The sequence below is a fragment of the Micromys minutus genome (genome assembly GCF_963924665.1).
Source record: "Micromys minutus genome assembly, chromosome: X".
Taxonomy (NCBI): domain Eukaryota; kingdom Metazoa; phylum Chordata; class Mammalia; order Rodentia; family Muridae; genus Micromys; species Micromys minutus.
In genome coordinates this window covers 72,832,734-72,976,912 of record NC_137970.1, presented here as the reverse complement: position 1 = coordinate 72,976,912, position 144,179 = coordinate 72,832,734, and the positions used below count along the sequence as shown (strand labels likewise).

At 38.3% G+C, this 144,179-nt stretch overlaps 1 protein-coding gene across 3 annotated transcripts; it reads left to right on the top strand.

The window, feature by feature from the left end:
* Positions 1 to 27,219: 27,219 nt before the first annotated feature.
* PCDH19 (protocadherin 19) lies at positions 27,220 to 121,523 on the top strand (the record flags this gene model as incomplete). 3 transcript variants are annotated; one of them, XM_080910935.1, is made up of 6 exons in its annotated part: positions 27,220 to 29,369; positions 32,138 to 32,278; positions 32,958 to 33,285; positions 79,328 to 79,386; positions 86,352 to 86,524; positions 120,934 to 121,523. In XM_080910935.1, exons 1-6 carry the CDS (start codon positions 27,223 to 27,225, stop codon positions 121,521 to 121,523), a joined length of 3,438 nt encoding a protein of 1,145 aa, XP_080767061.1. In that variant the 5' UTR covers positions 27,220 to 27,222. The 3 variants fall into 3 exon arrangements, with proteins under 3 accessions (XP_080767061.1, XP_080767063.1, XP_080767062.1); XM_080910937.1 differs by lacking the exon at positions 32,138 to 32,278 and having other exon boundaries at positions 86,355 to 86,524; XM_080910936.1 differs by lacking the exon at positions 32,138 to 32,278.
* Positions 121,524 to 144,179: the final 22,656 nt, after the last annotated feature.

The window sequence follows — 144,179 nt, the reverse complement described above, 5'->3', positions numbered from 1 at the left end:
ACACCTCCATCTCTGGAGATAGTAGTCTCTGAGGATAAACTGGGACTGAAACTGAGAACTTTCTTGTACTACCGGGGGATGGGCTTAACAGAGTTAGGTATGCAGTTTGGGAACTATAAGCAGAATTTTGGTCTCTTTATGTTAAAATATAATCAGGGTTACAAACAAACAGACAAACAAACAAACAAACAAAAGAAAACCCATCTGTTTTCAGGATAATTGTGTTTTGGTGGCCCGGATAAAGAGGAGGCAATTCTGTTTTAAGGATGTTAGGCACGATTTAAAGGATTTTCTATTGTTTATAATAGGTTTTCATTTGTGCTGATTAAATTTATTTGCTTTTGTAGCTAGTGTGCAATTTCCTGCTTGGGAGTGGTATGTGTGTGTGTGCATATTTGTGTGTGTGTATGTGTGTGTGTGTGTGTGTGTGTGTGTGTGACCTTTTTAACTTTGTAGCACTTTAATGCAAACGAAATTTAAAGGGGGGAATACAGCTAGGAAAACTAACCTAACGACAATGAAATCATTTTCTAAATATGTTTACAATCAAATATCTCCCTCGATAATTTGATTTGTAGGAAATGGCAGAGTGCAGCATTTTATACAGAAGCTTTTCAATAATTCATCCTCATCTCATTGATGTGCAGGCCTTTGGCTAGGTTGGTGAGTGCAATAGGTGCTCTGGCACAGGGGAGAAATTCATTTGAGCCTTGAAATCAAAGAATCCCATGTCTGAGCCACCCATCTAATGCTGCTCTGGCCTGTGACTTGATGGTTTTGAACTTTATTAAACTCTTGGGCACCCTTTTCCAGGTTACTTGGGGGTATTTGGAAATTGTGCTTTCTCTTTATTCAGCTTTCTTGATATGTTACTTTTGTTTAGTCCTCATGAAGTCCAAAAACTTAAATTCTGTAGTAGAAATGTCTAAAAGTGGCACATGAATGGATGAACCTCGGGGCTCATGAGGGAGTGGGGAGAAACCCTGGTTGCTTCAGTAACGCCCTCTGTCAGTTAAAAAAGATAAGCCTATTGGTTAGTCACAGGGTTAAGCAAACTTGAAACTGTGACTATTTGTGGGACTGAGAAACACTTGGGTATCCCAAAACTGGAACCAGTGTTACATATCTCTGGCAGTTAGAGGCAGCACGGTTTCCATAAGGAATTCCAAATGAGCCAAGGCTAGAGAGAGAGAGAGAGAGAGCAACCATGTCTCAAAAATGAAAGACCAAATGGTGTTTTTTCTGGGATCTTGCACTCTAGGCATGGTTCCTCGAAAAGCTTCTGTAAGATGGGTTATCCCTGACTCTTATAGAGGAATGGGTGAAATGTTTTGCAACATTAGTGCCTCAAGGAGGAGGAGACAGGACAGAAAGAAGAGGTGGGGAGAATATGACCTAGCATATGTCGTGATTCCCAGAGTCTTCAGGCAGATGCATGCTAAGGCTTCGGCACAGTAAAGATGCTAGACAGTGATTGCATCCTTTGTAATAATAGACGGGAGACCTGAAGTTTGCCATTGTGCTGCGGCTGCTGCTCTGAAACTTCATGAAGTCATTGATCCAACCTCAATGAACCATAATACTATTGATTTGGTGTCAGATTGCTGGTAGATATTTGAGTGACAGCCTGAGTAGATGTGATGTCACATTTAAATTGTCCTTTTGTTTGCTTTCTAACTGTCAAAACCCCTAGATAGAATGTGTGCTGCCAAGTGCCTGTACAGTTCTTATTAGAGTTCAAGTGCCAAGAGCACGTCATGCATCATTAAACAAAATGGTGCCTCATGGCCAAATTCTATTGGTTAAAATGTATAATATTGGGAGAGACTTGTTTTCTCTGAGTAGCTTGGGAAGGTATAGTGTTGTTCTTTCTTACATTGGTTAAGTTTGAAGTTAGTCCTTCAGTCCTTCATTTTAGTGGTAACTGGGACACAAGTCGTCTCAGTTGCATTCTTGGTTATCCTGGAACTCAGTTAAACTTTTACTAGGTAAGAAAATCCATCAGCTTGAAAATAATCTTGGACTATTGCAAGAGAGACAGAAAAAGAATCAGTAAGACAAGTCTGATGCTTTTATCCCAGGTCATAGTGACAAAATACAACTCATGCTGCCCAAGTAAGAACAGGAAGTAAGAAAGACAGAGATATGTGAACTCCTGGAGAATATACTTTGATGAATTTAAGTCAGTCAACATTTTCATTGAATGCTTGTGCATTGATCCAAAAGACAACAGGTCCTATGTTTAGTTCTGGAGATGCAGGAGCGAACAGCAGCATTTATGTTGCCTGTGTTCAAAACAGTGCTGAGCTGGATGTGAGGGCTACTCCTGAAGACTAGCACCAGGAGACAGGGGCAGGCAGACCTCTGTGAGTTCAAGACCAGTCTATTGGATACATCAAATTCTATGCTAGCCAGAGATACGTGTGACACCCTGTCTCAAAACCCCCGAACCAAAACAAAGGCAAAAACCCAAAAATAATGAATTTAAAGATGTAGTTTAGAGAGAATAGAAAGACAAAATTATTTCAGTGAAGAATCTTAGAGGTGCTGATAGATTAACAAAATAAGCAGTATAATGCAGTGAGAAGGATATAGCCTATGGAGTTGGTAGACTTGCAATTAGTTGAAATTAGCTGCTAAATGTATTTCCTTCATCTGTAAATAGTGATATTAATAGCATGTAACTCAATGGGTTATTGTTTGGGTGAAATAAGATTGAGATCTTAGCTCAGTGCCTGGCACTTGGTACTTAGTTATAGTAATAAAGGCTGGCATAGTGCTGGTACAGGAAAGCCCACTGACAAGTGTACAAAGGGTGATTAACAACACTGAAGATTTATTAGCCATTAAGAGACTGCGGTAGTAATAGAAATGAAAAATGATGGCCTTCAAGAACAAAGTAGGGATGGAGAGGAAGGGACAGGGGCTTACGTTATAGCAGTAAACTAGATAGAGATGGGAATAAGGAAAATCTGAAGCTCCATGTTTCTTACTATGATAATTCAACAGCTAATGATACGTCTCACAGATCAAGGAGCAAGAGAAGGTGATTTAGGATAAATTACATGTGAAATATCTGTGGAATATTTAAGTGTGCATGAGATACACAAGAAACATGCACTCAGATATAGAGAACAGAGCTTAGTAGAGAATCAGACCTAGAGATATATTCTTTAAAGGCACCAGTAAAACGATTGGGATTCAGGTGATTAGAGATCTTACTCTATTTCTCATGTTTCTGAGGGTGCTAGCACATTTAATGTCTGCTGAGAGCCTATTTCTCATCAGTGTGTCCTAAAAGGGTGGGATGTACAAACGGGTTTCCTTGGATCCCCTTTATAGCAACATTAATCCTATCTATGAAGGCTCTACCTCTGCTTCCTCATCACCTCCTAAAGTCCTTGCTAGTTAACATCACACATGGGGGTGATGTCCTAATATACTAACTTTGGGGGAAGAACAAATATCCAGAATATAGTACTTGTGGAGAGAGAATGGAGTGAGAAGACAGCCAACCTCGAATCATGGAAGCACAGTTTGTCAGTCTTCCTCTGTGACCAAGACTTTTCCTGCTTTTCCAAGGAGATTTACAGGGCTGATTATACTTTTGGTAGAACTTTTCTGTTGGCTAAACTGATCTTTAAGTGTCCTGTGAAATGAGTAGGTAGCTGGCATTTTGATATGTCTGTATTTTTTTTTTTAAACAGACGGGAACACAGACGTATAGGGAACTATCATGGAATTGTCAAAATCACACAGCTGGTTACCAAACTCACAACTCCTTGCACACCTGCCTATGTCAATTCCTTCTGCAGGATCCCTTTTGAAATGGAGCTGGTTACTTCTTTCGCTCTGCTTATGGCATTATGAAACACACATGCCTTGATCTTCATGCCTATAATGGAATGAATTGTTATTTGGGGCTACTCCTGTTGGGAGGGAAGAGCAAAAGGTAGGGGGATGGAAGAGCTCTATTTTTTTTTCCTAGCACGGATTGTAACTGTAGATAGAGCACACAAAAAGAAATCTGTGGGAGATGATGACATTGTGCTGCTGGAAGGCAAAGGAAAAGGAGTCAAAGAGAGTAGAGCTGAAAAGAAGTGGACATGTTGTTAGTATAAAAGGGCACCGAGGAAAATGCTGTGCAAAGCCCCCAGTGTGAGCTGAAAATCCCAGTAGGCATGAGAAACAGAGGAGGAGGAGTTTTGTGATCACACGTGTGCTCAGCTCGTGACTTGTTTATTTCCTTTCAATCTTTATTTCCCCTTCTGAGATTTGTTAATAAAGGTCCAGCAGCAGGAGGTGTGCAGTCCATTTAGGAATGACAAGGACCACTAATCCAGGATTTACCTGTGCTGGCTGGAGGTGAAAGCCCCCGCTACTAAGTTATTATTATTATTATTTCATGTGAATGCCTTGATTCGAGTATGGATGAGTTGTCTGGCTGGGCCAAGTCTGGAGTCAATACTTCAGTCCATGGCAGTGGAGGTGGAATCCTCCTCTGGATTTTCATATTTGTCTAACATGGAGACAGGCAAGAACCTGGAATGAAAATCGAAGCTCTGTTTGTTTAAGGGGGCATGCAGAATTTCAATGAACTTCATTGTCATGATTGAGTGGTTGAAATGTGACCCCCTAATCACATCGTGAGGTTGAATACAATTTGCACTGGCAGTTCTCAGGGAATGAACTTTAACCTATTTGGCATTAGCCTACATAGAACTCATGCCCTACTGAATTTGTACTTTTCCCATCATCCCCCGTGAATCAAGAAAGCTCAACTCTGAGCAACAGGAGGTTAAATACTGGTTGATGGGAATGTTTGTTTGCTTGGTTTCTCTTCTAATCTGAATGCTGGGAGCAGGTGCCTGTCTGGCAGTTCTGAAGCCTTGGACCATCTCATAACAGCTAAGTCACGAGCCTGCAGCCCACAGCCTCTCCACAGGATCTTTCTGCTTGGCAGACCTGCCATGGCCTGATAAACAGGGTTCACCAGCTAGCATCTGCTCTCTGGAAACTAGTCTGAGAGTCTTATGTCAGTCCCCCAACTAACCTGCTGCAAATAGACACTCAGCTTCTGAGAGGGTCAGTGAGAATGGGAATGGGATTCATAGAGATAATTATTCAACTCTAAAACTCCAAATTTTATATTCCCTCCCTTCAATATCTTTTAACAGTGGGCCCAGTAGTATCTGCACCATGGTCAGGTTGGCCTTTAAAAGTGCTAAGCACTAAATCTAATTCCAAAATAGAAGGCATACTAAACTATAAAACAAGAGTTGAAAGCTCAAACATCTGAGTTTGCTTTTAAAATAGCAAATATGAAACTAACATTTTGGCATATTCAGACAGTTCATACATGCTTCCAGATTGGCCCTAACTATAGCAGGATAGGGGAGGGGAGATACTACTTTTGTACAGAAGCTACCTAAATTACCTGTGTAAAGATTCTGTATTCTAGAGCTCATAACTACCTTCTCCAGCATATTTTAGAGACCTGGTCAAACAAGGAGCCCCTATCTGAATACTCCAGTTTAACCCAAGTCAACTGAATAAAGGAGTCTGAGTACTTTATCCAAGGTAGCTGTATAATTTTTGGAAGGAACTAACAAAATCCCAACTGCAAAGACTTATCCAAATCCGCTGAGTTACTTGGTTCCCTTTCAATACTTAAGTAGTGAAATAAGTCTGATTAAATAAAGGAATTGACTATACTGATAGACACCCCCCAAATGATCATATTTACATATTTTCTTTAAAGTGTGGCTTGACCAGCCAGAGTCCTGACGGAGAAGAAATAGATCACCCGTCCCATCTTAAGGAGATATTGGCAGTGGATACTTGCTGGAGGAGGTAAAATAGTTCTTTACTAAGGGTATGGACACAGATGGAGCAAAGAAACTATTTAAGGATTTGGCCAAAGGGAAATTTCTTGATTTGAATTTTGTTTGTTTTTCTGCTTCATGTCTTTTAATTTTAGTGTAGGAAAAAGTAATGTTGATGGGATGTTCACTTCTATCCTCACGAGCACTCGGAACACCAACAAGTTTCACTGAACCAAGTAGAAATAATGTCTCCAGCAGAAGGAAATTATAACCAAGCACATTCTATTTATTCAACTTAACCTTAAAGCTCATTGTTGATTAGGTCTTAATAATGATTAACTTATTGGTAAACTTTCCCGTATATATGATTCAGGAACATTGAATAGTACACTGTTCAGTTTTTTAATGAGTCTGGAATGTACAAGCCACCACTTGAAATTTCCAGAGACTGATCTTATAGTTGCCTTGGGTTTATTTATCTCTGTTCTATAGTAGCTTTAAATGGGGAGGGTGCTTTGATGATTTGTGGTATGGAAAATGCCTCAAACTCTATGCTTCATTATTGTAGCTTGGCAAGGTTATTTCTAGGATAGCATATTTTACTTTTCACAAGTGATTTTTTTCAAAACATGGTTACATTAAATTAAGTAGAATATACGTTATTGTTTTATGGAAACTTACCTGTAATTTTTGTAGCATGAAATGTTTTTGCTTCTTTTTAACTGCCCTTCATATGGCAAGCAACTAACCATAAATCAAGAATTGGACTTGCATTTTAAAAAATATTTATTGTTATTTGTATTTCATACATATGAATGTTTGCTTGCATATATACATGTTTATCATGCATTCATGCATGTGTGTGCACCTGCTGCTTGTGGAGAACAGAAGAGGTCATTATATTCCCCTAAAACTGGAGTTACAGACAGTTGTGAGCAGAAATGGATACTAAGAACCTAAACGGGGTCCCCTGCAAGAGCAGTAAGAACACTTAAACACCGAGCCATTTTCTTAGCCCCATTGGCTTGTATTTTAGAGGGAGAAAATAAAATGTTTCTCTACTTTTCAAACAGCTTCTAGGATTCTAAATGTGGGTGCACAATTTCAAAGGTAAATTTCATTGTTTTTCCCCATGGATACAGACATGGCCATACATATGGCTGTCAATTTATTGATAAGAAAGTTGAATCATATCTTCTGCTATAAAAAGCCATACCTACTCAGAACCAGTGAAATAAGAATTACCCAGAAATTACAACTTTGCATATTCAATTAAGTTGATTAAAGTCAAATATTAGATTAGGATAGACTCTAAAAGCAACTGGTGTTATTAGAAAGAAAAGGAGTTTTGAATACACAAAGAAAACCTATGATGGAAAGAAGTTCATGCATTGGCTGAAGAAAGACTGGAGTGATTCAGCTACAAGAATGCAATTAAGGACCAACAGGGAGTAGCAGAGGTTAAGATAGAAGTCTCTCTTCTTTAGAACCTTCAGAGGGAGCATGGCTTTTACAATAATTTGATTTTAGATTCTTAGTTTACAAAATTACAAGATAATTTTGCTGTTTTAAATTACCAAGTTTGTAATAATCGGTATGCTCTGTAAAGCTAGTTCATCAGGACTGCATGCATAATATTCCCGTGAATTATGCTTGTCATTGTCTGAACACTTTGTGCAGTCTTTGTCCTCCAAGATACTCTGATGCCATATCATGAATGCTTTTCTTCATATCTGTTTATTCTCATAAGTGAAAAAAATAGTCATTATTCTTGATATTTATAGTATTTTATGTTTCAGGTTATGATAATGGTGTAGTAGCAGGTGACAGGTTAGAATGTTAAGAGGTAAGCAGTGTAAAACTCCCACAGATGTTCTACAGAAGCAAAATTTGCTGTATCAAGCATTCTATGGCAAGAGCAATCTATGGCAAATGGAGAACATTCTTCTTCTTTGACTTCCCCCACTGAGACTGCCTCTAACAGAGCAGTAATGCACAGTAGCTATCTCTGCTGGCAACCTACAATACAATTATGATAATGATGATGACAAACATTTATTAAGCGCCCACAGTGCAAGGTATTACTTATTCAAAACACATGGAAGTCTCAATCCCCACTGTCATAGTATATATACTAGTACTGGTACAGAAAAGGAGTTGGCAGTGTATGACCTGTTAATGTTTTAAACTGATCTGCTTAAACAACAAACCTAGATACGCCTAACTCTATTCTGTGAACTATTATGTATCAGTATATCATGATTATACTTTGCTTAGAAAGTGAAAAAATTATGGATTGAAATATTTGGATATACCATATTTTGAGCTTACAATTTATTTACAGTAATGAAACTGAAGCAGAGAAATTATAGACATTCTCAGTGTGGTGGGTTGAACAGTGACCCTTTTGTGGTTATGCCCACTCAAAACCTTCAAATTTGATCTTAACTGGAAATAGGAACTTTGTAAATATATATCATCCCAGATTTGCTGTTCTGAATTATTACAGTTGTAAAATTTTCTGTAATTATTCCTTGAAGCTAGTAGTAGTTTTGATGTTTAAAAATGCTACTGATCATCTTGGAACCATTAGCACATGTCTGTAATCACAGCTCCTTGGTAAGTTGAAAGAGGAGAATCATGCATTTGAGGCTACTTTGCCTCTAGGCTACATGAACAGACATTGTCTCAAAACAACATGAGTAACTTCTGATCCAGAACACTCAGGAAATAGAGACAGAAAGATCAGGAATTCAAAATTACCCTCTACTACATAGTGAATTCTATGTCAGTCTCGCTGTCTCATAAAGCTGAAAGTAAACAAAAACGATCTCTGAAGTGCAATCAATATATTTGGTTATGTTGTGGTTTGAATGAAAATGGCTCCCATAAATTCATATATATGGATGCTTGATCACCAGTTGGGGGAACTGTTTGTGAAGGATTAGGAGTTGTGGCCTTGCATGAGGACAACAATGGGGATAAGCACGATAGAAGCTCAGTTACAGCTTCAAGTATATTTGAAATAGACACATGATGTGACTTCACACTGCTCCAGTGATCCCAGGCATTTGTAAAAGCTGAGCTGCTCTAAGGCTCAGCATTTAGTCTCTAAAGCTAGGGCTGAGGGTATGGCAATAGGGACGGTCCTCAATTTCCTCCCTAGAGCCAGTCACCCACAGACTGAATGTTGGGTTTATTCTCTCATTTGAGCAAAAAAATCTTTTTATTTAAAAGCTTGATGATTTGTGGGAGAGATACTTTATGGAATGTGGCTTGGTTTCTCAGATACTGAATACACTGTACATAGTTGACAATAATGAATTCTTAAGCAAGTTTTTGTGTTCTTTTCCAGGTATAAAGCTCCATTTATTTGATTAATAAAGCAGTGCATTAGTAACCTAGGTTTGACCAATGCTAGAGAATGTATAATCTAGTGCCATTGGGCAGTTCATCTCTTATTGTTAACCTCTTGTCTGAAAACATGTAGAAATCAAAGGAGACTGAGAATCTGTGTGATAATTATTACCCGAATCCGTAGTCAGTGAACTTTGTAAGACCTGGGTTGTATGGAGGAAGGTGGTTGGCTTTCAGCTTCCTGTCATTTTCCTGTGCTGATGGCCTTGCTACACAGTTTTTTGTGTTCTGTCTACTATCCTAGCAAATGGTTTGGGGCAACTATAGTCTTTCTTCATAGCAGAATTTAGTATGAATCATGGCACAACATAAAACATATATTTTGTTATTTAGTCTGTTACATTCTTTATGATCAGGAAAACCATAATGACTCCCTTTTATAGATAACTGATTCCTAGTGCAAGATGGGAAGGTAATTAATTTTTAAGCTGTTGAAGGTTACTCTTTGCTTCACAGATAATACTATGTTGTTTTCCTTCAGTGGAGACAAAGGTTGTCAAATCATATAGCTGAAAAGATGGGTAGGCAAATTTAATTTTTAAAAAACCCGGTTTTTTATAAATTTACTGATCGCATTTGTAATATTTTTGCTCTTGTCAATCAAATCACTTCCAAAAGACCAAGCTAGTTTTTTTGACCTGTGAGTTTTGAGGAATATATATATATATGAACACATATATTCAAACAATGACAGAATTATAGAGAGAAGTGATCTTTTGAATTTTGGAGTTGGCCCACCTGTCAACAGTAAAACAAGTGTGTGTGTAGCACCGAGATGTTATCATTTTCTATATCCATTATTCAATCAAGCATTGGTTTAATTCACATAGAAGATTAGTTGTCAGTGTTGGTCATTTGGTTGCTCTTAGACATATATTTAATTTTCATTATGCTAAGGCAAGGCCTAAAATGGTATAAGGCAGGTTTGAAACAAAACATGTATCTGATGGAGTCATAACATTGTGGAGGTCCACATAATTCTATTCAAGACAGGACCCTCAGTTCCCAATACTATGTAAATCCTTGTGACACATGGTTTAAGATATACTTTTGTAGTCTTCAGAGCTAATGATTTTTCTTTGTTACCACTAGGCCTTATACTAATCTATGTCTCATGATTTTTTCCTTATTTTGTATAATCCCCTGAGTGTTCTTATTTTTTTCTCTAAAACCTTCCTAGTCTAATCTCCAGCAAACATTCTGAAGAAAATAAAGTTTGTTTGCTGGGTCATCTCTTGGCATTTATGAATCCTTATCAATGTAGCCAGCTTAGATGGTCTGTAGCTCCAGTATTAAATGTTACTTCCTCAGAGATGCCTTTTCTGATCATGTGCCCTATAATTTATTTTTATAGCTTCATTTTTGGTGTAACAGATAAGAAAGCATGCTCTAGAACAACACATCAGTTTTTTTTTTTTTTTTTTTTTTTTGGCTTTGACTAGCATTAAGCTATGCTACTGAAAACAAGTTGGATCTCCTACATCTCAATTTCTTTCTTTTTTTTAATGTTATGAGTACACTGTTGCTGTCTTCAGACACACCCAAAGAAGGCATTATATCCCATTACAGATGGTTGTGAGCCACAACGTAGTTGCTGGGAATTGAACTCAGGACCTTTGGAAGAACAATCAGTGTTTTTAACCCGCTGAGCCATCGCTCCAGCCCACAACTCAATTTCTTTACCTGTCTAATATACATATCAATATGCTTTTCAGAGTATGATCCTGAGGAATGAAGTATAAAATTCACTCAGGACAATAGGTGACTGGCATCTTTCCACTCTTCCTTCTTCCCCTCCCCATCATCCTCATCACCACCACCACCATTATCACCACCATCACCACCATCATCATCACCATTTGTGTCTTTTATTTCACTTATTAGACCTTAAAATTTCTGCAGGTTTGTCTGTTGTTTCAGTCTTTACTGTTCTGAATGTAGCATTAGAATAGAAATCATACTTGCTTTGGTCATTCTTTCCACAGTGGTTAGCACATAGTAAGAACTCAATAAATGTTCACTGAGAAATAAACGAATGATTACTTAAGAAAATTTTACTAAACGTTTTACATATTATAAAATCTTGGTTCTCCAGATCCTAGTACCATAAAATCTCCTTCATTCAAAATGACTCCCAGATATCAGCAAAATGACCATTTTACTTCAAAATTTGCTATAAACAAAATGCCAGGGCAATACTCTCTAGTCTTCTGTGTCAGCACTTCCTTTTTCACTCCCACATTTGCCTGTCCCAGCTTTTTCAGCTAAGTCTACTAATGTGACTCACCTCCAGGCCCAGGATGAGATTAGCAGTCAATCATCTAAGTAATATCTATGGCAGGATGATTGAAGACTTAGTGCAGCATACAAAATTATAAACTTCCAGATAGATTAACTCCTTTAAATGTGATGTATAAACCGCCAAGGCTCTCATCTTCGTGTGAATTGTATGGTAGATGATAGTACAATCTCCAATTTCCACCTCTTGTACTCTTGTCACAGGGGGCCAAATCGCTATGATTCATTCTTCTGCTGATTTACCCTGCCTGCTGCTTTCATAAAACATTCTGAGACTTAATTTCTTGGAAACAACGCCTTCGACTTCCAGCTACCATGGGTGATATTTGTTCCTTGCACCTTCTATCTAGGATTCTTAAATTTTCTTCAGCTCGTGATCTCTTTTTATCCAAGAAGTTTCCACATGACATTGGGTATATAGGTTTCATATAGGCATGCTGATAAGTTACATAACAATCAACTTCAAAACTTTTAAAAACAATTGAAACATAATTTTACCATTTCTTAAAGATGAAAGCAAGTTTGTGGGTGAGCTTCTTTATTTGACCATAAAGAATTAAATCTTGGTAAGAGCATGGTCAATTCAAATCCATCCTTGCTTAAAGATCAAGCTGTACTTCATGAGTTCCTGTCTCAAAACCAAAACAAAGAACAAACAAGTAAGCAAAAAAGAATTAAAACTCAACTACATATTTTATACTGAAGGCTGTATATATATGTATTTATAATGTTTTCATTTATGCGTCTTTAACATTTTTTTAGAATTCACTGATATTTTTATTTTATAATCATCTATTCTGAGAATGCTATTATACATAAACACACAGTAAGGAATAGCAGAAATATATTTAGGGAAAGTTCAAAAACCATTGAAAATTCAGTTCTGATCACAAACCAAAATTAGTTGAATAATTTTATGGCATTTAAGTCAGGACTCAACAATCCTTAAAATTAAACTTCCTAGCCAAACAAAATAGCACATGTCTGTAATCCCATCACTTGGGAAGCTGAGGCAGGATGATTATTACAGTTTGGGGTCAACTCAGATTATGTAGTTAGTTGAAGGCTAGATGAGGATTATACTGTGAGGCCTTATCTCAAAAATGATTATGTTATCATAATAATACCATCCAATTCAAAGATACTACTTTTATAAATGATAAGGAATTATGGTAGGAAAATATTTAAAGCTTTTTTTTCTATAAATAAATCATAATGTTTCTAAAATACAGAAAATGTTGTGTGTATAGTAAACGCAAAAACAGTTCATAAACTAAGTGGTCTTAAATGTGAAATTTTGAGTTTTTAGGAAGCACTATTTGCTGTTCCATTGTATTGGTACCACATATATAAAGTGTACTTGATGTGTATTAGATGCCAAATATATAGTAAAATCATACAATACAGCTTGAGGCATATGCTGCCTGAAACACCTCAAATTTACTTCACATTTTATTTTCAATTAATTTTAGGTTGTTATGAGTTCAAAAATCTTGTACTATTGCTAAATACTTTATGCTGCTGACATTAAATCACAGAACTACATTTAGGGTCAGAAAGCTCAGGAAAGGCAAAAAACAAGAATTGCTAAAACAATTCTTAACAAATAAAAGAATGACTGTGGGAATCACCATCCTTAACCTCAAACTACACTACAGAGCAATAGTGATAAAAACCACATGGTACTGATACAGAGACAGACAGGTTGATCAGTTGAATATAATGGAAGGCCCAGAAATAAACCCACACACCTATGGACACTTGATCTTTGACAAAGGAGCTGAAAGCATCCAGTGGAAAAAAGACAGGATTTTCCATAAATGGTGCTCGTCCAACTTCAGGTCAGCATGTAGAAGAATGCAAATAAGTTCATTCTTATTGCCCTGTACAAAGCTCAAGTCCAAGTGGATTAATGACCTCCACTTAAAACCAAATACAATCAAGCTAATAGAAGAGCAAGTGGAGATGAGCTTTGAACACATGGGCACTAGGAAAAATTTCCTGAACAGAACACCAATGGCTTATGCTCTAAGATCAAGAATCGACAAATGGGACCTCATAATGTTGCAAATCTTCTGTAAGGCAAAGGACACTGGCAATAGGACAAAATGGCAACCAACAGATTGGAAAAAGATCTTTACCATTCCTACATCCAACAGAGGGCTAATATCCAGGATATACAAAGGACTCAAAAAGTTAGACTCCAGAAAATCCAACAATCATATTAAAAATGAGGTATAGAGCTAAATGGGACCTCATAAAACTGGAAAGCTTCTGTAAGGCAAAGGACATAGTCAATAAGACAAATCAGCAACCTACAAACTGGGAACAAAATCTTTACTAACCCTACTTTCAATACAGGGTTAATATCCAAAATATATAAAGAACTCAAGAAGCTAACCACCAAGAAACCAAACAACCCAATCAAATAAATGGGGTATAGAACTAAACCAAGAATTCACAACAGAGGAATCTCCAATGGCTGAGAAGCACCTAAAGAAATGTTCAAAGTCATTAGTGATCAAAGAAATGCAAATCAAAATGACCCTGGAATTCTACCTTACACCAATCAGAATGGCTAAGATCAAAACTCCCAGTGACAGCAGATGCTGGTGTAGAGAAAGAGAAATATTTGTCCTTTGCTGATAGGATTGCAAACTGGTACCACCACTCTGGAAATCAATTTGGAGGTTCCTCAGAAAACTGGAAATAGATCTACATGAAGACCTGGCAATATAACTCTTGGGAATATACCCAAAAAATGCCACTCCATGCCACAGGGTCAGATGTTCCCTTCTGTTCATAGCAGCCTTGTTTGTGATAGCCAGAAGCTGGAAACATCTCAGATGTCCCAGGACAGAAGAATGGATACAGAAAATGTGGATCATTTACACAATGAAATAATACTCAGTCATTAAGAACCAGGACAACTTGAGTTTTGTAGGCAAATGGATGGAACTAGAAAATAACCTCCTGAGTGAGGTAACTCAGACCCAAAAGAATATGCATGGTATGTACTCACTAATATATGAATAGCCAAAAAAAAAGTACAGAAAACCCAAGATACAGTCTAGAGAACTCAAAAAATTCAAGAAGCTGAAGGGCCCAAGGGAGGATGAGTCAATCCCACTTGGGAGGCAAAGAAAGCAATCACAAGGGACGACAGAGGGAGACACTTGGGAGGGACAGGGGACAGGATGGGGGAAAAGGACTGAAGCCCTGAGGGCCAGCAGAAAGAATGGAAACAGGCAACCTCAGGAGGCAGGAGGTTACTGAGGCTATGGAGAGCTCACAAAAAGAGACCTATCATGACTGCCCTTTGAAAGACCCAACAAGCAGCTGAAAGAGTCAGATGAAGATATTTGCATCCAACCAATGGACAGAATCTGCTGACCCCTGTGGTTGAATTAGAGAAAATCTGAAGAAGCTAAGGAAGAGGGTGACCCTGTTGGAGGACCAGCAGTCTCAATTAATCTGGACTCCTGAGATCTCTCAGACACTGGATCACCAACCAGGCAGCACACACCAGCTGATATGGTGCCTCCAACACATATACAGCAGAGGACTCTTGGGTTTGGGTTCAGTCAGGGAAGATGCACCTAACCCTTAAGAGACTGGAGGCCCCAGGGAGTTTAGAGGTCTGGTGGAATGGGGTAGCTGGGGTGGGGACATCATGGTAGAGACAGGGGAGGGTGTGGGGCAGATGTATGGGTTGGTGAACAGTCATAGGGTGGACTAGGAGGGGAATAAAATCTGGAGTGTAAAAAATGAGTAAGTAAGATTTAAAAAAAAAAAAGCTGAGCCTTAAAATATCTGGATGTCAGTGTTGCTACTGATTCTCAGCAGCCCATACTTAAGTTATGCTGAACTGGTGCACTGTAGTTAGTGTGCTAGAATTTGACTTGTAATAGAATTGGTGGGCTGACCTAATTTGTAAGCAAAGCAGGCAGAAGTTAAAGAAGCCAACCTTAATACTTTGACACTAACCACAAATCACAGAAATGATAACTTAATTATGCTATAGCACAAAAGTTTTTCATGACACAACTGGTTTCCAGAATATGTTTCTCATTCTTCTTTATAACAATGGAGTCTGTATAATAGCCTCACCTGCTCTTATACCCTCAACTTTTATTATCTGTTGTATAAACCTTCCAAGATCTCCTTGAAGGCAGGGGCTTCTCCTTCTTTACTAGTAACCCGATGTGTTGAAATTTGTATCTGTTATCTTGCATAATCATGTTGTATGAATAAAACAGGTAAAATATAATAACTTTATGTTTTATGCTAAGCATGCAAAATATGTAGTACTTTATAAGAATCATTTTATGACCATCATCTCATATAATTCCCAAAATTTTATGAAATATGTGCTGTATTAATTTTCTAATGCCACTCTGTCATACCAACAGTAGAAAATGACACATGAATCTTGATATTTGTAGGTACAGAGCTTGTATCCTTAATAACTGTACTGTAGCACTTCAATAATGTTAGTAGAATGAATGCCTGAGACAAATTATATTCTTCATTGTTTCCTCAACACATGACTTATTGTAGCTTACATGCCTCTATAAGCACCCTTTAACTCATTGGAAAGTCATTCCCACAGCTTCTCTGTTACTAACTGCCCCTGTGCATCAATGATGAACATTGCTGCTAGGGTAAATATATCACTGTGGATGTAGTTCTTGTTTTTTAATGTTGGAGGCAGACATGAAGCATGTGGAAAGCAGGACACAGGTCTCCAACTAATATACCTTGTCAGTTCATAGTATTCAGTGTAGGCAGATCAATTAATACTTTTGGATGGAACTTGCTTAAAATGAAGATAACACAATTTAAATTTATAAATAATTGCAATTGATCAGGACTCTACACCACCGACACAAATATCAAAACGTGAAAACCCTTTAATATATCAATATTGGAGTGAACATTTGAAGGAACAGGAAAGAAATGGGTAGTCACCATCATAACCATCGTCTTAACAAAGAAATATTTTTCAGAGACTGAATTCTCACTCTATGTCTACTGTCTATCTTATACCACTCCGTGGGAACTTGCAGAAATCAAGAATTACTTGCCCAGGCTGAACAAAATTATTTCGAATTTATAGAGTAATTATTTAAAAAATAAAAAGTGCTTTTACAATAATCTCATGTCCATCAAAGATCAAACAACACCTAACAGGAAACCTGCAAGGGTCTTCAAAGGCTTCCCGACAATGAGGGATTGCCTCTGTAGGAAATCTTTGGTTAAACTTTAAGAGGAGTACTATGTCTCATGAGAGGATCAGATTTCATTGATCTCCAAGTTCCAAAGCTGTTCATGAACCCTGATGTCCTAGATGCTGATAGGTATTTATTTATTTGGGAAAAGGAAACTAAATTAAGTGTCTTCATTTTACTCGCCCTAGCTAGGAAAATCTAACTCCATATAAAAACAGGTTAATGGTCCACTAAGTAATATTTAGAGTCTTGAGTTGTAAAGTTGTATGTGTGTTGCCTGAAATGAACAAAAAATAAAAGATTCGAAAGTCAGGCATAGTGACATATGTGACCCCAGTGCTTGAGAACTTGAGGCAGGAAAATGGCACTTTTAAGAACAGCCTGGACTATAAATGGAGCTCCTGTAGATTAATAAATAAATGAATAAATACATTAATAAAGATGTTAAATTTGGCATTATGAATTCTCTTGAGTCTTAAGGCCCCAGGGTTGGAGTCTTACTCTGGTGGGTTCAAATCATCAGAGTAAGTATGCCTTTTCATTTAAACAGACAACTTCTCAGATATATCTAAGTCATAGTGTTTATATAATGGTTAATAAAAAAAGTTCTATCTTTTGTATATTAGGAAGAAAAGTCTAGAGAAGATGTCTTATTCATACATACTGCCCTGAAGAAAAACTGTTTTTTTTTTTCCTCTGAAGATTGCCCTGATCTCTACTATGGAGCATACAATTTGATTACCTTGCTAGTGTTTGCTTTTATTGCATAACTAACAAAATTATTAATAGCTATGAAATTATACAGGTCCTTAAAGACACACTCTCTATCTTTTTATCTATGGTCCTGCACAGTAGTGGATTCTAGGCTGATTAGAAGTTGCACACCAGTTTTCAGTTTTAAGTGCATTTCCCATTAATTTAATTAAGCCCACTCTTATCATCGCCCTGGCAGAACAAGGGCTTTCCTGTCTCTTCCACCACATCCTTCATGAGTGGAACAAATTGGATCCGGGCTGTTCTCCTCAACTTCGGGCTGAGTCCGGCTTTTCCATTTTACTGTTTCTTCACGAGTGACCCAGCTCTTGACCCTGTGTTTGCAATCTGAGAGCTAGTTGGGGGTGGAGAGAGAAGAGGATGTTCTGGAGCTCAGCAGATGGATCCCTAGAGCACAATGGCTTACCAGCCCTCCTGTGATTGTTGCCAAAACGCCTTCCTGTTTTCAAAAACGTCTTGCCCCATGCTCCTTTGCTTTGTTCTGTTAAGAGACTGCTGTTCTGATTTTGCTAGGAACCAAATCTGCTGTTTCAAGAAAAGACCTTGGTGTGTAGTTTGAAAAAAAAAGTGTTTCTGCTTTCCCTCTCAATTCTCCTTTCCATCCCACCTCACATGAACTCCACTGGTTGGCTCATCATCTCACGAAACATTGATTTTAGACGCTGACTAGTTGCTTTAGATTGTTTGGCTAAGGCTGCAACGAAGTCATTGATGGATCTCATTTTGAGCTATCATTCTGTCCACTCTATTCGGCCAGCCTTCCAGAGCTGATTGCCTGTTCCCTAAATGAAAGTGCACAGTCCAGACAGCAAGGATTTCTGACTTTCCATTCCAGTTTCCCAGGGCAGAGAACACGGAGAGCTCCACTGGCCTCAAGCTGGGCCCCAACCCCTCTAAGATCATTAGCTCTCTTACCAACCCATCATTAGGCACAAGACTTGCTATGCTCACTGCTGCCTAGGCTGCCATCTGAGTAGATACTGTCTGGTATTCAAGTGGCTACATTTTTTCTGGTCTTTGCTGAAAGGGACCAGCGAAACTTAGAGCAGCTGCTGTCTTCTGTGTTATAAGACAGTCTGACTTCTCCTCCTAACTCCCAGCTTTTAGGAGAAAGGTCTTTGACCCTCTATGCTTGTTTCTGGAACCAGCTGCAGGAAACAGATACAAATTAATATGCCTTTCCCCCAAGCCCACCACTGTACAAGGGCTTGGACCTAAAGTGGAATACTTTCCCAGCTGGCAACGTTTTGTTTTCTCAAGAACTCAACAACAACAACAACAACAGGGCACATAACTTCCCTATCGCCGCAATGATTTTTCTGTCACTTCTGCTCTGTTTATCCCCTTTATGGTGCTCCCTCTACCTCCTTCTGGGATCTCCCTCTTTCAGTTTACTTACCACTGACTGCCCCAGGGCTTGTCAACCTGAACAGATACTGTGCATGGTTCTGTTAGTGGCATACATGACATGCCTTTGGTACTTACGTTGCTGGCCTGGGTAATGTAACTGCAGCTGTCAAACTGACGGTTCTTCATGTTTATTAGATTTTCCCTTCCTTTCCTTCTCACGTTGACATTAGTCAACTACTAAGTTTCCTAATTTAGTGGAAAAAAATAAGTTAATGGAGCATCTGGAACTCATGGAGAGCTACATAAAGCCACCTGTGAGGTCTAGGAGAAACTTTGGAATAGTCCTGAGAAACTCCAGCAGTGTCCTGAGAAACTCTAGCAGCAACCTGGCTATCTAGAATCAAAAAGTATACAGTAACTTTAGTGCCTCACTGAAATCTTTTCCCCAAGATATGTAAAGAAGCTCAGAGAGTTAGCTCATCAGTTATACCTTCTTATTTTTCTTCTAAATTGATTTTTCTATCCCCACTCATTTGAATTTAATGTTGCTAAGTGCTATTGTATATGATCCACACACTCTTTCAGCTCTTGCACCATATCTAAAGTTTTTTAAAGACTTGTTTTCTCCAGTTAGGTTAACAGTTCTGAAAACAGATCATAAGAATGGACATATATGTATATATAGATTTCCAACTATACACACACACACACACACATTTGGAAAGCTGACCTTCAGGCTACATTTTGGAGACCTGATGTTTTGACCAGGCCTCTTTCAGCACCCGAAACCATTCCTTTGTGTAGAATTTCTGTTTCAGTCCCTGCTTTACTTGAACCACCCTAGAAAAAGCAGAACTGGCTGAAAATTAGAGAAGCCTAGGTTGAGAATCAAAAGCTCTGTTTCCATAAGAAGCTCTAATCTAAGAGAGTTACATAAGTACTGAGTCCCTGGGATTTTTCTAACTAGGTTGTGGCATTATGGTTTGGCAGCAGTGATGAAAAATGATAAATAAAAATGAAAATGTGTTTACCTTAAAAAAAATCACCCTACTTTTAATCCCCCCTTGTAAACATGGTTGTTCCCTTTTCAATTGTTTCTTTAACATCTGTAATTTGGGGACTCCCCATTTTCAAGGTGCCAAAAGCCTTTCCCTGGGAAAGCTGTGGGATGCCATTCTTATCCTTCCTCTTAGGAATGAGAGAGGCAACAGTGAGAAATTCAGGCAGGATTTGATCATTGTGCCTTTGAAGAGAAAGCTGTTTATTTTCAAATGTGGTGGTGGGAATAACATTTGGCAGGGGCTTGCACCTAGGAAACTGGCATTTGGAATCCACTTGGAGAGAATTCACATGAAAAGACAGAGGCTGTAATGCTGAGAGCCCAAATGGTGCTGTCAAAACTTCACAGGTGATCACTGCAGGGCAGTACAGAAGGTGTTAGAGAACAGTGTCATTTATTGAAATGTATCTGCTGATTTAGCCTTTGCTAATTAAATGGTCCTCGTGATGTGTGTTTATTCAAGAACAGTTATGAGTCTGGCAGCAGCAGGGGTTTGGCCCTGTGGGAAACAGAATTCCTAAAGAGAGAGGGCATAAGGGCTTTGGTCAGGGTTGGATTGAACTTCTTCAGGGATGTTGGCCTTGTCAAAATTGGAAGACTTGGAGTGATTAATAGCCTTTTTCGTCTCCACTGTCCATGACCTTTTCTGTATTTCTTGGAAAAGGCAGGCATGGAGACCACAGTGAGCAATTTTAGCACTTAAGAACACTTTCTGTATTTTGTTGATGTGCTGCAATTCCTGCTGTCACTGTTTTCCTCTGTAACAGGGCAAGGGTGGGTGGGGCTTGACAGGAAGCGAAAGGAAAAAGTACAACGGACCTCAACTTCTTTTCTTGCTCCTCATTCAGTCTCTAGTTTCCTGGTGTTCCAAGAGTCAGAAACAGGCATGCATCATAGTGGAAACCACACCTCATTCCTGCTCCACAGGCCCACATCCTTGACTGTTCCTCTTGTTGCCTTTACTTTAACTGCCTGGGTCACTGAGGGTGGAGAAGGGGAAGTCACTACAAATTGGGTCATCATTTGGAGTAGAAGGGATTAGAATTTCAGGAAACTGTCAACATAATAAACCCAAGTTTAGTTCTTTCTCAAGGAATATTTATAGTGTATGGAACCTACATGCTATAATTCAATTAGTGAACTGAATTTTAATCTTCACAGGGACAAGGTCCATCTGTAGAAAAACCCCGTACTCTCTAACACAATGCTGGGCACACAGCCAGTACTTGTTGATTTCACAAGGAAAGTGGTTGAGTTTTGTGTAATGAGGTCATCTTGGCAAATCATTGAGCTACTCTGAAACTCTGCTTCCACATCTGCAAAGTATTTTTACCTCCCATGGTTACTGTAAAGCTTAAATGAGATAACAGCTTTAATAAGGACACTTTTCTGCCTCTGCCTACCCCCTTTCCTTCTTTTATTCTGTGTATTCTAAACATTGTGTCTCAAGTCTGGAGAAAAGCTACGTAGTCAAGGAAAGTGAGATTGGCCTTGGCTAGCTTTTGAATAGAGCTTTCTTTCTATTCAAAACATTTCTATTCAGAAACATTACTTTCTAAGAGAATGTTGCTAAGCCACAGGTCAAATTATTCGGGAGGAATGGGATGCTCATGAGATGCTGCAAGAACCAAGGTAGAAGAATCTAGTTTTCTGAAGCAAGATCAGAGATGAAAAGAATAAATAGGTAGGGAAGTGGAGAGCAAGGGAAACTGGAGACGTTTGAATATTATTCTTTTGGTGGGGGTTGTGAAACAAACACCTTTGTAAACATATCTCAGAAAGATCCCTTAAATTTTTGTAAGTCCCCCATATCCTGGTTTCTTAGTTCCTACCATAAATTTAAACTTTTCTTAGTCAAACCTTTCCTTCTGAGTCTTGGGGCAGCAAAGATTGCACTCGTGTATCAGCTTGATTGAAAGGTAAGGATTTCCCTCTTTTTGTTTCTTTTATTGACATTCTGGACTATTTAAGTGGTGTGTGTAAAATTCAAAGGACAAAACCACAATTCTTTTTTTTTTTTACCAATTTTGATTCTGGCCTTTGTAGCCCAAGGAACTGACTTGGCCTAGAAAGCTGCAGCAGGCTGTACAGAACCTGTTTCCTGTTCGGTGGAAAGATACTAGTGATGGTCACTAGATGGCCCTCTTGTGTCTCTAAAGTGGCTGAGGAGGAGGGGCTCCCTTCAAGATTGAAGTAAACGGAAGCTAAAACGAACAGAACTTTCTTTTTGTTTTTATTATCTACATGCAGATGCTTTTATTCAGCTAGCTAACAAATTCCTGATAATGAAGGTGGTTTGGGGGTCTCTCATTTAGTTAGTAGTATTGTTGGAATACAATAATCTCCAGTATATACTAGGGGGAAAAAGGAGTCAGAAAGCAAAGGGTGTTAGGATTATCTATAGACACAGACTGGGGGATGGAAGAGCTATTGTGTGTGCAGGGGGTTGTAACTGTCACTGTGAGCTTGGGGGTGGGGGAGGTGATGGGAAAGAATGGAAGCAGATACACACGCCCCCTGCCTCTCTCAGCATTTGGCCTTCTGTAAAAGCAGTTTGGTAACTGAAAGTACTTTGGTGCTCTGCTTGGAATAAGAGGGGTGCCTGGAATGTGAGCGGTGTGAGCAAGAAGCCAGGGAAATGGTGTCCTTTCGTTAGGGAAGAGGGTTGTCTTTGCAAAGGCAGAACATGTCTTTACAATGCGACTGCAATTACAAAGGTAATGACATTCTACATGAATTGAATTTTCCTATTTATCTTTAAAAGGACAGCAGAACATAGACATTCTATTAGCACTCCCGAAGGCACGAGCTCCGCAGTCTTCTTAGCTTGTTGTGTGCATCTTTTCAGATGCCACGGCAATGTTAATCATTTTACCTGAGTAATTCTTCCATTTCTCATTACCTGGGGGATTGTTAATGGCCGAGACGACTTCTCAGACTCTTTGCTCCCGCTCAATCAAGCCGTGGAGGCGCCAGTTTACTTTTATTGATCAGCCGGTTCCTGACAGCCTTCGCCACAAGGAAGCAGCATCATCCTTTTTTAACTTAAAGGGGAACAGATCGCCTTAAAGTTTACAGCTAAGAGCTTCTAAGCATAGCATGCAAACATTTTAGCATGCTGCTAATTGTTGTATTTAAATAGTCCCAGCCATATTTTAGAAAGCTGCCAAACTCAGAACTCACATCCCGTGATCAGATAGCAAACCCATTTCAAATGCCTTTTTAGACCTTTTTAATTAGACCAAACTGCACTCCACCCCCCTGCTCGCTGACATCAAAGGTAAATAACTTATGATAAATCAAATGGAAGCCTTCCTTCAGCAGCCCATGAGGTGCGCGCGCTGCCTGCCATGTCGTCATGTCACGCTCTCCCACTACTTGCCCATTTCTCTAACGGTGTCTGAAGAAAAAAAAAAAAAAAAAAAAAAAAAAAAAAAAAAAAAAAAAAAAAAGCTGGGCGGGCCACGGGACTGATTCCCTGAAGCCACCCTTTCAGCAGTCTACCCGCAGCTCTAAATGATGAAAATGAAATGATTCTCACTGCAGATGCCTAGGGTTTCTCCCTGATGTTCTGGGCTGAATTGCATTCTAATGTGAAACAAACCCCATAAGCCAAGTGGATCAGTCACTTTCTCCTTGGCCTTGGCTTCACTTTCAGACGGTCCAGTCTCAACCTCACTAGCAAAATATTTTATTTATTTATTTATTTATTTATTTATTTATTTATTTATTTAGCGAGAGGCGGCTGTCTTCCCACTCCCATCACCAAGGTAAAGGCTGCTAAACTAGCTCCTTTGGATGATGTATTCTTTTAGGCAGCTGGGTTTCTCTTTGCAAGAAGATGGCAGGGTTTTTTTTGGTGGGGGAGGGCAACATTATGTGTCCAAATCTATTTTTCCTTCTCTTGTTCAATTTTTTTGAAGAGCAAAAACGAGTCTCATTTTGTGACTACAGGTTCGGGCTAAAGTCGCAGAGCTAATTATGAGTTTCTTCAACCAAGACTTCCAAATAACAGAGACTAATAACTCAGAAAGGAGGTTTGCTCTATCCAAGAATTGTGAATTCAGAAGCTGTTCCCCACCCTCAATCTGTAATTTAAAAAACAAAACAGAACAAAATAAAACAAAAAAAGGACAAATGTTCATCTCATGGAGCCCGCATTTGATTCTTTCCGCTTGCGATCTTAATTAAGAACCTTAGATCTGGGCGGGGAAGAGTCCACCCCTGTCTCTAGGGTGCTTTTGGTCCAGAAGGCAGACTAAGCTTGATGTCAACCCTGGCCACGCCAGCCTCCAGCTTCGGAGCATTGGCAAAGGCCACAGCTGCCACTGCCACCCAGGGAGAAGCGGAAGCCCCCAGACAGAGCAGTCTCTGGGGAACGCTGAGCGCCCACCATACCAGAGCGGGGACCTCGACGCGCCCACCCCATAGCTTCTGTCCCTATCCAGGCTCTTTAGCAGCGAGGTGGTGTCCGCTCCGCTGGCTTTTCTCAAACATAGTTGTTTATAGGAAGCTAAATTATCCTATAAGGTTGGGTGAGGGAGGAAAAAATGTAGCCAGAACCCTAAGAGGATAAGTCCTTAAGCCACCGATCCCTTTTGATTAACTAGAGACCTGAGACCAGAGTGAGCGGACCAGCAGCCCTGCAGCAGCAGCAGTTGCTGCTCCTTTCTCTCTCTCTCTCTCTCTCTCTCTCTCTCTCTCTCTGTGTGTGTGTGTGTGTGTGTGTGTGTGTGTCTGTCTGTCTCTGTCTCTTTCTGTGTGTGTGTGTGTGTGTGTGTGTAAGTCTGTGCGCGCGCGTGCTGGGGTGTTCCCAGGATTGTCTCATCTTCTCCTTGAGGAGGGACAGGGATAATGGTTTGGGTGGGTGGTGGCCCTGCTCTTGGCAAAAGTGCAGAAGATACACTGGCCAAGAGCTTGATGAATGACCAGAGCAGGAGCGCTTGCTCCTTTCTTCCACTACCCGAGAATAAAAGAAAACAGAAACAGAAATGCTGAAGAGTGAGACAAAGGAGAGAGAGAGAGAGAGAGAGAGAGAGAGAGAGAGAGAGAGAGAGAGAGAGAAAAGAAGAAGAAGAAGAAGGAGGAGGAGGAGGAGGAGGAGGAGGAGGAGGAGGAGGAGGAGGAGGAGAAAATATTGCTTTTAAGATATGAAGATACGTGAGGGAGATAAACAGCATGAAAAGAAAAATCAAACCCTCATCTTTTTTCTGTAATCTCTGCAAACAAACAAATGCAAGAGGGGCTCAGTTCCTAGTTGGACTGAGCTTCAGTGGCAGCACAGCTCAAATCTGGCCCATTCTCCCTTCCCTACTCAGCTTGTCCCATGCCAGTCAGGTACCCCCCCCACACACACACCCTCAGGGGCTCTGCAGGCCTGGTACTCAGTTGGGCCGGTGTGTAAGTTTCCGCTTGGCTCCGCCTCCCTCCAACCCCCCCCCCCCCCCCCCGCCTCGCGCCTTGGTCCCGCCCCAAGACCGGAGCTGCTGGGCGGCGCGCTGATTGGCTAGTGGCTGGCGTAGCCGGGCTCGGCAGCTCGGGCTCTCTCCAGCTCTCTCCAGACTCCTTGGCCAGTAGTTTGCGGCATCGGGAGGAGGAGCAGCAACAGCAGCAGTAGCGGCGGCGGCTGGCTGAGAGGGGAGACGGGCGAGCGGGTGCAGACCGCACCAGCTACCGCTCACCATGCCTGGCTTGCCCGGGGGGCACTGGCATTCACTTCCCTAGCCCCTCTCAGGCGGGCGCAGTGTCCTCCCTGGATTTCCTGCTGAGCCGATTCATCTGAGACCCGAAACCTCCCACCCCAAACCCATTTCTCCCTGCTCTCTCATACTCCACACTCACACTTCCCATCCACGCACGCACTCTTCCTCCCTTTCGAACATCCACCACGAACAGACCTCCCTAGCGCGCGAGCGCCAGGGAGGAGGAAGCCCTTAGCCGGGCGGACGGCGCTTCTCCTGGAGGATGGGATCCAGACTCTCCGGCAAGTAAACTTTGGAGGCGACAAAAACCCTCGACCCTGGCAGCTGCCCACGCGGACCCCAGCGACAAGGGGCTGAACTAAGGAGGGCTTTCTTTGGCGGCGGCGGCAGCGGCGGCGGCGGCGGCGGGCAGCGGCGGCGGCGGCTGCTGCGGTCCTTGAAGCGACACCCCAGCCCAAACCTAGGAAGGCAAAGAAGCCCCGGGTACCGGCGACTGCAGCCCCGCCTCTCCTGGCCGGTACTGTAGTTGCTTCCTTTCTTCACCTTTCTATTCCCCGTGTCCCTTCCCCGTCCCCGGGGCAATTGGAAAGGACTTAGATTTTCTTGGACAAATTGCCATCTTCCCGTTTTCATAAACTTAAGGCGGAGGCCTGGGCTGCGTTGGTAACTTTGATTTCCGAGATATAGACGCCCGCAGACCCACAACTGCTCTGTGGGAGGAACCCTGCATCCACCTCGGATCCTGGGCAAACGTACTCCCCCCCCCCCCACACACACACCCTCGGACACCAACCTCAGCGCCCAAGAGAGCACTCTTGCATCTCTCCCCTCCCCCTTCCTCGGCCCGCCCCGGGACAGCCCTCAGCTCTGCCAAATCCCCGGGAGCCCACGGATCTTGCTAGCAACTCAGACTTCTGCCTGCGATCCCCCCTTTCTCTCGAGCAGGCCTGGAAGAGGCCAGAGTGGCCCCCCCGGATCCCGGAGGGTGCGTACCAGGCGGGAGCTCCCTCCGCAGTGAGCAGGGCGCGCTGGGGGGAGGTCCTTGCGCATGCCAGGTGCACAGACTGCGCTCTCGCCTGCCCCAGTGCCGGTGCGCCGCGGCGGGTCCGGCAGTGCCTGAGAGGCTGCGCCCCCACAGCCTTCCGCGTCCGTGCCCCAAGTACACTCCCGACTCTGCTGCTTGTGGCCGTCTGGGGCGTGCGAGCGCCACTCGATCCGCAGCCCTGCGCCGCTGCGGCCAGTCCCGCCTGGCTAACTTTGAAAGGGGAAAACTGAGTAGCCGGGCTGGAGGGAGGGGGCTCGGGGCTGCGCGGCGCTCCCTGGGCACCCCGGAGCCCCCGGGCCCCCAGACAGTCCCCGCTGAGACCACTGCAACCTCAGCATTGGAGCCGGCGCGGGTTCACCCCGTGCGCCGCCGGGCCGCCCTGGGCGGGACTCCTCCCGCGGCCTCCGGGGCCACCGGGCGCGCGCAACAGGCGGCCCGAGCCGGCGGGAAGCTGGAGCGCCGGCGGCGGCGGTCTAGGAGGGGTGTGGAGAGGCGAGGCCAGGCAGAGCCCCGCGCAGCCATGGAGTCTCTCCTGCTGCCGGTGCTATTGCTGCTGGCTGTACTATGGACGCAGGCGGCCGCCCTGATTAACCTTAAATACTCGGTAGAAGAGGAGCAGCGCGCCGGGACGGTGATCGCTAACGTGGCCAAGGACGCGCGAGAGGCAGGCTTCGCGATGGATCCCCGACAGGCTTCTGCTTTCCGCGTGGTGTCCAACTCGGCTCCGCACCTGGTGGACATCAACCCCAGCTCGGGCCTCTTGGTCACCAAGCAGAAGATCGACCGAGACCTGCTGTGCCGCCAGAGCCCCAAGTGTATCATCTCGCTAGAGGTCATGTCCAGCTCAATGGAGATCTGTGTGATTAAGGTGGAAATCAAGGACCTGAACGACAATGCTCCTAGTTTTCCGGCCGCACAGATTGAGCTGGAAATCTCCGAGGCAGCCAGCCCTGGCACGCGCATCCCACTGGACAGTGCATATGACCCGGACTCAGGCAGCTTTGGTGTGCAGACCTACGAGCTCACGCCCAACGAACTGTTTGGCTTAGAAATAAAGACGCGGGGTGACGGTTCGCGCTTTGCTGAACTCGTGGTGGAGAAGAGCCTGGACCGCGAGACGCAGTCACATTACAGCTTTCGCATTACGGCGCTCGACGGAGGCGACCCACCACACATGGGCACAGTTGGCCTCAGCATCAAGGTGACCGACTCGAATGACAACAACCCGGTGTTTGGTGAATCCACCTACTCAGTGAGCGTGCCTGAAAACTCACCTCCCAATACACCTGTCATCCGCCTCAATGCCAGCGATCCAGATGAGGGCACCAACGGCCAAGTGGTCTATTCGTTCTATGGTTATGTCAATGACCGCACGCGTGAACTCTTCCAAATTGACCCACATAGCGGCCTGGTCACTGTCACCGGTGCGCTAGACTATGAAGAGGGTCATGTGTACGAACTGGATGTGCAAGCCAAAGACCTGGGGCCCAACTCTATCCCCGCACACTGCAAAGTCACTGTCAGCGTGCTAGACATGAATGACAACCCGCCAATTATCAACCTTCTGTCGGTCAATAGTGAGCTTGTGGAGGTGAGCGAGAGCGCCCCCCCGGGCTACGTGATTGCCCTGGTTCGGGTGTCTGATCGCGACTCCGGTCTCAATGGACGTGTGCAGTGCCGCTTGCTGGGCAATGTCCCCTTTAGGCTGCAGGAGTATGAGAGCTTCTCCACTATTCTCGTGGATGGACGGCTGGATCGAGAGCAGCATGACCAGTACAATCTTACTATTCAGGCTCGAGACAGCGGGGTGCCTATGCTTCAAAGTGCCAAGTCTTTCACTGTGCTCATCACAGACGAGAATGACAACCACCCACACTTCTCTAAGCCTTACTATCAAGTCATTGTGCAGGAGAACAACACTCCTGGCGCCTATCTGCTCTCTGTGTCTGCCCGCGACCCTGACTTGGGTCTCAACGGCAGTGTCTCCTACCAAATTGTGCCATCACAGGTGCGAGACATGCCAGTCTTCACCTATGTCTCTATAAATCCCAACTCCGGTGACATCTATGCGCTAAGATCCTTTAACCATGAGCAGACCAAGGCATTTGAATTCAAAGTCCTGGCCAAGGATGGAGGCTTGCCCTCACTGCAAAGCAATGCCACAGTGAGGGTCATTATCCTCGACGTCAATGACAATACCCCGGTCATCACTGCCCCACCTCTGATCAATGGCACTGCTGAGGTCTACATTCCTCGAAACGCCGGCATAGGCTATTTGGTGACTGTAGTGAAGGCCGATGATTATGATGAGGGCGAAAATGGCAGAGTCACCTATGACATGACAGAAGGTGACCGAGGTTTCTTCGAAATAGACCAGGTCAATGGAGAAGTCAGAACCACTCGCACCTTTAATGAGAACTCCAAGGCTTCCTATGAGCTTATAGTGGTGGCTCATGACCATGGCAAAACATCTCTTTCTGCTTCTGCCCTCATCCTAATCTACCTGTCCCCAGCTCTTGATGCTCAAGAGTCAATGGGCTCTGTGAACTTATCCCTGATCTTCATTATTGCTCTGGGCTCCATTGCTGGCATTCTCTTTGTCACTATGATCTTCGTGGCAATCAAGTGCAAACGTGACAACAAAGAGATCCGGACCTACAATTGCAGGTAGAGCCAAGTTTTCTTTCTTGTCTGTGTTTTGAATGAGTAAGATGTGTGTATTTGTGTCTGTGTAAAACCCCAGTGCTTTTGCTTCCTATTTAAATGCATGCAGCATACCCACAATGCTTCTTTGTGGAGGGTGAGAAGTTTGTGACAATCTAAGTTGATCAATTCTTTTGATCTGACAATTTGCTGGAAGACAATCATTTACTGTTTGAATGGATTTTGTCACATAATGATGATGAGCAGAAAAGCAATTATCATTTTAAAATTTGCACAGCTGTCTCCAATGAAGTTAAGGTAGAAAAATGAGGGGGAGGGAGGGAGAACCAAGGAGTGAGAGAGGAGGGAAGGAGCGAGAGCTCAAGAGAGACAGATTTTCATATTTGTAGCAAAAGTTCTATGGGATCATGGTTGGAAGGCTTCATTTTCTGAAGCACAGTGCTATGCAGAGAGCTGAAAGGATGGGGTACTGGCAGCTGTCTTGTTCAGCAAGAGCTCAGAGTAAGAGCTTATGATGGGAAACAGAGGAGATGGAAAAGAGAAAGCAGTGTGCTGGAGAAGCAGGTCATTAGTGGTTTTGAGTGTATTCTTGGCTTTTTTTGTATCTAGTCCCCAGACATATGGCTATACAAAGTGAAATTCTGTCAGGCATCTGTATGTTTTCAAATATCTGCTTGGTTGGTGTGTGAAGACCAAACATCCCAATGAGAAACAAGACTTTACATCCAGATGTTTCACTAAAAATAGCAATCTTCTGGAGTTGGCTATGCTTTCCTCTAAAGTGGGACTGTGCTGTGGCATAGAGATCTGGTCCCTACCAGTGGATGTCACTATGGGCTATTGTGTTACAGTTTCTCTGAAGCCTGTGTAGGATGTGTGTGGGGGCGGGGAAACAAGAGGAGAAGGAAAAGAAGAGAAGTAGAAACTTGAATGGCATGTAATGTAGCAGTTTAATAGTCTTGATTAACACATTGAGGTTCTTGCTGAAGACTTCCTTGCAATTTGATAGAAAAAAAATAAGTCTAAATTTCTAGAATTCAACTTAAGATAATGCACATATTTTTTCCAGCAGTGTCTCATCGAAACAGTTGAAAAAAGTTATTTTTATTTATTTATTTTTTTACTTTGCTGAAAATGAATGATGCTATTTCCAGCCAAGGTGTGTGTGCTTGTGTGTGCTTTCAACACACCTACACATCTACTGTATCTCGGACCATCTGTGCTTGCATGTTAATCAGTCAAAATACGTTCCTGTAGGTCTGATTTGTATCTGACACCATGTGAAATACACACTTCTGTGAATCAGAGCTCCCTGAATATGGAACAGCCATGCAATTATTGTTTCCCTTTTACTATTCTCTGCATTACACAAGTTAGTAGACAAATGCTAACCACACATGAATATCAATCAGGTGCCATAAAAGAGCAGCTGCAATGCCTCATAAATGCTTTAATCCTGTTACTAGTGAAATGGCCATGACTTTTCTTTCCTTCAGTACCAAGTCACTTCAGATGGGAGACAAGGAAATTAATATTGCTCTTACCTTTGAAACCTGTGACTGCCAGTGGAGATTTTTATAGAAGAAAAATGCAGGTGCAATAAAAATGTATTTATATGGAGATAATGACAGAGGGGACTTTTTTTAAGCCATTTTCTCAGCATAAAGTAAATGCATAAGACCCTTCCCATGATGAAAAAGAAATCAGCTTGAAATAAAGATATTGAAGGCTTTGCCACTTCTTGGTGATATATGACTAGAAGTAAGAGCTCTTTCTGAGAGCTTGCCAGGGAGATCATTAAACAAGGAAGAGCATTTGAACTGAGAAAAAGAAAAGTGCAAAGCCCAGTGCTCTCCAACTTCACCCAAATGTGTATTTTGTAAAGCACTCTTCCCCATGATGGCTTGCGATTAATGAAGTACAGTTTAATTAAATAATTGGTCAATACAGAATGGGCCATGCATTGAATGCCTCTGAATAATTGGATGGGGCATTGCCAAACTTACCCACCATGGGTAAACAAAATGATTAGAACTTCCCATTGATTCAGTAAACAGATTAGAAAAGAAATGTAACCCTAGTCCTGAAGTTTGGGGGGGGGTGTTTATCTGCCCCTCGGTCTCTGTATCACCAATTTGCCATCTTTGCAAGTCAGACTGGGCAGAGAGTAAAAGGTTGAGGTGAAATAAATTGCTTATCTCTAGGTAGATTCTGGGGACAGAGCAATAATTTGCCTTGGTAGATATGGGTAGATATGCAAACTCCCCATTTGCCCAGGCCTCATAGAATCCTAAAGTTCAGGAGGGGTTTCTAGTTCTTTGCTCCTGCAGGACCTCTTCCTGAAATGCATTAATTTGTGACATGATCTGTAATTGCTGCTTGAATTGGTTTCCTTTTTTTTTTTTTTTTTGTATTCTGACAATTAGCTTTGTCAAGTGAGAGAATACAGACACACTCTTTCAATTGTAAAGTCCAACCTGTATTATTTATAACGTTATTGTTTTGGTGATTATTGCTCAGAGATTGAATTCTCAAACAATAAACTGAAATCATTATGTGCAAAGTAATACATGACATTGAAAATCTGGCTACATTTTAATGTATTTCTTTTGACAATCTCTTAATGCTCCATGTCTTTGGTGCATGTTCCTGGGCCTGTGTCAGTGTTAATTAAATTGAGCTTTTTATGTTCCAGTTGCAGCACAGCTGCTTGTAGGTACACCTGAATGGAGAAGGATGCTGAATGCACTAACCTTTAAATTCCTTTGCAGTAATTGTTTAACCATCACTTGTCTCCTGGGCTGTTTTATAAAAGGACAAAACAGCAAGTGTCTGCATTGCATCTCGGTTTCTCCCATTAGCGAGGAGCAAGACAAAAAGGCAGAGGAGAAAGTGAGCCTAAGGGGAAAGAGGTAAAAAGGCATTTTCCCCTCATTCAACTGGGTTTGGCTATCAGATTTCTCTAGGAGAGGAGGGGGAAGGGTGGAAAGTAGAAGGGAGCTGGGCTAGGGCAGGGAGGAGGGTGTGGATGAGCAGAGTTAGGTGCTTTTGGAAGACAGGGTCTGAACCTCTACTCTAGTCTAGAAGTGATTAGTTTAATCACAGAGGAAGCAATCCATGGTGTTTGCCACACTGCAAATTCCTGGAGGCACTGGCAAGGGCTTTTCTTATTTCCCTCTATCTCCCTTTCTGTTAAATTGGCACTTACTTTTTACCCAGTACTTCCTTTAGGTTCCAGGGAAGCATCAGATTTGAGCATTTTCATGCTCTCCCCCCATAGGCTCAACTTTCCCTACCCTCACCTCATGCTTACTGGCCACTCATAATGAACAATTTCAAATTGAAATATGAAATTCTCTTTGGGAAGGGTTGGTGGGAGGCAGGAGGCTAGTCTGTATAATATGAAAACTTCATGGCCCTCAGCTTGTTTTCGCATGCAAAAAGCACAGGGAGAAACTCGATGATGTAATGCGCCAGAATAAGGAGCTGGAGCAGAGATGGGGTGCAACCCTCTGGGGTGCTTAATGTTTATTCATCAGTTCATGGTCTGGGAAGGTGTTATCTATTCGTGCTGCCTTTTCTGTCACATAGAATCGCTGAGTACTCCTATGGGCATCAAAAGAAATCAAGTAAGAAGAAAAAAATTAGTAAGAATGACATCCGCCTTGTACCTCGGGACGTGGAGGAGACAGACAAGATGAATGTTGTCAGTTGCTCCTCCCTTACTTCGTCCCTCAACTATTTCGACTACCACCAGCAGACACTGCCCCTGGGCTGTCGTCGCTCTGAGAGCACTTTCCTGAATGTGGAGAACCAGAATCCCCGAAACACCACTGCCAACCACATCTACCATCACTCCTTCAACAGCCAGGGCCCACAGCAGCCAGACCTGATCATCAATGGTGTGCCCCTGCCTGAGGTGAGTGCAGCAAAGCAGTTCTGGGAGGTCTTCCCAGATCTCTTTCTAGAGCTGCTTGCTATCGCATGGGCCATTCTGGAGGCACATCCCTTGTCTAAGCCCATTTTCACACTCAGCATTTGCCAATAGTCCTTTTAGGGACAAATAGTGATTCAACATAAAGGACTTTTGTATAAGGGATGGTGTTGGGAGTCTGAACTCAAATGATCTGAACCTTGACATGCCTTCATAATGTCCCAACATAGTAAAAGATGGCTTCACCTGTTGCAGATGCTTAAGAGCCAGTGCTACTGGCTTGGAGACGGAAGCAGTTTAGGGTTGCCAAACAGTACTGAAAATGAAAATGAGAGAATCCAAAAAAAAGTGTGAATCCCTGTAATGTTTCAATTTCATTTTCCTCTTGTGGTTAAGAATCCCAAAGGCACTCCACACTGCTTTTTTTTGGTATTTTTCTTGTTTTGTTTTATACCATCTATCCTGCTGAGACTGTGGTCAAATAGGATACAAGCAATAAATTTTTAAAAGTCACAGTGCTAGTTCTTAGCAGTTCTGGTAATGTCTGACTGTTGAGGAGGTTGAAACTGTCATTAACATGAATAGTGTATGAAGTAGCCATGCATTTGAATCAACAGTTTCCCTTCAGTTTGCTTGTTTTCCTGGAGGTATTCTTTAAAAGCACAATGTGGCCAAATGTTTTTGGTTATTTAAATAATTTTGGAGAATAGGATGATATACCAGTAATGGTGATAAGGTTGGGGGAAAAGGGGGCTGCATAGAAGGCTATAAACAAGTCCCTAAGTTGCTTTAATTTTCATGAAATGCTTAAGTTCCTCTTTGGTTGGAAATTTGATATACTGGAAGACATGATCCCTTCCTAGTTGCTATAAAAGATGTTCTATAGATTTCAAGTGGAATTCAACAATTTTTCAGGGTACTTGTATAGACATCATCTCATTAGAAACTGACAATCAGATATCTTGATAGATTTCTCTTTGGTGGAAGATAAAACAAAGGTTTAGAGATGCTGAGGGACTTGCTCAGACCCAGAGAGCAGATCACACAGAAAGGGAGGAGAAGATCATCTTGCTCTCTACTTCTTAAGTGTTTGAATATTACTTACTCCCTTTAGAAATGATTCAGACTGATACAGGTAGGCAATCATGGGAACATAAAATGGACCCATATTGTTTATATCAGTTTTGTAGGGCAAAGGGTACTTAGGACCATTTATCTTGTTTCATTGTGTCTCCTAGTTCCTGGAAAATAATTCCTACTAGAATTAAAAGCATAGAAAACGAAGTATTTTTACTGAGCAATTCAGCAAAAGCACGGTATTTTGAATATATAATTCTATAAACAAAGAGTTATTGAAAGTCTAGTGTTGTGTCAGGTAAATTCAGTTCTATGTATTAACCGCTATTACTGCCAGGGTCTCATAAATTACTTGGAGAGATACCATGGACCTCTAATAGTTTAGCACTGGAGATAGAGAGGTAAGGGTTTGCAGTGGAATCATATAGATCATGATTTTGAATTTAGGAGTGACCTTTTTCTATGGAACCCCTTTGTATCCTCGGTTTTCTCAACTAAAACAATGGGTAAATCTATCATGGAAAGTTTCCAAGAAAAATAAAACATGATTGTAAAGGATGTGTCTGGCTTATAATTGTCCTTAACTTTGTTTTACGTGAAAATTGGAGAATTACCATTGGTAACAGATTATTCACTTGATTATGTCTTTCCAGTCTGTTTGACCAAAGAGGAAGTTAGGCTGGTTCTATGTAGTTAATAAGTACGCACTGGTGACTAGACTATTGATTTATAGTAATTCTTGAACAATGAAGTTGAAAAATGTGAACATTATGTATTCGGTTGCTGGTTTGTTATTGTTCAGGATGGTGGACAAAAGTATTGAATCCTAAAGATTCGATGATCATTTTACAATCAATTCAATTTCCTGAGAAAAGAGAGTCATGCTATCTATTGAATATGTGGGCGAAACAGGAGATAGTAACTGTGATTTCTTGGTTCTCTTAATATTTTGGTGTCTTTTCTGAGTTTTTTTCTAGGGCAGGAAAACAAAGAATTTCAGGAAGCTAGTCTTAATTTTGATGCTTTCCCCGACTTTTAAAGCCAGATACTCTCTTTGTCCAACAAAAGTCCACTGATCCGGTGTATAGGGTTAGGCTGAGGTTATATGTGTATTACCAGTACACGATTCTGGAAAGTTCAGAGTCAAGCATCCACCAAGATATTTAACTTGTATTGATCATGAAGTTCTGATTAAGGAAAACAGCACTTCTCCTTTTCTTTCATACTAGAAGCCCCTGAACTTTTATTCAAATGACATATATTGAGTGTGTGTTCGTTATAAGACACTTCTCTATGTTCTGTAGCTCCAAAGACAAATAGAAATAAAATAATCAAAAAATACAATGAATGCACAGTTTAAAGAGGTCAACTTCTAAACAAGTAGTTTTCATTATGGGATGCTAAGTGTTACTATTTTGTGCCATGGACTTCCTAGAATAATAATGTTCGGATGTATTTTCTACATTTATAATTTTCCCATTAATTAGCTAATTCATCCAAGAAACAATTCACTTATGAAGCAATTATGGTACAGAATGGTACATGCTATGATGTAGTAAGTAGATGATTCTATGGAAATTTCTCTTAAGTTATATAATGACATTAAATTATCCTTTATATTATTTCATGAAACCATTTCTATTTGTTATTTAACTCAAACCAATAGCAATCATTGCATGCATAGAATGTGGCAAACATTGCATCTGCTGTTTTCTAGTGATAAAACACTGGATCTTTGACGTCAGAGAGCATTTTAAAAAAAGACAATTCAATTTTAATTCTGGATGGTGTCCCCTTCCTAAGCATATAATGTGTGACATTCTTACTCTTTAGATTGGGACCATTAGATTCTTCTGCTGTGTTACCTTTTATGACACATGATCTTTATTATTTAAACAGTGAGAAAGCTTATTTGAAATATCAAGTAAGACTCAGAACCAGTGTGTTTGCCCATTGCTGCTTCCAACTCCACTTCACTTTGAGATGGATCGTCACTGTATTAAATCAAATTACTAAGTACTTTTATAATGCTCAGTGCCCTCAGCTATGTAGCAGGTAAGCTTGGAGATTCCAAATACCTGTAAGGAAAGAAACTTCGGCTTTCAGAGTATTCAGTCTAGCTGGAGAGGCAAAATCTTTTGAAGGATTCAACTACTAAATGGACAATGCAAAGATGGTGTTAACCACCTGTTCCTTTGTATTTAGTATTACACTAAGATCTACTCAGTATTTCTCCCTCCAAGGCAACCCGGATATCATTTTTATGTAAATTTGCTGCTGAGCTATCTAGGCTTGGTGCTGAATTGAATGAAGGTGGCTCAAACAAAGAGCTGTGTGCATGCTTCTCAAGTGCTCTACCATTAATTATCCTTATCCTTGAGGGTGGCTTTTTTAAAATCCATAACATAGTTACCTTTGAATGTTGTCAGGTATGAGAACTTGGGAACAAGGCTTTGAATGTGGTTAGGTAAAGGGAGTGGAGCACTGGTCTAGAAAATTGGACTTTCTTGTACTGCAGAGATAGCTTCCCATAGAACCAGAAATGAATATTTTCCTGTCCTCTGCTGTTGCTTGGGATGTTAGCCACAACAATTTTAAGCAATCTTAAGATTTTGTACACAAATATGAGAAGGTAAAGTGGAAGGTGTCTTTACTGTTTGCATAAGGCTTTTGTAGAATTAGTGATGCCTTGTGTCTTAAATATTTTAATTTCAAAGGTGTGGTTCACATTCTTTGGCATCCTAGTTTATATAGCTTATAGAGTTTATTTGTAAATGAGATTGTGTATGTGTTTGTGTTTGTGTGTGTGTGAGAGAGAGAGAGACAGAAAGACAGAGAGAACAGAAAAGAAAGGAAATTGAAAAGGAGAAGAAATACTTTAGGGATATTTAGTTTGCTAACATTTTTCTAAAATTATCTGAACTTTTTTCTGAGAATCCTTTAGTGTGCCATGTTTTTTATTCCTTTTGATGTTATGTAAATGGAAGGATGAATAGTGGGTGATTCTAGGTGCTAAAAAATGTTATTCATTTGTACATTAGTATTCTTTTTGCCCTTTTTGCTCAGTAGGGGATCTCGTCATTAGAAGGAGCAAATAGAACTCATGTTTTTCCTATGAAAAATTGAGATTTGGGTAAAGTCTGTCTCTTTTTACATTCAGGATGGGTGAATAGTTCAAATATATATTAATGTTTGATGAGATATTTTCAAATTTTAGTTTCAGATGCTGAATGATTTGAGGCTGACAGTTCTTCATGAGGGACAGTAAGCAGAAACTTTCGTGATATCTAGAGATTCGAGGGATTTGGTTTGGTTTTTCTTTTCTTTTTTTTTTTTTTTTCCACTTAAAACCATTTCCCGGCAAACTATAGAATCTTTGATGTGTAACATCGGTGTGTGTGTGTGTGTGTGTGTGTGTGTGTGTGTGTGTACATGTATGCACATGTGCATGTTCTTTCTTGGTTTACTCCAGTTGTTTGGGCATCAGATTTTTTAGTAATGTAGCAGAGAAAAAATCTGAAAAGGGATTTTTTTTTTGCAGTAAGCATAATGAATGCTTCCAGTCCTACAAAATGTTTGAATTCATGTCTATGTTATGGCAAATACAAAAACAACAACAACAACAACAACAACAACAACAACAAAACAACCCAACATTTAGGTCTTGAAGGAAAAATAAAACGAAAGAAATATCTCAGCATTCTTTGTTTCTTAAAACAAAGAAGTTAGGGATTTGCAATGACTTGAAAAAAGTTTTAGGTATGGATAACCACAAGCCAATCAGGCAGACAACAGATTCAGAAAGCGATAGAAACCTAAGAACTATGATGAAGATAGTTTGGCTAGTATGGATATCACACAGTACCATTTAGATCACTAAATTCTAAATTTACATCACTAATTCTAAAACCAACAAACATTTTCTCCAGTGAATTTAGTTAAAAAAAAACATTTCCTTGTTATTATGGGATCTTGGACTCACTGAAGTCATATCTATAAAGGTCAAAAGAAATCCTGAGGCTACAGGATGAAGCAGTAGAAAACAATTCATTCCGGTACCACCCTTGGCTTTCTTCAAAACTCAAGGACTCTACTTCTACTAGTGGATGTTCTTGGTCCACCCATTGCCTGCTGTATGTTTACAGGGCCCGTTTGTTTCACTTCTAGCTGAGGTAGTGCGTCTCCCAGCGGGCATCAACTAGCAAGATGTGTTCCAGAATAAACTATTCCTCTGTCGTCTCCATGCAACTGCTGCAGAACTGAGTTAGTTTACATTAGTATTTGCTAATTTATTATTATCATTCCTTATTGGCAATTAACTGGTTACCTGAGAGATCATCTCTCTCCCTGTACACCTTCACTAAAGTTGAGCTTAGCCAGAGTGCTTGCTAATGATCCTGAGATTTTTCTCCCCAGGGAACTGGAGGCAGGACATTTTCCAGAGAAAGCTCTGGGGCTTTGGAATGCCTCTTATCATAGGACCATTGTGGTCAAACCTGCTTTTCTTTTGTTAGTCAGACTTACCAAGTGAAAGGGCTGTCCCCATTCCTCCCTTAACTTGCCCTGCTCTATGGTTGAATCCACATACTGGGCTCAGCGTTTGAAACTTGTCTCAGATAGCTTATCAGGAGGAGTTAGAAGAATGAAAAAAAGACGGAGTTACCTCCTGGCAAAAGCTACAGTCTTTCATTTAAGGCTCTGCAGTAGACCCGAGGTACCCACTTGGACTTTCAAATGTTGACACCTTTGCTTATGAGTCTTACTTTCCATGGCTTAGGGGAAGTCAAGCCTGGTTGGATAGTGTCTCAGATGTGGATAAATAAAGGCATCTGTATAAGAGTTCTGTGTCTGGGAGGTGGGAAGCTGGTGCTGCAGCAGCCATTTCTCCCCACTGAGAGGAGGCTGGATATCTTGATGTGTGACTGGCTGGCCTTTAATGTGTGCTTCATTTACTTCAAACAATTGAGAGGTTTGAAGTGAAAGTCCCAGAGGGTCAGTTGTTTGCAGAGGGAAATGCTCTTCAAGTTTCATTTCCTGTTGAGTATGAGGAGTGATTTTTGTGTGGGCGGCTTAGTGGGGTCACCAGCTTCCAGTTTACTAATGCCTGCCTGTGTCCCCCAGAGGAATGATGAACAAGAAGCTTGTCACTGGCTTCCTATGAAGAAGTTGTTTTGGCTTTCATTTAGTGTTTTGCTTAAAACATTGGCTGTGGCCACAAAGCACCATAGAATTCTTGAAATAGTTCTTAGAAAGGACTCTATGGTCGTGAAAATGTGCTTAGAGAAAAGCAAATGTCCTAGCCTTGGTGGGCAGCTGTGACAGGCTCCAGGGGGCCTGATGAAGATGAGTCCCAAATTTAAATCCCGCCTGGCCCAGAGTGTAGATTAAAAGACCACCCTAAGCAACTTACTGAACTCTCATATTAAAATAAAAAGTAAAACAGAGGGCCTGAGTATGCAGTCCAGGGGTAAATGTGAGCTCCTCTCTTCAGTGCACAGTACCTCCTGCCCTAGAGCAAACCATCTGCCCACGTTCATACATTTGTGGCCAAAGTAGCTTGACACTAGCTCTTCAGCATCCAAGTGCATTCCCCTTGAGAATAAAAAAACATCAGTCTTCTCTAGGAGGATCTACAGATAAACCTTTGTTGGTAGGGGCATTCCCAAAGAGCTGTTAGTGAGTGTTTGTTTTGCAAATTAGACCCTTTGTTAGTTAACCACCTGTGGAGTTCTTTATTTAAAGAAACCCACGGAGTATTCTGTCTTAAGGAAAGGATCCTAACCTAAAATGAACAATCAACTCTTAAAAGATTTCCTTTGGAAGTCTGGAGTTTTACATTGTTTGTTTAAAGTGGGGCTCAGTACCCCAGTAAGATTTACAAAAGCTTGATAACTGGGGTAAATTCCTCATTCCCTTGGAAGGTAACTGGCTCTCGAATTCTCACTGGCTAATATCTGGTTGATTTTCACTTGATTAAAAATCCAAATTTGTAACAGTTCAAATATATAGAGTCCAGACCAGGCAGAGACATGTCATTTCTATGTAACAAATGTTAATACTTCTTATTTGCTACAGATATAAACACTGTAATAAAAATGGATAGCTTCCCAATTCAGTCCTGACTTTCCCCTCCCTCTACACTCTTTCTAAGCCTATGGCACAAAAACTGCCAGGAATGTGTTTTAGTTCTTTCTACTGTCCCTTCTAGAGTTCACCCCCCCACTTTGATTTAGTATGTAAAATCTCCCCAGGTCAATGGGGATTTCCTGGATTGGGTACAGCCTAAAAGTTCCTTGGGAATATAAAAGGATTCCCTCATAGGTTTTGTTTAAATGGAGTATTTGGGAAGGGAGAGAATGGATTTTCAGATATAAGGAGACTGGCAGACTGGGAAACAAGTGTCAGGAGCAGCCACCATGAGACTTGTGCATATTTGACACTTAGACAAGAAGTTTGGTGTCAGGCCTGTGTGCTTCTTGAGCCCAGTGTTAGTGGACTAGACCAGAGTTTCTTAATGGCAGATGCTTAAGCACTGTCTCCGTGTGCATAGTCTTCTGATGCTCCATTAAGCCTCTGAGTGCCAGGGTGGCCAGTTTTCAGCTTCTCCCACTGGGCCCCATCTGGCTGTTGTTCTGTGGCAAGCTGCTCTCCTTCAGCACCACCAGTAACTGGCCTTGGAGGCCTCACATTTCTAGATTGTTTGCTCTTAAATCTAATTTCCAGAGCATGAAGGGCACCTCTTCTCAGATTGTAGTTTGTTCTTCTGGACAAAATGGATTCCCTGCGTAAGCTGGCAGGAAGAAAATCTTAATAGAAATGTTAGATCCTTCTTTACTCTCTCTCTCTCTCTCTCTCTCTCTCTCTCTCTCTCTCTCTCTCTCTCTCTCTCTCTGTGTGTGTGTGTGTGTGTGTGTGTGTGTGTGTGTCTGCATGCACATGTGCTAGGCTGCTAAGAGACACATCTATGAATTTTAGATCATCAGAGCCCTCTTGGTCTTTCTCTTACCCTCTGCTAGTTGCCTTTGTGAGAAAGTCAATGCTATTGCCCTAATGTGTGGCCAAGGGTAGACCTTTCCGTGATGATTTTTAATTTGGGATTCTTAGTGAGAAGCTGGCAAGTAATCACTGTTGCATGTGAATATGAAGTTCATCTAAAGTATATCCTAGAGTAACTGTGTTTAATTCTTTGGAAATTATTTCCTGAGGACTGTTTTCCATTTTGTCTCTTTTAGTTTGTCTTTGTTTAAAGCCTTCGTCCCTCTCATTAATTCCCATGGTTTGATTTGAAGAAGTCTGTCTGGTTTAGACTGCCAACATGCATAGGTAATTTGCTATACAGCCATTTCTGATGAGGATACATGAGTATAGGGAGAGACTGCCTGTAGTCAGAGGGATTGGTTTAACCCTTGAGCAGTTTTTTTTTAATAAGTAAAAATCTCTGTGCAATAAACATTACCATTTGAAATTTGACACCTGGGAGAGTGGTGGATTCATTTGGCTACAGGAAATGCTTAATGACTTATTGGAAGACTCAACTCCTTCTTGATGTTGCCAATCACAGAGATGGTGGTGAAGGCATGGGCACGCTGTGCTCAAGACTGGCATTGACTGTAATTTTGCTGTACTGATCACGTCTGCAATCAGAGCTTTTTCATTTTCTCAAGGATAATTTTTTTTCAAGTGACAGAGTATGCTGATGGTCACATTTCTTCCTTGGGGTTTAGGAACGAGAACATGTTGACATCAGTATTAAATAATGATGTTTCCCTTTCATAATGGGATTTTACCTGATTTTTTTTAAAGTTCTGAAACAATTTCAAGTAGCTACTGTGTTTTTAGAAACAAATATCAAATTTTACAGAAGAAACACCAGTTTTCTTCATGGCCCGAGAGCTTGCTATTGGGATCTGTGTTCTTTTTTTTCCCCCATTTTTTTTATTGAATATTCTCTGTATTTACATTCTTATACCCCTAGATCACTTCTTTTTACATTTCACCTCTACTTGGAATTCTTCAGAAATGGAAAAAGGGTGTGTGCTTCATTGCAGTAACAGTGTAACATGGGAATGCTTGGTGTGGAAAGAAAATGAAATTGCTTTTTCACAAGCTATGCATCGTGTGGTGACATGCTAGAGAAAAGTTGTTAGAAGCTCTCAAGGCTGGGATGCTGGGAATTATTGCTTGGTGTCTACATCTGATCATCAGGTACCCTCAAGAAGAGATGGTGGTAAGTGGAAAAAAATCTGGAGCTGCAAAGGTGTGTGATTATACAACTCTCATCGTTGTTGGCATCTGAGAAAATGTATTGGAAACGTGCAATGCTTTCCCCTCCTAACTCTCAGAGCCTGCAAAACTCCATCAGTATAGTTCTTTTGAGAGTGTGATTGACCCTGAGTCACTGCATCCCCTAAAGATGATGATGTAGCAATCTACAGTCCTGTAATAGGGACTAGTTTCACTAGTGAAACTGGTGAAACAAAATTCGAATCCTCATAAAAAGGACTTTTGCTTTTTTGAAACATGTTATTAGTAAGGAATTAAGAATCTAAGATATGAAGAATTTTGAAGAATCCAAACAAATACCAGCTTATATCAAACCTGAAATAATATGAAAAGGGACTGGATTGGTGAATCTCCAGTCTCTCATTTGCCTCATCTCCAGGCCAATTGTATGTACTTTTGCAGCAATAGTTTGAAGAGCTTCATAATGCTGATTGCACTAAGGTCTGAGTATATAGATGTTAATGTTGATTTTGTTGGTTGTATTGAAGGCAACAGGGTTAGCTACAGCCAGTAACAGTATAGGTTAAATGAAGATAGCGTATTTTATATTGGTGAGTATATATATCATTTGAGTATGCCATACAATCCAATTCTAGTTCTTCCATTAAGGCAGCAATGAGTGTTCCCATCTTCTTTTACTTACTATGTACTTGTTCTAGGGATAAATCCTCTTGCCGACCAAATAGGACTTTACAGAGAAGATAGATCCATGTATCTATAAATTCTGTTGATGATTTTCACCCTACCTAAAAATTCATAAGCTGGAAGTCAGTGAGTTTTTTTTTAAAAGCTCGCTATTCTTGAGAAAGGTTTTTGTGCATATTGATAAAATACAAACATTTTATGCCATTAATGGAAATAAGTGGCTTTTTATTCCATTCAAAGGTCAAGCTAATCAAATTATGCAATGTCTAATACAATTGTTTGAAGCTTCCACTTTGGAAGTTTTCTCATTTTAATACCTTGCAGTTGAGATAAATATTTTAGCCATGAGGTACATTTAACAATATGTCTCACTGATTGTCATTCTTCATGGGATTCATTGGCATGGTGGGCAGTTCAGCTTGGCTTTGCTTATTTTGTTGTTTGCTATAGATTATCAGCAAAGAGCCAGAATTCAATAAAAATGTATTTTTGTGGTGTTATTTTTAATTTCAGTCCCTAGGAGGAGGCTAACTTAGCATTGCAAAATCAATACGGGGCACTTGGGGTTTTATTTGGGAGCCAAAATATGAAGTAGATGTTTGTCTGCAAACTGGATATTATTATTCCAGAATTATTAAAACCAATACATGTCAGAGGCTGGTAGATTGCATTCGGCAGGATTTGGGCATTGTTTGCAGTAAGACAATCTCTTTCTTTTAGAGAATTAGTGACTACTCCAGGGGTTGGGAAAGTCAGTGGATAACAATTTTGGAAGTGGTGTTCTACTGAAAACCTCTAAAGACTCATTTCCAGTAGTCTTTTGAGAGACAGGTCAATTGTATATCATTCCTTTTGTACAATGTCAGCTGTTTTTTGACTGTCTTTTGCTCCTGATGAGTTAGCTCTTTAGTGGTTAAAGATACATGCTTTTACAGGTTATTCACTTGTTTTAGATAAAACCTGGCCTGCTATGATGATTTGCTAGCACAGTTTGGTGAATGCAAGTACTGTTTAGTCATCAAGATTTTTTTTAAAATTGTCTTGAAATTATGTATCCATTAACTAGCCACTAAATATTTGCAAACATTTTTCTTTACCATTCTTCTACTCAACTTGGAAAAATAGAGAGAAAGGATAGTAAGTGCTCACCCTCATAGCTTAGATGATCAGAAGTTAGTAGAAGATGCTATGTGGTTGGTTGACAATTAGAAAAATATTTTTAAAAACACATATGTTGAGAAAAGATTTTATATTTATATGGCAATTAAATAAAATATATTTATTCACTTTGTTTTAGAGTTTTATTTGAAGTTATTTGGTAAATGGAAATCTTACACATGTAATGTCCAGAAGTTGGTACTTTGGTGTCTATATATACTGTGAAATAATTTCCATAATCAATCTAATTAATGTATCCAACACCTTATATACTTGCCACTTTAAAAATAGTGAGAACCATTAAGTCTTAACCTCCTGGCAAATGTTGAGTACAATACAGTGTTGTCAGCTATGGTGACTCTTCTGCATATCAGACACTTAGAGAACATTTTTATAATCAAAACTTGGTACTATTTGGTTAATTTCTCCCTACTTTTGCCAGTCTCAACCGCAAGCAACCATCATTCTATTTTGTTTCTATGAATTAAAGACTTTATATCTTATTAATTCATTAATTCTTCAGGTATCTGTAAAATACATAATACATGCTAGTCACTACTCACAGCACCGGAGCTGTAAAAGTGAGCAAAGGATGTTTCTAGTTCCCACTGAATTTGCTTTTTTATGAGTGGAAGCAAGCAAGCAAGCAAATAAATAAATAAATAATAAATAAAAATTTGAAGGTGATGTCTAAATATAAGAGAGCTTAAGTCATGTGTGTTATACAAAGAAGCAGAAATATTTTAGGAAGATCAGGGAAGATATCTTAGATAAAGGGACATTGCAAAATACCCTTATATAAAAATAACTTACAAATCAATAGAAAGGCAAACATTAAGATATAAATGTAATATGGACACAAATAGGGAATTCATAGAGAATCTATAAGATGGCAATAGATGTGAAAATATTTCAGTTTAGCAATCAGATAGTAGCCATGGCATTTAAAAATATTTCAGTTAAGTTAATCAGGTAATAGAAATGGAATAACACTATTAACTTTTAATTAAAAATGATATATCGTTATTACTTGAGATCAAACAATACAAAAGTGTATAAAATATCAGCTAAAGTCTCCATAAATGTATCATCACCAACTTATCATCTTAAACGGTCACAGACAGTAATTTGATGAGCAAGATTTCAGATTTTACTAATCACATTAACAAACTTTATAGAAAAACAGTACTCAGGGGTGCTAAGGATGTGGTAGGATAAACTGCTCCATAGAGTATAATCAATGAAATTCATGGCTTTCTTGAGGGCAACTTGGCAATACACATTAATAGATCTATAATATCTATTTCTGCTTTTGGAATATATCATAAGGAGAGGCTTTAGATTTGCATTGGAATCTGTTGTGTAACAGTGTTAATCTCAGTATAACCTATAGAACTAAGACATTGGAAATAGCCAAGGATCATCTTACATAAATGATTAAGTGTATACATGTATGTTAGAATGATGTGAGATAAAAATAATTTTCTGAAGAATAGTTAGTGATGTAGGAAAATGTTCATTGTGCACATTAACTGGAAAGAAATGGAATAAAAAGAGAACAACCCATACACATTGGTTCCATTTGTTTTAAAGCTGAGAGAGATAGAGAGATAAAACAAGGGGGTGCCACCACGCATTATAATTTATCTGAATATACAGGTGTATATTATAGGATATAAGAAATCATATATTCTTCTGATTTTTTCAAAATTTCTACATTTATTTGAATATACAATTTTTTTGGGAAAAAGCCAATTACTTTAAAAAAATAGCTGCTAGACTGTATAGTGAGTATGAAGGACCAGAGAGAGGACACAGACAGATTGGATAAGTTATTTTGAGGAGGACTAGAACAAATACATTTCTTATTTTCATTTTCAATTACATTTTGGCTGTTTTCCTCTTACATTTTTTGTCTTGGAGGTTTCTTCCAATTAATAAACAAGCATGAAGGATTACATTTAAAACTAATATGTTCTTTTAACGTTCATCTTTAAAATGTGAAAACTAGTGTTAGGAAAGATACTGTTCTCCTTCTTCATCTGTATATTCTTGTAAATGTAGATTGCTCTCATCAGCTTGAGACATCTGCTTTAAAAGCTTTAAGATCTTATTTTTAGGACGAGGAGCTTTAAAATAGTAACTGCTAACTGCAACCTGTACAAATTTTTAATACCATAGATTTTGCACTTTAGGCAGAGTTTGTCGGCAATACTTTTAATACTGAGTGGACAGTTTGCGGATTTAAAAAATAAAGTATATATATATATATATATATATATATATATATATATATATATATCTTGTATTCTGTATTGTTTGATTTCATGCCCCTGCTCCTTACTTCTGAGACATACACATTACTTTGGTATAACTAGGTAGCCCAACATTTTCATACAAACAAACAAACAAACAAACAAAAAGAGGGTGTTATTGAATCAGTGGTCATTAAAGATGGTGAAAATTAAGAATTCAACTATTTTTTAGGAAGGTAAAATGAATTCACCCCTTTTAAGAAAAGTATAATCATTTGAGTGGTTCTCTGACTAGCAGTGCAGTTTTGAACTTCAGAAATTGAAAACACGGCTTCCCTTGGAATGCTTGTTTTGTCTCCTTACATGGCCAGCACTGCATCTAAATGTAAAGTATTTGTTTCCATCGATCTTTATAGATGCACAACAACATGTAGAGATATTATGAAAAAATTCTCATGAAACAAAGAAACCACATACAGTTCCTGCACCCATTACATCATAGCTAGAAGAGACGCCTGCAAGGGATCACCCTGATTATGAATGAAGTATTTCCTTAGAAACAAACAAGCAAACAGGAAAACACCTGCAGCCTAAAGCTGCAGACTGCCCGTTACATAAGTGGGGACTAGAGTCTTCATTAGGACTGTATTTCTTTTATGTGCATCTATTTAAGTAAATGCCTTTAGATTTGAATTTCAAGTTTGCTCTTGTTATGACAAGATGAATTTTATAGAAATAGTGATCTATTATTGCATGTTCATATGTGATAGCACAGAAGGGACTATAAATTGAAGGCAAATCCTTCACTGTTTGTAAGTTTCTTAATGTAAAATTATTCTTCATTGGAAGAAATATTGAGAATATTTAAAATTGTTTCTTAAGGATTCTCTTATAGAAAAGATTAACATTCATTTCTTTGTGACGAGGTGATGAAAGATTTTGGATTAGGAGAAGAGAATTTCCAGGAAATTAAAATATTTAATTGCTTTTAAGCCTGGATTTGGAAGAATTTAATATGGCAAAGCAGCAGCTAAAACCTGTAATATTATGTAAATTAGTATCACCACTAAAGTCAATATAAAAAAAAAACCCTAGATGATGATGACAAAAATTGGGATTGTATTGATTTAGATTCTATTTACACGTTACTTACATGTTAATAACTATATAATGTTGATGAAGGCTCACTTATAAAATTGCTTTTTCCTTACACTAAATTCCATAGTAGAGAAGTTGTTTTGATCTAAAGGTTTAAAGAGTTATGGTTATTCCTCAAGAAATGTCTATGATCTGATTTTATTGTAGTCATAAAGCATTATTATTTTTCAGTGTTGGGGATCAAACCTAGAGCATAGGGCATGCTAAGCAGGCATTCTAACACACATCTACACACCCCCTAGTCACATCATTATATTTTAAGTAGTACTGCTAGGATGGGAAGCTGGGAAACAGGCAGCTTCACACATTCTTGGTGGGAGTTAAATTGGTATGAGTTCCAGTGGAAAGAAATTTGTCAATCTTACTCAAAATTGTAAACACATGTAGCTTTTAGCCTACAGATTTTCTGTTTAGGGAGTTCATTAGACAAACATGCTTGGCCATGTGCAGCATAATATGTACAAAATTTATAATATATATTGAAATGGAAAAAATAGAAACTATGTCTGGAAGTGAAGAAAAAAACCCAGCTTATGACATATTGATACACAAAACTCTCTAAATATGATGACTAAGATATTTAAGAAGTATGCAGTGTAGTATAATCTCATGTAAAAAGGAGGGGAAAGATAACATATATTTTATTTATTTACATATCTATGAAAATATATGTAATGATAAATGGACAATTAATTAGAGTAGGTACTTGTTGAAAAATAACAACAGACAGAATAAGAGTAAGAGATAGAGTCAGAGGGAGAATGATTAAATTCACAGATGAAATCTATAAATAACATCAGAGACTTCCTCCTGCAGAAAATGAGAACCGATGCAGAGACCCACAGATAGAAATTACATGCACACAGAGAGAGAGAGAGAGAGAGAGAGAGAGAGAGAGAGAGAGAGAGAGAGAGAGAGAGAGAGAGAGAGAGAGAGAGAGAAGGGGAGAGGAGAGGAAGTTCCTAAATTGGAAGTCTACACTCAATTGCTCTCTTTAGAGCCCAGGGAAACCAGGGAAGAAGAGGAGGCAGAAAGATTGTAAGAGTCAGAGGAGATGGAGGACACCATGAGAACAAAGCCCTTTGAATCAGCTGAGCAAGGCTCATATGAACTCACAGAGACTGAAACAGCAAGGACAGGACCTATTCAAGTCTGCACCATGTCCTCAGTGTATATATTATGGCTATTATCTCAATATTTTTATGGGACTCCAGAGTATGAGAATGAGAGGGTCTCTGGATCTTTTGCTTGCTCTTGAGACTCTTTTTCCTCCTATTAGTTTGCCATGTCTAACTTGGATGTTAATCATTATTGCTGCATCTTAAATTTTACTATTTTGTCCTGTTTGGTTGTTATCTCAGAATCTTGCTCTTTTCTGATGATGGGAAGAAAGGGAGTGGATCCAGAGGAGAGGGGAGGTAGGGAGGAACTTGGAGTAAGGGAGGGAGGACGAACTAAAACCAGGATATAGTGTATGAAAAAATAGTACATTTTCAAAAAGAGAAGTAAAAATGAAGAATATTCATCTAATTTTAGTCTCAATTTGGATTTCTTTTTGTTTAAAAATTTTGCTTTGTTGTTTGCTGTTTCTAACAACATACCAATAGGGAATAACTCATACATACACATACACATATATTTAAGGTAAATTTTTTGACCTATTTAATACAAAAAAGCTTATATGTGATTTTTTATTATGAGTTGAACCCAGAGTATAGACCATGTTAACAACATAGTAACACCCCTTTTTTTTTTTTTGAGACAGGATTTTTCCATATAGCCCTGGCTGTCCCGAAACTCTCTTTGTAGAGCAGGCTGGCCCCAAATTCACAGAGATCCACCTGCCTCTGCCCTCTACCCCAGTGAGTGCTGGCAATAAACATGTGAGCCAGCACTCCAAGAGCTGAACTCTTTTAGGATGAATATACAGAGAACATTTTATTGTTCAGTCTGTGATTTCTTCTGTTGCTATTATGCCACAAGCTTATTCTCAACTCATATATAGTGTTTCTTTGGGTACTTTTATGAAATGTATTGTGAACAGCTACAGGGTTAGCAGTTACAGCTATTTGTTACCTATCACTGGGTTGATTCACTACTATTTATTACACTTTACCCTCCGTTTTCTGGTGCTTCTTAAAAACATTATAATTTAAGTTATTAGATATGCTATGGGCATATATAATATATAAAGCTATCCATATGCTTTGCATGGATCGATTATTTAGCTTTGTACTACCACATACTATTTTAATTATTAATACTTCGATGGATTTTAATAAGTCATATGGAAAATATTATTGTTTGTATTTTAAAATATATTTCAGTTTTTCTGTTTAATTCTCTCAGATGGAATATGACATTTTACAAACTATTGTATTAATGTTTTGACTAAAAATGTCTGACAATTGAATAATTGGGGAAATCAGATCTTTTTCTTTAGTCATGTTTAGTTCTAATGGCATTGGTATATTTACATAAGTTCTCTTCATGATTTTTTTCTTTTTGTGAAGATTTTTTTGGTGTGTTTTGTCTGTTGAGCAGCCTGTTTCCCAGTTTGTGCTTTCATCAGATGGTGGTGTCAGAGTCTACACATTGCCCTTACACTTTTTCTTAAGCAGTTCTTGGTTTTAGACATGGCTTGCCACTTTGGATGATCATGTAATAGTTATTTTTTTTTGCATACCTGTTTTTAGAAGTTACAGCAGTTGCCGAGTGACTACACAGAAACTATATTCTCTCTGCCTCAGCTTCCTCATCTATAAAATGACAACAGTCACTACTTTGCAGATTCAAAGATTATTTATGTTTTGTGAGCATTCAGTGTAAGCGTTGAAGCAACATACGTCCTGTAAGTCTTCAACAAGTACTTGGTCTTAAAACATCTCTTTTTTCCTTAAGAGGCTATCCAGTTTATAACTTTCAGTCTGAAATGAGGTAATGGGTTCATATATCCCCTAGCAATGTACAGTAACTATAGGGCGACACCATCCACTTATGAAATACCTTCATTTACTTCCATTTAACTACTGTAGATAAATTTCGTCCCAGTATACCTTTCTGTATTAGGTAGATTAATTTCCTTTGAGATAACAGTATTGTGCTCACACTGGCTCCTTGGGCTCCTTGATGGTTTCTCATTGTTCTTTACTGTGATGCTTTTTGATAGCTCCGTTTAAAGTTGGAGAAGGTCCAACATGAATTAGAGTTAGCTAGATGGGCTGGTGAAAAACTCAAAGGTCCTTCTCTGATGTTATCCCCCTTGTTTTTTCTTTCCAGAGTCAGTGGATATCAATTTAGGCCTTAATATGGCATTTTTCAACCCTTCTCCTATGTGACTCTGTGCTGGGCATCTCCATTAGCTAGCAAGCTCTGGAGATGGCAATTTCATGGACCACTGGCTTGGGGTTGTGACTTGCACTTTAATACATACTGCCTCTAAACCTTTCTTCTCTTGTGACCTGATGCATCTGCAGACCTGGGTTATGTTTCAGGGCCACTGGTTTTTCTTCTTGCTTTCATGCAAGTGACTTACAAATGAATTTTAAATAGCTAGCTCATGGTAAAGAACTTTGGAGTTTCAGTTCCCAGACACATCTTTCTTCATCCCAGAACATGAGCTCCTGCTAGAAATATATTTTATATCATGTTCTTAGTTTCAGGATAAAATATGGAAGTGGCAAAGAACAGGGACTCAAATTCCAGTAAGGCCATTTGGGGACCAATTTATACTTTAAGAAAAGGCCAGGGGGCTTGGTAAAGGGAGAAGAGCAAAATCTTGACTCTCTCCTCCAGTGTTTACACTGGATGAAGTGTGTGAATCCTGAAAGAAAAACATTCTTACTTTAATGAATTGTTGCCAATGAAATAACAGGGAGCTGAATAATAATTTTTCAATATTGTTCACTAGTTGTAACACGTGCACAATACTAATGGAAGATGATGATAGCACTAGACACTACACACACACACACACACACACACACAGTGAGTCAGTGAGGTGAGTGAGAGAGAGAGAGAGAGAGAGAGAGAGAGAGAGAGAGAGAGAGAGAGAGACTCTGTATTATGTTCATTTGCTGACAATTCTAAATGTGTTTGAAGGGGGAAAGGAAGACTTTAATGTATCAGAGATACTAAAGTATTTTAAGGTAAAGTATATTTTTGGTTTGTTTTAAAATAGTCTAGTCCAAAAGAGAATTAAGGAGGCCATAGATTTGAAAATGATTCATAAAACATCAATTATATCTAAGATGAGTAGTGAGCGAATTGAATTTTAGGTGACTATATTTTAGTATATTTTTAAAAAGAAATATAAACAATCAAAATTGTTTCTAAAAAGCCTTAAAAGTTAGGTAGCTTGTAACCATTTTCTGATCAGATTCTTTGTAGTCCTAATATACTAACCAGTTTTCTTTTTGAAATGACTAGATATTTGCTGGATCAGATCCAGCCACTGAGTATCACTGTCTACCTTCTGTTCATTTTTAAATACAGGCTGCCTTTCCCCTCTTCCCTAGCTTACAGAGTCGTAATCCGTGCACATATGATTAAAATGCTATGCAAATGCAGCTCCAGGTTTCCTTTGCAGTTGCACTGGCTTTGTTCACTAGGTAGGTTGTTGCTTTGCTCTAAACCCCAGGCCCAGAGTAAACCTCAGCTGTGCTGTAGCTATTTTCGACGACAACTTTCTAGTTGCTTGTGTGTAATTGCCCATATTACATCATCCTAACTATTGTGAAATGTACAAAATGCAAAGCTTATCTAATGATTCACACCAGGTGGATAGCTCCTTTTGCAAGTGTGTTTATAATCAGTTTCTTACAATAAACAAGATCACTTCACTTGATTCCTGTTTTCTTGTTCAGGACACAGGTAATTTAGTGATTGATAATGATGTACCAAGAGAGAAGTGGATCATATACATTGTGTATTGTAACACTGACAGTCTACCTAAAAATTTCCATAGGCTATGTTTTCTCTAAGTGAAAGCAAAGAGCCAAGGGGAGAAAAAAACTCCTTTTAGAGTAAATCAAGTTAACACAAACCAAAATGAAGTTTAATGTTGCTGTCTTGAATACTGGAGGGAAAAACATCTATTTTTAGGGACTAGAAGAATTTTGGTCATCCTGGTGTTTCAGAGTTCGTCAGTTTTTGTTGTTTTTTTATGATGGCAGGTGGATGCTGTACAGAAGATTTTAAATGTCTTCATTGCTATAGTGTAGTAGCCCATTTTAAGGTCAGGCATATGAAGTGCCGGTAAGCTTAAACTTTTTGGTTTTATCTTATGATCGTTAAACACTTACAGGCTGAGTAATATGACATATTTACTCACCTACTAGAAAGAAGATGAATTTTAAAATAGTAATATTTATCTTTGGCCTTGAACTTTAGAAATTGTACACAGAGCCCAGTGTGGGCAGTTGTCTTAGAGATAAGAATTCAAAGCAGGCAAAAAGGAGAAGATTGCTTAAAATCTAAAGAGCAGATATAGATTATATACTTCTGAGCCTTCTTATTGCTACAAAATAGTCTTTATAAATACTGTATGTGCTCATTAGACCAAATGAGAGTACCTAGAGCTCAATATTAATTAGTTCAGTATCAGCCGGTAGCCTGTTTTTAGGATACAGTGAAATTGTTATCAATATGTTTTAACAATTCCTTGGTTTGTGAAATTAAATAAACGTAGCATAAACACTTGCAGTGGTAAGTTGTGGCAGAGAAAAGTGTTTTGATTTAGAATTTGAAAACAAAATTAGAGGCAATTGAAGCAGAAAGCAGGCTGTGGTATAAGATTTCTGCCAGCGTGTCTTAAAATGACTCAGTCTATCTGGGTATTTGAGAGGAAGGACACCCAGAAAGCAGAGACTTTGGGGGAAATGTTTCACAAAGCTTTTTTTTTTTCTTTTCTTTTTTTCACAAAGCTTTCTTAAGGGTTGAATCAATTCCGGTGAATCTTTTCTGTTGAATGAGTTACTTTTGCTTAGCATAGGTATATGCATCTTCTCATTCTATGCTTCTCTTTTTCATTGTTTATTTTATTCTTTTAGAACTTAGATACTGGTTAAGCAATGGTAAGCAAAACTGATATGTCTCTGACTTCTTGGAGTAGGACAATGAAATGCCACCAATAAAAACATTTCAGTGTCACAAAAGAAAAGTACAAATTCTTATGGAAGAGAAAATGCTAGGGAATGAAGGAAGTACTATCTAAGGGAGCTGTTGCTGGATCTGGAATGAGATCTTTTGCTCAACCGTAGGAAGCTATTTGCCCCTCCTGTAAGATGGCCTCAATCTGAGTGCTGATATCTTGAATCTAACACATTGGTTGTGAGAGTGGAAAGGAGCTGAGGCAGGAAGGTTGTGGTGCTAACGCCAGACTCTACCACGAATTCTGCAAAAAGCAAATTTATTCTTGAAAAGCAACCATACAAAGAAATCTATTTCAAGACAAGGAAGCAGCCTGCAGACAGCTTCAGATGGCTGATTTGTAGCCACTCTCTGCCCAGTCGTCTCTGATATGGATACTCCACCTCACCCCAACATGTTTGTGGGTGCTGTGTGTATGTATCCATGGAATGATATTTGTGATGTATGCAAGGCTTAATAAGGGGCATTAGTGATGTGGAGTCAGAAAGGGGCAGTATTTATGATTCTTCATTGTTGTGTCTACTCTTGATATTAATTCAAGAAAGTAGTTTTAAACACACCCTCTTCCATTCAGACACACCAACACCAACAGCAGACTCTGAAGAAGAAAGGTGTCTTTCCTTACCTAATTTTTTTTTTTTTTGTTTCCAGTCTCAGTTTCTTTCCTCCCTTAACTTTCTTTTTCTGTGAAATTCTGCCTGAAAGTCAGCAGAGGGCGCAAAGATGCACAAAAAAGCCAGCCTCTAGTCTCCTGGTCACAGTAATTTTATCATCTTTATCTCATCCTTACATTCCACAGAGACAGGAATGCATCTCCACCACCCCTCCTCTCTTTCTTTTTGTAATATTTTCATCAAGGAAGAGCAGTTTCCACCTGTTTTGTAAGGGTGGGTCAAAGATTCTGTATAAATAATCAGAAACAAAAAATCTGTTTCTGAGATCTGAGTATGTGCTACCCCCTTACCCTACATACAGAGCGGGGGAGGGAGGGAGAGATATCTTGGGAGTTGCTAATACTCTACATGACTGGTTTGGAAAGCCCCCCCCCTCCTCCTTTTTTGCCAGTAGCAAAGCAGACAGTCTGGGTCCCTCTTTGCTTTCCCCTGGCTGTTGTCCTGCTAGCAGCTGCCCCGATTCCTGACATATCCTAATAATGAAGATGATGTGGCCAGGGGGAGATTCACTTTCTTCCCAGTATGACTTCCTCACTGAATCTGCCCCTTGCTGCAGTCCACAGAGGATTTTTTTCCCTTTTAACAGTGTGCCCTCTTCACTCTGCCCAAGGTCAGAGTATCCAGCTGTGGTCTGTCTGTGTCCAACATCACTGGCCATGGAGAACAATCTGCATACATCTTTGCCAAGTCTATGGATGATATGTGAGAAAGAGAGGAGAGCTAGTTTAAGCCGGTTCAAGGATGTCTCGGCATGGCAGTACTGATGAAAGCGGAGACTTGTTTGTGTCAATGCTATAATCAGAGAAGACACCCAGAGCCCAGCTTCAGAGAGAAGGGAGAAATGCAGCTCAGCACAGTGTTCTGACAAAAGCCCTCACACTTCAAATCTGTCTGCCCTAAGTGCCAATCTCCTTCTGATATCTTAACCTAACTTTTGTTCAGGTTTGCTCAAATGATTCTGGTGCCACAAAGAATTGCCTTGCTGCTGGTTGCTATACTGTCTTGCACATTAATACAAATGCAGGGTGCTTTATAACTTTCATAATAATAGTTATATATGATGGACAGGTAAGATTTAGTTTAACATATTTCTGCCCCCCCCCCTCTCTGTGTGTGTGTGTGTGTGTGTGTGTGTGTGTGTGTGTATCAGCATAGTTATGGCTAATCCTAAATGACGGTCATGACATAAAAGCCATTTTTTTTTCATGTAATTTTTTTTATACCTTGGTCAAGCTTGGAAAAGAGCTGTTTTGAAGAGCAAGTTTTATTTTTTAAATCAGAATTATTTCTGACTATATCTTTTGACTTTTCCCTTTGGGGCTTTAAGGTATCTGTTTTTACCCCCCTCAGGGATCTACTTGGGCAGACCACATGCTAAATTCTGCACCCAGTAGAAACACTATTACTGTGTGTGCCAGCAAGACGCTAATACTGTAAACACAACGGGCATTTACCAAGTAACTGTTTGTGATGGCGTAAGTGGTGCTGCTGGCTTGCTCACTTTTGGATGGCTTCTACAAGATCGGAGCAGCATTGGGAGTTGGGCCCAGTCTGCTCCTTGGTCTAAACGAACAACTTCAGAAAGTGTTTGTATAGTCAGGGTCACTTTGGCCTTTCCCAAAAGACTTGCAGCCCTGTTCTGCATACTTATTCTGCCTGGTTTTATGCTTTTGTAACAAAGGAAACTTCCACTGGCCAGTCTGGTTAATCACCAAAGCTTATTCCTTCTTCACTACCAGTCTGTATTGGGTTTCCTTCTTCTCCAGTACATTGCATTTCCAATCACATCAAACCTTATTAGGCTGTCTTCCATTCATAGTAGATTAGATTCCCTTACACCTCGCTGCCTAGCAGGATTTTTCTCTCCATAATGTGTAGAGTATTAGGTTCCCTTACATGGCTTACTGCTTGTTAAGTTGTGTTTGGTGCCGCGTAGTATCAAATTCTTTCTCTCATCAATAGTCACTGGGGTGCTAATTACACACTTGCGCATTCACTTCTCTTGCACATTCTCCGGTGTGCAGCTCTCCACAAGCTCTGACCTCACACTTCAGTGCTTTAGGCAGTTATATCTGCTCACAGATTCTGTTTACTTCAGCTGTGTGGAATCATGCATCTGTGCACCAGGGTCCATGCTGAGTATTGCAGCATTGACAAAGAAATGCAGACTAAACTCCTCAAGGAGGGGAATCTCCTGGCATGAGCCCAGGCCAGAGCAGTACATAAGATGAAGGACTCCTACAAGAACGGTAAGTGTTGGCTTTATTCCTTTGCTAGAACCCATTTGGTATTTGGCATAAAGCCCTTGAGAAGGCAGCTTGTTTATTATAATGACAACACTTTGTCCCGTAATGAAAAGAAATTAAGTACTTCAATTGAGTGAAAAGCATTTAGGAGAGTTCATTGAAGTTACCGACAGAGTTGGGATGAAACTCTTGGGTCTTTTCAAATACTCTCCTAACAGGCTCACTTTCTCAAGGACGTCATACCCGTTAAGAACTCGAAGAGAGAGTTATCTGGCAGAGAGAAATAATTTATGTATGCACTCTTCTCTGACATGCCCCGGCATGGTTTGACACAGAATATTGGGCAACTTTATTCATCCCTGGAAGTTAAGGATCCAAACCTAATACAAAGCAGAGTGAGTCATGGTTTCACGCGAGGACCCCAAAGTAGAAGAAACATTAGCATTTGTAATTTTAGCACTCTGGAGTCTCAACTTGGGGGTAAATTCATGATCTCACCTTTCAGAGCACTGTGACCACTGTCTAATTCCTTCCTCATGTTGCTTCACACTCCTTGACCTCTGGGTCAGATCTTGTTCCAGTAATTACCATAAACGAAACTTCCTTTTCTGCATTTGCTGTAGTTTAAAAAACATCCAAGTTTACTGGCAACAACGGGATGTATTTTGTGTCTCCTTCTGCCAACTCAATTGGAGTGCTTCATGAATGCCAAATTTCCAATTTCATGTGAACTGTACTCATAGCCTAGTCTGGAGTTTGAAATAACACATAGCGATTTATAAGAAACATAGCAATAATTAAAATTATTTGACATAGGCATTAAATAAAAACACAGATGCCGGTTGAATGTTTGCTACATTTATTTATTTATTAATGATTTATTGATTTTTATTTTATATGCAGTGATGTTTTGTGTGCATGCATGTCTGAGTGTGGGTGTCAGATTTCCTGGAACTGGAGTTACAGACAATTGTGAGCTGCCATGTGGATGGTGGCAATTGAACCCAGTTCCACTGGAAGATCATCCAGTGTTGTGCTGTTAATATTTAAGTCATCTCTCCAGCCCCTGCTTTTACACACACACACACACACACACACACACACACACACACATACAAAATTTCTTTATTCTTGAGAACTTTATACATATATACAATGGAATGGAATCATATCTATTCTCTACTTTGCTCCTCCAACTCTTCTATATTATCTACTAACAAGATGCCTCCCAAGTTCATCTCTTTTTCTTTTTTGAAAACTCACCAAGTCCTTTGACTGCTGCCCATATGCACATTTTTTTATGTGGGGCCATCCACTCTAGTATGGGCAACTTACCAAGTCACAACATCCTCAAAGGATAATGATTCTTTCACTCTTCCAACAGTTTTAAACTGCCAATAGTTACTCATTAATGGGTATGGACTGAGGAGCACCTCCCCATCTATACAAGAATTCTGATTTGTCTGTTCCTTGTTCAGGTAACTGCAATTGCTTTGTATTCATAAGTATGATAGCTACAGAAGTTCAGAAGATAGTACCCCATAGCACCCATCCCCACTCTCCTGTGCCATCTCTTAAAATCCTTGAAAGTCACCAGAAAATAAATACCACAAGATAGAAATCAACTGCTTTTCCAATATACACAGCATATATATATAATATATATATATATTCCCGATAGAGTCCATGTCCAAACCACAGAGTATAATATTCATATTTCTTAATCTAATTTGTTTAGCGTAAAGAGACTTTGCTAGGATGAAACATGACAGCAGCATTCAGAACTCATTTTTCAAAGGCCTGCTACTATTTGGAGCATTTGGATCATATCACTGTTTCATTAGAAAAAACATGTTTATCCTCAAATGAAATGTCCTTTTATTTAGCCATAGTTATCACCATTAAGATAGGGAGCTTTTCTTTTCTGAAACTTGCTTTATTGTGTAAGCTTCACATGGACATCTCAACACAGACCTTATCCTTTCCTAATGCTGTTCCCAAAACCCAATGAGCTCCTTTTGTACAATGCTGTGTCTTCCTAACCTCTCAAACACTTCTGCCAAGACACGTATTTCAAAGCTCAAAATATTTCATATTTAATTCTCTATTGAATCTAAGCCTTGGGACCCTAACACACAAAGTGTAGATTCAAACAATCATTTAGTTGCAAAGTACCCCACTGTTTCTTGGATGTGCCTGCTTTAGCAGCAGAGTTTCCCACTTTTCTTCTGCTGCTCATTTTTAGCTATAAAGACCATAGAGTCGGTCACTGCCTAAAATCCAACCACCCCCTTTCACATTAATAGCATAATGGCGAACATTCTGTACATTGCCTGTGACTAACATAATCACCATGCAAAATGCATCATTCATAAATTGTTTAGTGCGACCTTTTGCACAGTAGCACTAATTATTATTATCACAGAAGCCCAGTAAACTAGACTGGTAATTATCAGGGATTTATTTGAATGGACAGCTAAGCTATTCTTGGCAAGTTAGTAAAAGCAGTTGTCATGACAGCCATACAAATATGTCTTTTGAATTGGGTTAATTAGGGTAATTAATATCTATTATTTGGCCCCCTTTTTCCCAAGGTATTGCCTAAGTGTTATCAAAAGGGGGGACATAAAGTTTGAATAAAAGTTTGAATTGTTCTTTGGAAGGTACTTTTGAAATGAATGAAAGCTGCTTACCCTTCAGAAGTGTCTCCCCTAGAGAAAGCCTTATTTTGTTGGATCTCTTCCTGCTTTTGGATGTTTCAGAGTCAGCAAGCATAAGCCCCACTGAAAAGGGATAGAGTTAAGAAGAGGAGCTCATCTGTCAGTTCCCCAGGCTGCTGCTTTGCTTTCAATCACCTGTGAGGGCTATCAAGGGACCATCCCTCTGGCTCCCACTTTTATCATAGCCCTATTTCGTTCTGGGCTCATCTAGAACCGTCTTGTCTTGCTCTGCAGTCTTGCCTTAGTAACGATAAATTTTCCTCTCTCTCTTTTTCTTTTTTTTCCTCACAGGAAGTTGTGAGTTTTTCTCACCTGCGTTTCTGCCCCTCTGAAGCTAAGTTTTCATTTTGTTGGAGGCTTTTTGTATCTAATGCCTTGGGGGATCATTTGCTGTTGCTTGATGATGGTTTTGCTCTTTTCTTTCCTCCCAAGAAAAAAACAGGATGTAGTTGTGAAGATCTTTCTTCTTCTGTTTTCTCCACATTAAGTAGACTAGAAAGTCTGTTCCTTCTTTGTACATCTCCGAATGTTAAGTTGTTTTCCTTCTGTTAGTGCAAAGACTAGAGGGAGAGATTAAAAAGGAAATCAGTTTCCCTTGATGACATCATCCTTTCACAGGATATACTATTGTTCATAAAAGGAACTAGAGACTTCTGGTAATGGTTTTAAATAGCATTTTATTTCCCACTTCTTGTCTAAAATAATAAGGATTATGAAAAGGAAAGAGAGCTAGCTTAAGACATTTTAGTACCTAAGTGGATGCTTAAATTTTTTCTCATGTATTATCAAAATGAATCTTTATAACAACTCTAAGAACCTGGAAACTACTAGTATCCTAATTTTATATTTAAATCAACTAAAGTAAATGTAAACTGTGTAATTTTTCCAAGGTCTCACATGAACAGGACCTGAGTGCACGTCTTTGATCTAGAGTTCTTTGTCTATACCATCTTGAACACAACTCAGCCAAAGCTTTTGGGGTTTTGTAAATTCCAGACGACTTGCTCATGAATTGAGCTCCCATTGAATGGAAGTTGTATTCTTTGTTCTCTATTTATCCCTCTCCCTCTCTGGCTGTCTCTGTTTCTCTCTCCCCCATTTCACCTTCACACTCCCTTCCTATCACCCCTCACTTACCCTCTTCTGCTTCCCTTCCCCCCTTTTTTCCTCTTCCACATCGGCAGTTGATGCTTCTAGTTTAGCAAATGGCGTTGAGGCTGAGCCATAAAAATCAAGTTTGGGAGCAGTTCTACTAAACACCTGTTTAACAAGGGCTCCAGGTTAATGCCTTAGAAATGAGCCAATGCACTTTCTCCCAGTGTCATGTTAAAGTCTCGTGAACAGGAAAAAGCAGTCCTCTCTATTTTACATATAGGCGCCCTGTTGGAAAAGATGAGTTAAGGTGTTACAAAGAGTGTACTGGAGGTACTCACAGACTGCACAGGATATAATGACCGTGGAGGCAGTTAGCTTCTGTCTGAGTATCCCTGTCCTAGTAAGTCTGCCATCAGGTCCATTCTAGATCTTAGAAATCTGAAAACAAGGGGAAAAGGGGGGTGGGGTGGGTTCTAGGCCCATTTCCACGATGTATTGTCATCCAATTAAAAGTGGGTGATTGTATTATGCATTTAACATTGAAAAATAAAACAACCATTTGCCTGGTGCAGAAAGAATACTCATTCATTTGATGAATATTTACCGAATGCTTCATTTGTGTGAGGATCTCTTTTCAGAGCTCTAAGTGCAAGAAATAAATCGGCAAAGATTTCTGTCATCATAGTAGAAACATTGTAGTAGAAACTCAGGGATCGTATCATTAGAAAGGAAAGCTTAGCTTTTGGAAGATAAGTGCTATGGGAAAAATACAGCAAAAAAGAAAGTGATGTCCAGGAGTGGAGAAAACTTGTCAATTTAAATGGGCAGGTTAGCTTAGTCTTTAGTAAGTCTTTTGTTTCTTCTCACTTTATACACAGACTCTTTCCTTCGGTGAGGCTGATGATTTCCTTACTTATTAGTGTCACTCCAACATACTCTTGTGCCTCACAAAGTCTATTTAAGGACAAAAGAGATCCAGAGCACAATTCAGGAAATGTTAAAAATGATCACACAGATAATTGTGTGATTACAAAGCCACACAAGGTACTGTCTCATAGTATTCATTCATGGAGGCCAGCAAAAGGCCACAGGTAGACCACCAGACCTTTGAGTCCACTGGACTCTAGTGGATGGCTGCATGATGATGATTGCAAAGCAGCAAGGTTCTGAGGGACGAGCTAGGAATGTGTTATTTCACTTGTTTGGTTACTATAACTGCACATAGTTCCCTTAGCCCAGCTAATCATTGACATTTGATTTTGAACATATGCATCTCTCTATACAAACTCATAGCCTGTGTTTGGAGCAAATAAAAGACCACTGGATGTGGTGAATGTTAGAGCTGTTAGAAAACAGACTTAGGAGGAGGGCAAGCGTTAGTGAAGGTAATAGCTGATTTTCACAGAAGAGTGACTATGTGTTTTTTCTTGTTCTTTCTTTGTGCCTCCGAAAGTTCAAAAATGAAGAATTACAGGACAAAATGCAACTTTAAAAAAATTTAAACTGTGGAGAGCAAAGTATTTTAATGAGGAAATATATTATTCTCCTACAAACCAAGGGCTAATAGTCTGGAACTGGTACTTTGGCTCCCTAAAAAGTCCAACAAGACAAGCCAATTATGGACTCTGAAACATTTTTATTTTTAGTTCCTTGTAATAGCAATTCATTCTCTGCTATGGTACATTAACTGGGAAACCAGTTGAAATGAGAGTTTTGGCACCTTTAGAATAATTGACTATATTTACTGAATTCTTAATAGTGCAGAGAGGTGAGTGGGCGAGATAAAAGAACAAAAGACATGGTCAAAGGACATGCACATGGGGAGTTTTGACTTTCAATAAAGGCCAATGAAATGGGTGGCTATGGATATAGTTCATCTGCCCATTGCTCTTTCAATTTATTTTTAAGTAGGCAATAGACTAGTTTTGGTGATTTTATTTTTATTGTGATAAGAAGTTACTTTTTGAGCAGGAGTAATTAATTGTTTATAAGCAAAGATCTAGAAGTCTCCAGTTGTGTGCTCGATGTGGGAACACTGATGACATGTTCATTGGCCTGTTCATTCTTCCTTTTTGTAGCATCTACTTTGCTTGAGAGATTGGTTACTTCAGTGTCTCTACTTGCCTGTATGGTGATCTTTTTGGAATTAGCCTCTGATATCAATTTAGAGTGGAGATTATAGTGCTTTTCAAAAATGTATATATGCTGTGAGGGAAGGGGAAACTAACACAAATTCAGTCTCATTAATGAAATATGTATTTGTGTTTATGAAAGACATCATCCTTTTTGAAGTCTTTCCTGATCAGGATGCATCTAGAGGGTGATGTTCATTTCTGGATGCTTACCATTAAGCAGAACACGGATGAACTAGAAAGAACTATAAACAAGGTCAAGAAATGGGTAAAGGGTCTGGAAGTCATGTCATTTATCCCTTGGGTGATTGGGGGATTGATTCTTCTCTTGTGAAGTGCTCTATATCTAACTTCTTTATTAAAAAAACACATTTTCCACCGAGAATAGAAGAGTTCTAACAGAATAGGACTGATGGTTGTTATACCATCTTCTATCTTCTTGACACCTGCTATAGGTTGAATGTATTCCTCAAAATTATTGTGCTGGAAATGTGATCCCCATTGCAGTCCTATGAGGTGGGGCATTTTAGAAGTTTTTAAATCACAATGAGAGGATGAAGCTCTTGTAAGCAGATCCATGACTTTATTGTGGAAGTGGGTTTGTTGCCACAAGAATTATTTTCTTATAGACGTATGAACTTGCCCCCTATTGCTCTCTGTCTTTATGTGATGCCTTACATCATATTATGGTATAGCAAGAAAGCCATAAGCAGATGCTGTCCTTCTGTTCTTAGATGTTTCTGTTTCCCGAATTGTAAAGAAATAAATTCCCGTTCTTTATACAATTTCCTATTCTCAGGTATTCTGGTATATAAAACAAAGTAAAATAACACCCTCTGCAGACCTACCTTGGTATCCTTTTGGGTCTAGGAAGGATGTAATGACTTAGGGAAACCTTGGATATTGGCTTGTTTTCCTTCTATAGATAAAGAGAACATAAACACATGGTGCCAATTTTTATTAGGGTATATTAACTGTACAACATAACAGTTTTCATTTTATGAATGTATATGATAGTATTTGATTATGTTCAGACTCTTGATACTGTTTCTTATTTTCTCTCCCATTTTACAATTCCTTTCCCACCTCCCTAGTAGCTCCATCGGGGGAAATTTGAGATTTCTTAGTGTTATAGGTTCCTTTCCAAAAGGTACTTATAGTAGTAATGTTAATAAATCTGAATGACAAAAAAATATTAATCTATGAAATTAAAATTTCAAAAGACAATTTTTGAGATAGTTAATTGCCAGAAAGTCCTTATTCTTTTTAGAAACAGTAGAGCAATGCACAGTCACACATAGTTTTATTTATTCTTTCTCTGTCTTCTCATGTCTTTGTAAGCACAGGATAAAAAACTAGAGGAAAGGAGAAGCAAAAGTAAACTATGTTTGCACAGCAACATAATATGTATATTGTTGACCTAAGACTTATAATGGACATAACGGGTTTCTCCAGACTCTTCTGGAATCTTTTGCTCTAGGTTTGCAGATGTGATACACATTTCATTGGCCAGGATTAAGGCTCTGTTGATGCATGGAATGCAAGAGTGTGACTCAATAGCACTGCAGTTTCTTGGGAGGAAAGACACAGAGCCAGCCAATCAAGAGAAAAATAGGAAAAAAAAAAAAAAAAAAAAAAAAAAAAACAAGCGTAATATCCACATTCCTAAACTATATATAAGGGGAAAAGAAACTGCAGCCTCTCTTTCCCAGCAAAGGAGTCAGTGTCACAGCTGTGTTAATTAGTAGGACTGAGATCCAGTCTGACCTGCTGAGGAAATTGAAGGTCTTCACCTATAGGCTACTGACAGAAAGGGTTTCTATGCCCCTCTTTGTATCTATGACTTGTGGGTTAGAGGCACTTTTCAAAAAGATTACTCAAGCTAAGGTCTACTTGTCTCAGGACTCATCCTTATGCAAAGGCTGCAAAAAGAATTTGAAAGTCATGAACATTTGACCACCAGAGAAAACCTTTACTGGCTCAAAAGTAAGTCTCTGTGGTTTAATTAGCTACCCCTTTGGACATTGATTTTTTTTTTTTTGCCACTAGTATAAAATTTAACTTGTTCTCGAAACTTTAGAGAAGAGCCAACGGGAATCCAGCTGGATTTGTGGCTGTAGAGAGGTTACTTGATTTTGTTAAGCATGGCTTATCGTCTTTCTCTCTCCTCCATACTGATATGTAACTGACAAAATCAGGAATTAGAGCTAGAGCAATACACACTCTTCTTTCAAATCAAAGGTCATTCCCAGTTCAGTTCTCTCATAGGATGCACATAGTTGAAGGCAGTTGCCATGAGCACATGCTTCTTGGGGCCAAGGGCTCTTCTCTGTTGTTTTTTACTTTGCATATACTGCAAACTGTGGATTAAATGTTTGTGCTGCTCTTGCTACCTACTCCCATGTTTGAACCTAAAACCTTATATAATATTGTTAATGAGTGGTCCTTTTAGGAGATAAAGTCATGAGAGACCCCTGCCTGTATGAATGGAATTAGCGCACTTATAAGAAGGCTTAAAGGATTAGCTATTCACTTCCTCCCTCTCTGCTTTCCATGTGAGGACACAGTAGTTATCTTCTTTGGAGGATGCAACAAGGTACCATTTGGGAAGTAGAGACCTGCTCTCACCAGATGTGATTTTCTGGCACCTTGCTTTTGGATTTTCTCGACTCGAAACCTGTGGAAAACACATTTTTGCTCTCTGTTGATTATTTGATCTTAGGCCTTTTGCCATAGCAGTGTATCCAGACTCAGACACCACCCACAGAAGCACCCACAGCATCACACTGCCATTGCTTCTCCATCTCCTCTCAGCCACACAACATCGAGTGTGCTCCTTGAGGGCAGGCATGGAAGAGGATGCATGTCCGTATCCTTAGCACTGACTGTGGCGCCAGCACCTACTGTCACCAGGAACTATTAAGGTGCATAGTTTTTGTCTTTTCAGCATCAATCTGCCCTAGCTACCATTTGTTCTGCAATAGTCAAGGGCAGCCAGAGAGCATGAAGCAAAGCTTTCCAGTTGTGAGATCTTGGAATGATTGATCTCCTTTTGTTTTTCTTTCACTTCTCTGATTGCTTCTATCTACCCTGTTGTCCCAGTGGATGCTCTTAAACACAGTGAAGGAACATCTATGACTTTTATATCTTTTGACTTGGGCTGGTGGCTTTGTCATTGTACTTTGTTTTATATAGTACAGTCAAATCTGATTAATCAAGACTAACTTGGGGGAAGGCCAGTAGAAAGTATAGATTTAAAAAAAATGCACTTTTATTTCTCTCAAGTTCAGAGTAATAAGTAGACTAGCAAAGTCCCTGCCAGGACATTTTGCCAAGTAGAAGTCCTTGGACCTGTTTTAATGAATAAATAAGAGTGATGTGCAATTAACATATTTATTATTTGTAAATTGCTTCTAAAGTACTTTAATTTATTCTCTTAAGTAGTCTAAACACGTTCATGTAATCTTGTTTATACCACAATTTACCTAGCAAACCTTCTAAAAATTGTACAAGTCAGCCTGTTTCTATCTGGAGGATCATCAAATATGAATGAGGAAGGACCAGCCACAAAGGTGGGACTCTAATATGGGGAGTCAAATAAGCTATTAGCAAGAGGGCAAAACGGACTCCTTTCCTACCTAGTTGTTAGTCACCCATTGAGTTACCCACCTAGGTCTATTCTGAGAAAAAAAAGGGCTTCCTGGATGCTATCCTCAGCACCAGTCCAGACCCTTCAGCCATCTAATGCCTGAGGCAGTAAAAATGAAAAAAAATTTACCTTTTGGCTAATTTCCCACTGATCAAACAACCCCCAGTGGGCAAAACTAATAGAAGATACTATATTTTGATTGCAGTTTATCTTTAGCAATTATAGATGAGCAATTTAAGTGGCAACCAAGCAAGTCATTTGCTAGAATGAGGCTGTATTTTAGAGGGCTTTATCATTCCACATCCCCCGATCACTAAGCTAAAGACAGCATGTTTCCTTGGGTGGATCATATATTCTCTTTCTACAGTTTCCCGGGGCACAATTCGTTTCCTTAAACAGCAGAAAATTGACAAAATGTAATTTATAAATATCATTTGCTCTAAATTTTACTCTTTTCCCATGAGAAATTTAGCTGAGAGTATTTTTGAACATTGGGTTTTATTCTTCTGAGGCTCTTTTGGAGAAATAACATGAAACGAAGAGTGGGGGCAAGTGGAAAGAGATGAGCTATGACCTCAGTGTTGAGAGAAATGAGTTTTGAACTCAGGCCTAGGTTTCTAATAACTAGGTGTGCTGCACTGGTGTGGTTGGAATACACTCATAGGCATTATTATTATTATTATTGTTGTTGTTGTTGTTGTTGTTGTTGTTGTTGCTGTTCAATGCTGAGGGTTGGAGATAAAGTGAAGAGTATGAAGAGGGAGGAATGAGAGGAAAGAAGGGGGATAAGATAATTGCTAAAGTCATACTGAATTTTAGTGTTCTTTCCTGTGATGGTTCTGAGACCAAAATTGAATTCTTCAAAGACCATACTGTGCAGCATATCATCATTTTAAGGATTCAGGGATGGTTTTAAAAGCTTTCCAAATGACCACATTTGGCAATCAAGCAACTGAAGGCTCCATTGTGAGATGAAAAAATAATTAATATTGCATTAAAGAATATATTTCTTTAATTTATGAAGGATAGGTTTCAAAAGGGACTATAGATTGGAACCAAAAGCAGTAAATCTACCAAATGAGCTTCTATTTTCTATTCTCTACAGATTTATAGTGCACACCCCTTATTTTTGAAGCAGGGGGTTTAGGCTTATTCTTAAGACTCTTTCACATGACTACTTTATCATGTATTCATAAAGTCTGTGAGTCCCATTTTTACCCAGCAAATTTAAAATGGAGAATAGTATTTTTTATTTCTCACTGAAGACATATTCTTTGATACAGTGTTCTGTAAAAACAATTTCCATATCAATATTGGGTGTTTATTGAGAAAATATTTTGAATTGAGTCAATGAAGTCCATAGCCCAAAAGATGTTTTAAGTTCTGTTAAATTGTGAACTGTCTTCTTTGAGGAATTACTTTGTTTTTAAAATCATCTGTGTTGTATACTGGTATGCTGATGGAAATAAATGGAGGCCACTAGTTTTCTTTTTTATTATTTTTAGGTTTATGGTATTTTGAACAAATGAAAAGGATGGAAAAGTATGAATAAGGATATATAAAATATATGGTTTTACTTAAGCCGTTCATCTCTACTGTTTAAATTCTTGAGACATGCACACACACACACACACACACACACACACACACACACACCAGTGTCAGAAACAAAACAATTAGTCTTGAAAGATCATATAACATTTGCAATTCCTGATTTAATCTCAGGAATAGACAGGCCAATCCAAGATGGTGGTCTAGCAGTTGACACCAGTCTTCAAGTACCTGCTCTGTACAGGTAACAGTGATAAGCCATGAAAATATAGTTTGTAAAGTCTCTGGCCCAGTGTGTAGTACATAAATAAGCAATACAAGGTATCATGTGATATGAGAGAGGTGACTCTATTCTCTGTGTTTTTATATGACACTAACTGTGTCACGTTTCAATACTGGAGAATGCTGAGTCACGAGCCAACAGCTTTCCTCCATATTATTGCCACCACTAGAACTTTCTGTGGTGATACAAACGGTTATGTTATTGCCACTGGCTGCAACAACATAAACTTAATTGTGATTTTGATAATTTAAATGCAAATTGCTGCATATGTCTATGCTGTTGGATAGTGTGGCTCTGAAGGAGTGAGCCCAGAGTTGGTTCTGAGTGGGCTCTGGCGACGCTGTCCAGTTCTTTAATCCTGTTTTTCTACCTCCTGACTAAACTAGCCTTGCAATGATAGCTTATTTCCAGCTGACAGTTCTGAATTATGCATGCTAATGTGCTTTACTTAACCCTGAGATGATTTTTTTAAAGAAAAGATATTCTGTGACAGTTCAATCATAACAAAGGAAGGAAATGGGGTGAAAGAAAACTAGCTTATAAAGGCTTTTAAAACATCCCAAATCTTGCCTTGATTTTGGACAGTGTGAGGCCATTTCTACTCTTTTAAAGGTAGTTCTCTCTCTCTGTGTGTGTTTCTATATGTGTGTGTTTGTGTGTGTGCATGTGTGAATGTATATATGTGCATATATATACATATAAATACATATACACAATCCTCTATGACAGAAGAAAGACCATTTACAACATGTTTTATTGATAAAACCAATAGTTCCAGAATAAGATATCTCAGCAGGAAAATGTAGGAATAAAATGTATTCACAATGCTCAGTGAGAATTTAGTTAGAAGTTGAAATAAATATGCAAGAGAAAGCACATTTACAAGCTGATGGTAAGCCATGCTACATGTCTGTGCAGTCAGCTTTAGAAATCATTGCTACAGACATTATTCCATTTGGCCCTAATAACAACTGTGAGGTGGTGAGGACAGGCATTTTCTTCTTCTAGCTTATAGATTTGTAATTCAGTAACTGAGAATTAGGGAGGGTCCATGATGTTAACAAGCCTAAAGTCTAGTAAGAACTGTCTGCCCTTATTTTAAAAGCTTTCTGGGAGTTAAAAAAATGTTCTTAGATTTTTTTTTTTTGTTTTTGTAATCTTAGAACCATCTGTGTAAACTGTCTCCAGGGTACCTTTTACCTTAAGTATAGCTGTTATGCCAAGGAAAAGTAATTTAAACATCTAAACAAAACATATACTATTATTTTCTTCATGAAAAAAAGTGTGTGAATGTGTGTTTGTGTGTGTGTGTGTGTGTGTGTGTGTGTGTGTGTTAAGAAATAGCCTCCAAATCTAATTTTACGGATTTAAGCTCTGACCAAATGTCTGTTTTTAAGTGGACACAAGACCTGGGTACAATATAGCATATTTGCTATCTGGGCACTTGGAAGGCAGGAGGAAAGAGTTCAAGGCCAGCCTTGATTACAAGAGACTGTGTCTCAAACAAATAAACACGCCAAACAAAAACCTCCAAACAAACAAGAATCAAGTAGGCACAAATATTGAGCTACCCAGAATGAGGAGTGGGTGTACTAGTCACGAATGAATGAAAGGGCTGGAGCTCTGAATCAACTTTCAACACAGATCAAGGAAGAGCTGGGGCTTTTCAAGTGCTATAGCATCAAATGCTAGTAGAATGGGGGAAGGTTTAAGGGCTGTCATCTGACACAGCATGGTGTTATGTGTCAGACAGTAGGATTTGTTGTTGTTGTTTTGACAGTTGAGTTTGGAATTCATCCTGGGTTTTGATGCTTGGAATCTGAAGGTCTAAGTAGTATGAGGAGTTCCCCCTCCTTATTTCTTAATCTTCCTTCAGGAGGAAATTGCTGTCGTTTTGCTCACTGCCTTTGGACTTGTCATGTTTAAGCAGGCTGAGGACCTTTTTTTTCCCCTTCTCTCTCTTGCAAGTAGTATACTCAGTCAGCCACTTCTAATTACTCCCATTTCATTGCATTTTCCAGAATCCTAATGAGGTGTGGCTTTGATAGTGTGAGCACTGGACCTGGTGTGAGCAGTCTCAAATTCGACTTGCAGATGCTTGATGCCTCTTTCTAGTAGAGGATAAATCCCTTCACCTCCTTTGTCGTGCCATCAGGAGAGCTAATAATATTTATTTAGTTCCTAATGGCAGCGGGAGGACTAGCTGGTTCATGGTAGCTAAAAGGCTTTCCAGAAAAGAATGGCAACTTTTGTGCAGTGTGTTCATTTTCAAATGCTAATTCTTATTAGTAGGAGGCACCTGCTCTATTGCAGTCATTAAGCACCTCACAGAAGTCTTGCTGGCTGAATGATAAGCAAAATTCTCCAGTTCTGTGCCACGAGCTCTGTAGAAAATGTAGCTACTGTCAGCTGTAGTTTCCAACTTGGGTATGTGTTTTTTGCCTGTCTAAAAATAATTCCTCTCCTTCATGGTTTCTGTAAGGTTTAGTAATTCCCCTCTCTCCAGCAACCCTTTATATTTACTGTTACTGGTTGCAGAATGACTATTGTGTCTCAGCTGTGGGGGGAAATGATCCCTTTCTATAAGAGCCCATTAAACCTTCTGGAAATCTTGTGATAAAAGGTTCCATATAAATACAAGGTACTTTAGTAATTGTTGCACTGTTGGTTCTTTCCATAACTGCATTACAGATTCCTAATGCTTTGACAATTTCAAGCTGCTGATACCATTAGCTATTTTGTGAGGTGCAATAATGGCCTTCCTGTTCATGGCTGCCAGTATTCCACATCCGACAGTAGCCTTTTGCTTTGAATTGCTGTCTTCAACATATGTCAAATTCTATATGCTCTCTTCTTCGTCCCTCTACCATACAGAATGAGTTAACATTTCAACCACAACTTCTGAATGCTCTTATCACTCCTCACGTACGGCTCATAAAGTTTCTCCCCTAATACTGATCTCCTGCAATTGTTTCTTTTGTCACTAAAAACTGGAGCATACTGTACTGTGGGTTTCATTCAGTACCTAGTAATTCATATAGAGAGACATAATCTTTACTTTAACTACAGTTATAATTAGGAGGTTGCCACTGTTAAACAACCATGCAGCCCCAATTTTGAGAAATGTGTATTGTGCCTCATTGGACCTGAAACTAGTACTTAAAAGGTCAAAAATAATCTATGTACATGCTTGTGATAGAAAATACTTGCGAATGCTATGTGTGTTCCAGTATGCTGAGAGCCTACTCCCTTTGCCATAGCAGAAGTCAGAATATCTGCAGCCAAAGAGAACCTTGGAGGGTCTTATTAACTACAAACATGGAAGTGATCTATTGTATTGTATATAATTAGAAAATATCAATATTAGAAGCTAATACATCCACCATTTCTAAGATGGGAGACTGATCTGTTGTCTTTTGCCAGCATGTTCACATAGTACAGGCTTGAGCAACAAGCTGGTACAAGGGAAATTGATTTAGAGTGCTATGCCAAAGACTTTTTTTTTTTTTTTTACTCTTAAATAAGCTTGTGGAAGCAATTGTTTTTTAAGTGATGTATAATCCAAATAATGGGATTGGGGTTGGAACTGAATTTGGGGGTATTGTTTTGGCCCACAGGCACAGGGCCACCTGCCACTTACCCTCCAAATATTTTGAAAGTCTTTTCAGCTGACAAGGCTGGTTCAATAGAAATCGTACTCAGCAGGCAGCCAGGGCTCTATAGCCACCAAATAGCAAGGGATTGAGAAACTGGTAAAGTATAACTTAATGGAAAAGAATGGACCAGCACAGGTTCTGAGAGTTCTGGGTCTCCTCTGAGCCAGAGGAGCTAGAAGATCAGATGGATCCAAGGTAACTCATACTGTGGATCACTAACTGTCATGGCAGGTCTCATACAGATTTTGTTTTCTCTGTGTTTTATTGAGGATCAAATTGATTTCTCATACATTATATCAGTTTTATCACATCATAGTTTCTGAAATAGAGACCATTGCATAAATTATCATATTCTAAAGCGGTTTGACATTGTATCTAAATGACAATTGAAATGTTCACCAACTTTTCAGGGAAGGAAGTCACTCATTACTGGATCCCTTAGCTCAACTAGCTTTAGTTGGTGTGCCACGCTTTCCTGTTTCCTTTGTCTAACTGCTAGATTACATGTTCCTCACCCCTTCGTTAGAAGTAGCCAAGAAATGTCACTCTGAGTAGAAACAAGTATGTATGAAAGAGGCCAATTGCGTCACTGTTGATGTTATGAGTCTTATATTTGTTTTCCATTTCAGTAGTAGGTAATGCCAGGAACAGTGTTCCTGGTGGTTTTCTTGTGGTCCTTGTTGTTAAGACCTGTTCCAGCTGAGTTAGTATTTAGCCTGGCTGTAGTATTTAACTCCCATGTTTGTTTTCTTGGCTCATAGTGGGATGAGGGGTAACAGTTGGCACCTGCTTGTAAAGTGCTTTGATATTTGGAGATGAAAGCACGCTGTTCTAGTGCCTGCCTGCAAAATAGGCTTAATGTGTTGTAGCTTCATATTTGGGATGGAGCTTTGACTCAGGGATTTGCTAACATGTGGTTGGTAGCTACTTAATCCTTGAGTTGAGTCTTGTTTATGTGGGATGAGGTAGTTTGCCTTCCATGACTTCATTTTGTTTACTCTTAACCTACATTTACTCATACTATGGCCTTATTGATTTTGTATTTTCACAAATAGGCACTGAATGACTCCAGAGAACATTCTGTAGCAGATCCTGTATCAGAGACTATTGTGTCCCATCAAATACTTAGTGACAGGTCCAAGGACTTGTATTTACTGGCCTGATGGTATCACATTTAACCCATTCAGTATGACTTTTGCATTAGAATTGTACAGATTCCTGCAGAAAACTATGAGGTTTGTTAAGGAGATCTTTGATGGAAAAGAACATTTTGAGCTTGGAAGGAAATACTAAGATCATTTTGGTTAATCTTACTTTGAAGATGGATGGCTTAAGATTTTTAGGAATAAAATGATCAATTCAAGGTCATCTGGGAGTAGGTGACAACCATTAAGGTACGTGCATGCATGTGTTCCCCTGTGCTTGAAAGTATGTGCATTTGCATTTCAGAAGTGGGGTATAAGTGGACAGAAAACATCAGATTTACAGTATGTGGTTAGTGGTTGTCTTTCCTGGTAGTAGGAACTCTGGGATGGTACCTTTTATTCTGCTGTTAGTAATTCCTATTTTATCTGTTGTTATGTGGATGGATGAGTCTTTGAATATACATTCTAGCTGGAGGCATGTTGGCTTTACTGCTATGCAGAACTTACATTTTCATTTTTATGTGTTAGGCATAGGAAGCAGGGAAAAGTCATTTTTCAATTCATTTTACAAACCTGGAAAATGATGATCTTTTTGAATAGCAAAACCAGTATTCCATTTTGGAAAAGATTCTGGGTCTTTTCATCATTGATCAACGGACACAATTATTATTATTGGAAGTTAGCTGTTAAGGAAATAAGCAGCAATTAAAAAAAAATCACTTGGCTGTGCATCTGATTTGGGGTTTCAGGTTCGCAGTTTGTATTGCAACGATGAGTTAAGAGGCAAGCATTTAAAAAGAGTGAATTGCGGTTGCATTGCTCCTGAGTTTGCTAGGAATTTTAAAGTGCAATTTCAAAGATTGCTCATTTTTCAGATAAAAACCTGTAGGTCTAAAAAATCTCATTTTTAATCCCAGGTCTGAAACCTTTTTATAGCTTGTGTAGTGGCCTGGGGATTTGTGCCACTGGGCAAAGAGTCTGGTCCTGGATATTTGCATTTATTTGGCTTCTCTCTCCTTAGGGTTTAAGTCTCTTCTAGTGATAAATTCGGTGCTGAGAGAGCTGCAGTCACTCTTGCAGAGACTAGGGCACAACTCAGTGAACTGTAAAAGTAATACAAAATGACAATTAAAGTAGGGCATCCTCTGCTACCTTGAGGGCCTGACAAAGTGGAAGTATTTGACTTCGGATGTGCCAGACTTACTAACATAGAAACATAACATATCACCCACCCTAAAGTCTCACTCCAAATTTCATATATCCACTAGGATGCTGAGGATAGAAAGTAGCAAACAGAGAATGCACCTAAGCCACTGAAATAAAAAACAAAACAAGCAAAAAGCAAAAAAGAACCACAAATCCCAAAACACCTCACAAAACTCCATATATTGAAGACAGTGTAATTTCTATTTTAGAACCACATCTTCACACTCTCTACTCACAAGATATTAGCTCATTTTCTAGACTATGCTCATACATATAATTTTATAGTTTCCAAGAGCACAGTGAAGTAAAAGCGTCTAACGTAAAATGGCAGCAGTGTCTTGAGAAACAGCAACATATAGGGTTCCCCTCAAGTTAATGCTGTGAGCCACCGGCAAACAGTGCTTTTGGGTCACAGAGATTACAGTTTAAACCCACATGTCTAGTATTATATGTGTAGAAGGGAACACACAAATAACAAGGGAAAGGTTACATTATGCTTTTATACTCTAAAGAGGACAGTTTGGTGATACGTTTCAGAAACCAGTAAGAGAGCTGTATGGTTGTCTCAGTTCTAAAAGGGGAAAGTCCTAACCTCTGGACACCTCAGCTGTCCAGAAATCATTAATTCTTTACACACTGTAGAAAAAACAAGGTTTTAGTAAATCAAGACCAACTAAGAAATCTGCTTTTGGTAAATTCCTAAGGGGAGAAAGGCTTCTGGTTAGAGAAAGAATTTATGAATGTATTGGGTGATTTTTAAAGTGACATATTTCCCATCAAGATCAGAAATAAAAGTTTGCTCTTGACCCATTTTTAATGTCAAAATTACATTTTCAGAAACAAATGTTGTTCTTGTCTCTTTGCTGTGTTTCTGTGTTAACCTGGCTGTCTCATTAGAGATGGGGACATTTTCTAGTTAAATTAATGTGACATTTAGAGAAAAATTTCTCTCTCAATTGTTTCATGTTATTTGCCATTTAGAATACTTAGAGATGGGACTGGGATAATGTTAAGCAAATTTTCATTAAATAAGGCTGACCAGGAGTAATATAGTCACAGAAAATGGAAATCTCTGTATTATTTCTTGAAAAATCTGTTTCTTCTGTGGTTCTTTATTGAGATCACTTTGATAAACTTACAGAAATGCTATCATATGATCAACTGAGCCTCTATTAGCAAACACGGAACATTTGGCCAAAGCCTGTAGCTAGTTCCTTGTTCATGATCCTTGGACTTAACCATGGAGGTGCATTCAATTTGCTGGAGAAATGTTAAAAGTAGTATGAATCCTAGGCCAAGTATCTCACCATCTTTGGTAGATGGTACTTTAAAAACAGTTCATGAGATGATTTTAATATGCACAGGGAGCTAAGAAATACTCTTTAAGATATGCAAGATGTTTAGGTTCATTATGACAAGATGGTTTCTTTCTCAGAGTATTCTACATATCACTTTATACTCCACCAGATAAGGACAAATTGACTCAGTGTACAAGAACTAGATTTGGGTATATACCAGAACACAGTACTTCTTTCTTTGTACATGTATATGTATGTGTGGTATGTTTGAATGTGTGTGCAGGCCTGACTTTGATGTCAGTTTTCTTCTTCAGTCATTGTCCTCCACAATGAGGCATGAACAGAGATCATGGTTTCAGCTAGTCTGGTGAGTTAGTATGATCTGAGCATTCTCCGTATCCACCACCCAGTGGATTACAGATAGGCTGATCAGCCCACTTGACTTTTGGGTGGGCTCAAGACATCTAAACTCCAGTCTTTACGTTTGTACAGTAAATGCTTTATTTGTTAATGCATCCCCTTAGCCTGGACTATAATTCATTTTTAAAAGAAATTGTGTGTGTGTGAGTGTTTGTGTGTGTGTATGTGTGTGTGTGTGTGTGTGTGTGTGTGTGTATACAGTGTAGCTGTCTTCAGACACACCAGAAGAGGGCATCAGATATCATTACAGATGGTTGTGAGCTACCATGTAGTTTCTGGAAATTGAACTCAGGACCTCTGGAAGATCAGTCAGTGTTCTTAACCACTAAGCCATTTCTCTGGCCCCTGAGCTATAATTCTTGATGCTAATAAATATAGGCCTATAAGAAAATAAGCCTTCATGTCTAGTTAACACAGTTGTTTGAATGTAGAACTGAAACCAGAATCATGGATTCTGTTCTCATGTGAAAGATTCTGCTGTGTTCTTGCAGTTGCAACCCAGCTACTTTAGGGACTGAGACTAATTGTAAAGCTAAAAGACAATGGATGGATTGGAATAGCCTCATTCATTCTGAGAAAGTAGGTTCTAGAATTTGTTTTATTAGGATGTAGCACAACCCATCTGCTTGTTTGGATAATGGAACATTCATATTTAGAGTTCAGGATTCATAAGACTAGGGAGTTTACTCATTAAGTATAAAGAAGAAGGAAGATAGAGAAGGATGATAAAGTTCAGTGACATTTCTCTATTTTGAGTGGCACATCATACCTGTTGCATCTGGAAGTGGTTAGCCAATTTGTGATCCTTGGTGAGAAGGGAGAAATGTGAAAGTCATTATAACCAGGATTTCTAGAATTTTTCCCTACTACTAACTCATTGACTGCAAGTGAAATACCTCATGGTACTATAGATTATTCCTTTTGAAGTCCCTTAAGAGTATAGTAACATTTGCAAGATTATTCTTCTAGGCTCAAACAAGTGGTTCTTGCATGGTGCCTGGAGGTCAAGTCATCACAATGCATACCAACTTGATGTCTTCATCTTTACAAATTTTCTTCTGGAAACTATGTTTTTCTTAACATGATAGTAGCTTGGGATTATTTTTTCCTAGTGTTTTTGTATATCTTGTGTTTTTTGTTTTGTCTTGTTTGTTTGTTTGTTTCCACTTTACCTGTAAAGATTCTGTAAATTTGGCCAGGTTTTTTTTTTTTTTTTACTGGAAGGAAGTAAATTTCTGGTTCCATTTACAGTGTCAAGCTCTGTAGAAAGCAGTGTTGTAGAAACTCATCATGAGTCTTGATAAGTGCTGTTGAATTTCTCTTTTGAATTCATGTTCCAATGGCTTTTATTTCACACAGAAGAAAACTGAGGCACAGAAAAATCAAGTCACTTAAAAAAGAGTGTATTGTGAAACAAAGAAATAAATGGTGAGGTGCTCGGGCAGTTCCCTATTTGCGCAGAGTAAAATGATTTTGAGGAGCTGATAACTTCTTATTAAATTGCATATTGCACTCATTGTCATAAAACAAAATCAAACATATTTAGGTCACAGCATTTTGCCCATCGTGTGGGTAAAATGAATTTGCTAGAATGTTTCTTGGTTAAGTAACTGCTGAATGACTTATTACAGCAAACACTCAGGTCATACTCTCAGCACCCTTTCAAACTTGCCTCGTCCTCCTCCAGTGACATTTGTTACAATCTCAGTTTTCACTTACCAATCAATAAAGTAGAAATGTGTCGACAATTGTGATTTTTATTTCTTGAAAACCATTTCTTCCAGTATCATCAAACTTACTTGTGTTTACACTAAAGCACATCTAAAGATTTAGATGAAAACAGTGTAAGTAGATGTACTGTCTGTCTTCAAGTGAGCTCTGCATAGGGATCGTGGACCCCTTAGATTCCAGGACACTGGTGGGTTTTTGTTTCCTTTCCAATTCGCTCCCCTGTCCTCCCCCTCCCAACTATTCAGTGTCAACCATCTACCTACTCTAGATATCTAGGGTCCTTACCCTGACTTTTGGCTGTGTAGTGCCCATATGGTAGCTGGATTACTGTTACTTGCCTCATTTTCTCCTCTATCACACTGTGTGTCTTTGAATGCAAGGACCGCATCTAACAGCCTAGTGCAGTCAATGTCTGACAGGTAGTCATCTGAAAAGAATCTGCTATTTTGCTCTCTAGACAGCTATTATATTTCCATTTTCAGGCACTTTCACTTGAAGCAATTGCAGAAGGCCTCTAAAGAATGGTAGGGATGGCTGAATGGCAGGATGGGGGAAGAGATGTGTTAAGCATTTGGAGTTCATACAAAAGTTCAACAAGTGCTTTGTTTTTAACAGTGGATGTAAGATCACGTTTTCTAGGATACAGACTTCAGTTTAGATGCTTCCTTGGCTCCTACCCACTCTAAGGCTGTCCCCCTTCAGTCTACCAGGATTCCCAGTTCTCAAAAGCTGTTTTCCCTTTTCTTTCATCTAGCAGGTGCCCTGCCTTTGGTTTTGTAAAGCTCTTGCTGCAACCAGCTACTGAAACTGGTTTAGGCAGTAGTGTTTTAATGATAGGAGCCAAGACACAGGTTTGCTTGCAAACTTCATGTTGCACATGAAAGGCTTTGGTAACCCCTGTGGACTGACCTTCACCCTGTTTTAAGCATAATACCTGTTTGCCTTTATACCTGTGATAAAAGGAAAGCCATCCTGTGTAACCGATGCTGAACAAATAAATGTCTTAAAACAAAGGGAAGTGCAGAGTTCAAATCCACAGTAGGGGATTACCTTGCCGCATTTCCATATCGTTGGGATAAATATTTTAACATGTTAATTATCTACTTCTAATAAAAATACCTTTGAACTTATAGTCAATTTGATGGGCATAAAATGGTCTCCATTGGGGAATGGGAAGCAATTAGTTTCGGTAACGATTGTGAGTCATACTGTCTCTTTTCTCTAAGTGGTTACATGGTCAGTAGCCAGCCATATTCTAGAGAATGCTTGTATCAATTCCACCCTGGCCTCCAAGAATAGGCTGCTTCTTTTGGAGTGAACTTGGGGACTCCCACGGAAGGCATTCATCAAACTGCTGCCCAACTATGGCTTTTTCTTTCGGGGTCATTCTTTTTTCTTTTCTTTTTTTTTAACCACAATAAAAACCAATCCTTTTAAGTAGAGCACGTAGCTTGTTATTTGGAGTCATTTTTAATCTTTTTCTTTCTCATTGCAGACTGAGAACTATTCTTTTGACTCGAACTACGTGAATAGTCGTGCCCATTTAATCAAAAGGTAGGTTGGCTTGCTTTCACATTCCTACTTCTGAGCTTGATTTGATATATAAGAAAAACCCAAAACATTAAATTTTAAGACCTATGTCCTTTTGGATGTTGTGACATATGCCTATGTAGTTGTGCTAGGAAATGTGAGAAACTTAGAGAAAATATAGAAAGCAAGGATCCTTGTCAGTTACATCACACTGAGAGAATCACGGTTGGCCTTGCACCATATTTATTTCCATCAGAATACATGCAAATTAAAAGTGAAATCAGGATAGCATGAGATATTTACTGGTCATTTTGGAATTAATATAAGAAAGATTAGAAAACGTCCAAAATCAAACTGATATCTCACTGTTTGTTGCTACCCAGTTTAACTAATAGGAAGCCTCAACTTTTGTTCTCCTGTGGAGTTTGTAGTATGTTCTGCAGTTGTTATTATTTTGACAGTTGTGAAAATTTAAAGATATTTAAATGACAGATGAAATATATTTTATAATGATTTTCAGATGAGAGAGAAAAAGAAAAATTTTCTAATTTAATACTTGTCAAGACACTTTGAAGTGTTTTAGATGAGATCTAAAGTTTGTATGATTGGTTTACAACTTAGCTGTATTGTGAGTACAGAGTAGAGGTTTATATTGAGAAGATTCCATTGATATAATGTGCCCTAATTTCTTGTAATGGGGAAGAAAAAGAGATTGGGAACCTTCTAAAGAGGCAGAACTAAACAAAGGAGAGAACAAACGTAGAACAGCACTTGACCATTCAGATGATGCCTTTATTGCTGTTTCATGTAAATAGTCCCTTGAATGGTCCAGTGGTTATTCTGCAGCTAAAATTGAACACTGAGTATGTTTGTTAAAATAATAGCAATAAAGCAGACGGGCAAACAGTATATTAGAGCTGCGGTGGAGAAGATCTGAAAATTCTATTATTTTGCTGGCTGTAATCCCATAAATTTATATCACTGTAAGAGTGAGATTCAACAGGAAAACAAAATCTTTTCTTGTTGTACAAGAAACTCAAATTCAAATCCAATCTAATGTCTGTGGCAGCACTAACCCCCCAAACTATGGTAGATTTATCTGTATTGACTTAGGATAGCTTGTGACCTTTAGTGATGATCACCAGTCATCTTAAAAATGGTTAAGCTTGTGTTACCTGTCATAGTACAATTTGGAATATTTTGGAGTTGTTGGGAAAAATTCCCTGAACAAAAGGTAAGACAGTGAAAAATTTTTAAGTAGTTTTTTTTTTAGAAAGAATGAAAAAGTCTCTTTTTATGTACTGGTTAGAGGGGCTTTGCAGAAAAATACTGCTTTTTTTCTGCTTCAGGTCTGTTATTTTGAAATCTTTTTTGAACTGGTAAAAACAGTGACTTGGTTGATCCTTACAGGTCTCTGGGGCTAGTTCATTCTGGGTACCTGGAAATTCTCTGACTAGGTTAAACCGATAATACAAGCCTGATTTTCATAGCCTACTAGAAAGCTAAAACTCCTGGGGACCTGCAAATCTTAGATCAGCTTCAAATATCCAACTTACAAGGCTGACTTATGAGATAAAGACTTATGTTAAAACATTTAGCTTTGGAGATACATGGATTTCCACAGCAGCTTTGAGACTCAGTGGAAACCTCTGATTTTGATTAATTACTTTACATGTACTTTTATATACACATGTGCACAAAAACTGCATCCTGGAACTGGATGGGCTCCTGGAGGAAATATTTCTAGATGTGGCCTAATAAGCAGTAGTGTATTTACCAGTGACCACTGATTGCTAGGAAATACACACACACACACACACACACACACACACACACACACACACACACACACACACACACACACACACATTTTATAGAACTGTGATGGTTTGGGGAAACCATGAAGGCTTTTCTGCAGTCAGTTGCATTTAAACAAATTCCAATACCCAGGAAGAAACAGCATGGCTTGCATGCTAGCCTTTTCTGCAGAATAACTGCTTTAAGTGTAAAATCTGTAGGAAATCACAGTGGTGACTAATATTAACACTGACCCCAAGGGGATCAAGCCATGGGAAAAGTCATTAACTGTCCAGCAAGATGTTTAAGACCCATGATTGCTTGCAAATATTTCCTGGACAGGAAATTCTGAATCTTGTCCTTAGTCTTAATTTTTTTTTAGGAAATCTCAGAATTTCTAAAATGGCAAGCAAAGTTCACCCTAATTCTTAGAATTTGTTTTCCTATACATTTTTTCTCATCTTACATTTACTTTCTAGTTGTCCAAGGACATTTTATAGAATGCTGTCTTGGACTTTCCTAGCCAGACTCTATACACTTTTAATTCTTTCACACTTGTCTACGTTTGGTAGTTGAGCACTGGCCCTCTCTGGTTCTTTCCTATAGCAGTCATGGTTCCTATATGAAATCATAAAAAAGATGGGGCAAGATGCATTTCATTCTTTTTGATATAAGATCAAAGGAGTAATATAAAATACTACATGACAAGGTTCATACAATATCATCTCTAAAGTTTAATATTTTTCTATGGCATTATCTGAGAATATACCTGAGTTGGTTTCTGAAACCCAGATTGGCAAACTAAGTTAGTTTTTTTTTTCCTGTATGGATTTCAGTACCACTATGCTTGTATTCCTGCTAATGGATTTTAGTAGCACTATGCTTGCATTCCTGTTATCTTCTCAAAGTATGGAAGGCCAGCGGTAATGCTATTTTCCACAGCTGCAACATTCTTTCCTCAAGCCTGTTCTCTGCACTGCTGGCTAATATCAACTCCTGGAGTGCTTTTGGAGCCATATCAAGTAGAGCATGGGGCTGTAGCTCAAAGAAAACAGAACAGTAATTGAGCAACATATCAGAAGCAGTTTAGAAAAGAAGATGAACCCTGGCTTCTAAGCTATGCATGGTGGTTTTTGTTACTACCAAAATAGTACTGGAGTTCTGTAGCATCTGGCATGGTGCCTCGTATGTGGTCAGTACTTGGTACATGTTTTTCAGATAAATAGGAGGAAGGAGTAGAGGGGAAACATTTTTTCCTATTAAAAGTTTTCTTTTAAAGCAGCAATTTCTGAACAATATTATGTATCAGTAAAGGCAGTCTATTTCTCCATCTTTAGAGAAGTTCCAAATATTAACATAAATTAACAGGCTCTAAGGTGATTAATGGCAAAAGCGGTCTGGAAATGACTCTGAATTACACTTCCTTAAAGCCAGTTACAATACTCTTTTTGACACTTACTTCTTAGTCATGCATATGGAATCACCTATTGGAGATTTGACCTGTATCCTTTCAGATTCTTCTGTCTTTTGCAAAAGTAATGTTTTAAAAGACACATACAGGTTAGTTTTAGTGTAATGTTCTTTCACCAAACGTGTACAGAGAACTCTGCTCTAGGTGTTTTAAAATGAACTTGTCCCTCTTCTGGCCACCAGAGCAGTAATAGAAACCTTTGCATTTACAATAGCATTGAAAACAGGTGTCCCTAATTTATTATCCCACAAAAGTTGTTTTACAAGTGTCTCATCTCCCAAGAGGTACACAGGTAATAAAGCAAGTGAAATCAACATTTTTATGCCAGGCATAAATTGTTATTTGTTTTGGGTGAGTAGCCATTTACCAGGCTGTTTTACTGTTTGTGGCTTCTTGCTCACTGGTTCTTAAACTGCCTTACACAAATCCATTCATTAAGCCACTAAACATCCCTACAAGATCACAGTAAGCGGTACTTAGTTTGTCAGATGGGCAAACTAATCTTTAAATGAGCTAACTATCCTGAGGTTTGAAAGGGCAGTTCTATACCTTTGTGATTTTTCTTCTTTTGTTTACACCACCAGTTCCTTAGATCATAGTAGCTAGTTTTTTCCAGTTTTAATATTTTCTTGATTTTATAAAACCTGGAACTCCACCCCCAGAAGCCTGGAGGTAGATTGCACTATTCTGATGCATATAAAATGGATGACAAAATTTTTAAAAGGCAGATTTAAAACCAATTAGGAGAAGCGAGATAGAGATCACCAGGTTCCAGGGTGATAACTCAGTGCAATTAAACATTATGCTTACCTTGAAGATTTCGAGAAATGAAAAGTGCATCAGGTCATATAGTTTTTACCATAAATAAAGCAAGGACATATATTTGACAGGAGATATATCTTTTTGTTTCCAAATTTTAGGAGAAATGGCATAATGGACAATGGCTGCCAATTGTTTACAGGAGATAGGAAAATTGGTTAAATAAATGTAAAATTCTTTACAATCCCATAACCATGACTGTATCATTTAATTGTAATGTGAATTATAATCCAGAATAGTGATCATATTAAATAATGTTAATTTCTTTGGACATCTATTTCTATTTGTCTTTTCATGCAAAGTATCTTACTGAGTCTTCAGGATGATCTTCTGAAGGAGACTTTATCAAGTGCACTTATTAAAGCAAGGGAATCAAGGATTGGATGTGGAGCCTAGAGCCACACACAAAGTGGCAGATTGGATTTTTTTTTTTTTTTTTTTTTTTTTTTTTTTTTTTTTTTTTGCACAACATGCTACAGAAATGGTGAAAGAATGTAGAATGGTTTTTCTCAACTGAAGGTGATTTGCAGTGTCTCCCTGGAGAGATTTTTAATTATTAAACTTTGTGGTGGTCATCACTGACAATTAATGGGAAAAGGCTAAAAGACCCATAAAACCTCTCATAATGTACAGGATGTACACAACAAAGAATTATGTGACCTAAAATTTCAATAGTACCAAGATTAAGAATCCCTACTCTAAGGGATGGCCAATTATATTTGTCCTTAGACTATTTCATTCACTAGCATATAACTCAAGCAAATTTTGGTAACTATTGAAATGCATTCAATTTAGCCTTGTGTTCTTTGGCTTAACATGGCAGTTTTTGTGCTAAAGATTTAAAGAAATTTTCATTATGTTTCACAACCAGATAATATAGGTTGCAAGCTTATATTTATCATAAACAAGGAATAGTCTGTAATATCATGCAGGCAGGTTATTGGTTCTCTCTGGAGGTATTCTGGATGCTTATAGGCAGGGCCAATATTTGTTTCTAAATTATAAACTTTGAATCCATTTAAATTTTGGATTATTATATTCAGGAAACCATAGAATCTCTGCCATGAAGCTAAGAAATCTTTAAATCCCGAGTTTTCAATTGGTCCTTTTGACCATGACAGAATTATAGGATTTTCTTACATAGATTTAAGTCCTGGTAGGTTGATTGGACTGAGCCATCTCTGTGACATAATTTGGAGAAGCTGAGTAAACAGGCCTGTTGAGTGATTTGGATTTTAATGACTTTGATGCTCAGATATATTTTCAGAAATAATTAACTAACAGGACAGTGCATTATATCACCAGACTCCTCATTTTCTTATAACCATGGCTTTCCAGTTACTTCTTTCTTGATCTTTCACTTTTTATGTTTATGTTACCAAGCATTCAACATCTATGTTGGTCATATGTTAATTTTATAGGCTTCCTCTAAGACAAATGTGCAGAGTGACAGAGTGTCCTTGGTTCATGGCATAGTTCTAGCCATATGCAGTGAACGTTTTAATGACTCTGAGAGGCAGCCTTGTGAATGTTCAAAATTTCAAGCATTGATTCATATAGTTGTGGAGATTTCATAAAATTTGTGCTTGGTATCCAATAAACTAGAAGGCTAGAGCAGCTGATGGTATAATTTGAAAGTCTGAGGATTAGAGACCCAGTTGTAGATTTTCCAATCTGAGTGTGGAAGCCTGAAAATGAGGAGTTCTGAGTATGGGAGAATATTGATGTCCTAGTTCAAGTAGAAAGGATATTCAACCTTTTGCTTATTGTTCTTTTCAGGACGTCTTCAATGGATTGGATGAATCCTACCAACATTGGGGAAAGATACATGCTTTACTCAGTTCTTCAATCTAAATGCTAATCTCTTCAGCTAACACACTCAAAGACACATTCTGAAATAAGGTGTAACTAGCTACCTGGATCACCCTTTGCCCAGTCAAATAGACATCTAAAAATAGACCAAACCCTTTCTGTGCATCACTGATTTCTTCAGCTACAGTCATCCTTTTCTTTGAATTGGTCCCCCTGTCATTTTTACTCAAAACCGACAGGGGCGCTACATGTGGTAGTTTAGGCTTGTAATCCCAGGATGCAGGAAGAGGAGGCTGAAGAAGGGGTTTATCAAAACTTCAAAGGCCAATGTTGACTACATATCAAGGTGCTGGTCAGCCTTGGGTACAGAATGAGACTCTGTTTCAAAAAACATCCAAGCAATGAAAGAAGCAGGAGACTGACCTGGTTTTCTTCAACCCTGATCATTCTGTTAATTGTACTACCTCAAGTTCTGCCACTTTTGCTTTTTATAGCTGATGATTAGTAGGTGTCTCTAGAGAAACAATTTTAACCACTAACATTTGACAAGCTGAGTTTGATCTTAGATGTGTTACACTTGTTTTCTTTTGTTTTCCCATCAGTGTGACCTTGTGCAAGTTATGTAACTTCTATAAACTCTGTCGTCTCATGTATAAATATGAATATTATTAGCACCTTTTCCTTATACAGCCAATATGACTTAAAAAGTTAATGTTGATCGATTAAAACAGCAACTCACGAACAGTAATTTCTCAGAAAACACGAACTATTTCTATTTGACTTTAATTGTATAAGAGTGGGAAAGAAACAAAATTGTGATATTCTTTAGAAATGTTTTTAGATTTTGCTCTCTAGCCACCTTGCCTGCAAATAAACATATGGTCTGTATCAGCATTCAATATTGAGAAGCACTTTTTATTGTTAAATTCTATTATCTTCTAACAGGAATGTCTCTTCTTCATACTTCTACCCTTTTGGACAATCTAGCCACTGCTGGCCTCCTTACAGAGCTGACATCATCCTGGCTTAGGAAAGATTTTAAAAGTCAGATCTATCTCAGTTGTAAATTAACATCCTTTCTTCAACCCAGCAGCTCCACCTTCAAGGACCTAGAGGGCAACAGCCTGAAGGATAGTGGACATGAGGAAAGTGACCAGACCGACAGTGAGCATGATGTCCAGAGGAGCCTGTACTGCGATACTGCTGTGAATGATGTTCTGAACACCAGTGTGACCTCCATGGGATCTCAGATGCCTGACCATGGTAAGGGATGGACAACTTTAAGTTGAAATGATGTGCTCCAAAGAACCCAGAGTCTTTCTAGACTCATTGTAATACTTTACTGCCTTGCGTGTGTTATTTGTTTGTTGACATGTTAGCAGCATTTAGAGAGTTTTGAAAAGTACATCTGTTGAGATAAGCGAACCTCCTTGTATAATGTTGAAACATTTTATAAGCTGACTGCACCCACATTCTCTTTAATAATAACTGCACTGAGCACATAGGAAGCAAGCAGATGCTTTCTCACCAGGAATAAATGGCTGCTTATGCTGTAGTGCATGGATTCAGCTGATCAATTAAATTTCATAGAACATAGCTCCAATGAGACTAGAGAAGTGGGGTTTCTTTCTCTATTAGTCTGGTTAATTCACCCCAGAGACTGTTCTCTGCCCACAGATTCTCAAGTCTTTTCTGGGGATACAAAGCACTAGACATTGTATTTTGCCTACAGTGTTGCTATTCCAAAGCTGTGGAGCTACTGCATTGGTCTATGTCATTGGTTACAAGTGAGGCAGGCTTAGAAGAGAATGTGGCCGAGTCAATACAAATCCTTCTGTTATTGTAAAATGAGTCCCAAAGCACATGTGTGGAGCCATGTCCTCATGTATGAAGAGAGTCTATTTTTATGAACCCATATACAAGTACTTTTAGGAAGACATGCTCTTTAAAACTGTGCTAGGAAGAAACCAGGGTATTAAAACACTAGTAGAGTTTAACTAAGGCAGATTGTTCATATGGACTTGGGCACAAATGTCATTTTCAATATTTTACTGATGTAAACATGGTATGCAACCAGCCTGTCTTTTCCAATTAAGAAGTCTGAATTCAATTTGGTGTTTAGGCTCAGTGAAGCTTCAGAATGCTTGGCCATGTCTTGAAAAAAAGCTAGTCTCTTGCTCAGCTGGAAGCCCTACTGCTAAAAGTCTTAAAGATGAGAAAACAAAATATGGTGATTACGTGCTGGTCTTCAGCTGTCTCATTTCACTGTAAACATCATTAAACTCTTTTGTTTTGGTTTTCTAAGTGAATCCAAAAAATGCATGATTCACAAAACTAAATGTTTTTCATGGAAAAAAGTTAGCCACTGTAAATTCTATTAAATTGTCTAATCCATTCCCTCCTCAGGAGATTCAAGTGTCAAAGTCTATAATATAGAGAGGTCACTTCCAATTGTACTTTGCTTCTTTCCTTAATTGGTGAGTGGTGACATCTACAGAGATAATATACTTTCTGGGAAACCTTACTGTATGACTGAGGATGAAAAAATTAAACATTTATATAGCTGAAACAGAGGCAATTTAATTCTCAGAGGATGCAGACAGATATGTATCATTTCCTACTCATGTGTATCTCAAAGAAAGGCTTTCTTCATTTAGATCAGAAAGGTTTTCTCTTAGATGCGCTGTAAAATGAAATTACTCCAGGAAAGAAAATCGCCGTAATTGATTCTCACTTTATGCCTGGCTAGACCAACATCTGTTTTAATTTTTTGTCACATTTCTCTAGGAAAACAGTATCAGTGGGCTGCAGCTTGATGGTCTGAGTGTTTCTTACAAATGACTTGCCTTATGTACTGTGTGGATTAAATAACAGCAAGAATATTAGAAAATGAATATATGACAGTATCCAAAGACTCTCCTACATAAAAATTGATGATTTTACACACACTCATGCACATAGACACATTTTTCTTTGCTATACCATTTTGGCAACATCTTTATTTTTTTGTATATTTGATTTACAAGCTTAAAATTTCATTTTTATCATCTCAGCAATGGTTAAACTTTGAAGTAACACTTGAGCTGGTCCTTTTGAGTTTGAGTGACAGAAGACATTGTACTCTTGTTGAAATCTGTCTTTACCTTGTGATACCCAACAACTTCTGATAATTTTATAGTAATACATAACTGTGTATTCTAAATCAACTCCAGGATTTTTGCACAGACTGTGTTCCTTGCTAACTTGGGTTGATTATTAGTACTCAAAATAATAACAACAACAAAACAAAACCCAAAACCTAAAACCAAACAACCAACCAAAAAGAAAAAAACAAACAAAGGAAAAAACAAGCCAACCATTAATTCAATCCACTTACATTTTATAGTATTTTTTTTGTCTCAAAACTGCATTCATGTAAGTGTATCTTATTTTATGCTAAGGCCCACTAATTGAAAGGCACTCACTAGGAGAATTTACCATACAATCCTGATCTTGAACTTTTCAGACAAAACTGAATCTGATACTTCTTTTTGTTTGTGAGAACCACTGCAACAGCATAGCAAACACAACCGACAAAGGGTAAAATCTTACACTATTTATTGGGGAGTTTGACTCATCTTGGATAAAATAACTGTGGGTCTTTCTTATGACATTTCTACTTTCAACATTAGCATTACATCTTTCTCTGTACATGTGGGAACATGTATTTGGTGGGAAATTCCAGAAATGTCAAAGTAAACAACAAAAAAAGATTTTTATATACCCATTTTTTTCTGTGAGTGGCAGGAATGGTTTATTATATGATCTCATTGTATTGTCAGTACTTAAGATGGTACAGATTATATTTGGTCCACTCCTTTTGAGAGAAACTGGAGCTCTAGGCTTCACTGAACTGTCTTAAGCGCCTTCAGTATTTGTTTTTATAACTTTGCTACAGCATTTGACTGCTCAGTGTGAATGACAAGGGGATCGTCTGTCTTGAGTAAAGGCCCAAATGTCTTAGTTTTCAGAAGCTTTTCTCTGAGAGTCCTCTTAGGCATTGAAACTCTAGAATTTCTCTGTTCAGTGAGGGAAGGAGACTTTTTAAAAGACTTTCAAATTCAAAAGACAAAACCCGGATGTTTAGTCACTGGAGAGTTTGGATTGTGTTTTGATTACTTCATAGAAACTTTTGGTGGTGTGGGTCAGAATGCCAACAAAGGGATAAAAGAGTCTCTGCATTCTACATCACTCTAGACCACAGCATCTCTCTTAATAACTTTGAAACCAGGTCAGTAGGTAGGTGAACTTGTTGAGTTTAATTCCTTGATTGCCACAGAACTCTAGCTTTATTTGCTATCCATCACACCCATAAATTGATATGGTTGATCTAGGTTTGTCTCCTCTCCTGTGAATCTTGTGACTTCCTGGAAAGGAACATGTTCTTTAACCTAAGTTTCCTCTTGACACAGTTTAGAATATTGTATCTCAATTGGTATCATAGTACCTTGAGAACAAGTGTTACCACATTTGCCAAGCTTATTTTCTGACTAGGCTCCCCGGGTGATTTGATGCTGAGCTTGGACATCACAATCACATCTCTTAACTAATGCATTTCTTATCTGATTGTATTCAGTAAGTTTACCAATTTTCAGAGAAGAGAAGAATATTGACTCCTTTAATGCCGAAAATTGGCAATAGGGTGGTAAGCAATGGCTGAGGCTCCTGATTTTGTTGCATAATGGAGGGTATTAGCAGATTGAATCTCTTCTTAGCCAAGTTTTCTCTGAGATGCATATAGCCTTGCTTCCCTCTTACTTCTTTTTGCAAGGCCTTTTATGGTGATGCAGATATTGCATTATGCTTAAATGTAAAGTTTATGGGGATCCTATTTAAGCACCGCACACTAGTTCCAAGTAATTTGTTTCAAATCACACTCAATTTCCTTATGATTTCAATTATTGATTATAAATTTATCTACTGAAAAGATGACTGTAATTGCTCTAATATACACCTAATTTGGAGTTCACCACAACACTGAGTTGGTTTCCTTCCCATACTAATTGGTATCAAACAGAAGCAATACACAGAAACTTACAGTGATGTTGATCTGTTTTTCACAACCAAGCACACCCAAATGCAAGATAATCATTGCTTCATTTAGGGAAGAGGTTTTAACGGGGAAGTGCTAAGTGCAGCACTTTACTTATTCATTTACAAAGCTCATCACCTATACATTACTTAATGTGTTTTCTGTGTAAAATATGGATCAGAAGAACTTGGTGTGCACCTAATGTGACTGCTGCTACACCATTGCCATGAAAATGTCCCATAGTCTTCCTGCCATACATACACTAGTGTCAACCATAAGTATATGTTTGTACCCAACACTCTATCAACAGTGTGGCATTTCATATTCTCTAGTCTTTTAATAAAATTAGAATTCAGTGACTGAACATCTTTATCTCCTTATCTATCCCCCTGACTTACCTTTCACCTCACTAAATTTCCAAACATTCATTTCAATTAATCTCTTGGCAAAACAGGGAGTTCTCAGTGGAGAATATTTTGTGACATTGCAAAGCAGTATGCTGCTGGGCTCCAAAAATTATAGCTCTGACCAGATGTTCATGGAGTAATTGAAAATTCTATTTTATCAGAATAGCATTTGCTGTCAAAAAGTTTTATCTTTACTTCAACAAAGAGGTTGATTAGATCCCCTTGGACCTGAATTAGCATCTTTGAGGCTAGATATACTGTTTTGCAATTCATGTAGTTATTTCCTAGTTTTGCTCATATAGGAACTGAAAAAAAAAACTCTTAATCTTCTTGCAAATATACACACTGAAATGTTTAATTACTTGAACATAGAATCAGATTTACAATGTTGCCATATATATACATGGCATTCTGCCCCAGGCACAGTATAGTATTTTGATAGTAAGTATTAAGTAGGCATAAGACATACACACACTAATTTTTCTTTCAAAAATTAAAAAAATAATATTACATTTATTTATTTGTGTATACATGGGATGAGTGTCTGTGTCTGTCTGTCTTTTTGTCTGTCTCCCCCCCACGTGTGTATGTGTGTGTGTGTGTGTGTGTGTGTGTGTGTGTGTGTGTGTGTGTGTGTAGGGGGGGTTAGAGAGAGTTAGAGAGAGTTCAAGCAGTGACAAACATGCCGATGTTAGAGGACAACTTGGGGAAATTGGTTCTCTTTTCCACTGTTTGGGTCCTGAAGACTGAACTGTAAAAGCCTCTACCAAATGACCTATCTGCTATTCCTCTTTCAACAATATTTTGAGGGCTCATGTGTATGGCTCTGGAAATCAAATGCATTAACTCTGTTGTTACTGACCTGCTAAAGTACCATATTTTTACTTTGCCTTATTTAGGGTCTACTGAGATGACTCAATAATAAAATAATTAACATTATGCCAATACAAAAGACTAAGAAAAATATTAAGTTATGAAAATATCTCTTGATATAATTTGCACAACAATATTAAAAATATTTTAAAACATACTTATTCTGAGGTTAAATTTCTTGTTCATCTTTAATTTTAGCATGAGAAGATAGTTTTCTTGTCTTACTGGTTTATGGCTATTCAATGCCTACTTCAATGGTTTTTTTGATACCCAGAAATATTTATTTTTCTGTGTGTCAAATATAACTTTGAATCAAGGGAGAGAGGTGAGGGGTGAAGTTTTTTTCAACTACATTGTTGTGCTAGGTAATAGGATTTCTATGAAGCAATATTTATATTTTGAGGGCAGTCACTGATTTATAGAAAGTTGCTCTTAACTTAACCTGAAATATCTTTGACATTAGCACTTATTCACCTTTTTATACTTTATAATTAGGTTTTATTTTTTCATATAAGACATTTGGAGTAAAACCAGCTGTTTATGTTCTTTCAGATAGGATAAGTAATTGTGTGTGTGTGTGTGTGTGTGTGTGTGTGTGTGTGTGTGTGACACAGTGCTTTTGTAATCTATTTGAAAGTTTTAGTTGTTTCATAATCAAGGTCATTTGAAAATTTACTATTACTACCAGTTAAGATAAAAAATTCATTATTCATCCAGAGAATGTCATGTACTATCTTGATTAGATTACACTATGAATTTCAATGTTTTTAAGCACTAGAAGATAGAGCAGGGAGCACAATGAACAATTTAGAATTTGATTCTGTAGGAATTTATGAACCAGTAGCATAAATGGTCCAGTATGGAATAGACTGCCATATGATCAGTGAAGAAATCAATTAAGATTATTTGAACTGGAAAGCAAAATGCATTTAAAAAGATACTTTGGTGAAATGGGATCCCATTGGAGAAATAGCAGGAAGCCCAAGATTGTATGCTAGATAAAATTATGCTCTATTTGGGTGACTTGCTAGGTGAATCTTTTCCAGATGTGGCATGTAAAAGCAAGTTCTATAGGCTAGGATGAATAGATATACTGCCATTAGGGAAACTGGTAAGATCAAAGTCAAAATGATGGCTTCTTAATTTTTTTCCACTCCTGACTTATTTCACAAGTAAAAATATTTAAAAGACTTGAAGTATATATGTGCACTAAATAAGTATATAAGTAAATATTTCCTAATAATAAATTCTAGAGAAATTTATTTTAAAAATATATCTTTGTATATACATTTACCATTTATTAAATATTACAGAAATTTTGCATATGAATAATATAAATTTTCTTATTTATTTTTATATAAAGAGTTAAATATTGGGTGGATATTTTATACTGCAAAATATAGAAACTTAATTTTTAAAAATTTAGTTTAAAAATACTGTGATTTTTATACTCATCAATGAAGAGAACACTGCTTTGAATAATTACAGAGGCACAAAATGGCAAAAGTATCTTCATATCCATTTCAGAACTCTTCAGTGTCCTGTTCTAATCCCAAGCCCGAATTCATGAAATCTTATTTTTTTAAAGAAAACTCAAACCAGCAACTCAAACATCCCATTTTAAAATTAATACATTCAAAGACAATATAATTCAAAATATACTAATATACAGTGAGGAATTATGGGAGAAAAATAATAAAAGCCTTTGTTTTGTGTGATTGATTCCTATTTATTTATTTATTTATTTATTTATTTATTTATTTATTATAAAAACAGCATAATAAACAAGGCATTTTATACCATTCAATGTTCTGACCATGGTGCTTCAGGTAGTGTTAGTTGGTGTTGTGTGGTGTCATGGTATGCACAATGAAAAGTACACATATTGTGTTGTAAGAATGAAAACTGCAATGTTGTTGCAGGATTCAACATGAGCTAGCACTGCCTGAAACACCTCAGGTTCAGCATGCCTTTGATTCAAATTAATTTGTGGTTGTTGTGTGTCCAGAAATATTTAACTGGTATCATTTTTTTCTACAGTCCCCACATTCACTTACATGATACCATATGGGATTGTGACCCATATCCTAAGAAACCATATTGGCTACTTCACATGATTAAAAGTTGTACTCAAATAGGATGATCATTATTCTTTTTGAAACTCTCCTTCCATATAAATTTATTTCTCTCTACAGTTATAAAACTATGAACCATTATAACCCATCAGGATAGAGAAGCAGGAGTCTAAACACAGTGTTTAAATATGTTTTTCTTTCCCCCTTTGGATTCTTTCTCCTTTAATATATTTATTATGAAATAATAATGGGGAATTACGTGTGCTAACAGTTTAAAAAGCAATTTAAAGAATATCAGAATTATACAGCATCTTTTAGTATGTGGGCACTTGGAAGATGGCTTTTCTTTAGCCATACCTGTTTTTTGTTGTTTTTGCTTGTCTTGTTTCACTTTTTCTTCTTTTTTTTTTCTTAGAAACTCTGTATTTACATTTCAAATGTTATCCCCTTCAGTCATCAGGAATTAGTTTTTCCCCTAGTGTTTTAAATCTCTGTCTTTACCATATGTCTAGTACACATTGAGCCAGAGAAACCTTACTTGATGCATCCACCCTCAAAAGGCAAATTTTCCGCAAGGAAATAATTTTCACTTTTTCTTCGTGTAAGACTTCACCATAAATCTCCATCTTAGGAAAATATGACACAACCAAATACCAGGTCAGACAATATTTCAGTTGGCCTCTAGGGCAAGGAGAAATGTTGCTTGTTAGGGTACTATCCTTAGGTTCTTCTAGAGATGTTTTCAGAGGTTCTAAATAATCTAGAAGTTGATCATATATGACCTAAAACTCAAGGTGGGTAGAAATGACAGGCTTTTTCCCCCTGTAACTTAGAAGAACACTATCTCAAAAACCAATTATACTGCTAAGTGAAGGGAATATAAAATTGTTCTTCACAGTGAGGGGCCGGGGAGATGACTCAGCAGGCAAGAACCCTGTGTTCAGACATAGTGGCTTGACTTTAAATCATCAGAACCGATTTAATAATTTGGGTGTGATCTCCCAAACCTATAGCACAGACAGTGGTGGGGGTTTGCAGAGACACAGAAAGTGATTGAAGCTTGCTGGCCACCAGCCAAACTCAAAGTTTACAGGGAGACGCTGTCTCAAGGGAACAAGGCACAGAACACCCGAAATTCTTCTCTTGTCTCTGTGCTTATGCACATGTCCACACACATCCCTTTGCACGCATGTGTGCACATATACTCCCAAGAGAGAGAAATTAAATAAAGAAAAAAGAATGGCAATGAAATGGTCTCTAGAGTTATCAAGCATGTCTTTTGATGACAGCCACATATGTGTAGGTGACAAATTCAAAATGGTATTGCGGGAGATTTAAGGTTTTATGACGAACTCTGGACATCATGTAGCAATAGGCAGGTCAGAGATCTCCTGTGTGCCTTGAGGTATGTACAAGCTGGCTTGTAGCAGAGGTGACTTGATCCAAGAGGTGCTAAAGGAGTTTGTCAGAAAACGACCTTTGAATTCACACTGCCACACTGAAGAGGACTTTTGAGTGATGTTTTGTCTCTTAAGGGTCCCTATAATCAGAAATAACACTTCTACTTTGATATCCTTCACAATGTTTGATAACAAACATGCAGGCCGCTAAATTAAAAAAAAAGACATTTTTAATTGTAAATTTTGTTGTTTTTAATCTAAGTACTACCTACTTCAATGCAAATGAGATTGCTTAGATTCCTTTCTCAACTGAACTGGAAAAATTTCAACATGGTTGGAGTTAGAGCCCTAAACATAAGTTTATGGGCTCTTAGTCCAACTCGTTAAGTCCTGGTGGCTTCCTGAGCTAGAATCTAGTCACTAAGTCTTCTGGGAGTATAATTGAAATCTGGCTTGACTGAACGGATAATTTATAATGCTGTTTCTTTTAAGTGAAAATTTGTAAGCATACGTTGTTCTAATTACCTGGAAAAACTTGGTAGCCCTAATTGATTATAGCAAGGCAGCTTCCCGGGCATTGGTTTGCAAGATCTAATTCTGTTCCAGAAATCTATTTTCCAACTTCTCTGCTGCCATTCTCTCAATCCCTACTTTTTTCTTCCCTTCAGTAGATGTTGGACAACTTACTTTCCTATCTGCCCTTCAGTCTGTAAAATTACCAACCTGTGTGAGCAACAGAATCTTTCCATTTTAATACATGTGGAAGAGGGAGAAGGGGAAAGATGTAGGTTCCAAGATATTTCGACTGGTCAAACTGTTCCAAGCCACCACCACCTGCTGTTTTTAATCATTAATGAGGCTGTCAGTTAGCTTTAATCTGGGAGATGAACCAAAAGAATGGTTTTGATTTTAATTTAATTTAAAAATGAGCTTATTGAAACAAAAAATGCCTCCAGCCTTTAAGAGTCAGGTTGTACCCTGCTGATAAACCAAGGCAAGCTAGCAACAGAAATGGAACCATTACTGATAGGCAAAAGTAAGTTATTTTAAACTCAGGCAACTTTTGTTATTGCCACGACTAGCCAGAAAATTTAGTTCTTTTAATTTGAGCATTGATTGCATCCCACAGACATGCTGCATATAAATAAATATCTGTTCCATTTTTTTCTTTCTGGGAGAAAAACTGATGTACAAAACAGTTGAACAGCTGTATTAACGTCAGAATACAAATTGATGACAAAGTCCAGAGTGCAGCACAAAGTACAAATTATTTCTCTGGACTCAATGCTCATCAAACTGTTTGTACATTTCAAAAAACTTGAGTGATTATCTGTGAGTTCTCTATTAAGCCTGAGTTTTTGTATACTCGGTGATTTTGCTTAGTGGCAAAATAAGAACTCAGAAATACAACGCCTAAGCACCAAATAAATTTCAGAGATCTATAGCCAGACCTTTGTGGGGACTGTTAATGTAGAAGGTTTTATTGTACCTGTCTTGAGTTTCACCAATCACTTTGAGATTTATAATTGTCTTAACCTGAAATTGGATGCGAAGGAAACCTTCCTTTTCTGATTGTAGAAATGATCACCTCTTGGCCCTAGTTAACTCCAGGGTAGGTGTATAAAATCACACTAGTTTGCTAGCACAGCAGTCGAGCACTTTCTGAACTCAGCTGCTAATCAATCTGTCCAGCGAACGAGTCTGGAAACAGACTGAACTACCAGTGCAAGCACCAAGAAACTAACACTTCAAACTCATCATGTCCTACTTACCTTTTGGCGTTTCCTTTGTGATGCCAATTGGTAAGCCTTAAAATTGTTCAGGATTTATCAAAGAAACACAATTTACTCTTAAGATTGTGTTAGTATAGTGCTTCCCATTAGGAAGAAAATGACTGGCCATTTAAGTAAAATTTGAGTGATTGATCTATATTTTTCTGGCAAGGGGAATGCTGGAAAAGTTCTGTAGTCCTATAGTTTACAATTTTTTTCCAGATTCTGATAGTATGAAAATGAACTGAAATTGTTTCCACAGTGTTTACATTTTACATCAGCAGATGTATCTGTTGATGGTCCACAGGTCCTATCCTCAGACTGTAGCTGTGGCAAGCCTGCTAGAGCCTCTCCATCTTGTGTTTTGGACTGAATTTTGAGTAAAGTTACAAGTTCTGTTTTGCTTCCTGTGTGATAGTGAGCCAAAGATGAGTGTTGTAGTTTTGGAAGGAGGAAATATCTTCAAACAAGTGCTCCTTAACTAAAAATGATAGGCTGTCAGGTGGTCCTGCCCATTACTGAAAATGCTGAATTTCCATAAAGAGGATGGAGGAGCAGCATTCTCCGTCCCTGTTAGTTCCCCATTCTACTCTCTTTTTGGTAAGCCCAATACTTGGGAGTAAGTATATCATTAAAGAAACATCATTGTGAGCATCTGAAGCATGTTGCACCCAGTCCTTTTGCTTATCCGTCTTTAGCACCTCTTAGTGGTTTTTTCCTTTTGTATTCTAAATAAGCATTACATATAATAAACGATTTACAGACTGAATCTCTAGGTGAGGTATTATCTGTTACTTAAATGAGATTTAAAAAGTTAAATTAGATTAAAAAAGACACAGTGTCTTACAAAATTTTGAAGAGGAGAGCATCTTGAGGGGAACAATCTTAACCATCATCTAATTTAGAGTTTAAATTCTTACAACAGAAATCTAGGTATGGAATCAGATATAGAACTTGTAGCATTATTGAGTCTTTCTGACATCCTAAATTTTCATTGCCATTTCATATAGAAGGGTTGAAACCTCACAGTCTCTGAAGTCTTTGTGATAAGCAGGGGATACTGTAATATATTATTTATCCTTTACAACAATTCTAAGTGGTAGACAAGCCTAGGGTTAAAAATAAAAATACAAAGAATGAAAGTCATTTGAACTGAGGGATATAGTCAGATTCTCAGTACAGAAAATTAGAATGGTGTGAAGAGAGAGCAATGACATAAGCTACACATAGCTGTGGTTGAAACTAAGATCCACAGGGATTTAATGAGGTATAATCAAGATTTCCTTTAATATGTGTGACATAATTAACTCTCGTAGGTAAGCCTCAGAATTATGCTTCTCATTGAAGTCTTCTAGATAGACAGTGCCCCATAAATATAGGGTGTAGCCATTATGAGCTGGCTCTAATGCGAGAATACAAATACTTTATTGTATAAAATACTCCATAGTATTCAAGATCAACATTGCCAGTCTTGCCACACAGCATAGAGAAAAGAACACAGACTTTGGAACAGAACAAATTTAAGTCCCAGATTAACCTTTGAGGACTGTGGACCACAGTTTAGTCACTCAAAGTTTTCTCATTTGTAAAATGGGAGAATGACAGGAATTACTTATTAGGGTAGTTATGACATGATTCACTCTGTTTATTTTCTGCCAAATAGTTAAGTACCCAAAGCATAAACAGTAGATTGAGTCAGTTACCTAGCCTTTCCTTTCTGTTTGATCTCAGCATCCCTATTATCCCAAACTCCATATCTTTGATCCTTTGAACAGCGGCCAAGGCATTGCATTTCGTGTCGCTAGTTCAAATTTCAGGCACCTTACAGGACAGCAATTAATATATGTTTTCAAATTCATGTTAAGTTGTAAGTGAATTTTATTAGATATTGTTCCATACTGAAGATTATGGGGAGATGCGGGGAGAATGGCTTTCTAGATACTGAAAACAGTCTTAGAGAAGGGAAATGCATAGAAAAGGAAGGCCACACAACCTTACAAGCTTGCTCAGAGCCATCAGTGTCTTAAAGAACACTTGATAGCTGTTACTTGATTTACTAACTGTGAAGTGTGTATATGTTTGAAAGATCCATTCCCTATCTAGCCATTTTTTTTTTGTGAATCATCCCTCTTGAGATATAAAGAGATTATAAAATATCCATGAAAGATTTGAAGTGAAGTCTGGGTTAATTTAAATAAAAATAAAACTAGAACTGCATGCATTCTGGAACCTTTGTGAGGTAAGCCAATCGCTGGTTCATTTTGGTTTTGTTGGTGGTGATTCCACTTAGCCTTCCCTAGGTCAAACGAAGCACAGCTCAATTCCTGGGATCATCTGTATTACTCTTGCCTCATTGCTCTTAAAGGGCTGATAAGTGGCAGCTATCGCTGTGATTCATCTGCTGTTATTGCTGTCCATACATCATGGTCAGCCTTTTACAAAAAAGAAAGAAAGAAAGAAAAAGAAAATACATTTTTCACTTCTAGTTTTCCTCTAAAAAGTCACCCGACCAATAAAGAATATAAAGAATCCCTTCTGTTCTTTTTCTGCTCTAAGAATGCACTGAAAAAAATGCCCAGCTCCTACCTGAAAGGTCATATCTTCTTGCCATATGAATGAGCTCACAGCAGGTCTATGGGGACACTGTCATCTGAGAAATGGTGGGGATTTATGCTTCTCTGGATTTTTGCCCTTTTTTTTTTGTAGTGTAAAAAACTGAATTTGTTAATGATTGAAAAAAGAAAACCTTCAACTACAGGCTCTTAAAATCTTAGGAGAGAGCCACTCATAAATGAAATGATAAATGAAAAAATGATTCTATCCTTGCTTTTCTTAGAGTTGCTTGTCATGTATTACTTTCACTTAGGTAGCTCACCCTTATTGGATATATGCTATTGAATCTAGCTGGCAGACTGCATTTTTGCAGCATAAAGTATTTTGGCTTTGGGAGGACCTCATTTTGTGTTTTCATTTGCCAGCATGTAAGTGGAAATGAGGGACAAAATAGAACTGTGTACAATTAAAGATATGCACAAAGAACTTACAATACAGGGGTCATCACCATGGTTTTTAAAATGGCTGAATCATTGAGAAAATCATGTTCCTTTCATAATTTGACATCCTATAACAAATGTAGCTGAAATTATATAACTTCTCTGGACCTAAAAGTCTAAATTTATATGCTATATGAAAAATACTTAAACTATTTTATGTATTTTTAAAAAATACATTTTATAACACGTGACTCAGTGAGAGCAAGACATTGAAATTTCCATAGCATTTGTTTACCATGCTGCCTTGGCTAAGTCAATAGCCTCTCAAAATTTCACCTTATGTTTTTGTAAGGTGGGATGATAAGCAGTCTGGCTAGGATCAATAACCATGGTGATCTTTATTTTTATCATACCTCTTCTTGGTACACTATAATTGTGAATCAGGTTGCTAGGTTGCCTCCCCACCTTGTGCCCTTCCCTTTCATGTCCTGTTGGCCTGAGTGCTTTCATCTCAGTGTGATCTCATTTATCATGGAGTGCATTGGTTGACCCAAGAGTCAGGGGGTTCAGGTTTTCATTTCATTCCACAGATTAATAGCTGTGTGGCTATAAACATATTATTTGCCTGCCTGGCTTTCACATCTGTATAATGCAGGGTATTGGTAGAATTTCCCAGGGAGCTAGGGGGTGAGAATTGAAGGAGATGGTAGTGTATGGCAAACACTTAACACAATGCCTATTCTTTAGTAGATACCTATAACGTAAATGCCAAATTTATCCTGATGAGTCATTCTTCTTAGCCATGTCTCTTTTCCACTTCATAATATGGGCAAAATAGGAGTCCTGTGTGTAGCCTTATTTGACTAGCAATCTGTGCTGATTTCATTACTTAATCCTCTCTTTCAGTTCCTCTGTGCATGACTTTTTCCGCCAAGCTAATTCATGGCTTGCCTGTGTTTTTCTAATGCAGGAAGAGAGAGGGGGAGTTGATAATTGTTAAAACCCTACCACTGCTGAGCTTGCTTTTATCTGATTTTGGGTTCAGGGCACAACCTTTTCAGATTCCCGAACACATCACCATTTGCCAATGGGTCTGTAATGAGTGCCATATTCAAGTTAACAGATGGTATGGTGTGCTTGCTTTGAGGGGTAATTGTTCTTTCATCTTAATTTCCTCCCTTTGGCATTCATTTGTTGGAAGCAGCTCAATGGCAATGTCATAAAGCTTGGGGTAAAAATCAAATTGAAGTAGCAGGTTACTTGTCTATCAAAAAATACAGTTAAACTAAAAACTACCGAACGTCTACCAAAGAGGAGGCATTTAACCCTGGTATTAGGGAGCAAATAAGTCTTACGGGTACAATGGACTTAATTGTCAGTTCATTCCCTCTTTCCTAGTTGTTAACTGCCTCTGTTTTCCTTGAAGATTAACACAACTCCTGCTTGCCTAGCAAGTCTAACCTCTTACAGTTCATCTGTTCTTCTGAAACTAATACTCCAAGCCTCTTCTTCTATGGGGCTACTGCTGTTTTAACTGCAGTCTCTCCCGTCCCTCTCCTTTGCACTTTTACCTTGCTATTTCTTGTTTAGGTCTTCCTCCAAGCATACTGTCTACATATTAGCCTTGTTCTATGCTCTTTACTTTGAAGAACAACTCCATATACTTTATTTTTATAGAAAACAGATACAGTCAATGACACTGAAATATTTTTTGCTCAGTTTTCCTAATTTAGTTATCCTTTATACTTTATTGAACATGTTTGTAGCTTTCTTCAGATGATAGAGTTGGCTTCCTTACTACTGCTTCAAGTTTCCCACATAGAACATAAGTGATCCCAAATGAGCAATTATTCATCAATCTATTTGCTATGTACTATTCAATAATATAAGTCATCTCTCAAGATTCATTCTTCAGTAAAGGTCTCATTCATGCCATTATTCTAGAGATGCTAGTTGTGAAATGTAAGAGACTTTCTTCTATCTTCATCCTACATAAGTGACTCCAGAGTATTGATTTTCCACCTAAATTCTCAAAGGCTACTGGATTGGCAGGAAGTTTTCATCATTGGTAAAAAGGATTGCCTCCTCCAGTTCGGAAGACATTTTGCTTTGGGAAAATACGGCAAGAACTTAACTGATGCCAGAAAGATCAGGGCATAAAAACTGTTGCTATAAAATGAAGAAAAGAAATAGGTGTGTTTTAAGTACCTCAAGGGGCATGTTTGATAGGAATAGTTGTATCTACAGCTTTAGCATTTGTATAGTTCCTGGCCTTTCACTTTCTTACATTTTCTGTTGAGTTGGCCTGGTGTGTTATCTGTGTTTCTGGCAATCTGATTTTCCACAAGATACCAGCTAAATCATGGCTCATGTCTTCTTGCTTTCCTGCTCTAGCTTTGTTGGTTTCTTGCTCCCTTTGGTATCTACCTACCCCACTCCTGCCAAAACCACACTCCTGTCAAATGCCTGATAAAATCAGCCCTTAGTTTCTGTTTCTCCTTGTTTCCTCTGATTTGGACTCTTTTTGGTCAAATTCTTTTTTCTCTTCTTTCTTTCTTTCTTCCTTTCTTTCTTTTTTGGCTTATCAGAGTACAGGTTTTTTGGAACAGTCATTCTAGATTTGCTTTTGTTGATAAAAGATCTTGCTTTATTGTTCAGGATGACTTTTGTATCTATGATTTCTGCCTCCACCACCTTAAAGTTGTAAATACAGGCATGGGCTGCCATGCTGGCCTTTATTTGTATGCAATAGTGTACATATTGATTACTTGGAAATGACTATTTCTAAATAATAACATAAAATTATTCTTTCACATTGTTGAAACATACAATGGTCATCTTGAATTTGTAAATCGTCATTACTCTTATTTCTTTTTCCTCCTTCTATTGGTGTTTTAATGTTTTTGTTATTATTATTATTATTTTTTGCCTGTTGTAGTTGTGGAGATGGGGTGGGGAAGTCCTGTTCAAGCACACATATTGAAATCTCGGATCTGCACTAACTTCCTATATGATCTCCAGCACCTACCTATCTCTCTTCCATTCATGTGTATTTTAGGGTCCAGACTGCACAGATTTAGATGGGCTCACTGTTACTAATGTCCTATTTAGCATATCATAGTTTATTTAGCATTAAAACATTATTGGAGGACTCTGAGGTTGAGCTTTTTTCTGTTTCTAAATAAGATGTGTCAGGAAATCTGACTCTTAGTTATGAGGCTTTAGTATATAAAAATCCTTCCATTATACTGTGAGGGACATGGAGTGAAAATTGGTCAATTTAAGTTGTGTTAAACATTGTGAGATTCTTGCTCCTCACTGGCTTTTGTTTGCATGTGTTTAGCTGTCAAATGTGTGTATTTTTGTGGAAGTGGTTCTCTTTCTTCTGTACATCCAATTCATGTTCTCATCTTCCTTCATCATTTCTGAATAGTTTGCAATTTTCAACTTAATTAGGTCTTTCCCCTAAGTGAAGAACGCAGCTGTTTCCCCTCTAATGCTTTGGCAGCTGCCGTTGCCTTTCTCAAAATGGAATGATTAGCTCCTTCCTTTGATTTCTTAACTGGTCATTGGTTCAGGACTCCTAGCCCATTTCCTGTATGTTATACCTATCAAAATTCTATGGCCAGAATTGCTCCAATTTACCTTGGGGGGGTCTTTCAGTCTTCTGAGTACTTAACACATATAGTATTTAAGGTTTATCAGTCTTTCAGAATTGCATTTGCATTACTATTCCCAGTGATTATATTGTTTAGCCTTTTAAGATACTGATCTATGTGAAGAACTTAGCCTAGTAGAGAAATAGAGGATAAGACATCATAAATATATTTTGACCTTGAATTAAATGAGCCTCATTTGTCACAGGCTCTCTACTTTGATTTTAAAGGGCACTCTTGCCTATCCACCCTTCTGTTTTAGTTATATGTCCACTATTTAAGAAAGTGATTGCTGTTGTTCGATAGGCGGTTTGACCTTACCTATCTTACTGGCCTTTAATTTATGATTTCACTTTCATTACTGGGATTTCCTCTTAAAATGTCTTTCTCTTGCATTTACATTATAAAGTCAACTTTCCTAGTCCCTCTCGTCTCATAGGATGCTCTGGGCTAATCTACAGGAAAACTTTCTGTGTTTCCAACTCAGTCTTGCCTCTCCAAGTGCATGTGCTGCAGCCTCTTTTGTTTGCTTGTCCCAAGTGCCTCGTTCAGTTTAATTCTGCATACTTAGCATATTAGACATTTCAACCGTATTTCCTGTCTGAAGCGTATTTTTTGAATGTGAATGCATTCTTCCTGTATGTGCTTCCCGCCCTAAAATGAGGAGATCTGTAACAAAGATATTAGCTCTGTGCTCAGGAAGAAAAGAAAGCACAAGTGAAAGAGCATTGCACATGGTCTCTGGGGGATGCAAGAATTTGAAACAATTGTGTGCAGAGTGGAACTGTATCTGTCTGCCTGCATTTGGACTCCAGTTGGCAGCTCAAGCATCAACTACTGTTGGTACTGTTTAAATCTTCATAGTTCCAACCCTACCACTAGCCCTTCTACTCAGAGCCCTCCCTGTGATCATCTCCTTTACTTGCTTCTCTCCTATTAGTCACTTAAAATTTTATTGCTTAATGCTCTGTTTCCAGGGACTTGTTAAACAAACTGCTCTCCCCTTTCCTGGTAGCACTTGCATCTTAATGTGAATACAACCCAAACGAATAACCTTGGTGGCATTTGGGTCCTGGGTGTAGCCTAATGTGAGGTGTCTTTAGATGTGGTCTTCCTTAGCACACTTTTCTTTGTATTCCACCAGTAGTTGAGTACATAGTAAAGGATGAGACCAGCTTGGGCTTTGTTGCTGCCAGAGAGTTAGAGCTTTCTCTAAATGTCTATAATAACACCTAAGGTGTATTAAATTATTCTTCCACGTTGCTAGACAGTTTTTTTAGCTCAGGTTATTTTTATTTTTTCTATCCATCCCAAATGCTCTGTCTTATTAGTCTTTTATTCCTGATTGGAAAAAAAAAAGTTCACAAAGCCATGGTTATTTTAAGTAGCTTCCAGAAGAGTACCGTGAAGTTTCAGAGCCTAGACTGAGGGGCAGATTTACTCTAAAGCTCACATTCTTAGACCCTTTCCTAGACTGCCTTTAGGATAAAGCAGGTTTCCCTTTGCCCAAGTCACTTTGACAGAGAAAAGCTGGCTTCTCATGTTCTGTGGAGGTGTAAAGTTCCTTTAGGTGTGAAGCAGTCATGAGCGGCTCTAGTAAATATGGTTCATGGCTCTTTCTTTCTTTCCTGAGAGAAACGTGCCTTTGGACAAAGGGTTGGAGCAATGTTTGCCCACCCTTCCCCCCCCCCCCCCGTACCTAAGCAGCTTGTAATCTTTAGCACTTTCTGTGGCTTCAGGCTCGCAGTAGGCATACTGTCAAGCTAAGATCAAACTTATATGTTCTCTTTACTTTAGGGATGGATGGGGCTGGGGAAGGGTGCTCCTTGGCATTGGTGAGCAAGAATATGACAGGTTTCAGGTAGGGGGTTCTATGAAGGGGAGAACAGACTCATTTCCCAAGTGTCAGGCTGGCAAGAAACCCTGCTTCAGTAAAGCCATTTACTCTGTCATTTTAGAGATAATGATAAAATGAACTCTGAAGTGGGTGGTCGTGTTTTTGGGTAGCACTGCTGTTCCATCTGGAGGAAGTTATCATTGACTGGTGCTTATTTAGTAGCAGATAGAAAGCTTCACGCCTTTGGGCTGCTGCAATCATGATAATGAACATTCTGTTCAGAAGGGGAGCATTCAGGCTCCTTCCCAGTAGCCCTTATCATGACACTGGGAATTTAATACATTCATTTATTCTTCTTGCAAGAAATAGGATTAAATTCCGAATGGAGCAGGGAGCAGTCTTATTCGTCTTTGCATGATTTTCAAGGGCTGTGCAGCTCCAGCTGTGTAAACATGATTGCAGAACTTAGGTATTGTCTAGTGGGGGAGGACTGCAATTTGGGTGAGGCACACCACGGCTGGGATGGAGCCAGACATTCTTCCACCCACTTTAGTCCACACCCTGCGGGGTCGGCTTGCTCGGCTCCTAGAGTCAGAAGTGAAGATGGGGCAGCTGGAGTTAATTATGCTGTTTTATAGCTTCATATCAGTAGGGGATGAGAACTAGGCAAGGGTTAGGAAAATACAAAATCATATCCTTATGATGCTGCACTTTCAACAGTAGAAAACAAAGAAATGGCAGACATTGGACAGACTAAGGAAATGTAAAATATTAAATGCCAAAAGAAAATCTAAAAATGCTGGTTAAAACTGCAGCTGAATTTCAACTCCATTTAAACCCCAGGGAACATCAACAAAAAAAGAGAAGAGATTATAAAAGGTATAGGATGAAGAGCAGTGCCTTGACATGCTCTCTTGTGACATGACAAGACTATTAGAGTTATGAATGAACAATAATGGTGACTATATGCACAAGACCATCACATACCAAAAATACCTGAAAGCTGGAAGAAGCTGGTTGGGAAGACAGGAGTCAGCAAGAGTGGGAAGTAGAAAAAAACAAAACAGTAATGGGGATGGACATGATCACAATTCATTGTAAACACATATGTGGCTGTCATATATTTAGGAAAAAAGGCACAATAATTTTTCTGAGTCATTCACTTTAAATCAGCATCTCTCAAAATATATACAGGATTGGAAGTTGTGAGTTGAGGAAAAACAGCATGCTGAGTTGATAGAGCACCGAGTTTGAGTCATTCTACAAGTATGAAAAAGTAGAAACAGGAAGAAAGTTTAGTAAATTACTATTGAAGATAAATATTGGAATGCTGGGGAGATCTGAGACTTACTAGACACACATGTGTGAGTGCGCGCACACGCACACACACACAGAGACACACACACACTTTTGTTCAATAGCTGTGGGATTCCAAAGATATGGAAACATGCCTGCTGAGTACTCAGCAGGAAATAATAGATGCCTCCATCTTCCATCATATTCAACTGGCATGGGGAGGTCTTGTTGATATTAGCCATGTGTTGCCTCTGGAACTTCAAACTGGGACACCTATTAACAGTGTGCTGCACACTGTAATTGTAGCATGCACAGAGCATCCCATAACGTTTAGCTGGTGGATGCCTGTCTGATTCATTAAATGTGAGCATTATGGGTGCCATAACAGCACTGGAATTCCTGCAACTAAAAGGGAAACACATTGGGCTTGTACTTCATCCACAATCACTTACACTTAAGCTATTGATAGTTGATTGGGATCTGTAGCATTCTGGGTTTGTGCCATGGACTTCTAAACATATTTGATGGGTGGAACAGACAGGGAGGCTGTGGGTTTTGGCAAGCTGTGGCTCCCATTAGTCAGGCTGACTGTGTCTGACACTAAAGATTTCAATTCACCAAGATGAAACTTACTTCTCTGGGCTTTGGCTGATGGCCCAATGATCTTAACATGAAGGGCAAGAGAGCGCCAATGTTACATTAAGTTGCAAGTCTCCAATGAGCAAATAGTTGAGTAGTTTACTGAATAGTCTGTCCCCCCACTCCTTTTTGGAAAAAAAATAAAATTTATGGCACCTTTTTAGAAATTGAAGACGCTTCTTACATGTAAAAGTTTTTGGTTTGTAGCAAATGTTAACCATTCATTTTCCTTATAGGGAAATGTGAGCTTTTTCATAGGGTATGTAGACTATGTAAGTTAATAGTTAATATTCCTGTCCTTAAAGCTTTATCTTGTACATGGTGCTGCTAACATATCCTACTAAGGGCATTCCAGACACAGCTGTTTCTAATAATAGGAGGGGCCCCATAGAAATGTCAGGCATACTCTGAAGGGGCTTCAGTGGAAAGGAGGAAATGTGTTCAGAAAATGGACTGTTTCCATTATCTGTGGTTTTTCTGGCAGACACTCGCCCATTGCTATTGTCTATCATTGTATTCCTGTAGCTCACCAGGGTATGAGGTTTTTAGTAGAAAGTCTTGCTATGACGAGGAAAAGCCACAAAGCTGAAGGAAGAGAAGAACAATCTGAAAAGAGACTGGATGATGAGCGGATATTTTGGTCACAGCAGAAAGGAGCTGAATGCTATGAAATGGAGATAAAGGAGACGAGATGAGGACACGCAATGGGAATTAATCCATGAAAGTACTTATTATTTAGAGGTTCGATTAAGAGGTTCATTGACCAGCAGAACCTTCTTTCATGCAATGTCTATGAATCTGAGGAAGTTTCATAAAGGCAATCCAGTCTTAAATACACTAGGGGAGCTGGCAGTATATGCTTCACAGGGTTGTTCTGTCTAGTGCATAATCAGTCTCTATTCCCCAGCCCTAAATAATCTGTAGGATGTGGTCAAAAGAAAGTGAATACTACAAATCTGTGATTTTATCTGATGCAAATTCTTGAGCTTTCTTAAACAAAGGGAGAGACGTGAGCATCCTTTTTAACATCTACTGCTTTTGTTTTCTCTTGATAGAGTCTCACTTTGTAGCTTAGATGGCTTTAAACTTGTCAGCCTTCAGCCTCCTCTTACTCCAGTGATATCATTATAGGTATGCATCACCACAGCCAGCCACATTTACTTTCTCTGTAGCAGAGGCTGGCCTTGAAATCCTGCCACTCCTGCCACTACCTCTCCAGTGCTGGATGACAGATGTATACCACCACGACCAGTCATATCTACTTTCTGCACCATCTCCTTGACACCTCTCTTTAAATTTTTATGGCTTCATCAAAGCTCCCAGGCAACCACTGAAACATTTAGACGCTGTGATTATTTTTAATTTCAAATATTAGTCAGTGTTAAAGTTTTCTTTTTCTTCTGGATCTCCTGTGTCTAGCTGGGTGGCACAGAAGGAAAACCAGCTCTGTCTTCATTCCTCTTATAAACAGACATGCCTAGAAGGAAAGGTTGTTTGTAATTGTCATGCAGACCAGAAAACAGTCTTTCATTTCAGTCTGTTGAACAGCACAAAAAAAAAAAAAAAAAAAAAAAAAAAAAAAAAAAAAAAAAGGCTTGCAAAGCACTGTGTTTATGTGTGTCTTTTTAGCAGCCATTACACAAGAAATTAGCTTCATTCCAAAATGTTTTCCCACTTTTGTCTTAGTAAAACAATTACAATGAGTAGTTTGTTCAACTACCATAGATCTGCTATATTGGAATAGACAATAGAGTGTTAAAAATGTAAACTTTTCAGTTTGCATAAACTCTGTTCAAAACTTTGTGCTCCAAAGAGTACAAGATTTCCTAAGACAAGAAAATCTTGTCTCAGCACCTTCATTAGTGTTCTATAAGCATCTTACCCATAGAGTTATGCCAGCATTACAACTCTGTGTACAAAATACCTGAGTGTGCACTTATGCGTATGGGTACATATGCAGGCTATTTTAATGCCTCCTAAAATCTTCTGAATATCACTTTACCTGCTCCCTTCTCTTCGTTTCTCAGTTCTGCAGCCCAATAGATTGATTCATAGTCATAAAGATATAAATAGACCAACAGAAAAATAGATAAAAGACTTGGAACCTGTCTTCATATGTGAGCAAGTAATGCTCTTTAGCCCTTTAACTCACTACCATTTGCATTTTTTCAAAGCTGATTATTTCATCTGCACTTTTGATAATAAAGCAGATTACTTTCTGTCAACTGACAAAAAAATTTAAAAAATTCAAAGTTGAATTAAGGGGATAAGAAAGCTCCAGGGCCAAAGAAGCTTTTTCTATAATTAACAATTTCAATTTACTTTTAGAGTATTTATATGCTAAAGACCAACATTTCATGTTAAATACTTCTGTGCCACCCATGTTCTAGCTGCCAAATTGGAATATTAGAGAATGAAAATCCTGCAGGTTTCAATGAATCTTTCAATTCTCTATTCCCACTGCTCTCTTGTGTTTTGCACAGATTGCTTAGGGCTTCTCTTACCACTGCATGGCATTTCCTTATTAGCCCCATGTTTCATAGATCCAGTCATGAAAGATACACATTTAACTAATAAGGGGAAAATGCAGTAAGATTAGAGTTTAGTAGATGCAATGGTTTAGAAAAATGAGACTATTTCAAGTGTATTTGCAAATGGGCAGAAGATTTAAATTTATGGTTCTGGTTTTATTTTTCCATAATCTTTTAATTTGTTCTGTTGTTTTAATTTGTGACTACAAGTAATTGTTAAGTAGGGGTATAGGTGGCAGTGTGGAGGGAGCACAAGTGAAGGAAACTGGAGGAGTGGATTTTGTTTCTATAATCTCGGCTTACTATGCATCAGTTACTACCTAGCTCTTTCTTGGACTGTGTCAGAGTGGGTATAGGTGTGAGTTGACTCAGGAAAGCTCTCATAACTGTGGCTCAAATAGATAGCAAGGCATCTCTAATGCTCTATGGAACCACCATTTTCTGCGTCAGTGAGGAGTTGGTAAAGGGGATCGCAATGGAGGTCACAGTGAAGCATTCGTTAAAGGTAAAAGGACCATTTCCTTCCTGACAATATCCTAGGATGGATGTAAGGCACCCTCCCAGTTTCAAACTTCTTCAAAGAATAGATGAATTGGTTTATCTTATGAATTTGTATAATTGCTTTTGAGGCAGCACCTAATAAAATACAGCCTGCTTTCCTCTAACTTGAGCGATTAAGTGAACAACCCTAAAAGAATAATTCTGTCCTTCTAAAGAAAAGCGCCAAAGAAGAAAAATTGAGTATTGTCCATAAGAGATGGATAGTGACAAGTAAACAGAAGGTGACGTTTGATCCCTTCAATTTTGCTATTCATTATTCATACTTATTATTCATAAATTCCAGCACAAATGTTAGGTCTGCACCCCAGTGACACATTTGCATTTATTTAAACTTGATTTCTACCTAGTTGTGCAAACAAGGATTTCACGAGTTGGGTGATTTCTTTTGTTGCTTATCTTTTTCATATACTCACTTCTGCATCTTTTACATTATTATCTCTACAGTCTATTTCACTATTCTACCCAAGATCCCCCCGAAAAATTACTTCCAACACAGAAAAGTGATATTTGAATATATTTCCCTAAGGCAATCAATTTACTTTTAATTTGTCTGGAACTAAGCTTTTCTTTTTGCAAGAAAGAAGGCTTGAAACTGCTATAAAATTTATTAGCTTGCAGGAAGATATCTGAAATGAATTTTTTAATGATTCTGCTGTTTGCTGTACCCAGAAGCAGTGTCATCATACTGCAGCATTCCAGATGGAGCTGAAGCCACACTGAACCATCAAGATAATGCTCACATTTTCTACCAGGCTTCTGTTGGTAACAGATCCTTGGTAGCTAACAGACACCAATACCCCAACATTTTTGCTTCCTTCCAGTGACCATTTCTAGTGACTGCTATGCAGCTAAAGGCATGGCACATTAGCTCTTTGAATCATTGCAAGAGACAATGGTTGGTTTACTGAACATTATGTTTTCAAAGTCGAAGGAGTGATTGGAGAATTACTAATGCAGTCTTTTAACTTCCCCAGTCAGTCCCAGGAACGGTTTGCTTTTACAAAAAAAAAAAAAAAAAAAAAAAAAAAAAAAAAGACTCTAAGGAATCTGAAAGTTAAAATTGCAATATGTTTATTGACTCATGGCCAGTATTGTACTTTCCACAAAACTTGGTGTCCTGGGACTTAACTGAAGGAAGTGTCAGTTCCTGTTAAGGGGAACACTGTTGTTATATGTTCCCCCCACGTCCAACATTAACTTATCATTTAAAAATGGAAGGTTTTTTTTTTGAAGTGTTGGACGTAGAGCCCAGCATCTCCCCTATGCTAAGCAAGCACTCCCATCCTCATGCTACAGCCCACACTGTGCAATGACAAACATTTTCCCCCTGGTTAACAACGCAGCTTTTTTTTGCTTTATCTGCCAACATTACTTACCCTATTCTTACTATGTGTTTCTTGTCTCAGTCATCCCAAACTTCAAATCTATCACAATGCTGCTTTTGCCCAACTTCATACTGTACTGGTGGTTTTTTATATTTTTCTGGAAATGAATAAAACCAAATTACAGCTAAGTTTAGGTTCAGAGCTCCTGGTGAGCATGACGTAAAGATTCCACTTTGCCAAGAGCATAAATACTTTCCGAATGTGTGAAATGATCTGGCTGTGTTTAATCTACACAAAATCAAACAAATGGATTGAAATCTTCAGAGACATGACTAGGTGTTGTAAGTAAGATTCACACTAGCGTGGACTAAGGGACTTAATTCTCTGAGAATCTTACAGTGAAATGCTTCAAAACAGTCCCATATCATTCAGAGGTGCAGAGTCCCAAGTGCTTCACAATGTAGGGGACAGTTCAGTGACCTTCTGTGTCATCTCATATTTTATCTACCAAGATGCCTTTTCAAATAGTGTCTAGGCACTTCGATGATGACCAGCACTTTGTCACATAATTTTTTCCATCACAGAAGACAAACACAAAGGTCCCGGTCCACTCCGTCTCTGCTTATCTCAGTCACTGTCACCACCACTTCCTGTTTCCGTCTCAGTGTTCTGGGTAGCCCTTTCCTCTAGTTCCCTGCTCCCCATGAATCAGCACACATGATTTACTCTTAGACACATCTCAATATCTGTTCTTTATGGATGAAATTGAATTGAGCACCAGGACAAAAATGAAAATGCCAGGAACTAGAGTGACTGCCAAAATTGCAACTTAGATTGTATGAACTGTGCATGCCATACTGTCACCTGTCATAAATATTAAATTCTCAAACACTTACCCTTCAATATGTTTTAACTCCGTGTCTTCAACCAGCTCAGCACTAAAGATTCCATTGAAGATGATTCAATTGCTTTGCATTTTGAAAGGTCCATCTTTTAAATCCATTTCTCTGTTCCATCGTGGTAAGTGAATTCCAGGTGAACAGACTGTGAATGGGGAGAGAGGGTTTATGTACCATTTGGCACCAGAGGTTGTCTGTTAGGTGGCACTTGATACCTAAGGCTGATCTATCAAATTGTCTGGGGCAAGGCTGGGATTCATCTGTCTTTTCAGCTGCCTTCCCTGTGTCAAGCCTAAAGCAATCTTTATAGAATCCCCAATGTTTATTAACCTGGCTTTTCTTTTTCTCATCTTGTCACTGGTTTTGGCAGCATCACTTTGTCATACTCAATAACTTTGTTTTGACACTCCATTCCCACCCTGGCCCTTCTCCAACAGGAGCTGTGTCTCTTCTTCTTTACTTCATAAAATTTGGGTCCCCTTAACTACATGTTAAGCTAAATTACGAAAAAAAAAAGATGGTGTCCGTTTGACTAAAGGAGCCTCTTATTAGCCTGGCATTTCTTAATGTGTATCCCTAGATAAGTGAAAAATAGTCAGGAATGGTCTCCATGTGATAAGACTGGCTTGTGGGGAGCACATTTTGACATCAAATAATAGCATATCAGTATTTTCAAATGTCAGTCACAGCCCTGCTACCCTACTGGTTCTGTCTGCTGTGCTTCTGAGTATAGCACTACAGGGAAGGCCTCTAAGAAGTAGGAGGCTAGGAAAGTGGAGAACAAAAATGAAAGATTTAAGGAAGGAATAAAGGCAGAAGGGAGTAAGACACAAATAGCTGCTGTTAGTATCATCAGAATTAGACTGGCTGCAGGATGGCATAGTACTCCTGGTCCTTAACACTGGAAAGCTATCTCAGCCTTCATGCATATCTCATGCATGTTGTTCAAAAGGTATGCTGTCTTGTGTGGCTAATTTTCTACTTTATGAAGTGGTTGTAATTCACTCCCCTATGGCTGTGAGTTGTCCTCAAGTCTTCATTGAATTATTGCTAGATAATTAGAAGAGGTACTTTTCTCCTTGTATCTTAACATCTAAGGAAAGCCAGTTCTCAAAATATCAATCAGATCTAAGCAAACCCAGAGTGTCTGAGTCGCACACAGCGTTTCCTGCTCTTTGCCCCTTTTCAACATTCCTGTCCTGCCTTCTTTTTCCATCGAACTCATTAGTACTCTGAGTGCTTTGTCAAGTTATAGACACAGAATAGATGCCCTTTCTTTGGATTCTGAAGGCCTTGAAAGTGCTTTAGGAATTCTTTCTTGAATAACTCTTCCTTTTGGTAATTCCCCTGCAAAATAGATTGGTACATGAACATTGTTATGAAGTCTTATAATATTTTTTTCAGTGATATCTTAACTAATGTTGCCAGAATAAATGAGTTTCGCCTATGAATTCTCTTATAAGATATGAAAAGCTTATTTTAGGTTATATTAGTTTATATTTTATGGTAATCAATGACTTTTTCTTTTTAATTAATCATTTTATTTGTTTAAAATTTTAAATGTTACCACCCTTTTTGGTTTCTCCTCCATGAACCTTCCACTTCATCCCCCTACCATTTGCCTCTAAGAGGGTGTTCCCTACCAATTCACCCACTCCCACCTGACCCCTCGAGCATCTCCCTTCGTTGGGGCATCCAGCCTCCACAGGGCTAAGGGCCTCCCTTCCCACTAATGTCAGATAAGTCCATCCTCTGCCACTATGCTTCTAGAGCCATGGATCCCTCTATGTGTACTCTTTGGTTGGTGGTTTAGTCCCTGGGAGATCTGGGAGTCCGGTTGGTTGATATTGTTGTTCTTCCTATGGGGTTGAAGAACCCTTCTGCTCCTTCAATCCTCCTAACTCTTTAATTTGGGTCCCCAGTCTCAGTGCAATGGTTGCCTGTAAGAAAACAGTGTTTAATATTTAAACAACACATTGAATTCATAGATAACACTATTAAACTAAGTTAAAAATTTTAATTTACCACAGTTTGGTCCCTGCTAACTATTTTCAAGATAGGAAGCTTTCATGTTGAAGCAATTATATTTTAAATTGGATGTCAAATGCATACTAGATCTCTTTAAAACTACCCCAAACCACTTGCAAGTTGACTAATGCTTTTTCAGTGTCATTTTTATTGCCTTTGACAAAGTGACACACAGTACTTTATAGGTTTCTAAACTGTTTCTATTAGCTAAAACATTTATGGCAAATTATAGGAGTTGCTTCAGTGGCCTGTTATCTTGAGGATCAATCTTGAGTTCTTTGTTTTTCTGTACATTTTAATTATTCCATTAGGTTAAACTGTTACCTAGAGTTTCTCTGTAGTGGCGTGTTTTTTTTTTTTTTTTTTTTTTTGTGTGTTTATGTTTGTTTTTATTTTTTGGATTCTTTTTTTGCTAATTTTAGTAGGTAGCAGAAAAACCACACTAACATAGTTTTTGCTTATCCAGAGCTTTAAAAAGCAAGCAAAGTATACATGACTTAAATAATTACAAGTGGGATGAATGCTATGACAGAGAGGTTCTATGAGCCCTATCTTAGTCTACCCTATCATTTATTGATTCCTTAAGAAAGTGAGATTCTAGTTTGGACTTCAGGAATAATGTTATCCACCACGACTTGTGTTCATGTATTGGAAATGAGGACTCCACCAAAGAAAATGAATGGTCTAAATAAAGGGGAGTTTATTTTTCCTTTTACATAAGAAGAGTTCAGCTCAGAGAAGGTGGCTATATACTTTTAGCATCTCAAGGTCCTTATATCTTTCTGTTTTGCATCTAATAGGCTCATGATTTTCATCCTTAGAGTTACTGCGTTGCTATTAAGATAGATATTGCAGCTATAGCCACTATAATTCTGTTCCAGGTAGGACAAAGCAGGAAAAATAAGGTAAAGTTATTTGTAGGCAGTCTTTTACATCTCTGCATCAGATGAATAGAAGATACATAAGTGGGAACAATGATCAAAAATTGTGTTTCGTTCAAAGCTACTTTTTATTTGGGTGTATATGTGTGGGAGTACATGCCACATGTGTGCATGTACTCATGGAGACAGAAGATGGCATCATATTTCTTGGTGCTGAAGTCACATCCACTTCCCAACACCTCACTTGGGTGCTAGGAGCCAAACTACTGTCCTCTGGAAGATCAGTGAATGATTTTTACCAGTGGTCCATCTCTCCTATCCACTCCAAATTGTGTGTTCTTGATTAGGCAAATGTGACCAGTTTTCATGACATTTACCTTCTTTATAATCTTTTCAACAATGTTCTCCACTATACTTTGCAGAAACTGACACTGTTTTGGTTGTACACTGTCTTGCTCATGGTCTGATGTAGAGTAAGTTATATAGGTATGTAATGGTACAATTCAGAAAGCTTTTCTGATTAATAGATCACTTACTTGTATGTTGAATTACTGTTGCTACTTAGAATTTGCAGTAGTTGGAACTCACTTATCTTTTCCTATTTGAAAATGGCTTCTAAAGAGGTAACACAATACTCTTGCAACCATAGCCTCGAACTACTTTAGTGTTAGAGTCTTTGATCATTAAGATATTTGAGATAATGCACTCAAACTTTGAATCATAATGAAGTACTAATGGTGTTGGTGACCACATTCATTGTAACTAGACACATCTAGAAATCCAACAGAGCCTTTTAGCACCTCCTCTAGTCTTCCAGGACTCTGAAACTTTTAGCAAAGCCTGAGTTGGCTTTTATTACTTTGGATGAGACCATGGGTATACTCTATTATTGAAGCACATTGATTGCCTTTATCTGAAAAGACAGCTGTTTTATTTATCAAAGACAATGGTAATTGCTGGACAAACTTTTTTTGTTTGTATAAAACAACATATTCTGGTCTTTTTCTACTTGAATTACTTATTTATACATCACAATATAATTACTGTTGTTTGTTATACCTCTTACATCTTTGCAAAGCTGATGTTTAGAGATTTATTTGTTGTTTATTTTTTATTTTATATTTTATTTATTTGTTGCCAGCTGCTTGGAAATTCTATCATCAAAGTCCTGACAAAAACAACAACAGAATTATTGATTACTGTGTAGATTTTAGGAGCCTTATCCCCTACTTTCCTCTTTCTTCTTCTCCTCCTTCTTTGCTTAAAACAACTACAAATTTATGTTCCCACTTTGATTTCTCTCTCTCTCTCTCTCTCTCTCTCTCTCTCTCTCTCTCTCTCTCTCTCTCTCTCTCTCTCTGTGTGTGTGTGTGTGTATGTGATATTTTAAGGCCTGGTGATAACTTCAGAAGTAGTGGGGACTAGCCTACAAATCTGTCAACTGTAGTCATATATATGTTTGAATTAAAATAATTTGCCTCAGGGCTAAAGATATATCTCAGTGGTTAAGAGCAGTTGCTCCACTTGCATAGGACACATGTTCAACTTGCAGCACCCACATGGTACCTTCAAGTCATCTGTAATCTAAGTTCCAGGGAATAGCCAACCCTCTTCTGGCCTCCTCACATTCCAGGCATGAACACAATTCACTTACATAAATAGAAGCGAAACATTCATTCACATAAAATAAACAGAAATACATATTAAAAATCACCACCTACCTTCATTCATCTGCACATGGCAATGTGTTTGAATCATCTCAAATATATTTGGATTTTAGAATTTTACACTTTTGCCTATGTTTAGATAAAAATGAAAGAAAATATCAAATCACACATTTGCTTGTTTAGGGGATCCCAAAGAGGGAATTGGTAAGTCACTAGGATGTTTAAGCAAGAATCAGTGCTCTTCCTATTTTTGAATGGGTAAAACAAAATACTGCTCTCCAGTTTCATACCTCTGTTTCACATCCAGCTGTTCTAATTGTTGGCACATAATCCTTTCCTATATTAGCTTTTTTTTTTCTTATTTATTTTCTTCTTTTTTATGCAGTCTATCTTTGTTTATATCAACAGGGTGGTATTTTTCTTGTGCTGTTTTGATGCTTGATATTACAGTGAATTTCTTTGCTAAACCTAAATTAAGATTTGGAATACATTTAATCAGTCAGCATCAACCATGACTACTCTTATGTAGAAAATAGGAATAAATATTTTAAGATAAGTAAGACTTTATTTTAATAATACTGACACATTTAATAATATTGTTTTAGGAACAAAAAATAGAATTATCTTTGTATTCTGTATTTTTTTCCTGATGACTTCTGGAGATTTTTGCTTTGATTTATACAAATGAAAGTCAATTATTGAACTGTTTTTTCACTTTTTTACCATGTATCCCATCCCCTAAAATCTGACACTCAATTTTATAGGTGTTTTCTGAAGAGTTATAAGATAAGTTTTTATTATTTAGAAAACACAGAAGCTGTAAATCTAGTAGTGCTATTACAATCCAGGGTATCTTAAAGAAATAACAGGATTTAAATGAAACTGACATGAGGTATAGCCACATTTTCATCATTTTGTTTGGGGTTTACACAAAGTGTCTTCTTTGCATGTATAAACATATCTCCATTACTTTTTAATTTTTATGCCTTCCCATGAACATATGAATGTTGAGTTGTGATATGGTATTAGATGACATATTTTGGAGTTTACAAGGAAGGGGGAGAGAAAGGGGTTTGATAAACCCTTCAGGTTTTCACATGCATGGCTATTCATGCAGTCATGATCTAAAACTGTGCTGGCATTTGAAGAATTGTCCTCTCTCTTGGACAGGCATTTTCCTGTTGGTAATGATGCTCATTTGTTATTGGCTTTCAAATATGCAAAATTCTGAGTGCTTCATTCTTAAGCACTGAAATGGTTCAGAAAATACCCATATTAAAGATATTGATAATGTTTTTATCCAGGTTTTTTATTCTTTAGTCAGATTTTAAATAGTTTCAATGAAGTCATGTACTGTGTCCATCATTGTCTTCAAATCTGGACTCAACATGGATGAAACCTTTGTCTTATAACTTCTTCCAGTGGCTTTTCTCTCCTTTGCCTTTTATTTGTATTTTTAAAAAAATCAAAAAATATCTCTCTCTCCCTCTTCCTCCCTCCCTCCCTCCCTCCCCCCATTTCTCACACACACTTGTACATGCATGCACATATACAAATGCAAAGGCAGGTATGTTATCCATAGACTGATTTCAGGCAAACTACTTAAGTTGCCAAAATGGACTAACAACATACAGTTCTGATTTTCTTCTCTCTCTCTCTCTCTCTCTCTCTCTCTCTCTCTCTCTCTCTCTCTCTCTCTCTCTCTCTCCCTCCCTCCCTCCCTACTTTCCCCCCCCCCGTGTGTGTTTGTGTGTGTATGTATGATAGACACACCTATATTTAGCTCATATGCATTCATGTATGAATAGCTTTTGCTTTTGTATTTCTTCTAGCCTTCTTACCTCCTCCAATCCTAATCCAAGGTTTTGTTTTCATAAATGTTAAGCTGATCATACTGTGAAGCATTGTTCAATTTAATGAAAAATTTCAGTAGGTCATCTTTACATAGGAATGTCATAAACATCAATGAAGCTGTAAAACTGGGGCTACAAAGAAACCCATTTGAATCCATGTTTACTCAGTGGTCAGGCATATATGTTAACCCTGTACTCATGCTTTGATAAAGCAATCTTTATAGAAAACCTCCTCCTCTGAGAGCCAAACAAAAGACTTAGCCCTGAATATACCTGAGCTAAAATATAGAAGTATGCTAGTCTAATAATTGTGGATGTTAGCTATTGAGATCTTCTGTGGTAGGATTAAAGAGGTCAATAAAATATTTTTGTAGTAACATAAAATGGACTGTGCATAGTTTGAGGGTGAGCTGTGGTGTTTTATTGTCTCTATGTAGCATGTATTATTTAAGTCAGTGTAAGAAACACTTTGATCTACTTCTCATTTCTTAGAGCCTTGAACTCCTCTTTGTCTCCCAGATCCTCTCAAATGTACAATAGGTTATTTTACCATGTAGTCCCACTGTGGCACATTAGAACAGTAGAAGCTATCATGCTTCTTAGCCTACTTCTATGACCCCTGACGCTTGCCGTTCCTTGTTTCTACTAGCTTTTCTTTTGTAGTTTCCCTATATGAAGGACGACATGTGGCAGTTGGTTTTACAGTTGTAGCTTATTTTGCTCAGTGTAGTCCTTCAATTTCATTTACTTTGTCTCAAAGGATAAAATTTCATCTTCGTTTATGGCTATGTCATTCCAGTAAGCAAATATACCATGTGTTCTTTATCCACTTATCTGTTGGTGGGTAACTAAGGTGATTCTGTATCTTGGCTAATGTCATAGTAAAATAATATACTGGGTTTTGCAGGGATCCTTATGATTTTATTTTCTCTGAATATGTGTCAAGAAATGATAGGTAGATAAGATGTTTTTTCATGTTTTAATTTATTTCTGAGGATTGTTCTATTTTGTTCTATCTAATAGCTGGTATAATTTGCATTCCTATTAGCTATGTATATTTCATTAGAAACTGGGTCCTTAATAAAAGTGAAGATTAAAGTTACTAGGGAGAAAAGGCTTATTTGTAACTAATTAAATGATCCCCAACATATAAGGTGTGTGTGTGTGTGTGTGTGTGTGTGTGTGTGTGTGTGTGTGGTGTTTAGGGTTAATTGAGGCTTGTAAGTTCTCTGGAAAGGAAGGGATCATAGTATCATAGTATATTGTTTCTGTTGGGAAATTTAGTCGTGGCAATGTCACAATCTTGACATCTCTTGAGTTAACTGATGGACAGAAAGAAATTATGTATTAGGCTTTCACAAAGAATGCATAGTAATCTAAATGGAAGTGCCTTGTATCACTGGATAAGGTAGAAAGTTGTTGACAGTGTTTCTAAAAATTATGGGAAAGCTTCTTTGATTTAGTGAGCATTGGAATCCCACTTTGTTCCCACTGTTCGGCCGAATACAGTTTCAAACACGGGTGAATTTTAGCAGGAGGTGTGGATAAAATTGCTGACTCTCCATACCTTAGCGCTCAGGACAAACCTTTAAAAATATATTTTCATCAAAAGATATTTTTTCATCACAACATGTTTCTCTTTAGGATTTTTGTTTTGTCAGCAGTGGGAATAGCAAGCAAGGACAAAAAAAAAAAAAAAAAAAAAAAAAAAAAAGAGGAGCGTTTAGAAGGAGATGTATAGCTTTTTAAAAATCTATTTTTTCCACACTTATCCCAAAAGACAATAAAGGACTGTCCAAAGTGCCATTTCTCAAAAGGACTTGTGGATTTTGAGCAACCAGAACTGTGTTGATGCTGTGATTCCTGGGAAAAGCTGATAAAACTGACATCTTCTTTTTCTTCTTACAGACCAGAATGAAGGATTTCATTGCAGGGAAGAGTGTCGGATCCTTGGCCACTCTGATAGATGCTGGATGCCCCGGAATCCCATGCCTACCCGCTCCAAGTCCCCTGAGCACGTGAGGAACATCATCGCTCTGTCCATTGAAGCTACGGCTGCTGATATTGAGGCTTATGACGACTGCGGCCCCACCAAGCGGACTTTTGCAACCTTTGGAAAAGATGTCAGTAGCCACCCAGCTGAGGAGCGGCCCATCCTGAAAGGCAAGCGGACTGTCGACGTGACCATCTGTAGCCCCAAAGTCAACAGCGCTATCCGGGAGGCGGGCAATGGCTGTGAAGCTATTAGCCCTGTTACCTCCCCACTCCATCTGAAGAGCCCTATGCCTACCAGGCCTTCCATGTCTTACACCGTTGCCCTGGCTCCTCCAGCTCATGATCTGGAGCATCATGCCAACAATGGTGCCTCTCGTCCTTCTGAAGCTGAGCCCCGTGGAGCCGACAGTGAGAAAGTCATGCATGAGGTCAACCCTATTCTGAAGGAAGGTCGCGATAAGGAATCTCCTGGTGTGAAGCGTCTGAAGGATATCATTCTCTAAACCCCCCCCCCCCCCCCCGGGTTCAAAGAAGAGAGAATGAAACCACACTGGCTAGTGAAGATTTAGCAGCTACTCATTTTAATTGCTCACCAATGGTTGGTTCTTGAGTGGCTGCATTGCAGAGCTTTCCCTAAATGTATTGTGTATAAGTGACTATCATTCTGTGACAATCCCTCTCGTTTCAACAGGCAGTAGGGGTGTTCAGTTGGAGCAAATTAGCTTTGGCTTGAGTTGTTCGTGGGGCCTTGATGTTGGAGAAACAGAGGCAAATTCAGTTGTGAAGAAGTATTATGTATTAAGTGTTTGAATTTATATATTTTTATATGTCAAAATGATAATATAAATTACCATTGTTTGTGAAGAATTACATTTAAAAAAAGCAAAAAGAAAAAAAGAAAAAAAAAAAAAAAAAAAAACAACAACAACAACAAAGCTCCGGACACCTTTAAGAAGCTCGCCACGGTTTTATTTTTATTTTTATTTTTATTTTTGTTTTTGTAGTGTAGACAAGTTACTGGTCATTTATTGTGTACTATTCATTGATTCAGTGATGTGAAATCGAGCCCCCAAAAGGTTGTTTCTGAAGCTCGAGTACTTTCCAATGCCGCTACTTTGCTGTGGTTGCCCCTGCTTTAAGAACCCTTTTGCTAGCTGTGCTCTTGTTGTATTTGATATTGCAAATTGCTATGTGTGTGGTGATGGCAAAAGGCTTTTAAAGGTTGATGTTTTCTTTTCTTAAAAAAATAATAAAAATACAGATAAAAACAAAATGCTCACAACGGAGGCAGCAAACGAGTGAGCGACACCACACCTAGAGGTTGAGGACTCGGTGAATACTCACATGGTTTCACTCCATGGAGGGATCGCTCACCACCTTGCAGAGGATTTCTCCTGCCTTTTCAGTCTTCTGCCTGGGTCTGTGTTAGATTATTGTAGAAAGTCATTTTTTGGATTTGCTGCTATCTAATTTGAAGTTGTCAGAAATACTGTGCTGAAAATTTTATGAGATGCATTATATATATATATTTTTTTTCTAATTTTCAGGCCCAGCACAGGAAAGTTACTCCTGAACTTATCAGTTTTCAGGCTGAGAAATTCCCTGTCTCCAATCATCTAAAACTCATGCAACATGACTGAGTCTATTTTGAGATCTAAATTACCATCTCTTTAGACACACACTTCCTGATTCAGTGTTTTCCCAATCATGATTGGAATTAGATGGTAAAGTGCATCATGGGCTGGAATCAAGAGCTCCATATTGCTCTTTATCTTAGGCTTATAAATAATGATAGAGTAAGCAGTATGAAGTGTACACATAGGAAAAGACAGGTAATAACATCACTAATATAATTACTGTGCCTTCTAAACGGAGACACTCAGACACTTGAACTCATCTTTTTATGACTAATACTTTTTGATGAAAAATGTGAACAAGAAATTACTAAAACAAAACTACTTTATATTTAGTTAACTCTTTTTTTTTTCTGTAGGCTAGGAATATGCCTTTTGAAACTAATGAACCATACATTCTTTTTTGTTATTGTTTTAACACTGCACAAATGCCCCTATTTTATTATTTCTATTAATATTCACTAGCCAACATAGTATTCTTGCAGCCTAAGAGTTCATTATTTAAAATAAACTAAAGAAACAAGTCACCTTTCCTCTACCTTTGTCTTAAAAGAATTGTTTCTAAAGAAACAAGATTTTTTTTTATGGTTCTTTTCTCTTTTGTAATTCAAGAATACTTAGAAAGGCTAGAAGTTAGAGTGCAAGAATTCAAAAGAGAATTTATTTTCTTAAGTTTAGTATATACAGTCAGCTTTTTGAAATGTTTTCCTTATTTTTACCTGAGTTCCTAGCTTTATACATTACTAGGAATACTTTCTTTTGTGGGAGGGGGGAGGGTCTTAAGGGAGGGGGCGGGTAAGGCACTGGGCGGGGGTTAGTTAGGGGAGAAGATTTTTGGAAAAAGGACACCTATAATGAAGCTACAAATCCATCCTTATTTCCTATTCTGTGCTGAATACTACCTCATGCAAAATATTGGTTTGGCTGCAAATTTCCCCCCTGACACTGACATAGCTGAGATCAGTTGCCCTTCCATCTTCTTGCCTCAGTTAATTTTCTCTCATATGTTTTCTCCTATTCTGATTTACTTTATTTTAGTGTAGTAGATTATGAATTAGGTATTTATTTTTTTTTCTTTCAGATGACTATTTAATGAACACATTCAGCTTTTGACAAGTGTCCTTTACGTTAGGATGACTGCCTATAAAATTTAGACTGCTCTTCATCGTGATCCATCAGATAGTATCTTGTTAGCTAGCGCCTCAAGGTCACTTTGTAGTCAGACCGGACAGTTTTCTACAGGTGTACTTCTTACTAGGGAGTTTGAAAGCTTATGAGAAATGGAAATGGAAGGTTGGAATATAGAGCAGCCTTTGCCTGCAGTAGTCTTACCAGCCACTTAAAAACACAGTTGCAGTGGCATTGACTTTTCTTTTCTTTCTTTTTAAAAGTCAACTCAATTTCTTAAATATTATCCCCAGAATTTATTTTCCAGTTTTAGACTCATCTTTTTACCCTATCTAAAAACATTGTTCTCCGTGGGCAGTCAAAGTTTTCTTTTGTTTGTTTGCTTGTTTTTGTTTTGTTTATTTCCAAAGTCTTTACTGAGTATGTTCAGAGAATTTTTCTCATTAAGGAAAAGTTACCCCCTCCAACTGTCTGATGGAAGTGCAAGTACATCTTAGGAGGGCTTTGTAGGCAGGTTCTACAGGCAGGCTGTGCTTGCAAATAGGACTTTTGCACAAGGGTTTTAAATTTCCCACCAAATTGGGAATTCTTCCCCTCCCTTTTTAACACATGTGGTGAAAGGCTACCTAGGCCAATGGGGCAATTTTTTTCCTTTTTTTTTCTGGAAACATGTTACACACTTAAACAAGTGGGAACAATTTGAGTTCCTAAATCCTAGGGAGTTCTATTTGTTACGATGTCCCTTGGTCATGAAGTGTGACATGCTGAAAATTTTTCTGGCCAGGTAAACTTCTTTATTCAGTATAGGGAATCTAGTTTGCATTGATTGATTGCTTTCTCACAAACATAGGAACCTGCTATTCAGTAATAGGAAGAAGTGATCCACAATGCCCTGTGGAAACTTTTCTTTCCTCTATGCAGACTAGTAAACGAACCTGTTCAGAATGAAACTTAGTGTTCCATTGATACTCTGAAGCCAGTAGAAAGAGTGAGGGTTTATCTTGGTACTGAATAGATAGTGGATTTTGGAATTCAGTACTTCCTGCAGAACAGTTCTTGAACTACTGTCTCAGAGCAACATCATTTAGGAACTTGTTAGAAATGATAATTCTCTATCCCTGCCTAGAATGACTGTGTAAGAAATACTGAGGATCTTGGCCGAGAAATCCATGAGTCAGAGGCCCGCTCAAATTTGAGGGCTTGTTAAAGCACAGATTTGTAGAGCCTAATCCTTAGAGTTTTTATTCAGTTGTTTTGGGGTAGGATCTCTTTTCCTATCTACAGATGCCTAGGAGATACTGAGGAGACAATGCTCCAAAGGAAACTTGCCTCATAGGACTAACTGCATTTAAAGTGGCCATTAATACAAATTTGTGGATGTGCTGACCCATCTGATCACTAATGAAAGATGTAACTCTGAACGCTGAAACTGGAAAGTACCCAGGGTACCTTTCAGATCCTGTCATCTCAGCATATGTCTGGTAGAGGGGAATTCAGATAACTTTTTCCTCTACACCTACCATTTCACTTAAAAACAAAGACAAATGGTCCACTTGAAGTAGCAAGGACAAGATGCAGTTTGGGGAGAGGCCGGGATGGAAGGGATAGCTTGTTTGGGCATTCAAGGTGGAGAAAGGATTATTACTGTACATAATCCATTTTATGGGGATCATTTTGATGTCAAATGTTCCTCCAAGGCACTCTCAGCAAGTCTGGTCCACTTGGCTCTTTTCACAGGGTAATAAGACCCTTCTGACTTTGACAAACTGGCATAAATGAGCTGAAGAAGTCCATTGTATACAGTCCTAGTGTTTGCCTTCTTGGTAAAATTACATTTTAAGGATGTCATTTCATGAGTCAAATTGTATCTGCTGACACTAAAGTGTATTGAGATGTTGTTCTTTAGTTTAAGTATGTATCAAAGTAATATTCAAAGGGGATGTATTGGGGGTGGGACTGGGACTGGGTGGCTTTATATTGATATTGAAATATTCCAGAGCAAAACACATTGTCCTAATGAAGTTGTTACAGCTCTCTTTGTTTTCTTGTGAAGCTGGAATTGGCCTGTGGGTCACTTGTTGTGCAAAAGTGAATTAATTTCAAATAGGAATCACATTGCTTTTGTGAAACAAAGAAAATCAACCACCTTGTCTGAAGTATACATTGAAAAGCGCTCTTGGTAAGGAAAGACCCTGAAACACCTGACCTTGATTGGAAAGCATTGTAGGTCATTAGGGAAATCCGATGATGCTGACTGGTGTTCCAGCTGTGTTGGCAATTAAAGATGACCTTGTTACTAACTGAATATTGCTGTCAACCTTAGCAAACAAAGCAGCTAATACCTTTACAGCACCGGTTAAGTAGATGTGTACTGGCACTGGTTAGCATTCAGCTGAGGAAGGCTAAGATACGGATTGATGACCAAGAGCCAGACTAGGTCTAGCTAGAAATTCAGCAACAAATACCTCCTTGTGCTATTTGAATGCTAAGGTATTAGTTGCAAAAGGCTTACGCCTTCGCTCCTCTAGTGAGGGGAATGAGCCTGATGACACTATTACTGTTTACCTGTCAAACCAGGGTGGCGATTTAGAAGGATGCAAGTACAGTATGTCTCATTAAGCAGTCTCTCTTGCTGACTATATGAAGATGAAATGGTTGTATATGCTGATCTGTCTGTTATGTACATTTTCACAGTGATTGAGTCATTGTAAAAACAAAAAAGACAAAAAAAGAATCACCACTGTGTCTATTTTATGAAGATGATAAAGCAGCTTTATTAAATTATTACAGTTCTGTTTTAAATGGTGTTACCTGCCACATTGTTTCCTTTTCCTTGGTGGTTCTCTGTTTTCCCCTTAAATGTGTTTTCTCTGCTTCAAAAATTTAATGCATTTTAGTATTAAAGGCTATTATGGAAAAAGGATTGAGGTTTTGGTGAAATGTTTCTTGGAGCGTGTTTTTTTTTTTTTGTTTGTTTGTTTGTTTGTTTTTGTTTTTGTTTTTGTTTCTTCTTCCTTGACTGGGAGTGCTGGCATCTCAGAGCTTGGAATTAACCAGTTCTTGGTGGAGTTACTGATATTTGGGTTAAGATTTTCATTTACCTTTCCTATTTCATATAACATTCAACTTCCTAACAGGGGCTTCTTCCCGGATCGAGTAAATCCAGTTACTTACATTACAACCCCAGGCCTATCAATACCATTACATGAAGGAGAGAGGCCCGTTTCACATTGGGAATGCATGAGATTTCCCCATGTGCCACTTTAAACAAGCACACTAAAATTATTCTTTAAATCATTTCAGGGGCAACTGCACAGTGGGACTTCTCTGTAGAATTAATTGTTTTAAAGGGTAAGCTATAGTTGAGGCTGTCAGTAGGGAAAAAGAGAGTGTAAAACAAAGATGACCTGGCTGCCCCTAGATGCCTTCAGGTTTGAAAATGAAGCATCAGGAGAGGCTCTGACTTTGTACATAACAAGGCTGCAGAGAAAGCCCCGACAAGCACTCTTTATTCAAACAATTATTCTGTGGAACTTAACACTTGGGCTGCGAGTTTTCATTCTGGCTGCGGCTGGAGGGGGTGGATAGAGCAAGGGGGCACACATCAGACTATTACAAATAGTGCCTTTAGTGGTTAAAGGCTAAATTGCTTCACCATGACCTATTCTTTCCAGACAATTAAAAGTGATCTCAAGGAAATCCACTGTCTTCCTGGATCTCCATCTTCCTATTATCTCTGCTCACCTGTATTAAATTGAGATTGTATCTTATTCCCCAGAATTAGCCCTAGAGTCAAAGCAATAGCAAGAGATTTGGTACTGCATTTTAATAGGTATTTTATCATAATGCAAACAGACACGCTGGGGCACTGGGATTCTATACACTGGTATATATGTATATATACCATACATACAGATGTTCACATGGCCTCACAGATGGACAGACATATTGAAAGGAGGCTGTTCTGTCACTGGCCTGGAAAATATTATGACACAGGGGGTCAAGGGAATGCTTCTGGGTTAGCCTGCACCTAAAGCACAAAGGAATAAGGTTTTTGTTTTTTTGTTTTTTGTTTGAATGTTTTTCATTAAGATAGACAGATGAATAGATAGATAGATAGATAGATAGATAGATAGATAGATAGATAGATATTGAAGGAGGAGGGATAGAGCAAAATTATCATATGACAAAGAGCCTTCACATGTATAACACAAAGGCACACCGGAGGTCATAACCATGTTCACTGCCTATTTTTGGGAAACTGGCAATGCTATGTAGATATAAACTCAAATACATCCGTGTTTATAAACCAAACAAACAAAACTAAATTATTTGTTTCATAGTGGTAAAAAAATATCATCCTTGAGGCTCTTTATATGTGATACCGGCATGCTATGCATGACATTCACGAGAACTGATAGCTTTTAGGGTATTCTCTCCTACCATACAGAATCTGTACCGGATACAAAAAATGGACCTATCCACTTTCATTCTTTTATCTTGATGGTGTAGACAGGAGTAAGGATGTCCTGGATGGACCATTCATCACCTGGAAGGTAATAGGGTCTCACAACAAAATTCTCCAGCATAAGAGGAGATTTGTGCTGTCTTTACAGTCTTAATCCTCCTGTATATTGGCAAATGGCACTTAAACCTGCCTGACACTTCAGTTCCCTAATCTGTTTTTTGTATTTTATCTGCATATTATTTATACAAAAACCACACTTCATTATCACACACACACACACACACACACACACACACACACTTTGATCATACTAATTCTTCTCCAAACTATTCCCCCTTTCCATTCCACATCCATCCTGGATCCCTGTTCAGTTTCAGAACCTTTGTTTCTCTCTTCACATCTTCCACATGTGACAGCAAACAAGCAATACTTGTTTTTCTGGAAGTGGTTTATTTCATTCAATATAATATGTCTAGGTTCACTTATTTCCTCCAAGGATCACAGATTGTTTTCTTCTTTATGGATGGGCAAAACTCTTATTATGTCTATGTACCACATTTGATTTATCCATCAATTCCTTGGTGAGCCGTACTTTTGCCATTGCTAATAGAGCCATGATAAATATGGGAACACAGATTCCCATACTTTTCTCATTGCTGTGACAAAATCCCAACAAAGAGAAAATTAAGGAAAAATGAGTTTATTTTGGCTTACAATTCAAGGGGAATATAGTTCACTGTGGCAAGGAAAACATGGCAGCAGGAGCAGATGTCTCCTGGTCACATTTCAGCTGAAGTCAGGGAGTAGAGAGTGATGATTAGCCATCATTAGCAAGTATTTCTCTTGTGTGTTGACTTTGTTTGATTCCTTGTGGTATACTCATGTTTGATGATGTATTCCTGCGCGCGCGTGCGCACACACACACACACACACACACACACACACACACACACAGACATACACATACACACAGAGAGAAATATATGACTGTTCTTAAAATATTTTTTTCTGACTAAACTTAATGCTGGTTTCCGTAGTGACAAGACCACTTTTGATGTGGGAAAGGAAGGTGAATGGGTAGTGGTGAGATAAGATTCTCTCAGTTTCCCATAGTTTGTGGTGGACTGGATTTACCTTGTGTTTTAGAATCTTAACTTCCTCCAAATACCCAAAAACCTTGATTTTCCAGGTTCTCTAAGTATGGATTTTTGTTCCAAAGTAGGGCTTTCCCTTTCTTGTGTATGTTTTCCCTTCTACTTTCTGAAGTTCGGCTGTACATAAAGGACCTAAGGAGCTGAAAGGGGTTGCAACCTCATGGGAAGATAACATTATCAACCAACCAAACCCTCCAGAACTCCTATGGACTAAAACACCAACCACTGAGCACACACTGAGAGACCTATGGCTCAGTTGCACATATGTAGCTGAAGATAGCAGTGTCTGGCATCAATGTGAGAAGAGACTTTTGTTCCAGAGAGGGAACATTTTCCTAATGTAGGGGAATGCCAAGGCAATGGGGTGGAGAGGGGGATCAGGAGGGAGTGCATCTTTGTGAAGGCAACTGGAGGAGGAGGGGGGATGGGAGCAGGGTGGGGTAAAGAGATAACATCTCAAATGTAAATACAGAGTATCTAATAAAAATGAAATAAAATAAAATAAAGTTCAGATGTGTCTGGATGTGCTCCAAGGACAAGAACTACTGTGTGCCAGACACTTTACAAGCATTATGTTCATAGCAGCTTTTTGGCTTAAGCATTTGTTTTTGTTTATTTGTTTGTTTTAGTTGAGAGAATATAAGTATATATGTGTAGAAGCACATACTGCAGCTGGCATGTAAAGCACAGAGGAAAATTGTGGGATTCAGTTCTTTCTGTTCACTATGTCTGTCTTGGGGCTTGAGCTTAGGTCCTCACGCTGGGTGGTAAAAACACCTTTCCCTACTGAGCCATTTTTCCACTCTCAGTAGAACATCTTGCCCTCAATGCAACCTTGTATGGGAGATAATGATATCTCTATTCTATATACAAACCAATTGTGTCTCAGAGCACTTATGGGAGATTGTTGAAGGTGACGTGAATACTAAATAGCAGTGCTAAGATTCAAAGCCATGTCTGTATACTACGAAGGTAGTAATCGCTTCAACTACTCTTTAGGGACCAACAAGAATCCTGTTAAGTTCTTCTTGGCTAAAATTTTTAAGAGTGGGTGCTAATGTCTTAAGACTTTTATCTATTCACCCTAGAAAAATAATTTTTAACAAATATCTGGGAAGCCAATGTCATGGCTTTAAGAAGTGATTGTCACAGTGGGAATTTCAGGCCAGGGTGCTTTTGATCAGCCTCCCAGGCATCTCCCTACTTCTTCTCTACTCAGTTCCTCCCTTTCAAGTTGCATTAGTCATGCATGACAGGACTGTGGCTCTTTTTTAGAGTCTGTGCACTCTAGCTATTCAACAGCCCTTGAAATGAAGGTCTGGTAACCCTATATTCTTCTGTCCCACTGGATTTTGAGCAAGCTGTCAAAGATGTATTCATGTGTGTTACAGGTCAGCACAGCTGGAGTCACTCCCAATATATGTTCACAACATGCCTGGATTAATTTCTTAGATGCAGAAAGTTGGCAGAAGATGAGAGAAGTTCAATGCTAAAGCTGGGTACTAGCGGTAATTGAGACAGAGGCATATTTGAATAAGAAATTGAAATCATTGGCTCTTACAAGGAATGGCATAACAAAATAGGAAAACAAGTTGGAAAAGATGGACAGTTCAGTTGTGAGCACTGAGTCATCAGAAACACAAGTTCATTTCCAGGCAGACTTTGCAGTTCATGTGGAATCGAAGAGGTGCTTACAAGTTCCCAAGGTTCTTTTGTCTGGTTCTTGCAAATCAGCTGGGGTCCTGATATGGATCTAAACTAGGAAGTGAGTTCAGACAAAGGTAAGTGGGAAGGAAAGAGAACTTTACAAGCCTTTGGGAATGACTAGAGCAGCTTCCTTAAAGGAGCTTCCTTAAAGGAGCTTCCATAGAAAGAGTAAAAACAACCTCATTTAGTAGTTCCTGTTATTGATGTGTCCATATCCAGCATACCTCATTGCTCCATCACTTCCTCAGTATTGAATATAGCCCTAAGAATGTGGCCTTTCCCAGCTGAGTGACACAAAATGCTAAGCACTGAGATGCTTTGTACATGGCATTACAAGTTTCCTTTCTTTCTTTCTTTCTTTCTTTCTTTCTTTCTTTCTTTCTTTCTTTCTTTCTTTCTTTCTGTCTTTCATTTTTTTCTTTCCTTTCCTCTTTTTTTATATGTCTCAGAAAAATATGGATAGTGTCAGAGACTAAGAAGCAGGTAAGTTATGCCTCCAAATCAACACCCAGGAACCTTCCTCAAAGTATCTGATCAACTTTCTTCATTCCCACTGAAACCATTATTCTGGTCCAGGCATCCGCATTCCTCATCTGGGTAACGAAATGATTTCTCAGTTTGACTCTTCTCATTCTCCCGGTTTATCACCATCAATTGTTCACACTGCAGCAAGAGGGAATTTGCTAAAATATGGCACGCTTTAAATCAAACCTGTGCCTAAATCACATAGTTGTAACTAAAACGCACATTTCACAAACAGTACTTACCTCTGTTACCTGAAATGCACTCTCAGATCTTCTCTTCAACTTTGAACACAAAGGTTCAGCTTTTTTTCTGTAAAGAGCCAGATAGTAAATCTATAGGCTTTCTGGGCATCTGGTCTCTGTTGCTGCTACTGTGCGTCATCATATTGTTGTTTATAACTCCAAAGACTTTGTGAACCCTTCAAAGAAACATTGCCACTACCAGAAACACTGCCTCTCACAGCACACAAGGAAATCCCTATCCTCACCCCAGGTAGTGAATGCTTCAGAGACATGTCAGCATCAGTCAGTGCTGCCTTATTTTAAGGTTCAAATAGTGAGCACTTTCACATCAGCATCCCTTTTCTATAGATACACTCTTATGTTAACAGTTTACCCTTGAAATACAAATGAAGCATTTTACATGGATTAGAGAGCCAGGAGCTATGAAAGCGTGTTTCCAATCACTGAAAAGGGAAGAAAATCAATGAGTCACCAAACAAATTGTGTGTCTCTCTTTTTCTTTCTTAATCTACATAACATTTACATGAATCCATATAAATATGTATATCAGTTACAGCACAATTTAACACAAAATGCAATCTCCATCCTCACTTCACAAGAGTAACCTTTTCTAATAACACAGCCCAGAAGGGGAAATATTCATATTTCATAGCACATGAGCGTGACATTTTTAGATCATATTATCCATACCTTATACTTCTTGAAAGATAATATTTTAGGTTGAATATTTCTCTTTTGCTTAAAAAAATCATTTTCTTTCATGAATCTTTTCACACTGATATTTAACATTACATCTGGGATGTCAAGCCAATTATTTTCCTTTTCACTTCACATTTCTTCTGTCTGTAAGCACTAGTCTCTCTTTAACTTTCACAAGCAATATAGCTGTGCCCAGCCTCATTCTACTCTGATCTTATATGCATGCCCTAATTCGACCTCCTTAACAATAAACTTATTGCACACTTTGAGGCTGTGGTGAAAGTGACATTTCTCCATGACTGGTTTCGTGAAGAATGGATTTGCACATAGGGTCAATGCTAGCAATTAGTGAGTAAGTTTTCCTGTAATCTATGTATAAAAAGGGAGGTCTTGAAGCAGGACAGTGATATTGATATTTCCCAAACTGGAGAGATGACTTGGTGATTAAGAGCACTTGATGCTCATGCAGAAGACCTGGGTTCTGCTCCCAGCACCCACCTGTTGGCTCACATAAGGGGTCTGACACCCTTTTCTGACCTGTTCCAGCATCACACACATGACACACTAATACATGGGTGAAGGCCAACTGCTTATAAACATAAAAACTCTTCAACACACAGATTTTGTTACTTGGTTTAAAAAGAAGTTGAAAGATTGTGAGAAAAGGGTTTATGAGTAGGGGAATTCATAGTTTGAATTAATGATATGAATTTGTTTTTACCCAGGGCTGGAGAAATGCCTCGGTGATAAAGGACACTGACTGCTCTTTCAGAGGTCCTGAGTTCAATTCCTGGCAACCTTCTCTACTTATGGTTTTACAATATTAACACATGCATGCATGTGCACACATGCATACACACACATACATACACACACACACACACACACACACACACACACACAAACACAGGTGTGCTTGTGAATACATACCCAACATTTATACATATTTTTTCTAATTCATTCATTCATTCAGCAAATATTGAGCAAATATTTAGTTTCTTGCTAACAGATAGGAACTCTGAGAGGTACTAGAAATATAATAAGAGACACCATTATTTGTCCTCATGGAGTTTACATTTTAGTGGGGGAAAACAGACAATAAATAAGATAAATGAATAGAAGACATTATGTCATATTGTGATATATGCTAAGGAAAGGAGAATAAACAAGCGGAAAATAGAAATATTAAATCTCTGAAGGGTTGCTGAAACTTCAGCTAGGTTTCCAAGGAAGGCCTGACTAACAAGATATTTTTTTTCTTAATTTAATTAAATTTTTATAACAAGTTCACACATTAATAAAGAATTGTAATCCTTTTCCATGCCTCATTACTCTCTCTCATATCCTTCTGTTCCTCAATGAAACCTTCCATAAATCCTTTGTCTACTTTCATGTCTTTGTTTGATACATGAGACATTGAAATGAGAGTTTTTGTCTAAGTGTGGGTTATTTATTGAAGCATTAACACCCGATCAATGGCTATACTACTGAACAAAATGACACCCCCCACGAAGCAATCGGTTGCCAATATCCCTCAGAAAGGGGTGGGCTCTCCATTTGCCCTTCCCCCATCCAAAAAGAAATGTTGATGGGCCTATTTTATACAAACAAGACTTGTACAGATAACTACAGCTGCAGCAAATTCATGAGTAAAAAAGGTGTTATATCCAGAGGAGGGATAGTTGCTATTTTCTTTGGCTCTTACATTCTTTTTGACCCTTCTTTCATGATATTATCTAAGCTTTTGAGGCCATGAGATTAACGTCTCACTTGGGGCCAAGTAATCTTCTCTCACTTGTATTCAGCCATTTTGCTAGTTTTGAATGTCTGCATTGTTGCAGTAAATATTAAAAAAATAAAAATATCAGTTTATCTCTCACTCCTAAGGCCTGGTTTTAGTATAGATCCTCGTACAACCTGGATTTCACTCAACAACTCCCTTCCCTTGGTGGGTTTCCACTGCCTGGCTTCTGCCTCTGATGCAGGGTATTTCTCAACTGCAAAATCTCACACAAACACAACTCTATAGCCCGATAGTTTTTCATACAGGTTTATGTGTTCAATTCTCCATCCACAAGATTGTACACAACAAGATTACATCAAATAGACAAAGATACAAATTGCCTTTCTATATGAGAGATTAGATCTATAAAATCCTTAATGTTAATAGGTGTTTAATGCTAATTAGTCCCACTTGGATCTAGCTGGTCTTTGTGGACTTCCATGTTGGAGTTTCTCTTCCCTCTTGTCTTCTGAACTCCTCAGACTTCTACTCTCTCCACCTCCCTCACCCTGCCCAGTCACTGGCTTTCCTTTATTCTACTAATTAAAATGGGAAGGTTCAGATGAAGTCACCTCTTGAGTACCTGACTGGGCAGCCCTTCTTGGGGAAGTGGAATTAACATTAAAATACGAACAGCTTTAGGACAACCCACACTGCATTGATTATTGTTCACTACAATATGAAGCTTCTCAAAAGAGGGCTTTGGATATAAACATAGATGTTTAGAATGCAGTTTGACAACAAGCTCTCTTAACAAAATGATAGTGTGTTTCCTCATGGGCCCATGACCTCTCCAACCATGGGCTCTTAACTCAGATTATAGTATCAAACATCCATTCTGTCTTCAGGAGTAAACTTCAAACCCCATCAGATAGTTATTGCTTCTTTCAAAAAGTGTCATTAGCATCACTAAACCAGATGGTATATCTTGACAGAACAATTTCTGCATAAGAACCTAAGGTGAATATGAGATCAAGAAAAAGGAGGAACCTTCACATTTTCAGTATGGTAGTGGGATGCAGATTTTTGCCTCTGTCTCTCTAACACAATGTAAAAGTGGGAAGACAAATCAGGGAGCACTGCAATAATCTAGGCAGATATGATAGAAAGCTGAACCAAGGTGATGCTTGTGAGGGGATGTGGTCCCCTCTCAAGGGGTCCAAGGTAGTTATATTTTCACAACCTCTTTGTTACCACAGATACCGATATAGTTCCTGCTACCTGTAGAAATACAGATAGGATTTTGTATGATGACTTGCCCTTATGGCATAACTTATCAGGCCCTTGAGGTCCTCTTGAAGATAGGAGTTTGAGGGTAGGCTGAACAGCATGTGATAGGCAGTTCTAGAGAGACAAGAAGGGAGGGAGAAAGGAAGGGAGAGACAGAGGGGGCAGTAGTAAACTGCTAGGAAGGCTCAATGCCATGGTGTGTAAAGCAAAATTAGGTAATTGGGAGGTAAAGAAAGATATTGTGAGAAATGGTAAGAGGTCTACATGTAGAGTAAAGGCTATGAATTATGGGTATTTGAAATTCATTTTTTTCATCGTCAAGGCTTTCTGATAACATAGATCAGACCATCACTGTGCATTTTTCTTTACTTGAAGTCATATAAGATCACTTGATTTGCAGCATTTTGAATAATGAACATACTCTCTTTTATATTTATAGCTTGTTCTTCTCTAAGCTCAACTAGACAAAATGAAATTCTAATTGGTTTTGGGAAAATAATTAATTGGTTAGCACAGCCCTGTCCATATTTGGAATAGAACTATCCACATGAGTAGAATATGGCCAAGTCTCATCTCTGCTCTGCTTTCTGATTACCAAGACTGTGATACCCACCTGTGAGGCTAAAGTATCTACAGGTAGACGGCAGACTAGAACTTCTTTCTATTATTAGAAGGCTAGCAACAGTCAAGCAGTTTCTGAAAACTGGGTCTTAAGCTTTTAAAGTTCATTTTGAAAAAAGTCTGTGTAAAGAATAAAATATTTTAAAGGAATGGTATATTGCATACGATGCATCCACACATAGAGTTATTAATTTTCAGTATACTTAAAAGTCTTGACTGTCACAGAGAAAACGGGAAAGAGGACTCTTTGGGTAAAACAGCCTTTTGTGTTTCTAACATTTTGATCACCCTGTGTGCTGGTTACTGCTTTGTCAGTGTGACTCAGGTTAGACATCTGGGTGAAGGAAAACTCAGTTGAGAAAATACCTCTGTCAGATTTGCACAGTCCACTGTCCCACAAGATTGGTCTGTAGGAAAAGCTTGTGAGGTTTTTTTTTTTAAACTTGAAATTTTTTTAATAAAACAGGAAGCATCAGAATACAGAGGCAACCCATAAAAATATAAAAATATATAAAACTATTTGCAGTGTGCCCAATTTTCACTAATATACAGATTATTTATCTAACACTAAAACTCAGTATCATTACAAAGAAATAAGCTGATTAACAAAACAATCAATATGCATAGATATAAATATCTCAACTTGAAGACATATAAATAAAAGATGTGATTTTTTTTAATTCAGTATTTTGAATTCCAAGGAATTATTTAAAAATACACAATGGAGTTCAACCTCACTGAGTACAAGGACATTCATAAAAATGTGAGGTATAACACGGGGTAGTTAGTGGAAATACGAAGAAAAGCAACATATATTAGAATAATTGCACACCCATTTTGGAAAAAAAATGCAACAAAGTTTAACATAAAACATTGAAAAATAAGATGAAAAATGAAATTAGGGCTAGCATCCAATTCAGCCACTCCACTAAGGGCAATTATCTCAAAATTTTGGACCCAGTTTTTACGAATATGTTCACTATCTTGATGATTGAAGCCATCAGTAGTGGCCAAATGCGAAATTTTCCTGTCTATCAACTGATGAAAATATGCCACAGAAGAAAAATGGAATTCAATCTGTTTATGAAGGTAATAAAGTTCCATAATTTGTATAAGTGTAGGTGATGTACAGTGATATTATATGTAGGTATTATTATCTTGATAAGAAAATTTAAAACTTTATGAGTATAGTCATGATAGAATAAAATAATAGTTGCATATAAATATGGAGAAGAATGTTGGTTTCTATGTGTGAGAGGGGATTGAGATTGGTAAAACATTGTTAAGTAGGGACCAAATTACAATTGATAATTAGAATTTCTGGTGTACTTGCTGTAGCAAACAGTTTTACAGAAGTCCTGAAATATTCATTCAAGGTGTTTTTGCATAATAATGGACAGTATTTAAGAAGAAGTAAATACTTACTATGGTTTAAATAATGTAAATATATGAATATATAAAAATAATATGTGTATTTTGTTTTTTTATTTTTATTTTTATTTTTTTTATTTTTATATTTTTAAACTTTATTTTAAAGGTTTGATAGTGTGATTAAGATCTTACTAGTTACAATGAGCATAAAGTACATGTAAAACAAGATGTAACCTGGAAATAGTCAAAGTTTTCTTGGTGTGTAAAAATTTTTTTTTTTTTTTTTACAATGAGCAAATATTACATGTAATGCAGAGTGTAACTCAGAATTTGTCCATGTGCTCTTGGTGGGTAAGGATAGAGCATGACTGTTATTTTTTTGTTTTGTTTTGTTTTATTTTATTTTTTTTCTTGAACTTCACACAGTCTGTGAGTTGTTTCTGGAGGAGTCCGAGCCTCTAGGGTTAGCATCCCACTATCAGTGACTGCATATTATGTCTGTTCTTTTGTGACTGGGTTATCTCACTCAGGATGATATTCTCTAGATGCAGCCATTTTCTTAAGAATTTGGTTAAGTCATTGTTTCTGATAGCTGAGTAGTACTCCATTGTGTAAATGTACCATAATTTTTGTATCCATTCATCTACTGAAGGACATCTGGGTTCTTTCTAGCTTCTGGCTATTATAAATAGAGCTGCTATGAACATTGTGGTGCATGTATCTTTGTTGTATATTGGAGTGTCTCTGGGGTATATGCCCAGAAGTGGAATAGCTGGATCTTCAGGTAGCACTATGTCCAATTTTCTGAGGAATCACCAGACTGATTTCCAGAGTAGTTGTATCAGTTTACAACCCCACCAACAGTGGAGAAGTGTTCCTCTTTCTCCACATCCTCGCCAGCATCTGTTGTCATCTGAATTTGGATCTTGGCCAATCTGTCTGGTGTGAGGTGGAATCTCAGGGTTGTTTTGATTTGCATTTCCCTGATGGCTAATGATTTAGAGAACTTCCTTAGATGTTTCTCAGCCATTCCATATTCCTCAATTGAGAACGTTTTGTTTAGCTCTGTACCCCATTTTTTCATAGGGTTGTTTTATTCTCTGGTGTCTAGCTTTTTGAGTTCTTTTTATACTTTGGATATTAGGCCTCTATCTGATGTGGAGTTGGTAAAGACCTTTTCCCATTCTGTTGGCTGCCGATTTGTTTTCTTGACAATGTCCTTACAGAAACTTTGCAATCTCATTAAGTCCCATTTGTTAATCTTTGACCTTAGAGCTTGAGCCATTGTTGTTTTGTTCAGAAAATTTACTCCTGTGCCTATGTGTTCTAAGGTTTTCCCTACTTTCTCCTCTAATAGTTTCAGTGTATCTGGTTTAATGTGGAGATCTTTGATCCACTTACACTTGAGCTTTGTACAAGGAGATAAGGAAGGGTCTATTTTCACTCTTCTGCATGGTGAGTGCGAGTTGGACCAACACCATTTGTTGAATAGGCTGTCCTTTTTCCATTGGATGTTTATAGCTCCTTTGTCAAAAATCAGGTGACCATATACGTGAGGGCTCATTTCTGGATATTATATTCTATTTTATTGATCCCCATGCGTATTTCTGTACCAGTACCATGCAGTTTTCAACACAATTGCCTTTTAATATAGCTTGATGACAGGGATAGTGATTCCTGCAGATGTTTTCTTGTTGTTGAGGATGGATTACACTATTCTAGGTCATTTGTTATTCCAGATGAAAATGCACATTGATCTTTCCAATTCCATGAAGAACTGGGTTGGAATTTTGATGGGGATTGCATTGAATCTGTAGATTGTTTTTTGTAGGTTGGCCATTTTTAAAATGTTGATCTTTCCAATCCATGAGCATGGGAGATCTTTCCATTTTCTGAGATCTTCCTTGATTTCCTTCTTTAGAGGTTTGAAGTTCTTGTCATACAGGTCCTTCACTTGCTTAGTTAGAGTCACACCAAGGTATTTCATAGTTTCTGTTACTATTGTGAAGGGTATATTTTCGCTAATTTTTTCTGTACATGTTTGACCTTTGAATATAGGAAGGCTACTGATTTGTTTGACTTAATTTTGTATACATCCACTTTTCTGAAATTGTTTATCAGCTGTAGAAGTTCTCTGGTGGAATTTGTGGGGTCACTTAAGTACACTAATCTGTCATCTGCAAAGAGTGATGTTTATACTTCTTCCTTTCCTATTTGTATCCCTTTGATTTCCTTTTGCTGTCTAATTGCTCCAGCCAGGATTTCCAGTACTATGTTGAATAGGTAGGGGGAGAGTGGGCAAACTTGTGGAGTCCCTGATTTTAGTGGGATTGCTTCAAGTTTCCCACCTTTAAGTTTGATGTTTGCTGTTGGTTTGCTGTATATTGCTTTTATTATGTTTAGGTATGGACCTTGGATATCTGTTTTTTCCAGGAGTTTTAACATGACAGGGTGTTGAATTTTGTCAAATGATTTCTCAGCATCTAGTGAGATGACCATGTGGTTTTGTTCTTTGAGTTTGTTTATATGGTGTATTACATTGATAGATTTCCTTATATTGAACCATCCCTGCATCCCAGGGATGAAGCCTACTTGGTCATGGTGAATGATCGTTTTGATGTGTTCTTGGATTCGGTTTGCAAGGATTTTGTTGAGTATATTTGCATCAATGTTCATAAGTGAGATTGGTCTGAAGTTCTCCTTCCTTGTAGGGTCATTGTGTGGTTTAGGAACGAGAGATATTGTAGCCTCAATAAATGAATTAGGTAGAATTCCATCTGATTCTATCTTTTGGAATAGTTTGGAGAGTATTGGTGTTATGTCCGCAATAAATATCTAGTAAAATTCTGCACTGAACCCGTCTGGACCTGGGCTTTTTTTGGTTGGGAGGCTTTTGATGATTTCTTCTATTTCTTTATGTGTTATGGGATTATTTAGATGGTTTACCTCAACCTGGTTTCACTTTAGGATCTTGTATCTGCCTAGGAATTCATCTATTTTCTCCAGATTTTCCAACTTTGTGGAGTATATGCTTTTGTAGTAGGATCTGTTGATTTCTTGAATTTCCTCAGTTTTAGTTGTTATGTCTCCACTTTCCTTTCTGATTTTGATAATTTGTATAGTCTCTCTTTGCCCTCTAGTTAGTCTGGCTAGATATCTGTAGATATCTATTAATTCCAGTTGGTTCATAGTCTCTGTTAGTTTTACAGTGTCCTTGTTCTGTTTCTGTTTCCATGATCTGTCCATTGGTGAGAGTGGGGTATTAACGTCTCCTACAATTACTGTGTGTGGTGAAATGTATTTTTTGAGCTTTACTAGGGTTTCTTTTATGAATGTGGGTGCTTTTGTATTTGGAGCATATATGTTAAGGATTGAGAGTTCCTCCTGACAGATTTCCCCTGTAGTGAGTAAAAAGTGTCCTTCCTTATCTTTTTTGATAACTTTTGGTTGGAAATTTACTTTATTCTATATTAGAATAGCCACTCCAGCTTGCTTCTTTGGGCTGTTTGCTTGGAAGTTTGTTTCCCAACCTTTTACTCTGATAGAGTGTCCCTCTTTGTCTCTGAGATGAGTTTCCTGTATGCAGCAAAATGCTGGATTTTGTTTATGTATCCAGTCTGATATCCCATGTCTCTTTATTGGGAAGTTGAGTCCATTTATGTTAATAGATATCAAGGAATAGTGGTTGCTGTTTTCTGCTATTATTGCTTTTGTAGGTTGAGTTGTGTCTGTGTCTCTTTCTTCTTTTGGTTTTCTTATTAGGGGTTTTCTTTTTTTACTAGGATGTAGTTCCCCTCATTGTATTGGGTTTTCCACCTATAATTCGTTGTAGTGCTGGGTTTGTGGTCAGATATTGTGTAAATTTTTATTTGTCTTGAAATACCTTCATCTCTCCGTCTATGGTGATTTATAGTTTTGCTGGGTATAGCAGCATGGGCTGGCACTTGTGCTCTCTTCGGGTCTGCATGATGTCTGTCCAGGCTCTTCTAGCTTTCATATTCTCTGTTGAGAAATCGAGTGTGATCCTGATTGGTCTGCCTTTATATGTTACCTGACCTTTTCCCCTTACTTCTTTAAGTATTCTTTCCTTGCTTTGGGCACTTGGTGTTTTGACTATTATGTGTAGGGAGGAATTTCTTTTGTGGTCCAACCTATTTGGAGTTCTAAAGGCTACTTTTATGCTCGTGGTCATCTCATTCTTATGGGTAGGGAAGTTTTCTTCTTCAATTTTGTTGAAGATATTTACTGTACCTCTTAGTTGATATTCTTCTCCCTCTTCTATTCCTATTATCCTTAGGTTCAGTTTTCTCATTGTGTCCTGGATCTCTTGGACATTTTGGGTTAGGAGCTTTTTGGTTTTTGCATCTTCTCTGACTGTTTTGTCTATGTTTTCAATGTTGTCTTCTGCCTCTGAGATTCTCTCTTCCATCTCTTGTAGTCTATTGGAAATGCTTGCATCTCTGACTCCTGATTTCTTTTTTAGGTGTTCTACCTCTAGGGTTATCTCTTTTAGCGTTTTCTTTATTGTGTCAAGTTCTGTTTTAAATTTCTTCTTTTATTCCTTCATCTCTTTGGTTCTGTTTTCCTCTAGTTCTTTGAGTTTTTTGAGTGTTTTACTTGTTTCCTCTTTAAAAGCTTCTGATTCTTTTTTCTTTTCCTCCCGTTCTTGTTTAAGGATCTCTATCATTGTCTTGAGGTATGATTTTAGGTCTGAATCTTCTTTTTCTGGAGTGTTTGGCATTCTGCTGTTTGCTGTGATGGGAGAGCTGTGTACTGGTGTTGCCAGGTTGTCTTGGTTTCCTTGGGATATGTGCTTTCGCTTTCCTCTTGCCATCTTGTTGTCAGTTATATGTTCTTGCCTTTCCCTTGTATCTGGTCTGTGTCCCTGGATTTCTGCTGGTCCAGGTGGCAGATGGCTCGAGCCCTGCTCTGCACCCCAAAGCTGCCCTGCCGGGTGCGAACAGAGGTCCCAATGCTCGGTTCCTGGTCCCTTGATGAGGCAGGGCAAGGGTGTGAGATTTTTTTAATGATTAATAATTGATGTGGTATAACCAAGTTCATTGTGGGTGTTGCCACCCCTGGGGAGACATTCTAGGGTTGTATTTTTTAATGCAAGTTGAGTGAATCATGAAGGCCAATCCATGAAAAATTGTTTCTCCATGGACTATGATTCAGTTTGTATCTCCAGGTCCTTATTATCAGTTCCTGTCCTAGATTCCCTTCATGATGGATTGTAAGATGTAGAGTGACATATAAATTTTTCTTCTCCAAATTTCTTTTGCACATCATGTTTGTCAGAGCAAGAGAAAGAAAACTGAGGACATCCTAGTCAGAAGACCCAGGGTAGAAATAAATGACAACTCCAAGTTTTGACACAGGGTGATCAAAATGTCAGAAACCCCAAAGGTCTTCTTACCCAAAAAGTCCTCTCCCCCTTTTCTGTGTGATAGTCCAGAACACTTGGGAATATAGCGAAGGGGAATAATAAACTTTGGAATTAAAAAAAACCCACCCTGTAAACTACAAAGTACTTGGCTCCTGGAACGCTCCCATCCTAAAGTTATAGGGTTGGCATAATATGGTTAATTACTTTTTCCTTAAATATTTCAGCTTAGTTTATTCATTCTACTAAGGAGATTGTATTCTTCCTACCTGATAAAACACTAGTTATTATAGTTCATTGTTAGAATCCACAGAGAAAGTCATCTACTATGACAATGATTGCTTTAATTTTCTATTTTTCAATTCATTGACTTTTTAAAGAGCAATTTTTATTATTTTTAAATGATGTAAAGTTTTTGAAATTTTCTATGGTATTTCCTCATAAAATTTATGTCACCTTGACTTTGTTCCATTTTCATTACTCTTAACTCTGGATATTAATTATGTTGGAATAAAAGAGGTATTCAAACATGTTGTTTATTTGGTGTGTGTGTGTGTTTAGACCATGTTTAGAATATTTTGTTAAGAATATCATATCATCTAGAAAAAATATTTGCATGACTGAGGATACAGATTTTGTTGTTTCTCAATACAATGTATGTATTTTCTTATATACTGGATGAAACTTTATTATTGCCAATGCAGCATGCCTATCTTGACCCAAGTGAGTCCAGTTCACTGAGAGACATCATCATTTTAAATAAACAAATTCCTTTGCTTGTGATCATATTATTTTAAATATGGATTAAATTCTCATTAACTATAAAAGGAAAACTATATGTGCCTTTGAATGGGAAAAAAAGAGTATTTTGAAAGAGTGTAGATAAAAAGTCATAGGAAAAGATATTACTTTTAAAAAATTTGGGTTGTAATTATTAATTAGTAGCCCCATTGATAAATTTTTGTATAATTTTTCATTGGAAATAATTAGTTTGCCTCAAAAAAATCTATCTCAAGAATGGCCCTGCTTATTTGGGCCTTGAGAGGTGATGTAGAAGGATATACAACCTGTATCTGGGTTGACCTTGAGTTGAACATATGGTAGTTTTTCATTTAATAATTTTCAAATTATCATGTAAATATTTTACCTGAACCAGTCCTTTCAGAAGTCTCTAATAGCAGCTGATGATGATACTTTAAATCATTTACATATGC